The 144,179-nt window shown below is 39.2% G+C and overlaps 2 protein-coding genes across 3 annotated transcripts; one reads left to right on the top strand and one right to left on the bottom strand.

Moving 5' to 3' along the window:
- The first annotated feature begins 40,368 nt into the window (after positions 1 to 40,368).
- Positions 40,369 to 43,129, top strand: LOC122106615 (PRAME family member 20-like). Its single transcript, XM_042678011.1, has 2 exons — positions 40,369 to 41,231; positions 42,589 to 43,129. Exons 1-2 carry the CDS (start codon positions 40,369 to 40,371, stop codon positions 43,127 to 43,129), a joined length of 1,404 nt encoding a protein of 467 aa, XP_042533945.1.
- Positions 43,130 to 49,708: 6,579 nt separating this feature from the next.
- On the bottom strand, positions 49,709 to 86,527 carry Rasgef1b (RasGEF domain family member 1B). 2 transcript variants are annotated; one of them, XM_042678269.1, is made up of 14 exons: positions 86,403 to 86,527; positions 74,275 to 74,457; positions 72,542 to 72,664; positions 72,019 to 72,156; positions 64,474 to 64,686; positions 63,657 to 63,731; positions 61,856 to 61,951; positions 61,651 to 61,753; positions 59,987 to 60,066; positions 59,007 to 59,102; positions 53,708 to 53,803; positions 53,220 to 53,343; positions 52,038 to 52,110; positions 49,709 to 51,102 (listed from the first exon to the last, which is right to left on the bottom strand). In XM_042678269.1, exons 2-14 carry the CDS (start codon positions 74,449 to 74,451, stop codon positions 51,078 to 51,080), a joined length of 1,419 nt encoding a protein of 472 aa, XP_042534203.1. In that variant the 5' UTR covers positions 74,452 to 74,457; positions 86,403 to 86,527; the 3' UTR covers positions 49,709 to 51,077. The 2 variants fall into 2 exon arrangements, with proteins under 2 accessions (XP_042534203.1, XP_042534202.1); XM_042678268.1 differs by having other exon boundaries at positions 64,474 to 64,689.
- Between the last annotated feature and the right edge of the window lie 57,652 nt (positions 86,528 to 144,179).

Consider the following 144,179-nt stretch of genomic DNA (forward strand, 5'->3'; position numbering starts at 1 on the left):
GGGATTATAATTCCTGGATAATTAGAGGCATTTTAATGTTAATTTTATCTGGAGAATTTGAGGAAGATAAACAAAAAAGAGGATGTGTTTCTTTTAGTCTAATCCTTGAGAAATTTTTTCTTCCCAGCTGTAATATATATATATTCTGCAGATCAGACAATTCTGGCTGTCAAGGCAAACAAGAATTAAAACACTAACCAGATAAGTATTTAAAAGTCAGAGCAGAGGAGTTTTTTGGTATTAGGATTTCAGTGAGGAAGCAGTGTCCTGTGAGGTTTATGTCCTGCTTTCACTCACTCAACATTCTCGATATTGAGCCACTGGGAATTGAATTTTACAATCATGTGTGTGTTCCCTAAGTACTTCAGGCTGCCTGCTCCCCCTCCCACCATTTGCCCAGTCTTAAAATCACATCAGAGTTGTTTTATGAATTTGAACTGAAATATTACAGAAAGTGGAATGAAATTCACCAGCTAACATTTAGACAGCACTGGTATTGGGGTGCAGGACCAAAACAGTGACACCTACATAGTCTTTCTCTTCTAATGCCCTCTATGATGACCTGCTTGGGTGAGCAGTTTCAGTGGCATCCCAACTGAATCTACAATACTGGAATTGTCTAGAACTTGGATATTTGCGGATATAATCCTTTGGACCTGAAACATTCAGAGCACAGTTATAATGTCTTCCATTGAAAATAGTCTGTTTTTGGTCTAAATGATCTGATGGACATCTCCTGCCATAAGTTCAGGCTTGATCTAAACTTTGCTTAATCTAAACTTTGACCACACTCCCTTGCAGTACATTTGCAAAATAGATGAAGGTGTCACAAGGAATGTGGAGTTTAAATTGTTTCAGATTTGCATGTCATCTCATGTTTGGCTCTTCATGGTTTTTATTCTATTTTTTTTCTGTTCTTGGAGACTTTTTATTGTTAAGGTGTTGTACAGCGGCGATACAGTTACATAAGTAAGGTACTAAGTATATTTCTTGTCAAACTTGTTAGCCCTTCCCCCATTTTTCTCCACTTTCCCTCCCTCCCACCCCCCCCCAAGTTGTACAGATCATTTCCAACATATTGTCTTGTGTATATCACTGTTGCATTGGTTCTCCCTTGTCCTTTGTCTCACCATTCTGTTGTTCCCCTTCCCTTCCCTAATTCAGATAAAGGCATATACAATACCAGGGTACCAAAATCAAATATCAAATACACTGACAACAGGGCATAGACCATAGGGGGAGGAAATAAGAAATCGAATAGTACATTAAAAACAACAACAAAGTTAATCCTCTTGTGTCTATATCTTGGAGTTCATTTTGCTTAGCATCATCTTACATGGTCATATGTACATAGCTATTGTGCTATCAAAAAATAAAACATCTAGGAATTAACCGAAAAAGTGAAGGACCTCTATGATGAAAACTTTAAAAACCTGAAAAAGGAAATTAAACAGAACTAAGGTGTGGAAAATCTGGACTGGGAGGATTAACATCGTAAAAATATTGCCAAAGGCTATCTACAAATTCAATGCAATATCCCAACCTCATTCTTCAAATTGAAGAAGCAATCCAAAAATTCATATGGAACAATAGAAGACCCTGGATAGCAAAAACAATCCTCAGCAGAAAGAACAATGCTAGAGGAATATCAATGTGAAACTTCAAGCTCTATTACAAAGCCATAGTAATCAAAACAGCTTGGTACTGGCATAAAAACAGACCTGAGGACCAATGGAATAGAACTGAAGACCCAGAAATGAACCCACAGACCTATAGCCACCTAATCTTCAATAAAGGAGCCAAAAAATAGGATGGAAGAAAGACAGCCTCTTCAGTAAATGGTGCTGGCAAAATTGGTTAAGCCTGTAGAAATCTGATTTTTGGCCTAAAAAGGTTACATGAAATTTGTTGGATGTGTGAGCCCAACACCTGTCTAAAGTTGAATGATTGGAGAAACAACTGCCATCCGCTTGACGTGATGTTAGAGAATGAGATTTGTTTTCTCTCTTCAGCCAGGTCACTTATTTGACTTGGCTGTTCAAGATGAAAATGTTTTTTTTTTTAAAAAAACACTCTTACAAAGAATTCAACCTAAGACATTTCCCACTCACACCAGAGTCACTGTGGCCAGAAAGACTGCTTGTTGTGTGGCACAAGTGACAGAAATGCCATTTTATAAGTTTCTACCAAGACACTACATTTATTATTGATTGGTATGTGTGTGTGTATGTGTGTGTGTGTGTGTATTTATGCATATACACATATGCTGGTATTGGGGCTTGAATTCAAGGTGTAGGTGGTGTCTCTGGGCTCTTTTGCTCAATGCTAGCTTTCTACCTCTTGAGCCACAGCTCCACTTCCAGTTTTTCAGAAGTTAATTGGAGATAAGCATTTCACAGACTTTCCTGCCTTGGCTGGCTTCAACCCACTATCCTTACATCTCAGCCTCCTGAGTAGCTATAATTATAGATGTGACACTCAGCCATTTATGACTTTTAAAGTAATCATTTTAAAGGAATTTTTGTTATTCTTATCCAAAGGATACCTATTTAAAATAAGACAATTAAGCAATAAAATGTATAAGCGCATGGCACAGATGGTCCCAGACTTTGCTGCCTAAAAACCTAAAACAATTTAATATCTGATTAATAATTTTCAAGATTTCTTCTCAAATAAATATAACATCTATGGAATCTGTCTTAGTCTCTCCATTTTAGACAAAGGACTTAGCATATTCTTCTGAAAAAAAAAAAAGGTCTACATTTCCATCTTCTCAGCTAGAATTCTGCTGACCTCTGCCCCGGCTCACTGCCCAGCCCAGCCCACCCTAAGCAGGAATGCATTCCTGCCAATGTGCTCTAAAAATGCCCTGTGCTCCACTTTTAACTTTAGCATTTGATGTCTCCTGCCTTTTTCCAGCTGACTGTCTTTTTGTGTCAAGTTCAAGTGTTCCTATTAGCTTGTAATATTCCACAGAACAAGAACAGTGTTTCATTTTGTGTGTATGTGTGTGTGCATGCACGTGGAGGGGGGGTATGTGTATGACTTGAAGTCCTCCAGGCTGTGCTGAAGCCACTGTAAATAAGTGCACACCCAATAGCTGTTGACTGATCATCTCCAGACCACACAGGCAATCTGCGTTCTGCGACAGTTGGCGGGCTTGGCTATGCTGCCCATCTGCTCTGAGATATCCCGGAAATGGATTCACCAGTGTGAACTTTGAGACACCTCAGGAAGGGTCTGGGAGACTAGTAGGCCTACAGAAATGTACTGGCAAGAGCCAAGCCAGTGCATACCCCTGAGTTCTTTCCTATACTCTTCAAATGAATGAGGAAAGATGACTAAGTGTCACAATGATAGGGAAGCTAATGTAATTGTTTCTTTGGATCCAAAAAGGATGTCGAACAAACACTATAGAAACAGGAAGCAGACAGAGGATAATTTGGCTGTTGGGAGGAAGGAGGGAAACCACGGTCAAAGAGAGGCAACAGACCAGAATGAAGGCAGGGGAGGCAGTGAAGCTCTTTGTCTAACAGAGTATCCTAAACCTGCTGAAAAATCCCCTTTTCATGAAATGGAGCACAACCTTGGAGGGAGTGAGATCTCTAATTGAGACCATGTGTGTTTGTTACTTCAGGCTTTTGTGGGATTGAAGGCCGCATGTGCAGTTGAAACTATCCTAAGAGCTTGTTTGCATTGTTAAGTAATATGTGCGGTCCTGCTTTCTCTGTGTACGAAGTTCTATTTTTCTAAAAGTGCACCAGGAAAAATATCAGATTAATTTTTGAACTTCCAGATAGTGTGGTTTTCATTTCTTATGTGCACACACATATATACATACACATACACAAACACAAACATACTCACTCAGGGTACAGCCAGTGTCTCACAAAGTGCAATAAACACTACTGAAGCATTAATTACCCAGTTCCATGAAACAAGAATGCTACTACCTCCATGGGAGACAAATGCCCAGAAAGCCTTCTTGGGTTTTGTCTTAGTCTACTTTAGATAGAAAATGGAAATCCTATCATCACAAGTCCTGGGCTGTCATACAAGTATTGATCTATTCTGAATGTCATATGAAATGGCACAAATACAGAGGTTTAGTTTTGTATGTTTTACGATCAGGCCTCTTTGCCCACTCCAGTTGAAGCTCTGCTTCTCCCCATCACAGATCCTCTTACAATAGTTATTTCTTCATAAATCCCTATTGGGACAACACTCTTTTGTTTTCAATACTGGCATTTGAAGGCCAGGCTTTAAACTTGAGGAGCAAATGCTCACCAGCTTGAAACACACCTCCCATCCCAGACCCACAATTCTTAGATATTAACCTAAAACCATTATTCCACAGATGCATCACAAACTTGTTACTTATGATCCTTAAAATACCAAACTTGGTTTCTTTTTATTGTATTGACTTTTAAAACATTTTTTAATAATTTCTACAATATAGCCACTCATCACTTACATTAAGCTGTCATTACTCAGCTGGGAGAGAAAAGATGCTTGTGTGAAAAGTTAAGGTACTGCTCAAGTTCCAGTTCCCCATGTATACAGTAGCTCTGCACTGCATAACTTTCTGTGTCACCATGAAGAGTCTGCTTCAGCCATCCTAGGAACTGGGCATCATCATTGTAGTGAGGCTATTTCTTAGATGGCTAGAAGATAGATGTGCTTATGCTGGGGTATGGAGAGTGTTTGTTAAGATATTTAAAAAACCCATGGAGCTGGGACAATGGCCAGTCAGAACACACTTTTAAAGTGCTAGAGAGCCCATTCCTTCTCCCACTCCACCTCCTGTCAAGGGAGAACCTTTATGTGCTAGGATGAGGAGAAGTCTGAAAGGTATCATCAGCTACAGGTCATATTTGAGGACTCGGAGAAGTTACTATTTGCCAAGCGATATGGAAATGTTTCAAAAACATTTAATAGCTGGACAAGTTGTACTGTTGTGTACCCAGCAAATAGCAATGCTGCCATCTGCCAAAGATACTTGGAGCAATAAATATTGCAAAAAGGAAACACTCAAATTTCGTATGTGCTGAGACCCTAGAGAGAATTGTGAGACTGAATTCTATAACAAGATGTAGCCCACAAGATATGTCTAGTTGTTCCAAGAAAAGAAAGAGTTTCTATCATCAATTAAGACTGAAGCTGAGCACTGGTGGCTCACACCTGTAATCCTAGCTATTCAGGAGGCAAAGATCTGAGGAGTGAGATTCAAAGCAAGTCTGGGAAGCACATTGTGAAACTCTTAACTCAAATTGACCACTAGAAAACCAGAAGTGGAGCTGTGGCTCCAAGTGGTAGAATACAAACCTTTAGCAAAAGAACTCAGGGGCAGTGCCCAGGCCCTGAATTCAAACCCTATGAAAAAAATAATTGAAAATGACCATTACACACAATATTCATTGTATTCCTTAGGACATCAGTAGATTATAAAATACAGAAGAGGGAAAACTTGAAATTTACTTCCACATGGAATCTCTTTGCTGTAAATGGTTTAGCTTCCATACCAAAGCTAGACACAACGCATGTTTTTTGCAATGATGTTTAAGAAATGCCCCCTGAAATTGTCTTCTCCATATTTAGGAAAAACAGGTTTGTGAGTTCTGAAAGATAGCTCATAGTCAACAGATGTAAAGACTAGATTTTTCCTGATGCTATCATTTCCAGAGGTTTATCTCACCCTGTGTTCTACAGGCTTGATTCACCTCATTTCAAAACCAAGAAATCCATCAAACACCCCTACAGGTCAGGGGTAGGGCAAACATGCATGTAGAGTTCCAGAAAGTAGGAAACTATATGTATGGATATACATATACACAGACAGAAAAACAGAGAGAGGTGTGTGTGTGTGTATGTGTGTGTGTGTGTGTTCCTAAGGACCAAACCCAGGTTTTATGCATTCCAGGCTGAGCTCGACCACTAAGGTATAGTATTAGCCCCTAGAAAATAAATAGCTTTGTGACACTGTGTTTGTTACAACTTACTCTTCTAATATACTGTGAAAGGGGCTGTAGGCACCATATACATGATTGAGTATGACGGTGTCTCAATAAAACTTTATTTACAAAAGTAGGCAAAGGACTAGATTTTTCCTATAGGCTGCAGTTTGGTTGAGCTAAACTATAGCAGTCGCTTTTGTAGACTCTCTTCTTTGGGCCTTGGAACAGCCTTTGCTCTCCCTATTTGTGCCCCAGGAAAAACAAGAAGACCTCAGAGATAAAACAGCTGCAATTAATATACTAATAGAGAGAATTAAACAAATAAGACACATCACTATTTGAATCTATAAGAAAAAAAATGGGAGTGGGGCACAGAGGACAAAGAAATTCCAAATGATGATATAAAAGATGTGTCTGGGACTGGAAGAAGGAAATACTTCACTGAGCTCCCTGAAATATTTCAAATCAACCTCACTCTAGCTACTTACTTTCAGGGACGAAAAGCCTAATGACAAGTGTTTGGCCTAGACTCAAGTTGCTGTCATGTCAATGATCCCACCGCTTGCTACTATTTTTACTTGATAAGCAGAACCCTATTTTGGGGCCTAGATTTGAGGCAAGATCATCAATGATTCATGGTCTGAGGACGAGAGGCCCCCACCTTCAGGTTGGCCTGTGTTCAAGATTCTTTGGCAGGAGTATTGTAGATGTTTTCAATTAGGTGAAAAGTAAAACCTCAAGAGACTATGGCTTTAACCCAAATAAAACCTCCCCTTGAATATAGCTTCACATTCTCTCCAAGTATGTGTATGAGTGTGCATGTGTGTGTAAATGGTTGTGACAGCTGTGTTACACAGGTGGTGTCCTAAGCAGTAAATAATATGGTTTTTATGGATGGCTTGAGACACACAGTCTCCAAACAATTAATTTTACCACTGCACTTTTGACCTAAGAGCACTTTTTATCACAGTAGGAATTCCTTATCAAATTCTCAGGTGCAGGTGCTCCATAAACACTTAAGAGGCAAATGGACCTTGTGGCTGAGATGGTTAGTAACTCAAGAAACGAGTAAGAGGTGGCCTGGGAAGAATGAGAAATATAAGACACTGATACCAGCACTGAAAGGTAAAGCCAAGTGCTCAACCTTGTCCTTTCTCTGACACTTGTATATTTCTCACTCAGCCATAGTGCCGAAGACCTAAGGAATTCAGAAGTCAGCCAGGTTGAGCAAGGTTTTGCTTTACTGTCATGAAGCATATACGCTTATAGATTTACACACATCATGTTTATCTTGAGAAAAACATTGACAAAAATGATCAAGTAGAGGACAAGAAATCAATGTGCTTATCAATCAGGACTATGGCATGTACTGTGGAAACAACTAGCCAGCAAGAATATTTCATAGGAAAAATTTATGTGAGTGAAAAATATGTGTTTAGATGTACCTGTAAATATATATGTATAAATACATAAAAGTAAAGACATCCATCTCTTGGTGATTCTAGAGACAATCAGTTTTCTTTATTTATAAATTGTCTGTTGAGAGATCCTAGCCCAATTTTCTCTCCTTGATTATTTAAACAAAGATTTGATTCAAACCAGACACATCACCTGTAAATTATGGTTCTAACAGAACTTCTATTTCAAGTTCAAATTCTGGCTTTTATTTATTTGCTTCATTGGTTTGGTCTCTTTTCCCATTAAACAACTGCTAGACCATCACATTGAAAATAAGGGTTCACTAAATTCCTGTGACTTCTATGTGGAACACCAGTTAATCAGGGGGCTGAGATCAGGAGTCTCATAGTTCCAGGCCAGCCCCAACAAAATAGTCCATGAAACTCCTTCTCAACACTAAAATTTACATGTGTTGTTGTGTAATTGTCATCCCAGTAATTTGGGAAGTGTAAACATGAGGATAGCAGTTCAGACCAATCGTAGAAGGGGGACAGGGAAATCTATCTACAAAATAGTTGGAGCAGAAAGAGCTAATGGTATGGTTCAAGGGCAAGAACTCCTGTCTTGAAAGAGCGGAATCTTGGATTCAAAAATAAATGCCTAAAAAAAATAAATAAATGCCTCCCCCAAAATATAATAAGAAGTAAAAAGAGGAAGGGGAAATTATTACAAATATTTTTGAGAGCTGTAAAAATTTTGATACAGTTCCAAGTTCAACAAATACCTTTATGGGCTAATAGCCTTGTGTGACAGTTGAATAAACAAATCATTAAGGTTATAGCGTTCATTTGCTGCCCATCCATGAGTCTCTCCTGAGGTGCAGAGAGAAGTCCTTATGTCCTGGGAGAAGAGAGATGGAAGGGTAGGGGGCAAGGGAGAGCATTAATTGAGAAAATCTTGATAAAGTTTTACTCTATATGTCAATTTCAGGTAGAATCATAAAACTATAGACTCACAAGTTCCTTTTCTGACTAAAAGTGGTAAAGAGAGTATCTTATGCTTCTCTACATCTCTTACTTAAAATGCAATTTTATTACATCTCTCTATCCACTACATTGTTATAAACATTTCTTCCTGAGCAAAGGTTTTTGGTGTTTGCTTAGGTTCTTGTTTTTTTAAGAAAGAAAGAAGTAGTGGATACACACACACACACACACACACAGTCACACACACACACTCACACACACACACACACACACTCACACACACACACACACACACACACACACACACACACACACACACAAAATCCCAACATACAATTAATCAGAAGGCAAACAAAATCCCAGACAGACTTCAATCCAGGTCACTTTCTAGGGAAAATGTATTGGGTTCCTTAAAGTCTATAATGTCTGTTTCAAATATTGTTTCACTGTTTTTCTCAAAGGTCTAAAATGTTTATCACTTCATATGTCTTGAATGATTCCAACTCTTTCAAAGTGCATAAGATAAAAAATGACAATCATTTTTATTTCAATATAGTTACAATTGGGCATCTGCCTTTTCTCCACAAATTGTGTACACGGATCTTCTAATTTATTTGATCAAAATACAGAAATATTTGCATGTCTTCCATGTGGGGAGATGTAAGTGAACACCCAGATTACACAGATTTATAGCTCAACTCTACAGATGTTCATTGGAGAAATAAACAACTCTCCATTGAACTATGAAGTCACCAGAACAGCTCATAAATCTCTTTAATTAAAAGTTAGGAAGAAAGACTAGAAATCTGTGCCCATGCACTTGGAAACAGGAAAACTAAAATACATTGAGGATTCATCTTGAGGCAAAACAAATATCCATTAACCATGTCTCCTTCCACAGATCTGAGGAAGCCCCAAAACCTTTTCTCCTCCTATCTACCTTCTCTTATGTTCCTTTGCTTAATTTTTCCCCAGATTTCCTTGTGTTTCTAATCTCTTCTGAATATTCAGGGAAAAAAATTCGCACAAATGTTTTGATAGTATGCTGAAAACAGCTTTCACCTGCTCATGTAAACTTTTTCATGTAAACTTACTCTCTGATTCTCTTCTCAAAGTCTTGTGAGTAGCTTGAAATGGATCATGGTAGAAGCACTTACATCATGGAAATTGGAAAGTGCTATAGATCAAGGGTTTTTTTTTCTCCTGAAGAGCTGGCTAGTTATCCATCATTTGCATACCACGACTTTCAGCATATATCTATGCCCTTTTCTCCCGCCCATCGTCCTGTATCAAATCTTCTCATCAGATATTCCAATAACTAACAGTAAATCATTCAAAAGGGGGAAAAAAGATGTTTAATGTACTTGTTCTGTCAAGAACATATTGACAGCAATATGACTGATGATTCTTAGCAATTAAAGTCTGAATGTTGCTGAGTTTGTCTAGGGCAAACTTTTCAGCATCTTTAAAATTATACATCATAGCAGCTAGTGATTCTACCTAATACCAGTTGATAGAGGATGTTGGAAACACTCAGACAGAATATATTTTATCTTCCTAATATTCATTTTTGTTAAAACATACATGTTAATTACTCATGAGTTTTCATACATTTCAGATAGATAGATAGATAGACAGACAGACAGATAGATGATTTAGATAGATAAATGGATAAATAGTATAGATATTCAGATCAACCCCCTTCAATCCCCCTCCTTACTCTTACTCTACCCTGACTAACCTATTATTCAACAGCTATCAGTGAGCTTATCTTTACTATCTTCATTCACAGATCCAATCTGTCTTGGTATGCTTCAGACTCTGATAGCTCTAATCTAATCCCTTCAAACAGTCCCACAGCTATAAACATTATGTGTATGTATATCCCCATGTCAATGATTAAAAAGATAGTATATATGAATGGTAAGGTTTATGAGCACAGAAATCAAAAGGCAGTGCCCTTTTTACTGGCACTTTGTCTTGAACCAGCAAATTTGTCATTAGATGAGCCCTACCCCAGATTTTAAGGCACCCAAAGTTCTCAGCTGTGCCAGGCAGCTTCTACACATTCTATCTGCTGAACTCCAGGCATAGTTCCCCCCATCCCCTGCCCCACCTCCTTTATCCCCTGGTTGAATAGGGTCCAGCCTGGATTGTGTTTGAAATTACCTGGTTCACACAGTTGCTCTGACTCTGCTTATGAGTCTTTTTGTCTCAGTCCTCTCATTTGCCTGAAGCCAAGTGTCTTTAGTACTTTGTTGTACTGTCTAGGGACACTCAGATTCTTCATCTGTTCTAAGTGAGTCCATACTTCCAATCTAAGATTTATGAGGGGTTCAAGATGCATCAAATACAGTAAAGGCTGCAAGACTAGTCAGATGGTACCATAGCACTCCAGTAGAGAAATAGCAAGGCCTGGACATGTGGAGGAGTAGTTGGGAGGGCAGATAGTGAGCAGGGGACTAATAGGGGACTAATCAACCTAGACCACTCAGAAGATCAAATGGTGCTTTATATAGTGCTGTAATCCACTTACAGTAGTGAAGTAGATGTCAAGTGTTAGCTAGTACTTCTTTAATTATATGTACAAGAGCTTTACTTTGTGGCTAAATAATGTTCTGTTATTGACTGGCATTCATTATTTTTTCAGGGAATTATGTCTTAATCTCCAGAAGGAGCATTAAGTTGGACTGAGGATTTAGCTCAATGGAAGAGCACTTGTCTGGCAAGTGCAAGGCCCTAAGTTTGGTCCTCAGCTCTGAAAAGAAGAAGAAGGAAGGAAGAAGGAAAAAGGAAGAAGAGAAAGGAGGAAGAGGAAGAGGAGGAGGAGGAGGAGAAGGAAGTAATTAAACTGTCACTATCCTAATTATTACCTTTATTTCATATTATACATACCATAGAAAACAAGATTAATTCATATCCAGGGGCAATCTGAGAGACAGTTTGATATATTGAAATAAAATTTGTAAAACTAAATTTGTTTTGACTAAGAAGCAGATGGCTCCTTTTGGAGCTACCTTCCTTCATGCTTGGCTTAAAGTTCCAACTTAGCCCTTATCACTCCAGTGATTCAATTCCAATTCCTTGCATTTGACTGACCAATATACCACACTTCCCAATTTTGTCTTCTCTCCTGATTTTTATGAGTTACTGTCTTTTTTTTTTAAATTGTGAAAATACCGTACAGAGGGGTTACAATTACATGGGCAAAGTAATGAGTACATTTCTCATCAAGCATTGTTGCCTCCTCCTTTGTTTCCCCTTCCCATCCCTTCGCATTTCTCCCCCTCCTTAACCCCCCTCCCACCTCGCCAAAGTTGTAAAGCTCATTTTCGACATAACATCTTGTACATCTCTTTGTTGCAATGGGTCTTTATCTCAGGCAGGAGATAGGATTATCTACATTCCCTGAGATGGAATCATGGCTATGCCCTGGGCTGATTGACTTCCAATGACATCTAGTTATTATTAAAACAAGTGGCAACTGGGATTTTTGTCCAGGAAGAGAGTAAGAAGTGAAGGGGTGGCTAATGTCTGACTTTTCAAATCCCTCTGGTCTGTTCTAGTCAGTATTTACCTGTCATCAAAAAACTGTGGTGTTGAGCTCAAAGAAATTAAATTGATGTTTCCCCTCTATATCGTTAGACTTTTTGTTAGCTCCAGGTTTTGTGTGAGTTAAATTATTTTAACAGACAGACATCAGAAATCCTTCATCCCATAAGATAAAAGGACCGAATCCTTACCTAACATAGAACCTTGACAGATGTGACCCACTAGCCCATTATAAGCTGCATGGCAACAATTCCAGAGACATCACTAGACCTATAAATAGATCCTCCCATACCTGAGAAAATAATACTTAAAAACACATTCATACAACCAGACAACCAGACAGTTCTTACTGCTTTTCATTGCTTGTGGAATTTCCTCTCCATTTCAATTGGAGTGTCGTATGTTTAACTGTAATACATTCCCTCAGGAATGTATTATATCATATAGGCTAGACTATAACTCAATGTATATCCTACAAAATTAAGAAAAGTGAGGGAGTCAAGCAGAAAAGGTCAGATAATGTGATATCAGGAAAATGAACCCTTAGATATGTATTTTAATGTTTTTTCTTTCATGCATGTGTTTCTAACGCATTTATAAGATTACCTCTTTGTTGCTTTGTATGTCCCTCCCCCACAGTATAACCCCTGCTTTCACTATATTTGATGTCAGTATAACTTGTGGAGGAGATGGGGAAAAACCAGTTGTTTAAGGATACAGGTGGACCTGTTGCAACAATGAGAAGTACAAGTTGTCATGTCCAAAATGAGCTTTACAACGTTGGGGGGAGGGAAGGAGAAGGATTGGGATTGGGGGGGAGGGGGGAAGCTGGGAAGGGATGTGAAGGGTAAACAAAGGAGGAGGCTGCAATGCTTGGTAAGAAATGTACGCATTATCCTGCCCATGTAATTGTAACCCCTCTGTACAGTATGTTCACAAATAAAATTAAATTAAATTAAAAAAAAAAAAGAAAAGTGAGGGAAGGATGTGTTGGAAAGGATGGGTGAGAATGTTCAAAGGGTAACATTGCTCAACGTGCATTGAATTTATAAACTGCTTGGTTAAATGACAACTTCTTTGTACAACTAGTTAAAGACAACAATTTTTTAAGTGAATAGGACTCTTTAGAACTTTATGTATATAGTAACTTCAGGTATGTTGGAGGTTTATCTTTATTCATTCTCTCTTCCCTAATGGTTTTGCATAATTTTTCCACCTTATACTTGTTTTCTGTCCACTTGCCCTATTCATCTGACTCCACCCATATAGTACCTACTTGGAGAAGTAAACAAACCCCACTTTCAGTCTTCTTTCCAAATAGCCCAGCTCTGATGGCTCACTCCTGTAATCCCAGCTACTCAGAAGGCCGAGATCTGATGATCAGGGTTCAATGCCAGCCTGGAAAGAAAGTCTATTATACTCTTATCTCCAATTAACCACTAAAACTCTGGAAGTAAAGTAATACCTAGAGTGCCAGCCTTGAGCACAAAAAGCTAAGGGACAGTTCCTGTGCCCTGGGTTTAAGTCCTAGGACCCGCACAGGTGCACGCCCACGCACGCATGCACGTGCACACGTGTACGCATGCACGTGCACATGTGTACGCACGTGCACATGCACACACACACACACAAACTATATACTCTATTAGCCAGATTCAACTTTCCTATATAAATCACAGTAAGGAAATCAGTATATTGATGTAAAATTATTCCTGATAGGTAAGAAATAAAAACTATGTACACCTTTTGGGGATAAAAGGAGACTTCCAAGTAAATTAGTTGTAGTACCTCTGCTTAATTGGTCTTAATTTTAGAGAAACAAAAGCAAACAAATGAAACACATTCCATTTTCCTCTTTCTAAGATAAAACATGTTTCAGAGTGTGCTCCTCTAACTGATTTTTCCCTAGTTCATTTTATCTTATCGTTTTACTTTATTTCTTTGGTACTGCTGAGTATTGAACCCAGAGCCTTGCACAGGCTAAGCAAGCAACCTGTCACTGAGGTACACCCTCCAGGATCCTGGTTTATTTTATATGATTAGGTTATAGGAATCTAAGTTGTACATTTCTTGAGAAACACATATCATTTGCTAAGTGAAGGTCAAACCTACTGTAGTACAAGTTCAGAGACCAACCCTATCTGAGCAAAGGAAATCAGGAGAGTGGTAGCAACAAGTCAGTCGGCAGGTCTGCGCTAAGCACCTGCTGTAAAGGTCATCATGACAGGGATTGTGAACTGCGAGTCATCTTAAGCTCAGTGGCTCTATCACCAGCAAAATAGTTTCTCAGTTTTCATTGCTATACTGCATTTAGGGTTTATTTTTTCCAAGACTGATATTAAATACTTTCACTCTATTCTAACACGAAAGTATTTCTTTTGTATTTCAGTTTTGAGTAGAGATAAAGATATGTCTCTCCCCGAGATACCCTATTATATGATCTCTGAAGAAAGAAGACACCAGATTCAGAAATTGGAAGTTAAGACATAGTTAGGTGACACAGAGTACTATGTTAGAAATAATTTTTGAAATGACCTCTTTGGTGTCATAAAACTACTAAAGGAACCTTAGAGGACACTGGATCATTGGAAAACAGTAAAGAAAGTGTGAGGAGGGCAAACCAAGATGGCGGCTGAGTCACATCCTCCAATGATGCCTTCCCACAAAACTCCCCACAGACTCACAATATGAACAGTTATTCAGGCACTAAAGTACCTTTCCAAGAGCCAAGGAAGCCAGATGAAGACTACATATTGTCTGTTTGTGGTATAATAAGGAAAGACACCACACAGAATGAAAGAAAGAGTTGCCTCAATTCCAAGCAGCTCAGTGTGGAGGGAGATACGTCAGGAAAAGAGAAAACACAGAATCTAAACCTGAGACTGGAAAGCTAGTACTTGAAGTCACAAATGAAAACCAGTACTAGATAGAGCCCCCCCCCATCACCTCTGCTCTCAGGCTGGTACTTATGAACTAAGCTACTAGAACTTCAATAGCCAGGTGGCCAGGGAACTCATCCTACAACCTCTTCTACTGATCCTACAACCTCAGCTAGAAGATGATAAATCAAGACTTCAGCTGAGGAGCAAGGCATGAAAGCTAACCAAGTGCCAGGCCCACAACAATGATGTCCTTCACTATGCAGAAGAAAAAGCCATCCACACAGGTAAGACCCTTCTAGACCTGCTCTGGTATGAGGAATAGCATTATAACTGTAACACAAATGCAAGTTTGGCATGCATCATTCCCAGCCTAGAAGTGGACCTGGTCTGCCCAAGTTTATGTGGCAATTGGACTCAGGTGAAATCCATTTTAGCAGCAGCTTTGATGGCCAAGGGATTGTCTCCCAATCTCATGTAGCTAATCTCTCCTTTGGCTGGTATTCACGGATGGAGCCTCTGCATCCACTCTAGTGGGATGGCTCATCTTCTGGCCTGCATCGCTATGAGCTGTGGTGTGGGCCTACCTAGATATTTCCCTGCAGAAAACTATCCAGCAATTCCTGATATCTGTGATTCAGCATAGTGGTAGGATTGGTAGCAGAGCATGCAGCAAGACCCCATGCACTGGGAATAGTCCAAGGTACTAAGCACAGAACTGTGCTTGGAACTCAAAGCTGAGCAGTAAAACTTAATACTGAACAAGTCCTAGCCACCTCCATTCTTAGGCTAATGACCATGGAAGAAGCCTCTAGAATTGCCCTAATTTTGTATGGAGATTCATGGCTTCCACCTGTTGGACTTCTGTTGGTTTCACCTGTGGCTGATTGTAACAGACTTAAACTATAAGCCACCACAATAGCAAACATAGCATAGCAGTGTGGGTCTGCACGAATGCCTATAGGCTATGAGCTTAAGGCATGGTAGTGGTGAAGCATTGGTAAACACAGGTATTACTACATAGCCTGGGCCTGGCCCCTCCACTGTAATTCTTCCCAGAGCTAGGAGAGTTCTACAATGCAGAACATCTGGTGATTGTGGATAAGGCATGTAGTCCTACCCTAGCTCCAGAGAGAGGCTGGTGGAGATGGACTAACCTCTTTTTTTTTAATATTTGTGCTGCTCCTGGGACTTGAAACTCAGGGCCTGAGCACTTGAACAGTGTCCCTGAGCTTCTTTGGTTCAAGACTAGCACTCTACCACTTAAGCCACAGATCCACTTCCTTATTTTTGGTAGTTTATTAGAGGTAAGAGTCTCCCTGGGCTGTCTCTGAATGGTGATCCTCAAAACTCAGCCTCCTGAGTAGCTAGGATTACAGGCATAAACCACTGGCACCCAGCTTGAATTAACCTTTTTAAACAATCCCTCAGTTATTATGAATAACACACCAACTGTAGAACTCTAACATGCCTGATATTTGACAAGCTTCTAGTCCTGAACCAGTGACAGCACATCACAACATATGCATGGACAAAGGGTTCAAGTACTACAGTAGCTCAGATGACTACTGGCTCAAAAATAGTGAGCAGTCTGTTTAGCATTTCTGGAAAGATAGGCACAAAGAAAGCCGGGCTGATAGTAATCAAAACAGCTTGGTATTGGCATAAGAACAGACCTCAGGACCAATGGAATAGAATTGAAAACCCAGAAATGAACCTACAGACCTATAGCCATCTAATCTTCGATAAGGGAGCTAAAACAATAGAATGGAAGACAGACAGCCTCTTCAGTAAATGGTGCTGGCAAAACTGGTTAACTACATGTAGAAAACTAAAGCTAGATCCTTATATATCACCCTGCACCAGAATCAACTCCAAATGGATCAAAGACCTTGAACTCAAAGCAGACACTCTGAAAACATTACAGGATGGAATAGGAGAAACCCTGGGTCTCCTCGGCTCAGGCCGAAATTTTCTGAATAGAGACCCAGAAACACAACAAATCAAAGAAAGGTTGGACAAATGGGATTGTATAAGGTTGCAGAGCTTCTGCAGGGCAAATGACATAGCTAGCAAGATCAATAGAAAGCCCACGGATTGGGAGAAGATCTTTACTAGCCATACAACGGACAAGGGTCTCCTATCTAAAATATACTTGGAACTCAAAAAATTAAACCACCCAACAACAAATCCTCAAAGAAACAACTGCCCAATAAGTAAGTGGGCGAAAGACTTAAAGAGAAGCTTCTCTGAAGAAGAAAGAAGGATGGCCAATAGACACATGAAGAAATGTTCAACATCCCTAGCCATAAAAGAAATGCAAATCAAAACAACATTGAGATATCACCTCACTCCAGTTAGAACAGCAAAAATCAAGAACTCTAACAACAACAGATGCTGGAGGGGATGTGGACAGAAAGGAACCTTACTTCATTGTTGGTGGGAATGTAAACTTGTTCAACCACTTTGGAAAGCAGTATGGAGGTTCCTCAAAAGACTCCATATAGAGCTCCCCAATGACCCAGCAATCCCACTTTTGGGCATTTACCCAAATGACCACAAACAAGGCCACACTAAAGCTACCAGCACAACTATGTTTATTGCAGCATTATTTACCATAGCTAAGATATGGAACCAACCCAGATGCCCCTCAGTAGATGAATGGATCAAGAAGATGTGGTATATATACACAATGGAATTCTATGCCTCCATCAGAAAGAATGACATTGCCCCATTTGTTAGGAAATGGAAAGGCTTGGAAAAAATTATATTAAGTGAAGTAAGCCAGGCCCAAAGAAACATAGGTCCCATGGTTTCCCTTATTTGCAATATCTAGTATAGGTATGAGTCAAGCGGAAAAAGTCAGAGAATGTGATGTTAGGAAAACGAACCCTCAAATATGTATTTTAATGTTTTTGTGTCTTTCATGCATGTGTTTCTAACGCATTTATAATATTATTTCTTTGTTGCTTTGTATGTCCCTCCCCCACAGTGTAACCCCCGCTTTCACTATATTTGATGTCAGTATAACTTGTGGAGGAGACGGGGACAAACAAGTCGTTTAAGGATTCAGGTGGACCTGTTGCAACAATGAGAAGTACAAAATGTCATGTCAAAACCAGCTTTACAATGTCGGTGGGGGGGGGGGGGGTATGATTGGTTGGGGGGGAGGGGGGAGGCTGGGAAGGGAGGTGAAGGGTAAACAAAGGAGGAGGCTGCAATGCTTGGTAAGAAATGTATGCATTTTCCTGCCCATGTAATTGTAACCCCTCTGTACAGTATGTTCTCAAATAAAATAAAATAAAATTTAAAAAAAAAAAAAAAAAAGAAAGCCGGGCTGCATGGGAAGGGATAGGAAGGGAAACAAAGGAGGAGGCAACAATGCTTGATAAGAAATGTACTCATTATCTTGTCCATGTAATTGTAACCCCTCTGTACGGTATTTTCACAATTAAAAAAAAAAAAGAAAAGAAAACCAGACTGCAAAGACAGGAGTAAATTTTTAATCCTCTAATGCATAGACATCATGCACCAGTAAGTTTCAATAACTTTTAGGGATCCATGACTTTACTTCGTGATCAAGGTGAAGCATCAGAAACTGACCAGATAGTAACCAGTATAGGCAAACTCCCAGACAAAAACTTTAAAACAGCTTTAAGCAAACTTAATGAGCTTTGAGAGAACACAGAGATCAGTACCATAGCAGAGAAACATGAGAGCTGGAAGCGCCTTTTATAAGCCAACAGAAATCCCAGAGCTGAAAATTAAAATGTGACAGAATTATCAATAGCAGAATAGATCAAACTGAAGAATCAATGATCTCAAAGATAGGTTATTTGAAAATATATTGTCAAGGAAACAAACAAAAGTGACAAAGACCTTGCCTCCAAAACAAGAGACAGAAAAGAGAGGAAGGAGAGTAATTGAGAGAATGAATCTGATCAAGCTACATTATATGCATACGTGGATATGGAAAACAAAATCCCCTTGCACAACTAATTGATCCTAATAAATAAGTCAGAATAATGAAAAGTAAATATTCAGTTAATTGAGGTCCAGTTTGGGAATGTCAAAAAGATGTAAAGCTTACTCAGAGATAATAACAGAAATCCAAGCGCAGGAAGATTGAAGATCTCTATTAAATTTCACTAAGTCTACAAGACATTTGTCTGTTCAGGTTTTCTATGGCTTCAAGATTCTGTTTTGGTATGGTGCATATATTCAGGAATTGTCTATTTCCTCTAAGGTATAAAATTTGTTGATATAAAGTCAATCTCTAATGATCCCTTATGTTTCCTTGGTGCATTTGTAATGTCTCCTCTTTCATCTCTTATTTTATTTCTCTTTTTCTTAGTCAAGCTAAGAGCTTGGCAGTTTGGTTGGAAAAACCAGACCTTTTTTTCACTGGCCTTTTGTATTGAGCACTATCTGATTAAACAAAGGGATGAAACCCTGCCATTTGTAGTACCATCGCTGGAAATGGGGATTATTTTGTTCAGTAAAATAAGCCAAGTAGAGAAAAGACAGGCACTGTATGACGTCACTCACATGTGCTGTCTAAGAAGGCTCATATTATACAAATTGTGAGTAGAATGGTAGTTACCAGGTCTGGGGAGACTAGAGGGGGAAGCATGGGAAAAGGTTCACCAATGGGTACTGAGTCGCAGCCAGAAAGGAACAAGAAATTCCTACAGTACAGTCACTTATAGGTACAACAGTGTAACATGTATTTTAAAAATCTAAAAGAAATGAGAAATATTTGAGGAGACCAGGTTTAATCTGCCTTAAACATTAAACAATATATGCACGCATGTACAGAAACATCACATGGCACCTCATAAATATGTAGAAATGCTGGACACTGGTGGCTCACACCTATAATCCTAAGTAGACTGAGATCTGAGGATCACGGTTCAAAGCCCACCTGGGCAGGAGAGTCTCTGTGCAACGCTTATTTCCAATAAGACACCAGAAAACCAGAAGTGGTGCTATGGCTGAAGTGATAGAGAACTAGCCTTGAGCTGAAGAGCTCAGGGTCAGTGCCCAGGCCCAGAATTCAAGCCCTATGACCAAGAGAAATAAAAATAAATAACTATGTAGAACTTTTGCATTTTTATGCAGGAGTGTTAGAAATAAATTTAGTATGAATGTAAAAACAAAACATGAGCATCACAGATGACAGTCAGGACTCTAAGTTTTCTACAACTAATTTGGCATGCTCAATTTACCATCCCTTTGAAAGGCAGTTCTAAGTGGCCTTTCCCAGATCCTGCTCCCAAGAGGAAAATCAGGGAGAGTTGTCCTAAAAGGGCCATGGAGCTACCTATCCAACTGGGCTACACCAAGTCTTAAAATGGACATTTCAGCCACATGTTGGGTATTATAGGCTACATCCCTAACTTCTTATCTACAGAAAATGAATATTAATGAAACTGTCATTGCCATTTATGATTCACTTTTACCTAGATGTATATTAGATTATTCTCCTTTCTGATTTTGAAACGCTCTTTAAAAAAAAAAAGAGTATGCTTTCAGAGAAATCCTACATCACTCTCTGGGGACACGTGGCGTAGAGTTAGTTAAAGCTGTTGGACAGCACAGACAGTTGGCCCTGAGTGGTAGGAAAGCTGTTTCTACTTTGCTGGTTGAACAGATTAAGTCTGGAAGAACATGATGCATGCCGAGGCCCCTGCCCTCCACACAGGCCAGATCCCATTTCTGTGATGGACAGACATTGGGCCAAGTCTTACAGCTGGAACAAATGCTTCTTAATCCTCAACATAGTGACTACAGGTGTCTGCATCTTAGCAGGCTTCTGGGCACCAGAACTTTTTGGTCTGATCCTAAGAAGGGCACATCTAAAGGTCAAATCAATCTTTGCTTTAAATCTGGCAACAACAATGGCCACGGGGCTGCACAGCAAGTGTGTAATGCCTCTTAGTCAAGAGTTACAAGGGGAATGTGTCTGTGACACGGTTATAAATTGCTTTGTTTTTATTGGGCCAGATCCTTATGCTCTGAATGAAGTAATGATTCTATTATAGAGCTTCAGAGGATAAGAATCTGGCATCTGGCCTGGGGTTTAACATTTTTGTTCCTTTTAGCAGTGGGACTTCTGAAATCCCTCATTTCCATACTTGAGGAATCATATGAGCTTGCTCTTTGGTAGGAGCAGCAGACAAACATTCAGCCCTTCACTCATTTCTAGAGGAGTCAATGATGTTACTGAACAATGGAGAAGGCTAAATGGTAACCCAGAGATAAAGATGAGGTTACAGAGGTGTCTGTGTGTGTGTGTGTGTGTGTGTGTGTGTGTGTGTGTGTGTGTGTGGAGGGGTGTGTGTTACACCAATTACCTGCTCCTCACAGATGTTGTAAAGATTTGAGTTTCCTGAATATATATATATGTATATATATATATATATATATATATATATATAAATTTTAGTATCTTTAAGAAGGTATACAAAGGAGTTTCAATCCCACATGTCAGTTTGTGAATGCAAGGTCACCTGTCTGACTATATTTGAGTATAATGATCAATGCCACCCCTGCCTGAATGTATTTGACTCTAGCATGCACTGTCATCATCTAGTTCAGAAATGTAGGTGAGCTTCAAGTTGCAACTGTAGTAACATCACCCATAATCCAAATGCAACCAATCCAAAGATCCAAATGTAACCCTAAATGATGTTCTCTTTAAACATTCTTTCATAGCCTTGTACTTTGGTTAACGACATAGAATTTGCCAACTATTTCTTCAATTGCAGTTATTTCCTATATACCATCACCTGGCCTACATTGAAATTTCCCTGGGGACAGAAGCCATATTGCAAACATCTTTGCAGAAAACATGAGGGAATGAGGAAGATATACTCTTTGAAGTCATATTGGCTTATTTTGAATTCCAGATCTTCATAGGTTGTTGCCCTAGTGAGATTAATGAGATTCTCCAACTCCCAGTTTACTTCTTTTTTTGGGGGGGGGTCCAGTCGTGGGGCCTGAACTCTGGGCCTGGGCGCTGTCCCTCAGCTCTTCAGCTCAAGGCTAGCGCTCTACCATGTGAGCCACAGCACCACTTCTGGCTTTTTTTCTTTTTGCTTATGTGGTGCTGAGGAAGCGAACCCAGGGCCTCATGCATGCAAGGCAAGCGCTCTACCACTGAGCCACCTTCCCAGCCCATCCCAGTTTACTTCTGTGTAAAATGAGAGTAACACCCCCACCATTCTGTTCTTAGTCTCTTTACTTGGCATCCTCTCTCTCTCCCCTCTGCCCAGTGTCTGCTAGTGCTTCACATGCATGCAGGAGACAGTTGAAATATTTACACTCAGTTCCTGAAAAATGAACAGCTAATGGGATCAAAGAGGAGGTGAGTGTCTTATGCCACATTCCTATATATGAATAAGGGAAAGAACTAAAGAAAACCAATTAGCTGTCCACTGCCCAGAGCTACAGAACCTATTGGCAGTAGAACCCCAGATAAAAATCAAAGTTTGTGAAGTTTAGATAAGGTCTTCAAGGTCCCCTAAAGCCTTCTGCAAATGTATGATGTTCCCACAGGAAATACAACAGAGCAAGCAGACAGCAGATCTTAAAATCGTAACAGAGCGAATGCAATTACTGGATGTACCACAAACCAGCTTTATGGCCTTGATCTAAAGTATTAGAAAGACAATCTGGCTCAAGAAGACCTGACATGTAAATTTCATTAGCTAGGAAGATAACATCATGTTGTGGCCTCAAGTAAGAAGAAGGTTATGATGAATGCAAAGGAACCACACAGTAAGTACAATTCTCCTCCCTGTTTATACTTCCGTTTTCAGGCTTTCTCCATCACTATAACAAAATACTTAAGACTGAGATGTTAAGACGTAAGAGGGAATGTTTACTTAGCTCATTGTCTGGGGGTCAGGAAATCCAGGATTGGTGGCTCAGGTAAGAAGGGTCCCGCCTCCACCTGCATCATCACGTCATGGCGGGAGGACAGGTGAGGGAAGAGATCACATGACCAGGCAGGACCCTAGTGACTGGGGAGAACTCTCTTGTAATAACCCTCACAGGAGAACTAATCCAGATCCCATGAAAACAGCATCTATTTCTTCTGAGGACAGCACTCTCAATGACCTAAATTGCTTGCTAGACTCCACCTGTTAAAGCTGTTACTACTTTTCAAGCTTCTAACGCCATGAACTGTTGGAAGACAACCCATATGCAAAGCAGAGCACCTCTATACATTGGGGTCCTACATTCAAATCCCCCTGGGAAATCAGAAGGTACTCTAGAGTGATCCAGGCTCACACTACACTGCAGACAAACCACAAAAGAGAGCCAGGATGGTGACCACTAGGAACCTCTGGGTTTCTTTTCATATGTATGCTATCTTTTCCTTCTGGACTTGGCTTTCTTCTTGTAACAGCAATGAATGCTGGGAATGTTGACTCCTGACACCCGATGACGCCAGTTGTAGTATAAAAGACAGGAGCTCTTCATACCTCTGCATCTATCTCTCCCGGGCCAGCTTTTCCTGTCCTGGCCCGTGTCTGCAGATTGGTGAGAGAGGAAAGGTGACATGTTAGTTTACACTATTATAAATTACAAAATGTCCATGAAATAAATGGAACATCCAAATCATGCGAGGCTTGAAAAGCTTAATTGGGAGAACAGAATGTTGAAAATCGAACAATTCATACATTTCGTGTCACAGAAAAACCTGTACAAAGAGACATGATACCTATATATCTGAGTGTCAGAAAGATGACAGGGGAATCAGTGGAAAACTGGTTGTTTTTTCAGTACATCCATTTTTCCATTTTGCCCTCCTCCTTCTCCTCCTTCTCCTCCTCCTCCTCCTCTTCCTCCTTCTTCATCTCCTTGCTTCCTCTTCTTCCTCCTCCTCCCCCCTCCTTCTTCTTCAAGGCAGTACATGTGGAATAAAACTGGTACCTACCACTCTCATATATGTTATGCTGTCCCTTCTCTTTTTAGGGAAATTGCTAGGAAAGAAGCATGAACTGACTGGGAGAAGGCCTGGAACAGGTTTGTCAGGGTTAGCACCTTAGCTCCACAGTCCTCTGTTAAGAAAGAGACAGAAAGCTGGGTGCCAGTAGTACACATTTGTAATTCTAGCTACACAGGAGACGGAAATCTGAGAGTCATGGTTCAAAGCCAGCCTAGGCAGGAAAGTCCATGAGACTTATAACTCCAATTAACCAGCAAAACATCCAGAAGTGGAGTTGTGGCTCAAGTGGTAGAGCATTAAAAAAAAAAAAAAGCAAAAAAACTCAGCGACAGCACTTGGGCCCTGAGTTCAAGCCCCAGGACCAGTAAAAGACAAAAAAAAAAAAAGGAAGAAAAAGAAGAATCCACTTCTGGGTGTATCTTTGGTTCTAAATGAGGGTGGGGGGAGAAAGGCAAACATGAGCATCGAGAGAAGGGAAAGAAACTATGGAGAAATAGAGGCTGAAGGTTGAGTACATAGTTGAATGAACACGGAAGGCAGAGTGAAGAGAGATGAAAGAAGCAGCCATTAGCTGGAAATTGGGAAGGGGTGAGGGAAGCGATCCCACGAACTGGAGAACTCCACCTGCTGTCTGTTCAGCCCAGCTCCACTTATTAACAGAGAATATAGAAGATCGTTATTCCGCATTATTAACAGAGAATATAGAAGATCGTTATTCCGCCATCCTCACACATCCTCTCAATTTACCTAAATCCATTTCCACATATGTACACTGAATGCTGTGATTGCATTGGCCCTCCCTTCCTCTCTCCATGTTTCTTGACCTTTGCCCCCTAACAACTCATTCTTCAGCTTCCTGGTACTCATTTTGTTAAGCTGTAACTTAGTGGCGCAACGGGGTTACAACATTGGTATACTTCCCAGCATATACCATAATTTAGTTTATAGGTTTGTGTGTATATGCATATGACTCATATATGTTACATATATAAGTTAAGTTAGATCTAATTTCCCCATATGACAAAAAATGTCATTTGTCTCTCTGAGCCTGGCTTCACATAATTCTTACCAGGTTCATCCATTTCCCTGCAAATGACATAATATCGTTCTTCCTGATGGATGAGTAAAATTCCATGGTATATATTTCACATTGTCTTTGTCCACTCATCCACTAAGGGCATCGGGGTTGCCTCCTTAACTTGTCATTGGTGAATAGTGCAGCTTCTTAAAAATAGAAACTATGTCTAAAAGTATACAAGCTTTGGCCGGGCTCTGGTGGCTCATGCCTGTAATCCTAGCTACTGAGGAGGCTGAGATCTGAGGATCATGGTTCAAAGCCAGCCGAGGCAGGAAAGTCCGTGAGACTCTTATCTCCAATAAACCACTAGAAAACCAGAAGTGGTGCAATGGCTCAAGCGGTAGAGCACTTGCCTTGAGCTGAAGAATGCAGGGACAGCGCCCAAGCCCAGAGTTCAAGCCCCATGACTGACAAAAACAAAAAACAAAAACAAGCTTTATGGTAGTACTAACATCAACATGTTGGGTCAGAATCTTCTCTATTTTAAGTTTTGTGCTGAAGTTTGGGGTTTTATTGAACAAGACTGTCTATTGATTTCAGTGGCTATCTGATGATGATAAATACTATCACTTTGTTATGTAACTTCAGAATGATATTATACCATGTTCCCTTATATAAAAGAACCTTTATGACCTCTGACCTGAATCCCTTCAATAGATGACTGAGACATCTGGGTTTTGAAAGGTTCACTCATTAGTCTGGAGAATCAAATTGTTACACTCTGGAAACATTTAGTTATGCCTCCTGAGTAGCTAGGATTAAAGGCGTGTGCTACCAGGGCCCAGCTAAGAACTTATTTTCAAAATTCCACACATCTGCATTCCTTACCTAGCAGTACTTGGTATTTTAAGTTGTTAAGGTTTGGACCACATTCTTGGGCTCATTCAGGAAATCCTGTCTTTGGTGTGTCCTATGGGGTCACCTGCACTCAGGACCTACCTGGGCACAGGACCAGCAGCAGAGGAAGTGATGATCTGTGCCAAGAGTTCTAGGGGAGGGATGTGGGTGGTGGGCAGTGGGGACTTCGAACAAAACTGAGTGAAATGAATCTAAAATTTGGCTTAACTTCTGAGTTGAAAGAAAGGAAGAAGGAAGGAAAGAAGGAAGGAAGGAAGGAGGGAAGGAAGGAAGGAAGGAAGGAAGGAAGGAAGGAAGGAAGGAAGGAAGGAAGGAAGGAAGGAGGGAGGGAGGGAAGGAAGGAAGGAAGGAAGGGAGGGAGGGAGGGAGGGAGGGAGGGAGGGAGGGAGGGAGGGAGGGAGGGAGGGAAGGAGGGAGGAAAAAAGAGAAAGAAAAAGAGAGAGACTAGACATAAAAGAAATGCAAATCAAAACAATATTGAGATTCCACCTCACCCCAGTTAGAATGGCTATAATCAAGAATTTTTTTTGGAGGGGATGTGGACAGAAGGGAACCCTACTGCATTGTTGGTGGGAATGTAAACTTGAACATCACTTTGGAAAGCAGTATGGAGGTTCCCCAAAAGACTCTACATAGAGCTCCCCTATGACCCAGCAATCCCACTTTTGGGCATTCACCCAAACAATCACAAACAAAGCCATACTAAAGCTACCAGCACAACCATAGCTAAGATATGGAACCAACCCAGATGCCCCTTGGTAGATGAATGGATCAAGAAAATGTTATATATATATATATATATATATATATATATATATATATATATATATATATATATATATATATATATATATACATATGATGGAATTCTATGCCTCCATCAGAAAGAATAACATAGCCCCATTTGTTAAGAAATGGAAGGACTTGGAAAAAATTATATTAAGTCAAGTAAGCCAGACTCGAAGTAACATGGGTCCCATGGTTTCCCTTATCTGCAATAACTAGTATATGTCTAGGAGAAACAGAAAAGGTAAAAAGCTATGTACATATGATCATAAAACCCAATGCTAAGTGAAATGAACCCCAAGAGAGGTACACAAGAGTTATTATCTTTCTTGTTGTTCTTTTTAATGTACTTATAATGTACTATGTGATTTTTTTTGTTTCTTTGTATGTTCTTCCCCCATGGTACAACCCCTGTTGTCACTGTATTTGGTTCCAGTGTCCTACATCTTGTATATATATTTTTTCTAATTTGGGAAGGGGAAGGGAAATAACAAAATCCTGAAATAAGGATACAGGATGACCCATTGCAACAATGAGATGTACAAGACACTATGTTGAAAATGAACTTTACAACTTTTCAGGGCCGTGGAAGGGAATGGAAGAGTTGGGGAGGTGAGGAGGAAAGGGAGATGATAGGGGAAAAATAGAGGAGGGGCTACCAATGCTTGATAGGAAATGGACTCATTACTTTGCTCATATAACTGTAACTCCTCTGTACAGCATCTTTACTATATATATATATATACATATATACATATATAAAGTAGAAAAATAGAGGAGGAGAGAAAGAAAGAGAAAGAGAGAGAGAGAAAGAAAAAAGAAAGAGAGGAAGGAAGGAAGGAAAGAAGAAAGATATTACCAAAGGACAGATGGGATGATTTAAGGTCAGGAAATCATGTGCTGTTATAAAAATGTATTTATGTCCCCCTGCACTCATGAACTACTATCTATAATTAATAAGGCAGACCAGCACATATAAAGTGAATTCAGGAAAGCAAGACACCTTTTCTTTCTCCATGGAGATAGGAAATTACAAGCTGTTGTGGGAAAGGAGACAAAAAACAATGGGAAATAATGTTTTCTGTGTTCTAGTTATGCTTTTTCTGTCTATTTGGTATGTGTGGAAACAGGCTACTTTGTCAAAGCCACACAGAAAGTGGTCAAAGTGCCAGTGGCTCATGCCTGTAATCCTAGCTACTCAGGAGGCTAAGATATGAGGATCGCGGTTCAAAGCCAACCTGGGCAGGAAAGTCCGTGAAACTCTTATCTCCAATAAACCACCAGAAAACTGGAAGTGGTGCTGTAGCTCAAGTGTTAGAGTGGTAGCCTAGAGCTGAAGAGCTGAGGGACAGAGCTCAGCTCAGGCCCAGAGTTCAAGCCCCACAACCAACCAAAAAAGAAAAAAGAAAGAAAAGAAAGTGGTCAAAATGCAATTAAAATATAATATATGCATTCCTTTTCCCCCAAAATGCATAAATATATAATATTACTTCAGCTGGCTTCAGAATTTTGTTTAAGGATGAATTGCTACTTGCAAGTGAACAAGTTTCTCTTCAAGTAATCAATGAAGTATCCTTGACCCGTGATGCTTCTTTTCGCAATGCCCACGAGGTGGCAGCATTTTCCCAGTGATATAGTTATCTTCAACTACAGGAATTGAACCACAGAGCTACATGTGGAAATCAAAAGAACTACGGTAAAGATCGTATTTTTTAAAAGATCGTATTTTTAAAAAGAAAGAAAGAAATATTCCAAAATTAGGATCCTATAGTGACAGAATTAAAGCCTTCAAACCCAATGATTCCTTTCAAATGTAATAGCTGCCATTCTCCCTCCAGCTTGTTACTTTTGGAGCTATTCTTGCTTCTGCCACTTGATGGCAACAAAGTGTCCTCCGATGGCTAATGAACTTTTTCTGCACGTTACTCTCAATTAGTGCATTTATGTACACAGTGAATCTTTATCAGAGTCACTGAATAGTTCTCCTCCCCTCCTCTGCCCAGGCCAGTCTTACCCAGTTTCCTTGTTCCATCTTCACCATGTACAAAGATTATTGTGACTATGTTAGCCATCCTTCCCCTTCTCCGTTCATCCTACACTGCTGTTGAAAGGTAATGTGGAACAGTAACATGTCTGTCCGAGAGTCCCTCAGTTTACCTCTTATCCATAGGTCCAAGTTGTATTCTGCTCAGGCATTGTGGGTTCTTCAGTGTAGTGGTCTGCTCCCTTTGTGAAAAAGATATAACCAATTAGATCTAGGAGTTTCAGCAGCCCTCAGACAGTAAGCCAAGATTCTGTGTTGGCATTGTTGGCTTGTTTTTTCTTTGTCAGTCATGGGGCTTGAATTCTGGGCCTGGGCACTGTCCCTCAGCTCTTCGGGTCAAGGCTAGTGCTCTACCACTTGAGCCACAGCAACACTTTCCGTTTTCTGGTGGCTTATTGGAGATAAGTTTCAGACTCTCCTGCCCGGGCTGGCTTTAAATATAATCCTCAGATCTCAGCCTCCTGAGTAGTGAGGACTACAAGCATGAGCCACCAGTGCCTAGCTTGCAATGTTGGGTTTTTTAAAAAAAGTATTTTTAATTATCTTTAAGTAGTTGTACAAAGGAGTTGTCAAATACAATGCATCTTGTTCAATATCACCCTTTTCAACATTCTCACCCATCCCTCCCCCTATCTATCTCTTTCATCGTTCTTCTTAATTTTGTAGGATATACATTGAATTCTTAATGCCATTCCCTCTCTCTCTTCTCCTCTTTGTTTGCCTACCCCTTTCCTCTTGGCCCCATTCTACTTCTTTCAAGTACCAACTTCCTAGTGTTTATTTTGTGAACCTTTGCTTTAGCCTTTCTTGGGAATTACACTATCCACTATATTTCAGTGAATACACTTATATACAATTGCATACCATGTGAAGCATTCTTGGTGAAGTTAACTTTTAAAGGTTTTAGAGCCGTTGTACTCAGTATGACTTTTTGTAACACATGGGCTTTCTTTCACTTAATTGATGTTAATGATGAATTTCCTGAGAAGAGAGTCATGTTCAGTACCTCTGCATAAAAGTTGTGCACAACTGCCCTTTGACAATCTATGAGAATAATGTGCTAGCAGTCTGTGTCCAGCAGGGCTCAGGGAAAGTTGATGAATATGGAAATTACCAACAATTCTTGGTGTGTGTTTGCTGTGTGGAGAAGGGACCACACTGGGCCAGTCCCTCTCTCATGCTCAAATAATACCCTTGAATGCAGTGTCAAGACTATTGGGATTTTTGTTCTTCCTGAAATGAGTTAACTTATATACCAAGATGCCATTGTCTGGGGATTTTTAGCAATTATTTCCGGGTTGAACATTGCAAGAAAGAAATGATGGGAAAGAGTTGGGAAGGCCATTCTGGAATTTTTTTTTTTAAGGGACAAGGTAGAAACTAGGGCTTCAAAAGGATACATGAAGAAAGTTAAAGGGGTGGTTGGTTGCTTTAATGCCTAAGTACTTCAAGTTTATTGAAGAAAGGAATGAATGGTGGGTGGAAGGATTGATGGGTGAATGGTAGTTGTCCTCAGGAAGGAAATAGTCTTGGTCAAGTCATTTCCATTTCTTCTCTTTGTTGTTTTGTTTTTTCCTGAGAGTCTAACTCAGGATGCTCCCCTTCTCATGCCTATTGTGTTATTTACTGCTAAGATCGTATCATGGTGCTGAGGCAATGACTTCTTGGCGCTCTGACCTTACACATTGGGTGTTTGTAGACGGTTATCATATCATTAGTCATTGCTAGTTACTTCTGCTTTCATGTTTCCACACAAGCCAATCCCTCCCACTCCCTCAGTCATGTCTGTCTTAACTCTCTGATCTCCTTCCAATATTTTTCTTCTCCTTCAAGCCCTGGAGTCCTCACTAACAATGTGTTGTCTCACATAAAATACTAGGTTTGCCGGTGGTGGGGGAGGGGACGTAGTATGGAGATTTGTAGGGGAGATTTAATACTGCTTAGATAGATAGTTCCAAAGTCAGGACCCAGAGCAAAGAAACTTCCCTACTGGTCATCGCCTTGGCACAAAGAATCCAAAGTATCTTTGAAGTTATTTGACTATTTCCTAGCTGTACCCATCACAGGAATTTTGAAAGAATGCATGTGGAATCTATGATAATACATTTAATGGTTCTCTCCTCATGATAGTGAAAGTTTCTACTAGGAGCCCTAGTAGAAGGAAGATGTCTCCTAGGAGGAGAATCAAAACCTGAGAGGATCAAGGGGGTCTGGAATGGAGCTCACAGGAAGATGTCTGTGGAACAGGAGAGTCTGTCCTGGAAGAGATCTGGATACAGATTCAAGATACAAGTCGGATCCAAGAGGGTGAAGAGAGATACAGGAAGGCGGAAGTTGATTCATGCCTCTTGCTCTCGATTGTCTGGAAAGGTCAAGAGAAGAGAGTGAGTAGTGATGCAGGTAGAAAGAGTTTTGAAGAAAATGAAGACTGGCTCCTTCTTGACAAGTAGGAAGAATTTAGGGCTCAACAGAAACTGGAAACTCTCACCTTGATGTGGCTTTCTAATCTGTAATTCCAGTGTTTTCCCCGGCATGCCAATCACCTCAGCCCTTGTTTACTCTAACTTGTTGCTCCTACCCTCTCTTCATTCTAAATGTTGACTGACTACCTCATATATCTCATCATCTCTAATCTAACTCTGTCAAGCCCCCTGCTTTCCTTCCAGAGTGACCATTCTGGCTGCCAATTATTGTCAGATGCTTCATGGCTAGAAATTATTCAGCAGTGATTCCCTTGATTCTTGACTGGAAAGCTAATCTTCTCTTTGGTACATGAAGGGTGTGTGTGTGTGTGTGTGTGTGTGTGTGTGTGTGTGTGTGTGTGTGTTGAACTGAGGATCTTGTGCTTTGTTAGGCAAGCACTTTACCACTTGAATCACATATCTTGCTGTCTTTGCTTTAGTTATTATTCAGACAGAGTCTCACATTTTTGCCCATTGCTAACCTGAACCCAGTCCTTCTATTTACACCTCCTGTAGAGCTCAGATGACAGGCCTGGACCACTACACCTACTTTATTGATTAGATGGAGGTCCCAGTAACTTTTTGCTTGGGCTAGTCTGAAGTCACAGTCTTCTTAATCTCTGTCTCCCATGTAGTTGTATAACAGATGTGATCCACTGTGTTCAACCTAGGATAATGAAAAATGGCAACAAAATTTTCCTAGAAGTATGCTTTTATCTGATAGTTTACTTATTTTTAATGTACTGCTGATTGAACTCATGGCCTTGTACTTGCTTGACTGGCTTACTCAGCTGGTACTCTATTATTACAGCCAAGCTTCCAGCTCTGCATTTTCCTGGCTATTTTGCAGATAAAGTTTAGTGGGCTTTCCTACCTGGGCTGGCTTTGAACTGTGATCTTCCACATCTTAGTCCCCTGACTTGCTAGGATTACAGGCTTAGCCACTGGCACCCAGATATAACTGTGCACCTTTTGGAGTATGGTATTGCAGCCTTTCTTACCCAGAGATGAAGCCCATCTCCACCCCTTGACAGGGCTAGAACACGTGACTTGCTTCACCCAAGAGGACAACAGCAAACCTGACACACAGGGAGGCTTACCAGGCATTTGGGACCTTGGGCTCTTCTTTGGAACCTTGAGCAGTTCCTGTGAGCAAGATAAGGCCAGTGGGTTTGGGGAAAGAGAGCATATACAAAGAGGACCTGGTCACCACCCATGCTGCAGCCAAAGCCAACATCAACCAGTCAAACCTGGCTTGCCACAGGCACAGGACCAAGCCTCCTCTAGACCAACAGAGGAAGAGTCCAGTGGCTCTCAGCCTAAGGCCCCAGTCCAGAGGTTAATGAACTAAGTTTTGACGTGACTGAAGGTTAGGACCAAGTTGAGGTCAGTGACATACCTGGAGTGCAAAGTTTAAGGAGCACCTGATGAGCAATGATGTCTCATGTCTGTAATCCTACTTAGGAGGCTGAGATCTGAAGATCGTGGTTCAAAGCCATCCCGAGGAAGGAAAGTTCATGAGACTCTTCTCTCCAAGCAACCATCAAAAAGCTGGAAGTGGAGCCGTGGCTCAAGTGGTAGAGTGTTAGCCTTGAGCACAAAAGCTAAGGGACAGAGCCTTAGAGCTCAAGCCTCAGTCATGATACATGCATACCTGAGGAGCACTTCCAGCACTGCTGCAAGTCACAGTCGGGACTGTGAGTGCTCCTGGCATCTTGTTCTCCTTTTATCTTGGCTACCTCCCTCTTCTCACCTTATTCACTGCCCCTTCCAGAGCTATGGAAATGTGATGTAATGACCATCTTAACCGGGCTCCCGAAATGTTGATGCTGATCAATCATGGCACCCAGAGCGTGACTATTATTCCTTTGGCTCTCTATCAAGTCCTGGAACATATTACCTTGTGTTCCACATGAAAACCCGTAAACAAGATGGCCAGGTACCTTCCCCAGACTTTCTAGCAAATTAAGAAACATGCTGATACAAAAAATGTTCTCAGACACACCCATGGATGTTCATCTAGGTCCACCAGAATCTAGACCCTGGAACCAAGAAAAAAATGAAGAAAATCTACCAGAGAAATAAGGTCACAATTCATTCATTTCTACTGGATGCTAAACTGCTTGTCAGTGCCAGCCTCTTAAGAAGCAACATGGCTTGGTCCCCCATTGCAAGATTTCCATGAGACACCTGACGTTCGTGATCTGGCCTGGTAGAGGATTTTTATGTAGTACTAAATTCTACCGCCTCCACTCTTGATCTCTTTGTCCTCCTATTGCTCTATTTGCTCTATGTGAAACTACAACTATCCCTTCAAGTACGTATCCTATCTACATATCTTTGCTAAGTTAGTTCTCTTATTAGAAGATTCCCTCATTGTCCCTAACCGACACTATTCCCACCAGACTCCCATGGCCATGATGATCATTTGTATCACATATCCATCCTCTTGGCTCTGCATGCCATGCTGTGAATCCTCACACCCACAGGGATGGCCTTCAGCTTATTGCTCTGGGTAATGCTCTGCTTGGCCCTGACCTGCCTAGGTGTTTTGCATCCCAGACTCCCTCCATGAGGGTAGCCTGAGAGGAGAGTGCAAGTACAAAAGCCCAGCTCCCCTGCTGCAAGGATAACACACACTGAGGTGTCCTTTCTACTCCAGAGTTCCCTGTGGAATCAGGCTGAGTCTGGGACTTAAAATTGCACCTTTGCTTGGCTTCTTTCCAGCCTTAGATGATATCCCTAAATCCTGTCCTGGATTCTTCTAGGGCAATTTCCTAGCACTTATCCCTCTGAAAAATTCTTGCCTGTGATTTTTAAACCCCCTGACCACCTACGGAGAGAATTAATCACCTCTTCCTCTGCACCACCTCTGACTCACTGCAACTTCAATGACTGCATTTTAACAGGTCAATCTGTATCATTGAGCAGGCTCTTCTCCCATTGTTCAGCAAGCATTAGCAGGTTGGAGCATGGTTGTGTGACCACCCACGGCAGTGGCCATTAGGAGTATGAAATACATTTGTTGAATAGAAATGATTTATTTGTTGACTTGAGATCTGTTCCTCCTCACTCTAATTCTTAGCTTTTCCACAGTAGATTTAGCTTAGTGGACAGTGGTTAGTTTGCCACAATGGCTAGCCTTCAAGTTTAACAACTGTGAACCCAGGCCAAGTCATTCCTATGCCTTTAACTCTTTTTTTTTTTGCCAGTCATGGTGCCTGAACTCTGGGCCTGGGAGCTGTCCCTCAGCTCTTCAGCTCAAGACTAGCGCTCTACCACTTGAGCCACAGCACCACTTCCAGCTTTTTCTGCTTATGTGGTGCTGAGGAATCGAACCCAGGGCCTCATGCATGCAAGGCAAGCACTCTACCACTGAGCCACCTTCCCAGCCCCGCCTTTAACTCTTAAGGTCTGTCAATTTTGTCAATGGGCCCCAAACACCTGAGAACAATAGATAATGCAAAAGAGATATGGCTCAGTAACCCAGGTGACCTCACCCTCCCTGTAGATAAAGGGTTTTTTCTTAGGGAGACTAGTAAGTCCCTGCATGGCACAGTATAGGTGCATACCATGACAGAGATGGCTACAGTCGCTAGGATCTTTCATATTGACTTTTGAAGGCTTGTTCTCCCCCCAACTGAATTTACAAGATTGGGCTTGAACCTAAATGCAAGATAGTTTCACTTCAACTATATCTAGTTTGATTTTCTTCATGACTGTAACAACATAAACTTATATATATACATATACACATATATATGTATATATATATGAGATGTCATATCTGATTGGTGAGCCAATATTTATCCTGGTTAATGACAAAAACAAAAATGAGAACAAGCCTCAGACAGAACCAGAACACTGCCACACTGCCACACAAACCAGGACCCAGGTCTGTACTCATCCATACACACCATGAGAGCCATCACCCAGCAAGTTCTGAGCTCACCTTTCTGTGCTACAATTCCATTGGAGTTTGTCAATGGGGTAACATAAGTGTTTTAATTGCAAAAATCAACTTTTAATACACCTTTGGAATCTTCAATGTAGCAAATTTGCATCACAGCCAAGAACATGATTTTGCTAAGTGCAGTGGCTCTGGGATCTACTCCCAGCTACCTGGAAAGCAAAAATCAAGAGGATCATAGTCCATGACTGACAGGGACAAAAGTGTGAGACCCTATCTAAAAAATAACCTAAAGAAAAAAGGGCTGGAGGCCTAATTCCATGGTAGAGCACTTACTTAAAAGCCCAAGAGAAGACCCTGAGTTCAAAATCTAATATTACCAAAAAGACTTTAAGAGTTGGACAGATATAAATAAATTTCAGTTTTGCTACCTACCAGTTTGGGAACCTTCAGCAAATATTAATACTTCTAAGTCACAATTTTGGCACCTTGTAAGAATAAGTTCAATTTCATGGCACTGCAAATAAATGAGCTCCTATCACAAGTTTGTTTGTTTTTTTAATTTTTTTTGGGTCCGGTTGTGGGGCCTGAACTCTGGGCCTGGGCACTGTCCCTCAGCTCTTCAGCTCAAGGCTAGCACTCTACCACTTGAGCCACAGCACCACTTCTGGCTTTTTTCTTTTTGCTTATGTGGTGCTGAGGAATCGAACCCAGGGCCTCATGCATGCAAGGCAAGCTCTCTACCACTGAGCCACCTTCCCAGCCCCATCCTATCACAAGTTTAACAGAGCTCTAACCCAGTGTATGATGCTAATGTTTTCCCTAATAACTCCAAACGAATGGGCTTGCCAGAGGAAGTAGTGTGGAAACCAAGAAGGAGACATTTCAGCAGTGACCTGAAGGTGACAAGGGAATAAGACATGGTGGTGTCTTGAGAAGAATTTCCAGGCCAAGGGAATAGAAGGCCATGGGTTAGCAGTGCCCAGGAGAGCAGGCATGAGTGGATCTGAGTGACTAGGAAGGTGGCCGCAAGGGAGGAGATGATGCTGGAGAGACAACAAAAGTAACTGGACCTTGGATTTTACATTGAGCAATTTAAGGAACCCTTGCTTGAGCAATGGTATGAGTAACACAAGTGAACGTGGGTTCTGAATGATCACCCTCGCTGACCCCCAGCTAGTAGGCCATAGGAAGGCAATGTCTGGGAGACCAGTGCAGGAATCCAGCCAGGAGCAAAGGTGTCTTGCCCTCCAGAAGTAGTGGAGGTGGTGAGAAGTGATCAGATTCTTCATGTTCTTCAAATTCGGCCTCCAGGACTGTCGATACACAGTGGGGGAAAAAAAAGAAATCAACCGGACCTTATGATTTGGTAAAGCAATCCATAGAACTAAATGGATGTTTGTCGAGCTGGAAAGCTGGGAGAGCTAGGAAAGCTGGGAAGAACCACAGATCTGGGAGGTATGTCCATCAGCTAGGTCAACTGTGGAGATAACCCCCAAATATCAAAAAAAAATCTCTTCATTACTCACAGCACATGTCCACTGCCAAGCTAGCAAGTGGCTATGTTAAGAGCCTCCACTCAGGAGTGGAGCTAGGAACATGAAAGTTCAAGGTCAGCCAGAGAAAATTAATGAGAGAGCCTCTCAAACAAGATGCTAGGTGTGGTGGTACCTGTGGTGGTACCTGTGCTCCCAGCTCTGCAGGAGGCATAGGCAGGAGGATCAAATTGACATCATTCTGAGGCTAGCCTGAGCAAAGGTGCAAAACTCTATCTGAAAAATAACTAAAGCAAAGAAGAGCTGAGGATGTGATTCAGGAAGTAGAGTCCCTGACAAGCAAGTGTTAGGTCCACATTTCAAACCTAGTACTATCAAAAGGAAAAGGAAGGAAGGAAGGAAGGAAGGAAGGAAGGAAGGAAGGAAGGAAGGAAGGAAGGAAGGAAGGGAGGAAGGAAGGGAGGAAGGGAGGGAGGGAGGGAGGGAAGAAAAAAAGAATGGAAAGGAAGGAAGGAAGAAAGGAAAGAAGGAAGGAAGGAAGGAAGAAAGAAAGAAGATAAATTAGTTATGTCTTTACATTTACTTTGTGCCTGCACTGATTTATTATTATTATTATTACTGCAACATATCCTTTTTAAAACTACTATAGGATTGAAACTCTCATCATACATGACTTTTTTTTTTTCAGTCATGGGGCCTGAATTCTGGGCCTGGGCGCTGTCCCTCAGCTCTTCAGCTCAAGACTACCTCTTGAGCCACAGAACCACTTCCAGCTTTTTCTGCTTATGTGGTGCTGAGGAATAGAACCCAGGGCCTCATGTGTGCAAAGTAAGCACTTCACCACTGAGCCACCTACCCAGCCCCATATATGGCTTTTGATGCTGGGAATGAAACCCAAGAGCCTCAAGTATACTGGATAAGCTCTTTACCACTGAACCTTACCCTCAGCCCTACCCTCGGGACACTTGACTTTTTGGTCGGTGTGTATGCTAGTCTTAGGGCTGGAACTTAGGGTCTGGGCACTGTCCCTGATATTCTTTTTCTCAAGGCTAGAGCTCTACCACTTGAGTCACAGCACCACTGTTGGCTTTTTTTCTGAGTAGTTTATTGGTGACAAGAGTCTCATGGTCTTCCATGCCCAAGCTGGCTTCAAACTGCAATCCTTAGATCTCAGCCTCCTGAGTATCTAGGATTACAGGCATGAGCCACCAACACAGGGCTCTGAAGGTTTGACTTTTAACACTTGTATTCAAACCTTAGCAAAAACCTCAGACTGGCTCAGTTCTAAGAGAAAATAAGCACTTAAGCATCAAAATAAGAAAAAGAACTAACTAAGAGAGATTAAATCTGACCAAGAGATTAAATAATAAGCAAGTAAGCATCAGAATAAGAAAAAGAACTGACTAAGAGAGATTAAATCTGACCAAGAGATTAAATCTGAGCCCAGTGTAATGGCAATTTAGGAAACTGAGATTAGAAAGATCACAGTTCAAGGTTATCCTGCATAAAAAGCTGGGCCTGGCAGTAGAAGATTGTCACCAAGCTATGTTGGAAGTATAAATAGGATGCAAGTCTCTATTAGAGAAATAAACAACTAAAGCACAATGAGCTGAAGGCATAGCTCAAGTTGTAAAGCATGTGTCTAATAAGCATGAGGCCCTGAGTTCAAACCCCAGTACTGAACAGAAAGAGAAGGGAGAGAGAGAAAGAGAGAGAGGGAGAGAGAGAAAGAGCCAAAGAGAGAGAGAGAGAAGATACAGAGGAGAGAGATTAGAAAAAGGAAGAAGGGAGGACAGATAAAAGAGAGAGCAGAGAGAGAGCCAGGAAAGAGATGAGAAAGAGAAAAGTGACATGAATTTGCTAGATTTCAATATGGACATGTAGAATTCATGACTATACTACTTCTCCCCATGATCCTCTCTGTGACCACCATGTGGCCATGTAGTCCACCCTGAGTTTGATCTGGAACCTCAGGACTGAATCCTATCAATTCCTGTAAGTGTTTAATTGCATTCATTGATTTGGGAATATACTTTGAATTTTCTACCCAGTCTGCATTGTATTAGCTTCAATGCAAACCTCGAAAGGCTGTTCTGCAGTGAAATGAAATGATTTTAAAGGTGGAATTGAACGTGTAGAAGTATTCCTTAACTCTTTCATAAACCTCCTCATTCTCAAAGGGATTTCATTAATGGGTCGACTTCAGCTAATGAAGAACTCTACCATAAAAGAGACAGGATGTAAGTTTTCTGGGACTGCTATAAAAATGTAAAACCAACACAGTGTCTTAAACATCTAAACATTATTCTCTTATGGTTCTGGAAGCTGAAAGACCAAGATCCAGGCATGGGTAGCATCCTTTCCCTCTTAAAGCACTAGGGAAAGATCCCTCCCATTTTCTCCCTGTGGTAGCTGTCGGCTTGTATTAACTATCCTAATGTTCACATTGGCACTCCCTGTCTTTATGTGTTCCAATTCCTCTTCATATAAACACATCTCTAGGTATTCAATTCATGCCCATCGCCTCACTTTATATGAACACCTCTCTAAAGACCTTAATCTCCAATTAAAGTCACATTCTGGAGTTTGTGGTTAGTACTGCAAAATAGTGTTTGGGGGGAGAACATAGTTCAACCCATAGATCCACATAGTTCTAACCAACTTACAACTAATCTCCTCAACATCTTCAAGCTCATAAATACACTATTTTACCATCTTCTTTGCTCTGGCTCAGACTTTTCTCATGTATTTCCTGGTGTAAGGCAAGAATCTTTTTCCAATTTCTCTATTTTCATGAGCTCTATTTCCAACCCTTCATTGTCTACTGAGCAGCCAGTGTTACCTTGTAAAATGTACCTCTGACTTTGGCATCTCACTGATGAAGATTGCACACTAGTTCCACATAAACCCTTAGTATTAAATGCAATTCCTCAGAATGACTGCAACATCTTTTCTCCATCTGCATTCTGGTTACCTCTTAAGCCTCAACTTTAAGTCTATTCCTGCTTTCACAAACAGAAAGCAGGTCTTTGAATAGAAGATTTCATTTGTGTCCTTTTGCAAGGCTGTGGTTAGCAAGTAAAAAAGAAGCCTTTGTACCAATTAGGAAAAGGTGCCTAGTAAAGGGAGGTAAATTACCACAAGGAAGCATTCTTTCCTCCAGGTAGAGGCGCCCTGGTGTAGGCTCAATAGGCAGCATAGTAACTAGGGAACTGGTTATATCTGCCCCAGTTCATTCTCCTCCACCTGGTATAGGATAAAATATTCCCATCATGGCTGCTTTGTCCTGTATCCATGTGCAGCAGTTGTCCCCCAAACATACATTAATCTTTAAAAAAAAAAAATCTCAGGTTTGTTTCCATCACAAAAGAGTTCTGACCTCCCAAGCTGCAGAAAATCTTAGACTAGGGGATTCAGTGGCAGCACCAGAGAGCCTGCATCCAAGAGGAAATGCGCTCCTGCTGGTTCTCATCCCCCTTCGGTATTTCTGGCACCATCACATGGATTTCCTTTATTCTTTACAATTAGACAGTCTATGGAGTCACCAGTGTTGGAATAGGTGTTGGCTGTTAGCAGGGCTGAGAGTCCTCTCTTTGTTCCTGTATCCTCTGCAGAAATGAATAGAGAGAGCATGTGACCATTGATCTTCTTGATCCTAGGCCCATTCCAAGGAAAAGTTATTGATAATACAACGAATTGTCTTTTAAAAATTATTTTCACGAGCTACTAAAACAAAGGAAAAAAAAGCTTCTCAGATCTAACATCATGTGGTTACAATTGTGCTATCAAAAGAAGCCAATTGTGGCAACAGAAATCCTCCTCCCTTCTTCCCTCCCTTCCAATAGAGCCTGGAAATTAAGGGTCCAAAATTTTACACCTGGGCCAGTAGGTGGGGCAAGTAAGAATCTCCTTTAGATTCAGATAAAAGTGAGAGATAAAAGTGGTTTGGCGTTGATGGCGTTCTCTGTGTCTGTATCTCACTTGGCATTTGTCCAGATTCATCAGAATGAACACCAGGGAAGTACCAACACTCACTCGACTAGCAGCACGAAGTCTAGTGAAACATGAGGCTTTGGACACCCATGTCCTACAGGAGCTGCCTGTGGAGTTGTTCCCACCACTATTCATGGAGGCCTATGAAAACAAGCACTCTAGGAGCCTGAAGATTTTGGTGCAGAACTGGCCCTTCAGCCGCCTCCCTCTCGGGGCTCTGATGAAGACAGTACAAATGAAACCCATCCTTGATTCACTGCTTGGGCTGGATGAACTAAGTTTAGACAATAATTACCCCAAGAGATTGAAACTTCGAGTGCTCGATTTGGGAACGCGGCCTCAGAACTTCTGGGATGTATGGTCTGGACACACAGATGATGCCTACTTACCAGAAGCCAGGGATGTCAGGGCGATCATAGCACACGATCAAAAGAGCGGTGCAAAACCCCCCTTCCAGGTGTGGGATGACGTATGCCTTCAGGACGAAAAGGATTTCTCAGAGAATGCCTCCGTCTTTCGGTGGGTCAGACGGAAAGTGTATTTGGGAAAGGTGGGTTGTCCAAGACTGCATGTGACAACTTTTCCTGTGTTCCTGTTGAAGCAAATATTGAACGACTTGGACCTGAATACAGTACTGGAACTGAAAGTGCACTGTACTGAAAATGAGCCCACCGTAGATACTATTTTTGCTGCTGTGGGCCAGATGAGAAACCTTCAGGAACTGCTGTTCTACAGAATCAGTGATCCTGGCGTCCTGCTGGGTAGAGAAAATGTTGCTTTAGAATTGTGCAAAAAAATGAAGAAGCTGACCTTCCTCCGGAAGATCTATCTAAGCAATGTCTTCTTCCTGAAAGACAACCTTGGCAAAATCTGCAGGTGAGAGGATGTCTTTCTGTAATGTCAAGCATTAGTGGGTATCTGCTGTTTGCAAAACGCTGTTTTGTTTGTGGGGTTTTTGTTGTTGTTGTTGTTTATTCTCCAAGAGGAGGATTTGAATTCAGGGCCTGGGCAGTGTTCGTGGCTTTTCTGCTCAAAACTTGTGCTCTACTACTTGAGCCACAACTCCACTTCTGGCTTTTTGGTGCTTGATTAGAGATGAGAGTCTCATGATCTTTCCTGTCTGAGATGACTTCAAACTTTGATCTGCCTCCTGAGTTGCTAGGATTACAGGCATGAGCCACAGGCACCAGGCACCCGGTGCCAATGATAATCAACCATGATGGAGCCAGTTGAATGTCAATGAAATGCTTTGTTTCTACTCTATCCTGAAGCAAATTCTCAGATAAACACCTACAAAGAGCGGATTAAATTGGGATGGATGGTCTAGAAAGGGCTACCATGTCAGGAAGCTAGCTGTTTAGGGTTCAGCTTTAGTGGGAGTGGATTCATAATTTCCTTAGGAAGCATATGCAAGTTTAGGTAATGAGAAATAGGAAAGAAAAGAGGGTATTGAAGGGAAAGTACCTACATCTGCACATTATAAATATAAGCTCTGTGGAAAGAAGACAAGCCTTCTCTAATTTGCCATCTGTGATAAATTGTGTTGAGGTCCAGTAAGGGTGATAAAAGTGGGAAATGCACGGTTCTTGAGTCAAAGGTGATGAACAGAAACTATTATAAACTGGGATAGATGCTTTATAGAGAATACAGGTGTGTGAGTCCAGGTGATATCGTTAGATCTTGTCTGACTTTTGTCTTCGTACCTTCTTCCACTGGTTTTATCTTGTCAGAACTATAAAACAGTTCGGGGCGTTTGTTTTGTTTTTTGTGCCAGTACTGGGGCTTGAACTCAGGCCTTGGGCATTTGTCCTTTAGTTTTTTCACTCAAGGCTGGCTTGCTATCATTTGAGTCACAGCTCCAATTCCAGCTTTTTGGAGATAAGAGTCTCATGACTGGGCTAGTTTTAAAACGTATCCTCAGATCTCACCCTCCTGAGTAGTAAAGATTATAGGCATGAGCCACTGACACCCAGCAGAGTTGTAAGATTCTGATAGTGATGGAAAAGAGCTATAGAGATTGTAGGTCCCCATGGTCCCACAGTAATATGAAAGGTCTCAGCTTAAAAGGGGGAGACTTGAACAACCAGTCCCTTCTATACAAAGCATTCTTGGTGCTGACCATCTGATGGTCAGAATGACCTTGGTTCAAATGTTTGTCTCCCACCTTGGGATCATTCCTGACCATCCTCTAATCTCTGCCATAATTGGACAGAACTGTTTTGTTTCTTTTTAGGTCCCTAAATGCCTCTTTGGAGACGCTGTCAATATCCGAGTGTGAGCTTACAGAATCAGATTGGAAAGACTTGGATTTGCACTTAAAAACCAGTAAGCTAAAGACCCTGTGCCTGTGTTCTGTCAATCTGTCCAGTTTTAGTTTTATTACCTTACAAGCTCTGCTAAAACGAGTTTCGGGCACTCTTACAACCTTCAAGTTGGAGGAGTGTAAGATTACAGATTCCCACATCAATGATCTTCTGCCTACCCTGAGCCACTGCCAGCAGCTCACCACCATCAGCTTCTACGGCAACACCTTCTCCACAACCATCCTGAAGGACATACTTTTGAAAACCGCTAGTATGAGACAATTAAACCTGGAGCTGTACCCTGCCCCACAGGAGAGCTATTACACAGGTGGTGCTTTCAACATGAACACCATTGCCCAACTTTTTCCTCGGCTCAGGCAGCATTTAAGAGCTATAAGGCAGCCGAAGGAAGCCTTACTGTATACTAACCAATGCATACACTGTGGGAAAGAATTAATCTATCATCTGTAGGCCTGCCTATGTCAATGCCAGACATCTACCTAGTTGGATAGAACTATGAAAAAGTTTTTTTCGGGGAACCTGGAAATGAAAGCAAAGACTATTCAAGAGAATAGAGAATAAATAACATTTCAGTGCAGTGATATTTGTGGGTGGGAGGGATTTCCACCTTTTGGGTGGCTACCTGTTCACCTCGGGCTTCAATAAATAGGCAGATGTTTCTCTTTGGGGTTAAAGGAATTTAGTCAAAAGAACTGGTAGTGAGAGTGTAGAATTTTTTACTATTCTGATCTTTTAGTCTTGCTATAGGAATCCCTACAGCTAGTTGTAACACTGTAATGTGTCTTTTATAATCTACTTTTCTTATAGGTAGCAATAACATAGTTTTGGAAAATTGAAAAGAGTAGGGTCTGAAATGATAACTTGAGGAGAAAACACAAATATCCTTGAACACTAAATTCTGAGCATAGGCAATTCTATAAGTAAGAATATTTTGGAAATAGATCTGCATCCTCACTTCTATACCTGGCCAACACAAGAATCTATGTGACTAATTATGTAGAAATTCCCTGAGGGGAAAATAGCATTTTATAATTATGGAGGTTTTGTGTGTTTTTCCTTTTGAGGAGGCCAAGTGAATCTAAGAATCTCTTGGTTTATTCTAAGACTGAACTTACTGAGAGAGCAAGCAGTCCAGCTAATTCTGTTTTGTCCTTCACAAAGGCCTACATTTTAAATAGGTGGACAGGGGTTGTTGGAAGTATTTCCCAGCATTTTAGAAAAGATATTTTATGGAGACAGTTCAAGTTAACTATAATTGAAAATAACCCTCTAGTTATCAGTTCTATTCATTTACCTAATACCTATTTTAATAGCAAATAGTTGGTGATTTTGCCAGAGAACCTATTTCCTGGCTTCCTTGAGTTTTGGAGTTTTTGGGTTTTTTTTCTTTTACTAGATTTTAAATGAGTTTGAGTATTTCAGATGCTTGAATATTACTAATGTCACTTCTTAAACTGCTGTACTTGCTAAAAGCTATTTACATTCTTATTAATATATCTTTCTACCTTTGGGTTTTTGTCTTTTCTCTTTTGCAAAGTCCTTCCAGATTTACAATTCATAGAGCCCTGATAGAATAAGGGAAGTTCTACATCCTCAAGAGAACTGAGGTTTTCCTTTCTGATTTTCTTCCAGAAAGGAATTTTCCTAACACATATGTCAAACAAACAGCCCATCTCTGTCTGTCTGAGGGCCTTCAAGTATCCTTCTTTTGTTCCCAGGAAGGAAAGTTGACAAAATGCAGAACTGGATCATTTAAGTCTTGGGTCAAATTGTGACTCATTTTGTAAACAACTAGGTGTGAGTCGGGAATCCATACATGATTTTTCTATATATCTGTCTCAACAAGCTCAATTACAGCAACTCTGACAAAGATGTAGTCTCTGTAACAATGCTGCTTTTGTAGTCCATATGCTTTATCTAGCAGCTTTGAAATCTAACCACTGATCTTACACAAGGGTATTTTTCAGTTTGGGGGCTGGGTAAACAATCCTTTCACTATGTACTATGGGGAACCCTATCCTGTCTTGTGACTTGCAACTGGAGGGGTAGATTGAGCCTTTTATCAAGCCTTTGTTTTCTACCAAGTAGGAATTAGCCTCTCATCTTTCCTTTTTCAAACACAACAAACAAAACACAAAAGAGTCAGGCTGGAGGCTCAGAAGCAGGACACTGAATTTACTTGCTAATTTAAATTTGAATCTAGCAAGCTGATGAAACCCTTTCTAAAATACGGACCATAGGCGATAGACCATCAACAGCCCATTCACACCAATTAGTCCAGACCTGCAGTTCAGAAAGTGAGGAAGATTTTCCCCAAATCCTGGAAACCTAGGGACAGAGTTAGCAGTTACTCACGTTCCTAGACAGTTCTCACATTGTTAATCTGATGATTACTCAAATATACCTTAGGTGCTTAAACTCTGTTGACTATTTTTAAGGATAGATTTTAAATTAGTTTTAAAGGGAAACTTTTTCTCATGAGTATTTGCATTGACTAATAAAGAGTAATTGTTAATCTCATCATATATATGAATAGTAAAATGATTGTTCCTTTTAAAAATTCACTGGCTTGGGTTTTCTTTGCTGCTTTGAGGCGTTGTTGTCATCTGTGATAATACCTTGGGAATTTCAATTTATACTCATTTCCAAAATCCAGGTGGGGTTTTTTTTGGAGCAGGGGGAGGGATGTATTGGTGACTTATTCAACTAATGAGAATGAAATACGTCACTCCTGAATTATAACCAAACTAACATGGCTTATTCATTTCATCAGTATTGACTGAAAGCACATCAATTCTCTCACTCAGCTCCCTTTCACTTTGAAGATTCATCATCACATTGAACACTACTTAACAATGTTCTGGTCCTCCAACCAACAGGGCTCAACCAAATTGAAAAGACATTGTCATACTTTCCCATAGATTCATTCAAAGAATGGTGATTCACCCTAACTTTCATTTTCCCCATATGGTATAGGTGGAAGGGGAAAGCTAACTGTTTCCTGGTAGAAAGTCTCCTGAGTTACCACCCATCAAGGAGTTTTATCATGTTTCTTTCATTCTAAGAAGTGTCAATGTCCTTCAGTTCCCTAAAATACATAATTTACAAATTAATTTTTACCCATAAATCTAAATTGTCAAGATGCTAACAGTTGATATTATGCCAACATAGTTCTAAGAATCTGATGGAACTAATGACTTTGGGTGTTTCATCTCATTAGGTATGATTAAATTATAGTAGAATTCAAGCCTGCTGAAGGCTACTAGCACTAAAAAATATAAGGCAACTCACTGCCTGAGAATTCTCATTCCAGCAAGCTGTTTTCTTTTTTTAATTAAGCTTTAAAAAGTTTCTTAGCAATGTCAGGTGTAGATGCTTACTCCTATAATCTTATCTATTCAGGAGGCTGGTTTAAAGCCAGCTCAGATAGAAAAGTCTGACAGTTTTATCTCTAATTTACCAGCAAAAAGCCAAAAGTTTGTAGCAGAGCGAAAATGCTATGAGTAGAAGGTCTTGAGTTCAAGCCCCACCATACACATATACACATTCACATACATGTGTGAGTATATGCATACACATGCACACATGAAATCCTTTAAGAAAGTTGATTCATAAGAACAAAATTATGACACAGTTCTATTTTGCCTAGAATCAGACTTATTTGCAGTTTTGGATGATGGGCCTCGCAATTATAAGCTTTGGACACATAAACCTCCAACCCTAACATCTTTGTTAGCATTAAGGAGGGAGCCAAGTGATTTCAACACATGAAACAAAAAAATTGAAGCAATTATGCAGTCATTCAAGCCCAGAGAAGTGGGGTGGGGGAAGAAGAGAGGGAACTGGTTTGAATTACCTAGGAAGTGCCTCCATTTTCAATCAAAAACTCTTGAAGCCAAAGTTTGACCACAGCCTTTTCTTCAGGGTAAAGCTAATGGAGTCACCATCTGAATATCTTTTGAGTTTTATATGTTTAGCTAGTAATTTCCAGGTCACTAACCACATTTTCTTACCAGGAAACACATCCAGGAATTCTTTTGAACCCTCAGCTCCCACAGAACATTGGCCAAAGCCTCTAGTTTTATTCCCAGTCTTGCATATTGCATGGGAATACTAAAACAGATTTGGAGTAGAGGTAGACATTGTCTTGGGTTGAGAGAGACCACAAGGTAAACAAAGCACCTTGGAAAGTAGAGGCTGTTCCCACTTAGCAGCCCAAAATTCTTCTATAGTTCAGGAACTCAACTTCCAGGGGTGGGCTACATTTTCTTAAGAATAAGATGTCTATACACAGAAGGGATGTGCACAGTAGTTAGAAAAGTACAGAAAGAAATACAAATATGTTAGAGGAAAAGTATAACAGGTAACAACTGAAGTGCCAGGGTCAAGTGAAGGGGTAAAACTAAAATCCCTCAAAGGCAACACAACTGGTTTTCAATTGAGAAGACAGGTGGCCCCCTAGAGAATGGGGCTGTGTTCTCAAAAACAAGTACTTCACATAGTATAAGGTATACTCTCCTTTGATCCACCTACACCCAGCTTGGGGGGAGGCTCCTTCCTGGTATCCGCCAAACATGCTGTTCACAGCTTAGAGCTTTTTTTCCTGGCGTGCTTGAACAGATCACCTCCTCAATTAGTCCACTCACTAACAATTCCTGGTGTTGTTGATGCTTGTCTCTACCAGGGCTTCTACCCAGCACAAACACATATATTACAACTGCATTTACTAGACTGTTGTGGAGTCCAAATATATGGTACAAGCAGGAGTAGTGACTTCCACAGGTAAGTTACAATTTTTTAAACCAGGCTTACTTGGACATTAAAACAAGAGGCTAATAATAAGGATGGCAAACTCCATGTAAACTTAAACAGGCTTAAATCATTTAGGTATGGGATGCTGTATTTTTTTTAGAATATTTTTTGTAAATTTTCTAACTTTTAAAGGAAAAAACACAACTTAAGCATAAATAAGCTTTCTATAAAGGGCCAGTAAGTAACTGTGACTTTGGGAGACAAATCAAGTCTAGTTTACAACTATCACACTGTGGTTGTAACAGAAAACAGTTACAAGAAAAATATCTAATGAATTTTGAGTACAGTCATGTTCTAATAATGCGTTATGGATATTGAGATTTGAACTTTATATAATTTTCACCTGTCATGAAATATAATTATTTCAAGTTTCTCAACCAACCATTACCTTGCAGGGAATGCCATACAGGCAGCTAGCTAGCCCTGACATCAACTGAAATGGTAAATTCCAAGGAAAGGCAGTACAAGGAGAAAAGAGGCAGAGTTAAGGAGTTGTACTAAGCACATTTTTGAATTTTCTGTAAGATGTTTTGCCAGCTTAATTTTTTTTTTCCTGGCTAGGGAGCAATAGATCCTCCCAGGGCTCATCAAGACTACTTAAGGGCTCAACTTTGCAGCAGACCTATCATATAGCTCATCCCTAGCCCATACTAATCTCTACTTTAACCTCTTGTATACTGAGCTAATTTTCCTCTGCACAGATACCAGCCACCCAGACCACCCTAATTGTCCCCAGCCCCCTGGAATTATTCACACTTGTCAATCCTGAATTTTTTATTCTATTTTATTTTTTACCTAGTTCAATCTTTCCTTTCCTTTGAAGCATTCCCCCTCACCGCCCCCCCCCCCCCCCACAGACCAGCTTTTCTTCTACTTTCTGCTTCCTCCCCACCCTTACTAGTCTCTCCTGAGGCCCTGCCTAATCTGCGGTTCTTCCTTCTCTTGAGAACTGCTAAGTAATATAGATTGAGGGAAAGAAAGGGAAACTGCTAGGTAGATAAGAACTAAAAAGTGGAAGATGTAGCATGTGGTCCATCCTAAGGCTTCTTGTTCCTATAAGTGCCTCTGACATCTGCTTAAATGTTTCTTCTTGTAATACTGTGAGGCCTGCTTAAACACTTCTTCCCATAATTCTCTACGTGCAGAACACTCTCAACCAATGAAAAGAGTCAGGGCAGCACAAGCACAAGCCATCAAGCAATCAGTGCAAAGCCTAGAAGAGGAGATATGGGAGGAGCCCCTAAAACAGTAACTGTCCTCTGAGAGAGTTCTTCGCTAGGGTCCCTCTCCCAATTCAGGCTTTTGCTATTTTATTCTCTCAGATTTTTAACATTCAAATAAACTTAATCTGTTTAACTTAAACATTTTACTGACTTGTAAAGAAATCTATCCCCCTAAATGACATCAAAACCTTTCAATGGTCATAGCTTTCTTGTAGAATTGATTCCATTACCTCATCAATTAAAATCTCTGGTGGGCGCCGGTAGCTCACGCCTGTAATCCTAGCTACTTAGGAGGCTGAGATTTGAAGATCGTGGTTCAAAGCCAGCTGGGGCAGGAAAGTCCGTGAAACTCTTATCTCCAATAAACCACTCAGAAAATCGGAAGTGGCACTGTGGCTCAAGCAGTAGAGCACTCGCCTTGAGCTGAAGAGCTGAGGGACAGCGCCCAGGCCCAGAGTTCAAGCCCCATGATCGACCAAAAAAAAAAACCCCAAAATCTCTGGGAACAAAAGAGACAGGAGTGTCTATACTCTAAGTAGAATCCAGGTCCAAAAGTTTCAGTATCTTCTGGGGCCTCACTGCAGATCTACAGTTCTAAACTCTAAATAAAATCCCCAGGCAATGTACAAGGATACTGAAGTTTGAGATGCACTGGTGGTTTGAAGTCTGAACTCTGGGAGTAGAAGGTTCAAACCCTTGTGCTTCTTATTAGTCATGTGGCCATGAACAACTTACCATATATACAGTTATCAAAAAAAAACTATGGTGATGATGACATTATCTGTGATTAAATATTTAGAAAGTACCTGGCACTTGCTATTCATTAAATGTTTAATATGATTCGGTTTTAGAAAATAAGTATCCCTGCACATACTCCTAAAGTTACTTTCTTACAGCTGACATTCTGAGCTGGTCACAAGAAATGGAACTCCTGTGATTCCATGCCCACCCACCCCACATTCCCATCCGTAAACACAAAGAAGGACACCACAGCTCCTGGCAGCAGAGTGGGAATTATATTGATGGTTGTAAAAGGACAAGTTGGAGACACTTTAGACCCATTGCGGTGAAGCAGAGCACACACACATGCTTGGTTCTGGCAACCACAGAAGGAGGTTTCCAGATACAGCTCTGGTTTGAACATGGTGTTTTGCTTTTCATTAGCACATATTACTACTCTACAGTTTCTCCTAGAGTAAAGATACATAATAGCTGTTTGCAGAGCAACTATAGATCGATTTAGATGTTTAACAAGCTGAACTATTTCACAAGCAGATCCATCATTGTCTCCACATCAACATATTTGTCAGCTGTTTTGATTCACTTGCTAAGGGTGAGGAGGTCACTTTTCCAATTTACTCTTTGTTTATAGGTTTAGTCACCAACAGACTCCAAGAAGTAACCATAAAAATTAGTCTGTTAAAGAAAATAAACCTGTAATTATGACAGGGTTTTGTTTTGTCGTTAAACCTTCAAAGTCAGATAACTTAAATTTACAAGGAAAAAAAATAGGCATCATGGAAAACTAAGTAACAAAAAAACTACAAAACAACAATACATCTGTAGAACACAGTGGTCAGTTAGTTGTAAACAGTTCCAGAAGGGCAAAGAGGGCCAAAGGTCCCTCTAGCTTGGTTAGCAGTCCAATGACAAACTCTGCTTTTTTTTTTCTTCCTAGTGGCTATTTTCCTACCACAGTGTTAAGCTTCATTCTTATATTAAATAACTTATATGGGTAAAAAGGAGTTTGCTAACCAGCAGCCAACTCAAAACTTCATAGGAAGAAGGAGGAGAGGAATTTACAACACAACACATACTAAAGGAAGTAAAGTCCATGGTTGGCATCAAACCAGTCTTCCCTTGCCTGGCTGAGGTCTGAGATCTAAACTGAGGGGGATTTCCCCTCCCTCCTCTCCTTTTTTCATTTAAATTAACAAAGAAACATGGGCTTCCTAAGAGCCGGTGCTCAGCCGAGTAAGTCCCATTAGCAGCAAATGTTCAACCAAATAAGCAAAGCACACACACGCACAAAAGAAAACTCCATCCAGGTGCAGAGCTGTGATTCACATGGAAATTCCAAAAGATGAATCATGTCAGAGCCAGGATCTTTAGAGGATTCTTTCTCAAGTGTCTTCAGTGAACATTTCAGTCCCACAAAACCTTGAGTCAATCTGTCAGCTGTGGGAAATGACTTTCCCATCTGCTCTGCAGTGGGCTTTCTTGCTTTGTTGATCTGAGATCTCCCAGGGCTGAGGGGTCTTCATGATCTGTCCTAGGAGGAGATGTCAGAAAACAAAGGCCAGCCTTTCTGTGGTCTGCACCATGCAGCAGCAACAGCAACAGCAACAGGCAGCTTCTATATGTTAAACTCTGCCTAACAGGCTGGACCTATAAAATGAAGAAGACCGTGTAAGATTGATGGCAGCTTTTAGGTCCAGGATCCATACATTTTGTTTAGTATACATGTTCTCTTTTCCAAGTTTTAAATTTCATTTTACATAGGTAAAACCAAAAAGAGTAGTAATTGCATGTTGGAGGACTGTGGTACTGTTCAGCCAGGACAAAAGCGTTAGGTCCTTCCTATGCAAAATATAACTAAAGCAAAAAGAGATAGGTAGAGGCATGGCTCAAGGGGTAGAAGACCCAACTAATAGCTCAAATAGCAGCAGAGGGGGAAGAAAAGTGTGTATTGTAAAGCAATTTTGATCGTACTACATTACATCTTGACCTGGGGCTGCTTTTACCTATTAGAGTATTTTAAATGCCTAAAGTACAAATACCAGTTTTGTTTGAAAAATGCTAATAAAATGGCAACATATTAAAAAATTTGAGTAAAAAACTCCTGATTGTTCTTAAAGTCCCAATTCTCTTTATCAAACTAAAGAAGGGAGTTCATTGCCATAACACCCCAAACTTACCAACTTTAACCTGAATTTAGTCTCACATTTCCCACTCCCCTTTCTTAATCTCAAGTCAGAAGGATTCAGAAATAAGAACTGATCTTTTAATCTTTTAGGCAAGGGAAAACAGTTTGTTTTTTCAATATTTACATTTTTAGCACATGTTTAGCCCTACTGCACAGTAATTTCAACTCCAATATAATACTATAATAACATGAAAAGCAATAAAACTAAAAAGCAGTACATTGAATGATGGCAGTGAGAATTCCAAGCCACGAAGATTCAGTTACCAGAATGTTAAGATTCCAAAAAGTGAGAAAGGTAGCCTGGGTTTCCCATGGAATGCGTGTTGGCTTTTTTTTTTTCAGGTAAAACCATTATTTCCTGTAGATTTGCACAACCATGAGAAGAAATGAAACCTACCTTAAAGACTTCCATCTGTCTTTCTCTGTGTGGTTTTCAGGTCCTTCACTCTCGTAAGAAGCCAAGTAGAGAGCTACAATTAACCAAGGAAAAGACTGCTTCAGTACTGAGGCCTCGTCACTGTTAGCCATCCCCTGCACTCTGGGTTTTTTTGGTTGTTGTTTGAATCCTTACATTTTTAGGCCAATTTTTTCATCTTTCTAATATTTTTTTCTTTTTCTTTTTTGTCAGTTGTGGGCTTGAACTCAGGGCCAGGGCGCTGTCCCTGTGCTCTTTTGTTCAAAGTGAACACTCTACCACTTTGCACCATAGCTCCATTTTCAGGCTGGGATTAATTGCAGATAAGTCTCAGGGGGACTTTTCTGCTCGAATGGCTTCAAACCATGATCCTCAGATCTCAGCCCCCTGAGAAGCTAGGATTACAGTTATGAGCTACCAGTGCCCAGCCTTTTCTTACTTTTTAAAATCAAGGAATAGTAATAGTAATACTAGTAATAGTAATGCTAACTTAAAATTTTGTTCACTCATTACTGTAGATGCTATCAATGTACTATAAGGTATTATTAACCAATAGATATACTGATTGTTAGAATTTTAGGATAATTACAAAATAAATAGGAAAAAAACAAGTTTTTTTTAATAATTCTAATCTTTTCCGGTGAATTGTTTCTATATATATCCAATCATGTTTTTCTGTTTCCATTTCCCTAATTTTTAACAGATCAAGATTTTCCATTATTTTCAGGGAGCAAAGGATAGCAAGTCAGTGTTTTGGTTCCTAACTCTCATTATTTAGACTATCAATAGACCACAAAACACCTTTCCCTCATTGAAGCAAATTGAAATAAGAAAAATCACTTTCAAATGTCTTTTTCCCAAAGCAGATCAGGTATTAAAAATATAGACAGATAAGATAGATAGATAGACAGACAGACAGATAGACAGAAAGACAGAAAGACAGAGAGACAGACAGACCTGGAAGTACACTGCATAGGAGTAAATACTAAATGAAAATCTTTTGGGGACAAATCCCAAGGCTATCTGTGCAACCAAACACCCTAAGATGGAATAGAACAGAGGAATGATCTCATACATGAGGAGTAATCAAGCGTCAAGCAGCTGTGTTCTAGTTTTCTAAATGCAGATCTGGGTATGCTCAATAATCCAACAGAATGGCCTTACCATCTTCACTGAAGACAGGAACTGTGAGGAGATACTGCAAGATCTTCCGGTCCCTCTCAAATGGACACTCCACTTGTTTCCATGTCATAAATTCACTTACTTGTTTGGCTAGTTCCCAAAATTTCTAGGAGAGAATATAAAAATTTTAAAGGGAGTCATCAAAAATTGTGTGTGTTGTTTTTAAACTGCTTAATTACAATTTTTTTTTAAATTTAACAAAAACTCTATCTGCTGGCTAGGTGCAGGTAAAACTTACTAATGCTCTCTCCCATCGTCCTCTTCCTCATCATGTAGTATTAGTAACACTGTGGCTACTCTATGTGGTTTGGTATTGTTAAGTTTTTACAAAAGAACAAGGAAAGAGAAAGTTGTTTTTTTTTTTTGTTTTCCTGGAACTAAAGAGCTATCTTTAGCTGCCTGGCCTGGCATGCAATACTGAGAAACTGTCTGTGCTCTAACTGACAAACATTTTACTTGATCACACTCACCTCAAAATTGACATGGCCATTTGGAAGGCGGTTGGCACAGCCCTCATTAAGGAAATAAATATCTTTGATTAGGAGACTGAAGAATGGTATCACAATCTAGAAGAAAAACAAAAGATTCAAGTTTGTCTGGGTAAACAAAACATTTAAACTTCTCATCAAATAGTACAAGGGATTAATGAACAACATTAAATGAATTGCACAAAAGACCTGAGAAAATTAAGGTACTTTGATTTGCATACAGCAGTTTCTTCCTTTTTAACACTTTGTGAATGGCATTAATAACCAAACAAAGCAAGAAAAAGTAGTGTTGGGAAATAGATAGATCCTTTTCCTATGGATTCTCCTATTCTCCCAATGCCAAAACTGATAATAAAATCTGAACATTCTAGCTACTATTAAAGAAAAAATACCTAAAAGAATTTTTTTATTTTTATTTAGCAACTTCTTAAACACAGCACAACCTTAAATACATGATCCACCTTCATATCAGACTCTATAGCTACATCATTTAGACATCTCCATTTTAGTTGGGGTTATTTTTGCTTCAGATGGTTTTATTTTGACCCTTAAAGACATTGCTCAATATAATGAGAGAGCTTGGAGCTTCAGGCAATAGTTGTTATAAACTTCCCATTAAGTAAACCTGGCCTGTGTATTAGAGAACAAGTCAGCACCTGCTGCTGTGGAAAAATCACCTAAGAAAAGTACCTGGCACAATTTGCTTTGAGATAGATGTGCTGAAGTGAAGGAAGAATGTAAATATGTACGTTTAAATGAAAGCTTTCAAAAACAATGAACTTCAGTAATACTTTCCTCCCTTGATTCTTTAGTTCAATAAGGTAGTATTTAAGTAATAAACCTAAAGTAGTAAACTTCAAGAAAATACCCTAAATCTCATTGAAGCCATAAAAAGCAGAGAAAAAGCCTTAGTATGGTCATTTCTCCTTCCTCTCAAATGCTAAAATATTTTTAAAGATTGTAAAAATTGTACCATATAAGTAATACACTAAACACAGATTATTTCTGAAGTTTTATAACTTAGTGTGGTATGTCTACACCAAATGAATGGAAGAAAAGCATACTGCTAGCTTGTGAACAAAAATATTAAAAAAACAATTCACTTATAGAAAGAAATTCAAACATTAAATAACAATTCATTTGTAAAGAGAAACGCAGATATTCCCTTAAAAAATTAAAAAAAATAACACCAGGACATGGTTAAGTTATACAGGACTCTAAGTTATACATAACAAGACCAAAAGAGGATATTCTTAGGGGAGGAACACAAAGGCACAATACCTATGTGTATCTGATCATACAAAATGATATTTATCAAAATGAAGAACTCCAGGAAATAAAAACAAGATGTTTTTTCTTTGTTATTATTTTTGTTTTCTTTTCTTTTTGTCTTGTTTGTTCATTTATCTGTCTTTGGGAGAGTAAGGGTTGGGACAGAGATGGAGGGACAAAGGGTGAACAAATGCAGCAGTGGTACTCACTAAACACTATGATGAAAATGAACCATACAACTTGTGAGTGGGGACAAGAGAGAAAAACTGGGAGAGAGCGAGGAAAGGGGTGACACTGTCCAAAAAGAAATGTCCTCTTTACCTAACTTACATAATGGTAGCCCCTCTCTACATTACCTTTATAGTAACAACTTTTTAAAAATAAAATAGAAAAGATACTTAAGAATAAAGCTTTGATTAGTTTTGTTTCATTGATCTCTGAAAATAACCAAAATTGAAATTCACTAGCTCTCTTGAATATACTTTTTATATTATCTTTCATTATCTTTAGTACAATGGAGTGACCACTCAATAAATCAGTTTATCAGTTTATAAGTACAATGCATTAATCATTTGTTCTTCTCTGTAAAGTCTCCACAGGTAAATCAGTAAGATCTGGCTAGCTTCTCCTAATTTTTCTGCCTATTGCTCTACTGTGTTAGCACTAAAAGTATACCTGAACCTTGTTGCCTCGTTGAAAGAATACTTATGGCTGTGAAGCAACAGGATTTGGACTCAGACATGATTTTAAAATCTGGCTTCAACATATTTTATCTTATATGTAAAACTTCGATCTAATTTATAAATATACATATATGTAAGCATATATGGGGTCATATGCATATATACACAAGTGTATTAACTAAAGAATGGTGTGTGCAGGGGAGAATTCCAATGATGTAATTCTTTTGAACAACTGTTACAGTCTAACATAATGAATTTGAGGTATCAGGATAGACAATGGTAAGGTCAAGGACGGGGGTTAGACAAAGAAAAGAGGAAGGATGAGAGAAAGCAGTCATAATATTCAATACATACATATATGTGCATGTACATACATGTTGCACTAGGAGAATTAAGGGATGGGTGGAGTTGGAAGAAATGGGGAGAATGATAAAAGGAATGCCAATGATCAAGATGTATTGTACTCATAAACTGACATGTAGAATTTGAGAAGTTAATAAGAAAAAAATCTGACTTCACTATTTGCTGCTGGTAAAAGTTAGAAGTTAGCAGACCGTAGCCTTTTTATATGGCCTATGAGCCACAATTCTTATATTTTTAAGTAGCTGGAGGTTTGGGGGGATTCAAAAGCATAATATCTGGGAATACATGAAAAATATTACAAGAAATTCAAATTATAGTGACAAGAGAACTTTGCCAGAACACAGGCAATATCATTTGTCTATTTTTTAGCTATGTCTGCTTTCATGCTGTTATCCAAATTGAGTATGTACTTAGACAAAAATAAAGACACATCATCTTGGACAACCCCAGGAAAATGAGAACCAAATTATCATCAAGATGTAATATTTGTATCCTGGAACAGCTTTTAAGCAATGACTTTTATTATTTGGTGCTGGGATATGAGATTCATGGAGTGTTATTCATTCACTGACTCATATAGGTATATTTAAACTTTTTCAAAGTTCATGCCATATGCATCTATCTAGGTGAATTATTAGTGTTGGGTGGAAGAATTGTTCTTTCTATGACTTTTGCTTTCAAGGGTGCTCACAAGACTTTCTTTTGAATATCTGAATTACTCTTTTATGGAAAGGAAAACATAACTCATCTTAGTTAGAAAATGCCTACAGACATCAAGAAGGTAATCTTACAGGTTTCTTCAGCTTCTCATTTACTCATGGAAAATTCTCATTAGATCTGAATATCCCTCTAAAAGATCCCTATGCAATCTAACATAGCAAGAATCAGCAGAATACACAGACGTCAGATTTCCATGCATACTAAATGAACATAGGAGTAGGAGAGAGTAAATATTTTGTTTCTACAAGGTCTTAATGATGATGATGATGATGTTATGAGTGGGAGAACTCCTCAAGTGATGATGTTTTCCATTTCTCTTTTAAAATATTCTTAGACAGTCAGCAATTGTACTTTATAGATATAATCAGTTCCACACCTAGCAGGGAATACTAATGAGCAGGAGTAAGTTGACAGGAACACAAACAGAATAGCAAAAGAATGAACATCATGAAATCGTATGAGGAATGATTAAAAGCCTGGAGACACAAGTATTCACAGATGAAAAGGAGTTAGTCAGAAAGAACTTCAGGGCTCATATGTGGAAGAAATATTTGCTTTTCCCTCTAATAGGGACTAGGAAATAGGCCACTTTGACCACATAAATTTGAGATTTGAAAGATCAGAGATGCTATTTTTTAGTTATGCTTCCAGGAAAATTATAAAATAAGGACTTTCTTTATTCCAAAGAAAGTCTTCCCTCACCTCAAAAAAAAAAAAGTAGAGGAATCCCAGTTTTCTTGAGTAAAAGATGCATTTGACTAGAAATGTTTTCATTCTTATTGTCTTGGGAGCAATTGTGAAAAAGAAACGGCACATTTCTTTGAATAGCTGTGGTTTCACTTGTTTCATTGAACTACAGGGTACAATTCATAAACTGGCACGAGATTGGTTTAAAGAAGTAAATGAAAGCAGAAAGAATTTATTATATTCTATAAAGAATAAATATTTCGGCCTTTTTTTCCCCTGAAAAAAGCTATTGGAGTCCCACAAGTGAGATTTCTCGGAGAGGCTAGACAGCAGAATTACTGTAGCCCATGAAGCAGCATCTGAAATGGGAGCCCACGGCATTTATGCGGAGGCAGAACCACAATTAATCACTGGGGTCCATGCAAAAAGACAAAGTGCCTTGCATGTAACACTGGGAAAGGGGATGTGGTCCTGTATCCCTTCACTTCAGTGGGAAGGGCTCCTCCCATATACGAGATGATTCTCCGAAGCAAAAAAGAAATGCCTCAGATTAGGTCTTTTCTCCATGGAATCATAGCAATACTGGGATTTTTGCAAGCACAATTTACAACCTGAGAAACTTTCCAGTGAGTGTTAAGTTTTCTTCATTTAAAAACAAAAGCTCATGTGTATATAATACATCAGATGTGGTTGAGATCCAATTTAGCATCTTCAGAAGATAAGGTTTGTGTTTGTTTTCATTTTCAATCATTAAGATGGAAGCTGTTAGGGGGAAGTGACTTAGATACCATGAAATATTTTGTCCCCTTGTTTTTTTTTTAATTTGCTGAAAATACATGTTAAAAGATAGAAAGCAGAGGACAACCTCGGTTAACCATTTATCATAATAGGTATAAACATCCCAAGTAACATGAGAGTCAAATGTCAAGATAATTTATCCTTCCTCTAGAAGGAAATATAAAGGAGAAATGCAACAAGAAAGGACTCTAAGATTCAAGCATAGGGTGGAAACAGGAGAGTACTAACTTGTTTAAAAAGTAGGGTAGAAAGGGAGAAGATCTTTAATTTCTCAGATACAACCCCTCTAATTTTTTTGCCACCCACATATCTAATTAGTAACACCAGGCCTAATGCTATAGCAACCAACTTACTTTCTGAAAATAAATGACTTAATAGTGAGAGGCAAGCTAATTCTTTAAAGAGAAAAGGTTACATTAAGTCAGCGACCTGGTGCAGTGTTTAAGTGTCTTTTTTTCTATTAAACCAAATTGCTCCCTAACGCTATTAGTCATCTCAGCATATGATTTAATTTATTTCTAGGTACACAACTCAGAGGCACTGCAGAGTAAGTATTTCAGTAATGTAACAATAACACAGTTATCTATATTTGCCAAGTTCTTTACCAAGTCACCTTTACGTTCCCCATAATTCAATTTTCCTTTAAGATTTCCCTTCCTGTGTGGCTGGTGATGAGATTTCTATAGTATGCATCTCTCTTAGATCTACACAGGTAACAGCAACGCTTCCATGAATAGCATACTATTGTAAGTACATACCTTCTCTCTGCTGCTATGAGCAGTTAAAGACCTTTGTGCTGCCCCACGAAGAGCTGTTCGATAATTATAGAAATTGCTGGAAGGGTCCATCTGATGCTGTAAAGAGAAAATAGCATTAACCGTATACTTCTTAGCTGTAGAAGTTCACAAGATCACATTTACCTAGACAATAAAAACTCAAAATAAATTAGAGAGCTCATTAGGATATAATTTGTCTCTCATAAACAAATGTGCAATTGCAACTCACTACAACTCAAATGTTTTCTTTGTGTTACAACACAAATCTGACATCAGCTTTGGTAATATTATACCTAAACCATATCTATTTACAGTAATTATTAAGAGCAGAGCTAACACTAGTAAGATAGAGTCAAATGCTAGCATTAGGAAAACATCCCTCATGTGAAGGCCAATGAGCCAGGTGATGGTTAGCCAGTAAACTTGATCTCTACACTTGACCACAAATCATTCACAAATAATTAAAGCATATCGTTTTGCAAGAAGGAAAATAAATGTATTGGATAATACAAATAAAGCAGCATAGATCTAATGGTAAGTCTCAGTTTCAGGGAAAACTCAGGAAAGAATAATTACTATTTCCATGGTCACAGGGAGGTGAACAGGATTAAACACACATGCTCTTGTGCACAATTCTACCTATCATCAGAATTGTATATTCTCATGGCTTTTCATAGATCAGCTAAATTTGCTGAAAGAATGGGTAATGCATACTCCTTGGGGATAAGGAATGCAACCTACCATGGGCCACTAAAAAGCAGTAGGTCAAGTAGGGAGCAACACTCTTCACTATTCAGGGCCCTGATTCTTCTCCAGATTACATGATGCAACTGAAATGTCTGCACTTGCCCATTACCCCAAAATGTACATCTCTGCTTTTAAAAGGGCTAGTCTAAAGCCTTCTTCCTCAATTCAAATTCCTTTCCCTTTCCTTCTTCTAGGTCTGTAAGACTCTTTCTTACCTCAAGAACATCAAACTTTGCAGTCTTCACTTTGGCCCAGGTTTTTTTTAGTCGAGAGACTGGGCTCATATTCATGCCAGCTTCTCATTTTAAATGCATAGAGGGAGAAGAAAATTGACACAGAGATTAAGAAAAGTAATTCTAACATACTCCTGAGAAGCATATTCTTAAGTTACGAAGACCCACATCTTACTCATAAGTAACAAACTCCAATTTTACAAATTTTTCCTGTACATTCATCCTCAACCAAAAAACTTTATCTCAACTATCAGTTACCCTGAGCAGTGGTGAGTACATTTTCTTGATACAGGGAAAAGGAGTAAACATTTTAGACTGTTCAAGCCATATGGTTTACGTTGCCACTATAAACAGTCATGTTATCATGTTTCAGTGCAGGAGCTGCTACGGACAGCCAAGTAAACAAGTAACAAGGCTATGTCCAACAAAACTTTACTTAGGCACACTGTAATCTGAATTTATAATATGTTCACATTTTAGAAACATTATTAGAAACATTATTCATTTTTAAATCATCTAAAAAATGTGAGAACTCAAAGCAGACCAGGAGTGGGCCAGACTAGGTCACAAGTCACAGGTCGTAGTTTTCTAACTCTTGACCTGGATCTCCATAGTTACCCATGCTTTGTATCTAGCATCTCACATATCCATTGGACCAACCCAGGAGAATAAGCTGATTCCGGGGCTAAGGAATTTCCCTCAGCCTCATCCAGCTAACCAGGTACAGAGACGGGAAGCTAACACTGGTCTGACTCCATAATCCACACTCTTCCTAGCATGCTGTGCTACCTCCTCTAAATGATGACTGCATACTTCAGTGACTTGCAGTGGGAAAGGAACCCACACAAGCCTAAATAAATCCAGGTATGTAATCCATGCCACCACTCCCCATAATTTAAGATCAAGAAGAGGGAGCTTGCCAATTGAGGTAAAATTTACACATAGAAAAATACACTGATCCTAAATATACCATAGAATTAATTTGGAAAACATAGATGTCTATGTATCTTCACAGTAATCAAAATACAGTAGCAATATACTATCATCCCAGAAAGCACCCATGGACTGACTTCCTGTCAGTCTCCTCCCCTCACTAACTCCAGAAATCAGGGCAGTGGTTGCCTATCACCACTATTAGCTTTTTCCATATGATTTAGTCTCAGGTCATATATTTCTAAAAGGCTTGACGTACAAGCTACCAATGTCTGTTAAAAATTCTTTATTTAGACAAATTCCTCCCTTATAATTGTGTGTATACACATGTGTGTATTCTGTGTATAGTCTGTGTGTGTGTGTGTGTGTGTGTGTGTGTATGTATAGTCTAGGCAAGTGACTATCTCTGAGCTACATTGCCAGCCTCTACTTAGAAGCTTTCAGAGATAAATTTAAAATATTACATAAATTATGCAAATTTATGAAGTATACGTGCACCAATCTGACTATTCTGAACATTATGAAATAATTCAGTTCAGTTCTTCAACCATCTAAAAACATAAGAATTACTCTTAAGGCTGGTGCCCTAAAAGAAACCAGTAAAATAGAACACGGTTCATTAGTAAAATTGCACTATTCACATACTTTTGGTGGCTACATTTCATAGGCCCCATAAAAATAAAGGACATATTTCACTTTGAGAAAATACTCACAGATTATTGCCATCAAGGAATTAAAGTTGCCAATATTGAAACATTCTCGAGCTACATCAATGAAATACTCTATCATTCTTGCTCGGTGTTTCTTCTTCACAGGCTGCGTGAAAAGACAGTGAAAGGCAGTTGTGAACACCCAACAGACATAAAGTAAGCATGAAGAATATAACAGGGAAGAGGCAGACAAAACTGATTTCCTCACCATGCAGATTTCTGTTGCAACCAAGTAGCTTAGTCGATTGAACCATTCCACATAAGCTTCTAAATTTCGTGTTTTCTTCCGCTCAGTATAGCAACTCTATAGAGAAGCAGTGAACAAGTGTTAGAGAGAGAGAGGAAAAAATGAATGTATTAGGGTCTCATTGTACAAAATATAGAATCTTCATTCCCAGTTTATGGGTGATAAAGTGTGTGTGCATGTGTGTGTGTGTGTGTGTGTGTGTGTGAGAGAGAGAGAGAGAGAGAGAGAGAGAGAGAGAGAAACAGAGACAGGGACAGAGGGATAGAGAGAGAGAAAGAAAAGAAACAGAGAGACAGAGACAGAGAAAGAGACAGAGTCAGAGTCAGAGAGACAGAGAGAAAGGAACACCAACCTAACAGTCTTTATTATCCTTATAGAATAGCAAAATCTCTTAGAGTGATCCAGTGAATATAGACTTCGATGCATTTTTTTTTTTTCTGTTGGTCATGGGGCTTGAACTCTGGGCCTGGACACTATCCCTCAGCTCTTCAGCTAAAGGCAAGCACTGTACCGCTTGAGCCACAGTGCCACTTCCGGTTTTCTGAGTGATTTATTGGAGATAAGAATCTCACGGAGTTTCCTGCCAGGGCTGGCTTTGAACTGTGATCCTCAGATCTCAGCCTCCTGAGTAGCTAGGATTACAGGTGTTAGCCACCGATGCCTAGTTTACTTTGATGCATTTTTATAACATACCTTGCCCAAGAAACAAAGTTACTCTGGCTAGGATCCATCCTCAGAAACACAATTCATAGGAAGGATTATGGCTGCCCTATAATCTTGATCTCACTAATAGGTTACAAGTCCTGACTGCTATCCACACATCTCAAATTAAGTTGTAGGACAAAATTTTGAAGCATCATGCACCAAGAAACAAAATACCTTCCAACGAAAATAAATGGTAGTCTACCCTATCTTGGTTATTATTAGTGTGGTGAGTGATATCTCATTCAAAAGCAAAAGAAGTTAATCTCATCTTGAAGTTCAAGGTCAAGCTTGAAGAGGTTCACTATCACCTCTTTCCTTCCTTCTAAAAGACACACACAAAAGTGCCCACTAGCTTTCTATCACAAAACACCTTCTTCATTTCCTGTACTAACAGAAACTATTCTAAGGCCGGAAAACAGCTGTGGCCTCAGCTCCTGAAGGGGACTTTCATCAGTGGGTGACAAAGCCTTTCCATAACAATTCGAGACACTTCTGGAGGTAACTGTGGAAACAATTCTTATATATGTAGACTGATTTTCTATGCCTTTCCAGTATTATTTTCCTTACATGTGGGTTTGACATCATGAGGGTTTGCCTTAAACGAGAGGCAAAGCAGTGAAGAACCTTGCTTGGTGAACTGAATGTACTTCCTGTCTTTCCTGCCCCTGCTGCTGTTGAATCATAAGCTGAGCATTCCTTTCTATTTTCTTTCTGGCTTAATCTGCTAAAACAATTATGCTTTTATCTTCCACCCTCATCACCACAGATGCAAGCATCTACTTGCTGTAAGAGCTTATTAAGTTTCCCCATAAGGAGGAAGAGGCAGCTAAAAGTAAAAGATAGGTTAGCAAAAAGTTAGTGATATTATAAAAACACTCAGAGACCAAAGCTCAAGAAATGTCATGACTCACACACAGCTAATGGAAAAAAAAAGAAGCAAGTTCTCATTTTCAAATGTACAACAAAATAGTTTCAATTCTTATGTCTTATATCCATTATTAAAGCTAAAGGCATTGCATTTCTAGTTGCAGGGCTGACCTCTGGATAGAAAGATTACCTTGTCATTGTCTAAGGGATCCTTCTGTACAAACGCCTGAACAAATTCTTCTGGCCCGATATAGTTGAGTCTTTCCTAAGGAGGAAAAAAAAAATCCAAGCCATCAACAATATTCAAGAAATGAAAAGGGATGGATGGTTAACAACCTCAATTAACCTTTGGTAGCACCCCTAATTCCAATGCAAATTATAAAATAAGATCTTAGGATATTTTTCAGGGTGGGGGGTAACGCTGGGGCTTGGACTCAGATCCTGGGTGCTGTCCCTTAGCTTTTTCACTCAAGGCTGGCACTCTACCACTTGATCCACAGCTCTACTTCCTGTTTTTGCCAGTTAATTGAAGGTAAGAGTCTCTCAGACTTCTGTTCATACTGACTTCAAATCATAATACTTCGATCTCAGCCTCCTGGATTACAGGTATGAGTCACTGCACCCAGCTTAAAATAAACTTTAACCTCTAAACATTTTCATCACTCTAAGGGTCTGAACAGAGGCAATTTTCTGCTAAGGGCAACATTCCAAAAGATAGAAGACTGAGTGAAGTATGGGGACATTAATTAGAGGCGCAAGTTGTACAAGCTTAGTAAGCTCCGCTTTTCAATCTTGTTTATTCATATTTATTACAAGTTAAATTCCCAAATTATCAGAAGCATTCAGAGTCAAATGCCTAAACAAACTCTGGTTTGGCTATTTTGTAGATTATCTCCCCCTTGGATTATTAACAACTCTCTGCTGACATTACTGCTGGCAAGTACATTGTCTGGTTGCCAAAGCAAACCAAATGTGATTCTAAAGGGCAGTGCTGACAACAGTCTTACCAGCTCTATGTGAGTCAGCTGCTGGGCCAACGTGTAAGGGTCGCTGCAGACGGTAATGATATCCCTCTGGATGGACTGTGGCTTGGTTTTCAGAACTGTGAGTCTATCTGTGGAGGTGGAGCTGATTTTTGCCAAAACTTCCTCATACTGGCTGAGCGTGGTGAGCTTTCGGATCAGACACTGTATCATCTGCTGGACATTCTTCCGGTATGTCTGCTAGGGAATAAAGTGAAGGGTGACATTCTTGCTCTGCATGTCCCTTTTCAGCTCTATATATCCTGAGTGACCATGCCATTACATGTTTTCATCTTGATCTTGGACAATCAACTTGGTCCAGGAAACCTACATGGGCTGAATCATCTTAAAAGAGACTCATATATACCTGGAGTGTCTCAAACCTAGAAGATGTAGTATTTTTCCTCAGGTGGATTTGAAAGTGGAATTCTAGTTGGCCTTTGAAAACACTACAGTCATTGCCAATTAGTTATTGAGGTAATGTAGAGTCATAAGTGCTACATATAACTAATCCCCTGTTGTCTGGTAGGAATGTGCCTCTGACTTGTGCTAAGCTGAACTACCTCAATCTCAAATCACAGTACCTTCCCCTAACTTCTCTTGAGGTGCACCCTCTTGTTACCACCATTCCTGTCATTCCTGATTTGACTGGTCTCAGCACATGAGAACTATTTAACAGGGACATACATTTCCTTTACACTCCCTGCCATCACCACCTTTCTGACTTCCACAGGCAAGAAGGAAGTAGATATCCCGTCTCAGCTTGTCTCTTTTCTCTTTCATTCCCATTCCTAAGCCAGTATTAGTGTTCACCAAACTCTTCTATGTCTCAGTTTTCTCTTTAATGTTATTAGATGCCAATTTGCTCACTACTTCGCTGTTATAGACACAACACACAACATTTGGTTTAAAAAGCATTGCATATATTTATGAAGGTGTCCACATCTTGATTTTGTATGTGTGTGCCAGTCCTGGGGTCTTGAATTCAGGGTCTGGGCGTGGTTCCTGAGCAGCTTTGGCTCAAGGCTAGCACTCTACTACTTGAGCCACAGCACTACTTCTGGCTTTTTCTGAGTAGTTTATTAGAGATAAGAGTTTCACAGACTTTTCTACCCTGCCTGGCTATGAACCGCAAACCTCAGATCAGATCTCAGTCTCCTGACTAGTTAGGATTATAGGTATGAGCCACCAACATCGGACAACATCTAGACTGGTTTTTTTTTCCTTTGGTCGGTCATAGGGCTTGATGTCAGGGCCTGGGCACTGTCCCTGAGCGTTTTCACTCAAGGCTAGTGTTCTACCACTTTGAGCCACAGTTCTACTTTTGGTTTTCTGGTGGTTAATTGGAGATAAGAGCTTCACAAACTTTCCTGCCTGGGCTGGCTTCAAACCATGATCTTCTGATCTCAGCCTCCTGAGTAGCTAGGATTATAGGCATGAGACACTGGCACCCAGCCATTTTGACTTTTAAGACACCTTTTAAATCAAAGAAATCACTTCCTAAAATAAGTAATGCCTTATGTATACTCAAGTATGCCTTTGGGTATGCTTATCATAAGTTAAGGGATTATTTTCCCTTTTTGATCCAAAATTGCCAACAATCATCTTTCTTGGTAAATTAAGATGTCCATATTAGAAAAAAAGGCACATAAGCAGATTTAAGGCAAACTGAGTCCTAACAGCTCCAAGGGAGAATGCTCCCAGTGCAGATGCAGAAAGGCCCATATTTATAATTCACTGCCTTTAAAGAGGTACCACAATTACCATCTGCTGGGATTGGCTAGCAATATCATATGGTGTCTACCTACAAGCCTACAAGAACCATTATTTCCACCCCATCCCCAGAGAAGCCCTTTTAGCAGACTACATAGCAAAAATCCTGAGAGAGGCAAAATTACAACACACATGGAAATGGTTAATTCTCATGTATGCAAGGATTTAAAGCATACACAGGTACTTTTCCTCTTATTCTCTCTTGGTTGATGTATACTCCAGTGCTCTAACTGGCCCATTAGATGACCTTCATTTTTTTTCTATACAGATCACCTTTTTTTTTTTTTTCCAGTCAGTCATAGGGCCTGGACTCTGGGCCTGGGCGCTATCCCTCAGCTCTTCAGCTCAAGGCTAGGGCTCACTTGAGCCACAGAGCCACTTCTGGCTTTTTCTTCTTATGTGGTGCTGAGAAATCAAACGCAGGGCCTCATTTATGCAAGGCAAGCGCTCTATTACTGAGCCACCTTCCCAGCCCATCTAAGTGTTTTAAAACAACTGGAACATTCAAGAAAATCTACCTTCCATTCAGCATGAATGTTACCCATTTAGAAGGTGCTGTTTGGCAATGCGTTTACCACTCAAGGAAAGTGCCTCAATTTTTGTTTCTATTTTAACATTCCAAGTCCTTGAAAGCCAAGTGAAGGTTTATTTTAAATCCCTCATCTCTGTTGTGTCCAGCCTTTCTACTTTGGTAACAGTGAGCTACCTTAAGACCATAAGTATGTAAGATGTTTTCTAAAGTAGTCTTCTATCCAAATGTCATAATAAATGCCTGTGAGAGTTAACACTACTTAAAATTATGCTAGTTCCCAGTGTATTACTCATGATAGATGATAAACATCTTTCTGAGGTACCTCAGTTACAGCACGTACCATCCACCAGGAGTAGAAAACACATCTTTTCTGCAAGAAGGTTGCAGTTTCCCAATCATTACAGTCTGTTTACAAGAGTAACCTATGACTGTCATTACACTACCATGATGCTAAACAGAATCTGGTATGGATAAGGTATATATATCCTTGTCCAGTATCAGAACATTTCTAAATTTCCTCTATATCAAAAAAGAAAAAAACACAAAACAATCTGCTTGTTTCTCACAGAATAATTTTTAACAAGAAAAACCCAGGTCCATCCACATATCAGAGTCCTGGGTAGCATGCCAAAAAAGATAAAGCTGTCTACATTGACATGGAAAGGTCTCATCATTGTGTGGAACACACTAACACATATACACACTCTCACACACACATACACACACACACTATACATACTACTTGTGCAACTGTCTGTATCTGTGCATGATTACATATACAGAGAGGGAGCTCTTGAAGGATATATTCCAAATTGGCAATCCTTGTTACTTTTAAGAGAAATATAAGATGGGTAGAATTTAGAGTACTTTTGCATCTTGTAAGTTTACTTTTTAACAATTGGAATATTTTCCTCTACTATTTGATTTATTATACACAAAAAATTGAAAACCCACACGCAATTTGATTTTTTGTTTTTGCGGGAATAAGTAGAGAAATTGTATGGGCAGGTTACTAGTGAGCAAAAATTGCACTAGAGTATAGGGGGAAACCTATTATAATAGCCATGTGTGCATATGCACACACAGGACACAATAGAAGGAGAGAGAATGTATATGGGCTCTTTTTAAAAAGTTTCCTACTTAGGGTTTGGGGAAATGGTGGAGAATGATAGAAGGAGTGGCACTGATCAAGATGCAGCGTATTCTTAAAATAATATGTGGAATTGAAACCCATTTGTACAACTGCTTATAGTTAATTTTTTAAAAATGAAGTTTCTGGGGCTGGGAAGGTGGCTCAGTGGTAGAGCGCTTGCCTTGCATGCATGAGGCCCTGGGTTCGATTCCTCAGCACCATATAAGCAAAAAAAAAAAAAAGCCGGAAGTGACACTGTGGCTAGAGAGCTAGCCTTGAGCTGAAGAGCTGAGGGACAGCACCCAAGCCCAGAATTCAAGCCCCACGACCGGAACTCCCCCCCACCTCCCCCCGCAAAAAAAAAAATGAAGTTTCTTTCTTATACTTGATTCCATTTGTGAAGTCAAGCCTTATGCTGCTAATAAGCACGCTTCCTCACTGACTCATGAACTGTTAAATACATACTTATTCTTTTTTATAACTTCAAATGCCAGGGATGGTAATTACCTAGCAAATAATGATAGAAGTTCTTATTATGAAGTCCAGCCCCTTAAGGAAGAGAAAATTGCACTTTACTAACTAGAGTCATTTGTCATGTAACTCAATCATTTGTTTCATTTCAGGCTTCTTGCAGGCAGGTCCTAATAAACCACTTCATTTTGGGCAAATCCCCAGGGGAGAAACATATTAAAGCAAAGTATATAGACCTAACTGTCCTAGTAGATTCAAAAGAACTTGAGTAAATCATATGCAGAATACACCTGCATCCACCGACTACTAAAAATAAAAATCCTTGAAGTCACAGGCAAGAAGCAACAAGTCACAACTCCATCTCATGCTCCTTTTGGGGAAGGAAAGAATGTTTTCTCATTCATTTATTCATCCACCTATCCACTCATTCATTCACTCACTCACTTATTCAAATTATTACGCAGAGGCAGATAGGAATTAAGGATGCCATTTTAGGGAAATAAGGCATAGCATGAGTCCCAGTGAGAACAACTGAAAACTAAATAATTGGAAATCACAGACAGCTATGAAGAGAGGGTAGTGACAGGCAAGCTGGGGAGGGGTATGATGGTAGTTGGGATGTTGGGTAGAGTTGGGAATTCCCTCTGAGGAAAGTCACTTAAAAATATGACAGCAGAGGATCCTGTCAAACAAAAAAAGTAAGGAAAGAACATCCATCACAGAAATGTAGAGCTGAAAGGGACAGCAACACAGGACTGTTTACACCATTTATAGGGATGAGAAAGGAGGAAGGCATTTGGGAGCCTGCCAAAGCACAGTCAGACGAAGCAACTGCTAAGTGTGGGCCTGATTTCTGAATTGTGGATAAAACCAGGCATTTCTCAGGAAACCCAGCCAGATCAAGGCAGGTGCATCTCTCCACACATACCCTCATTCAGTCTATTCCTCAGTTAGACTTGGCTTACCTCCCCCCCCCCACCTCCTCTTTCCATGCTCAAAGCCAGCTATAAACTTCCCAAGGTTTATGAAGAATGTGTTATTAACATAGGAGTACTGACAAGAAGACAGAGTTGTATGACTGTTGTGCCCTCTTTCTCAGTTCAAACTCAACTTTTAAACAGCTTGATTTTGTATTTGTGCTTTGTTCTTGTTGGTTTAGCTTAAAAGGAAAAAAAAAAAAAAAAGACCACATCTTACTCTTTGACTTGTATGACACAAGGCCATCCATTTCACATTTTCCACTGTATCTTATAAAGAAAATGATTTTTCAAGTGTTCCTTTTGGGAAGAATCAAATCATAAATTTCTATGGGTGTGTGTGTGTGTGTGTGTGTGTGTGTGTGTGTGTGTATGTGTGTGTGTGTGTGTGTGTGTGTGTGCTGGTACTGGGTCTTGAATTCAGGGCCTGGGTACTATCCCGTAGCTTTTTACACTCACAGCCCTTAGCTTTTTTTCACTCACAGATGGTGCTTTAGCATTAGTTTTTTGGTGGTTAATTGATAGGAATCTCACATACTTCCCTACTAAGCTGTCTTCAAACCACAATGCTCAGATCTTAGCCTCTTGACTAGCTAGGATTACAGGTGTGAACTACTGGTACCCAGTTATTATTTCTATTCTTCAAAAAGGCAATAGGAGGAAGATAGCTGACTTATAAAGTTGAGTAGTTACATACAACTGAACTAAGACAAAGAACTGACTATACCCCAAGTTTCAGCATTTGTATAAGGAAAAGCACCATGAAGTCACTAATCTTTTGAACAGTTTGTCATAAGCCAAGGTCACTAAGCCAGGACTGACCTTGCTAAGTAAACTAACAGTTAATACCACTAGCTTAAGATTTTTTTTTTTGGTCGGTCGTGGGGCTTGAACTCTGGGCCTGAGCACTGTCCCTCAACTCTTCAGCTCAAGGTTAGCGCTCTACCACTTGAGCTACAGCGCCACTTCCTAGCTTTAAGATTTATTGAATGGTGATACATCACTTTGGCCTTTGTGAGCATGGATATACCTGAAGAGGATTATAACAGTCAGAATTTGCAAAAGGACTCACTCAGCCTGACCAAAAAAAAAAAAAAATGGCTGTCTTGAGCTGTAATCACAGTAATCACAAAAGAATTCTCCTTTTATGAACAGAATATCATAAAGGAAAGCCAGGTACATGTTTTCTAGGTGCTAATATTATATCATTTTAGTCTGATTGCTTTTTTAAGTTGGAGAAAGGGCACTACAGTGTATTCACCAGTATCAGAATAGATCAGTGTGCTTTGCAGCATACTTCTGAAAGAATGAGTTCTATTGAAAAGTTATACATGATGGCAAAATGTATTTTCAGATAAAACAAGACCTCACTACAGTTGGCAAATGTTTTGTCTACCTTCTGTCCTATGTGAAAATGTACCTATAATCCCCCAAACTATGTTTTGCCCAAAGGCAAAACAGAAAGTTATTGAGGTTCTGGAAAAATAATTCAACTTTTCCTATCCAAGCTATATTAAAATTCAAGTTACTAACTTCCTCATTTTGCCTACTCTCCTTTCTTCTTCCCAGCAACTTAGCAGCAACACAGAAACAACAAAGACATCTTTTCCAAACAAGCCTCAACATAGAAAATTAGCCCTTCAGGCCTGCTTCACAACTAGTTCAAATTTATCAATGGTTCAATTGAGGGAAGTGATATTCATGGACATCTAAGACTTACTTTTAATCTACATCTATTCTAGCTTGAAACAAACTATCTTTAAATAACTTCCAGCACTAGAGAACCTTGACTATCTTCTCTTTTTCCAGCTTTGTGAATATACATTCTGATCAATGGTTTCTGTTTTATCAAGGAGTATTTGTGGTCAATGCTACCAAGAGTATTATAAAACAAGCCAACAAACATGGCATTATTTCCTTGTATATGAGAGCCTTTACAAGTGTTTTTATTTTAGATTGGTGTTGCTTCTGTTGTAGTAGGATTGAAACCGTGCCCTCTACATGCAAGCAAGTAATCAACATTGAGCTCCATCTCCACCCTCAAGTTTAAATTAGTGCTCTGAAGAATTAGTATGCTTTTCTTTCCTCTCACAATAAAAAATAAGTAAATAATTGTACTTTCCTTTTATCTGGAAATTAAACTTAAGCCACAACACTCCTTTCCTGTCCTACTGGCTCTCAACACTGACATATTTGTTTTCTCCTTTCCTGATCTAGATCATATACTTAAATTTATGATTTATTAATAGGCTACTTGCTAATCAACTGTTATATTAATATTCTATTGACTCTGTGCATCTTAATGCTTCTTAATATGTTATTTTTTAAAGGTGCCAAACCTTTTAGGAAGCACTTAATATATAAGTAAAATAAAACCAAAACATAGTTGTAACTTGAATCCTGTGCATGAATTGACATGAACAAATCCCTCAACTTATCAGATAAAACTTCAGGTCATATTTCTTTGAAGTGAGATGGAATAATCATTTGTTGGCTATATCACAACAACCAACATGCCATAGCAGAAGGCTTTTCCAAAGGCAAAGCAGAAGGAAGTGCTGAGGTATTCAGATATAATACATTACCATTTCCCACCCAGGCTATTCTGAAAGTTTTGATGGCTATGCAAAATTCAAGTTACCAACCTCCTCGCCACTGGCTATTCTGTGAGCCAGATCTTTTAAGTTTCTCATCATTCTTTCATCCCGAAAATCATAAGGAAATGTTTCAGTCCATTCTGTCAAGAGCTGAAGAATTTTGGGTGCAATTTTTCTCATCTGGCTCTAAGAAGAAAAAGCACATGAAATTCAATGATATTTGTCAACATGCACTACGCCAAATAAATAAGCCTCTTGAGGTCGAAGAAGCAGCACTAGTGTTTCCCTATATCAACATCAAGTGTAATTAGTTTCAGAGAGATCTATAACATTAAATTTGTATGATGTAGTTTATTAACTTTTGCAGCGCAAACCCAGGGCCTTGTGCATGCCATAGAAATGTAGTACCACCCATACTATGTTCTTTCAATAATTCCCAGTTTCCTATGTATAGTCATGATGCCACTTACACACTTGAATGAGGAGGTAAGCTAGGATCCCTTAGGAAACTAACTTCACAATCCAAGCCATGGAGTTAGCACATATAATAAAGTTCAAAATGTTTCCTTACCTTATCACTATCAGGATCACTTAGTCTCTGGTGCTCAACACATAATTGGCAAACTTTGGCCATGAGCTCATACGGATGCATAAACAACCGAGAACTGAGGAGGAAGGTGAATATATATGTCCTCTGTGACAAGAGAAAAAAGACATTGTTGATGGTGCATCTGATTTCATTAACTTCTCTTGATCAAAGTTCATATACTACAATTTCAAAAGTAGTACCTGCACATATAACAATACAATATGAATTTTTCCTTTACCTTTGTCTCTATCTTTTTCCTTTAAACCATAATAAAATATTAACAGAATTCCAGCACAAATTTAGTTCCTGAAATTATTCAGAGAACATTTTCACATCTATCTGCAGAAAGCCAGACTACCAGGACACCTTACTTATTGTAGGAGAGAATAATGAAATTCAGCCCAGAAAGAGAAATCCCACTTAGATATACCACCCAGAGAGGATCTGATTATATGATCAAATATTATAGTACCTGGATGGAAACAAAAAACAAAATGAAACAACAAAAAAGAAAGAAGACCCCACTTATCCCATCTATGTTCAATCAAGAATCCTCCTGTGTGTTCATATAGCACACTGAAGTGTTTGTGGCAGAGCAGTTGGAAGATGATCTTGTGAGTAACCTATTTACTTGCATGAGGGCCAAGCAATTTGATCAAGCACAATAAAACACTATATACTTTTCTTTCACCACATTGTCTCCCAAGAAGCCAGTAATGAAGTAGTGCTTTATTTGTTATAGTAATTTCAGACTCCCAATGAAAAGAGAAATTCCATGGATTGTTCCCTCACTCCATCCCCCAGGCGCCTTTAGTAGCTCATAAACATTTACAGGGCTGAACAAGGAGCTCCGTTTACTTTTGATTACTCGTTTTCCCTGTGTGGCAACATATCTGAAAATACCATGTACAAATCACACAGAGAGAGATAACTTAGTAAGAAGCATTATGCTGAATTACCATGGTAAGCACAAACTAACCTTTGCATGCCAAAGTTATTATTATATTTATAAAAACGAATGAAGGTGGTCTCTAGATACTTTCATGAAATGGCCATCAATAACCAGCTATTTAATAAATCTTGTTATCCTACTAAACTGAATTCCACCAAAGTTATTACTGTGGCACACAAGAAAAACCAGGTGTTACAGAAAGAAAAAAAAACCTGTGTTTAATTCCAGATGCTGGAGGTGAAACTGAGTAAATACTCAACTGTGAAATTTCAGTCTCCTCCCCTGTCCTGTTTTAGAATTATTGGGATAATATGTAACAAATTTGCTAGATTACACAGTGCTAATTTACAAACTGTAAGTTATCAAAGCAAACCAGAAGCAAATCTCATCTGAATTCTCCACATGAGTGATAGGATTGGAAATAAACATACTCTAAGGGGATTGAATGTTCTCTAGCATTTTTATTTTAAAACCAAAGAGTAGACACAGATCAACCCTTCATATACTTTATTCCAATGGTACCAGACTACCTATACTGTGGCATCTCACCTGAAAAAATTAAAACCTTTAGCGGAGACTATCAAAATGTGACACATACCCATACTTGATTTGAATTCAAAGCATTCAACAATCATTATGTAGTTTCTTACTAAGAAAATTCTTAGCAACCTGAGTATAATTCCACAGTGCACATGGTTCCTGTATACTATATTATACTTTGTTCTATAATAAAGGTGGCCTTCAGAGGATAAGGAATACTTACATCTGGATAGTAATCCACATTAGGTACTAAGTGCTGGATAAGAGCTTCCAGAGACCCAGAAAGGAGATTGTTGTCATGGTAATACAGCCCTCCACAGCTGTCCTCTGAAGACTGATAGAGGTTTCGGTTGTAACCACTGCTATCAAACATTGCTGAAAAAGGAGGAGTCTGAGGCATACTTTCCTAAAAAAATAAATAAGTAAAAGAAGAGAACATGGTGTCAGCATACACAATATAAAAAAGAGAAATCATCCTTAACAGGATAAGCTTTAATAGTAATGAAGAGATCATTACAAAATATCAGAACCCACCCAAAGCCAAATTGTTCTTCGAATATTACATGTATACAGACTGTTAAGTACAGAAAGATGGATTCTGGATCTCACTGGTGCCATCCTGGAAACATGTGGATGATAGGGAATTGGGTTAACTGGTACCATCTTGGCTTCCTGGTGAATTAAGGTAAAGTCCCACTGCCAGGTAATTGGTGTGCTTGAATTCCTAGAGGCAGGGGCAGTGATTTGGACAACAGGTCACTGGACCTGCCAGTTTTATACCATGAACCTCAAGGAGCAAGCTCCCTGTGACCCTGACCCTTCACCACAACAATATTTAGAGGTCCTGACCAGCTCAGTTGCTATTTTACACCATACCTTGTATATCCTAATTCCTCAGGTCACCATGGTGTCCCTCTTCAACTCTTCATTAGAGTTGATCTGCTCTTTCTTTGCTCTCTTACCCTTGTGGCTCAGTTTTCTAACGGTATTAAGTGTATCTGAGGCTGCAAGTTTTTGGGGGACATGTGTCTGCTTGCAGTTGCTGGCTATCTAATAAGGACTCCTGATTCGACCTTTCAAAATATGGCTTCTCGGGAGCTCACAAATTCCCATATAACAGTATCAATCTCATTCAATCAAATACAAAATGCATAGGTAAGTCAGGTCTCTGGCTGTCGTGGTTGTACATAATTTCTTCACATTTGAGGAAGGGGCTGAGGAACTGAGTTTGCATTGCTTGATCCCATGAAGTCAAGTATTCCTTCAGATTTTGCTGTGAAGAACTAAACGGAAGAGATAACTGACTAGCCCTGGACATATGGGGAAAACTAACTTACAAAAGCCTAGAATTAACACATGATGTGTGTGTGTGTGTGTGTGTGTGTGTGTGTGTGTGTGTGTGTGTGTGTGTGCTTGCGTGCACACGCATGCACATGCTTCTTGCAGATATCAAGACATGTAGTGCTGTCTCCACAGCTTTTTAGAAGCTCAGATACTGTTGATGTTCTCCCCTTAGTGTCCACTTCTTGGAAAGGGAAAAAGAGGAATATACAGTTCCCAGTAAACATGCTGGCTGAGAAGGCACCTGGCTGGGAAACAAGGAGTGCTGTGACAGTCCTGAGATAAGTTGCTCCTCCCCCTCTGTGTGCCTTGCAGCTCACAAAGCCCTTGTCAGAGAGTGTTCATGGGAGGCCAGAAGCTAGTAAGTTATTACTTGGATTCCTGGGGGACGTAGAGCTGGTTCTGAGAACAGACTTGGGTTTCTGGCAGCATGTCTGGACAATAGAGGCATTCAACAGTTGTGCAGGCTGGGGGTTTCAGAAAGCAAACAATGAAGGGAAGCCAAACTTCAGGATTGACAGGGACACAACCAGGGCTAATCCTTCTTTTCAAGAGGCCGAAAGATATTTGCATCCAAATGGAAGAAGGGGGAGAGAGCCCTGTGTTAGAAGTCACATTCCTTAGTCTACTCACATCAGTTCCAGCTACCACTAATGGGGGCACACACAGCTCACAACATGCACACGTGCCTCCAGAAGAGGAAGGCCAGGGTGCAGTGTTAAGAAAACACACCCGCCTAGAGAGCCAAACTAGCCAGTGAAAACAGCACCTAAAAAAGTCAACAGAAGGGTTGGAGGCATGGCTCAGTTGGTAAAATGCTTACCAATGGCAAAAGCAGCCAGAGGTACCAAGTTCAAGTCCTGGCCTTAGAACAAGAAAAAAAGAGAAAAGGAAAAAAAGTAAATAGAAAATAAAGAGCTTCAACTTTGTGTTTTCCATCCAAAAGAAAAATAAATAAACCACCAAAACACAGCTGAATGCCAGTTTAAAGAAATCTATGAAAAATTTGCCACTACTGGGAACAAAGTGATTGCTGAGAATCACTATAGGGGAATTTGTCACTCGGTTCATTGTTATCTACCTCTAACTTAGGGTCAGGAACTGTGGGTTGTAATGTTAATACACACTCAGCACAATTCCTTAGGTGGTAAGCTCTCACATGTAGTGACCATATTAAACAAATAACTCAATATTATGTTGTATAAAGCCATGGACAAAGGAAATTTCTGTCCCCTTCACACTGAACGTATTTTATGAGTACAATTCATGTGTAATGTAATTGTTATACATGAGTTGTCCTTGCTAGGAAGTAAAAGAGCCAATCAACTATTGACATGAGAAATCTAGAGTGTCCTCAAACTTGGAGACCAGGACCTAAGAAGAAAGGCATACCTACAACTTCCTTCTGATGATATCTGGACGTGGTTGCCTGTGGCTTAAGTTTTCCATGGTTACAACCACTGGCACACAGGATTTGGAGAATTCCTTTAATTCATGTTGGATTTTTTTTTCTGTTAGAAAACACTATATTATTTCCTGTTATTGATACCAATCTAACAAAATACTTTTGGGAGATGGTTAGTCCAGATACAACAACTTCTGAAAATCAGAAAATAATATTCAACGGGACTATAGGAAAAGCACTGGTTCAGAATACAAACAATAGATTGCATTTCACTATGAGCAATTTCATTTCAATATAAGTAATTAGAAGTGATGGCGTAGGGACCTCAGGATGAGCAGACCAAGGATTTGAAAGCAATACACTAGCCAAATGTGTAACTTAAATGATTAGAAATGACTGCAAGACAGACAGTTATGGAGGAAGCCAATGTGCCCGAGGCATCACAGTCAGGTCCAAACTCCTCTTTCTATAAACATGCAACTTGAGACCAGAAGGTGGGAGGAGGTGAATTGCAGTGACCAGGCTGTCATGTGACTCTAGCACAAAATGAGCCAGATGGAACTTTCCCAATCGTGCATTCCTGCTGCCCTGGGCTTATTAGCAGTACATGCTAGCCCACAAGACAGTCATGGGTCATTCAGTTTCCTTTCAAGTAATCAGAACCAAGTATTTGCATTTCTTAATTATACACTCCTGTATAGTAAACAAGGACTCAGATCTGGATTAAGATTCAGATTTAATGAAGTCCTAATTTGGGTACTTAATCCCTGTGAAATCTTCAGAAAGTGCCTTAATTCATCCCTCCCCCCCCCATCCCTGTTATATTCTCCATCTGTTACTTTCAGTTCTGTTCACCCCTTCCAACATCCTACATTGTTTATATGCAACTACTCATCTTCTTCCTAGGAAAGCTCCTCTTACAACATTCTTTGGAGAATTTTGCCAAAGATTCTTATGTATTATTCTTTGGACATGTACCACAAGATTTCTTGGGAAAGTATAAAATACAAACACTTCAAAAACTTCCTCCCCCAAAGACACCAAAAGAAAATGTTACTTACAGCGATGAAAGCCAAACTGAGAAAAATTAATTGGTGTTATAGATTACGCTTTACTTAAAAACCAATTGTAACAAGAGACTACGTCACAGGCAGTTTTCTACCTTCAAATTAGTCCAAAGATATGTTGCTCATCAGTTGATTTTCCCATGAGTATTTTTGTTTTCCCAACTTGAGTACTGAACTTATACAGAGCAATAATGAATTGCTGAACTCCAAGTCACTCCAAGAGACCCTGGCCCCTTATTTATTCATAATGGGTAAATTTTCAACCTTGCCATTTAGAACAGTATCTTTCCATTTCCTTACATCTTTCTCCCTTCATTGGTAGAACATTCCCCTCACTCTGAAATCTCATGTATACTAAAAAAATTGTCCACATTCCCAAACTCTTATTTTTCTGAATTCCCTTTAAGATGTCTCTCTGGAAATCCAGGTGAGTCAGCTCCAACAATTTCATTGGCTTCTGTTTGTGTAATCGTTTACTGACGCCTTTGTGGATTCTGCAACCACTCCATCTGTCAGTAATCCTCATTCTTTTTTACTTCAGAAGCAGCTTAGACTTAGAAACACTCTAATAATTCTCTGAGCATTACACATTCCGGGGACAAATCAGGTAGGGTTTCAAACCTAGGTCTTTAGATTCCAGGCACAAACTTTTATTACAGTTCTCCGTGCTATCCTGAGAATGGTGTTCTTCCCTTTGAACTTCTAGTATGTAACCATAAAACAAAAAGCCTGTCCGTCTGTCCCAAATTATAAGCTGTTAGAATAATTTATGGTTTACATGTTCTACATAAATCTTTGCTCCAAAGATATATTCATACCACTCATTACTCTTATTAAAAAGTCACACTGTCAACAGCACTACATAAGTTACTGACCTTGGCAATCAAAGTACAGTGTCAGCTCCGCAAAGATTACCAAGATTTTGATATATATGTTTGACTTTTTAAAAAACAGTTTAGTATTTTTAAAACAGGGAGCAGGTGAACAGTCACAGAGCATCTTACAGTGGGTAGCACATTGGATTTGATGAAATTCAATGATACATGCTTATACTTTATAGATTTCCAGAAAAAAAATTAGTAAGACAAATGTCAAAAGAAAGATCACAGTTCATGGTATTCATCACTAATCTCTGAATAATCTTTAACAAGTGACTAGTCTAGTCAGATTCTGAAAGATTAACTGCCTGTGTAATAAAGAAAAGTCAGCAGAATGGTACTGAAAGTACTGTCTGTACCAGATCATTTTAAATACTCAAGAAGATAAAGTTTGTTTTCTCTCTGTCCTCTCCCTCCTTATTACCCTTGAGAGAGCTACTGTTCATTCAGAACAACTCAGAGTCTGTGTCCAGGATTTTAGTTCTACCTGCTTCAACTCTGGAATTAAAGAAGTGAGGCTCAAAAGATTAAGCATGGGCTTAGTTCTTATGAAAATAAATTCAATAATCACAGTACTAGACCTAAGAATCCAGAAAAGTATTTATCCTTGGGCACCTCTAACTCTAGAAATCACTTGCTAATGACCCCTCTAGGGAACAGAAGCTAGTGTGAAGTGATGTGAGGTGGTTTTCAGACTATAGCTCTCACTCATTATTTCATGGCCATGTAGCTCTAATGCTTTTAACTGTGGTGACCCTTCCCCTTTTAGTTTTGACAACTACTATTCTCTGTCTCTAGGGTTCATAAAGTCTCAGTTTCCACAATCTCTGACTCTCCATTCTTCCTTAGCACTAATTTGCTAACCATATACCTTGTATAGAAAACAGTGCCTACTTCTCAAAATTAGAAGGTGTTCACATAGCTTAGTTAACTGTTAAATAAAACTTTTCAAGACCAAAAATTCCATCATAGGGTTGGGGGGGGGCAGGAAGGAAGAGAGCTGGATGAGACCCATGTAAAACTTGTTGACTTGATTCAAATCACTACCACTGAAACAGACTACAGATTTAAAAGGTAATTATCAACAATCAGTTTAATTTGGGAGCCAGTTCCTTTATCCAAAACACATTTCTTTTCAGCCAGTATTCCTTAACATTTGTGTTACACATGTGTGTGTATGTGTGTCAGTTCTGGGGCTTGAACTCAGAACCTGGAAGGTGCCCCTGAACTTTTTGCTCAAGGCTAGCATGCTACTCCTTAGCTACTTAGCTCTACTTCCAGCTTTTTGATGGTAACTAGAGACAAGAGTCTCATGGACTTTTCCTGCCCAGGCTGGCTTTGAACTGTGATCTTCAGATCTCAGTTACCTGAGTAGTTAGGATTATAAATGTAAGCCATCAGCACCCTTGTGGTCCTTAACCTTTTAAGATGACAAACATTTCTCCCACAGCCCCTGAAGAAACATACCAACAAGTTAGCATATACTTAAAAATGGATTAAGAAGCCAAAGTACTGGTGTATACAGAATTCAGATGTCATGTCTATATCCCAAAGTAAAACAAGGGACATCTGAATAGAACATTGGCCCAACACACTCAAGACTTGTTCCTTAGAAATCAAGAGATACGTTTTTTTTTCAGGTAGTACCATTCCAATTGAGTTAAAAAAATAAAAGAATGATACATCTTTTGGTTTGGGTAGAACAATTAAAATAGCCTGTTTTCCCCACTACACTCAGGCAGCATAATAAGTTGGAAGGAGAGGCAGTAAGTCAATGGGAAAACAATTTTGATTTTTGAAATAATAAACCAAACTTAAAAAAAAACTTATGGCCACCAAAATTATTGTCATAGATTGCTGACTATGCTGAAAAAATTTCCAGTTAATAAAAGATATACCGAACCAAGGCAGAGGATATGAATATTCCTTCTTAGAATTAATTTGGTAGGTTGAAAAAGTCAGTTGACAGACAAGAAAACTTACAGGGCTGCTAATTTGGTCACAAAGATAGATCATGTTCTTCTAAGGGCCCTGGAAAAGTTCAGCCTGACATTGATCCAGCAGCAAGGAAGCAGTCACTGGGTGATTTACGGGATGAATGAATTTGAAAGGCATGTCTAATGGTTTTAAACCCACTAAAGCACCAGATGAAAAGCTGCCTTTTTCTAAACAGCAGACTGCGTTTGAATTAGTGACTGCTTTTGCACAATGTTATTTATGATGAAGCAGGTGCACAGGGATAGGTGGTTTCAGGTGGCAATCTGAATTGGGAGAGAGGTTGAGGAACACACTGGCATGGAGACTAAGTCAAAAGCTATCCCTCAATGCCTGTTAAAGATACTTTCATAAATCTCCACCTGAATGTCTTGTCAGCATTTCCTCTAAACTGAAGTTAGAAAATACAGGAGTCAAAAAAAATTCAATACTATTTCATCATGTAGTGCAATATTTATGCCTTTATGTTGCTACAATATTTTAGCATTCACTGAAATGCTGCACAGACCCCTTCCACCCCCCCCCCCCCCCCCCCCCCCGCCACACACAAAGACTTCCTTACCAGAGATGAACTTTGAAAGCATATTTGCTTAATGGGAAGAGATTTAATTTAATATCCTGGAATTACAGATTTCCCAATTCCCATTTTGATTCTAAAGGAACTTTGTACCTTGGTGAGATGCAACTTTAACAACTCAACTCTTTTTTTCCCTTTACTCATTTGAAATTGCAGTGATCTGAACTGGAACGCGTTCACATACTTCTCTACCTAGTCCCCTGTAGCCTCCTTTTAGCCACACTAGAGCTGAGACTACAAAGAATGACTAAATGTTCATACAAGGTCTCTGACTGTAGATCTGCACATGGGTCAAAAGTAAAAGGCAAGCCCTTGATGCTATCTGAAATAGCTTGTTTTGAGATGAGTGAAATGTTGAGAAGATTATCTTCTCATTTCTTTCCCTAATCAGAAGAAGCCATACAGAAGAGATTTCTAACAACATCTGTGGAAATTGTTGGGATGCTATACTTATGCCAATCTCTGTAAGAAAGAAGAGGCAAATAACTTGGAGTAGACAGCTCAGAATCAACCCACTTCTTTTGGCATGTTAACAGACAGTAATTCCAAGATAAATACATTCCTTGGAACTGAGTCCCAATTGCTTCATAGATTCCTCAGTTATGGGAGAAAAGATAATTACTATGTTTGAGAAAGATCCTTTCTTTCTCCAAAATAAAGAAGTGATATTTCCTGATTTGAGTTATAGGCATCCATATAAAAAATAAATTCACATTTTACTTTATCTTTAAAAAAATTCTTCAGTAATTCCTCATTGAAGAAAGCAGGGAATTGTGACTCAAATCGAATCTCTGGTTTCTTTGGAAGAAAAACAAAGATAAGATTTGTGATTTTTTTTTTGTCTTGGGGATGTTGTTAGCAAATTATTAAAGTATAAAATTGCATCTCAGTTCATAGCAACCCGAAGTAAACTTGCAGAGTCATTAAATAATCTTCCTAAGAGATAAAGCAGTATGGTGTGGGGAGGAAAGCCAGGACAAGTGGTTATTCTTTTTATGTGTTCACTAATCTACAATGCTATCTCTCATGTAGTTCTTGAGTTTAACAGTAGATGGCTCCTCTTTCCTTGTCTTGAAAGGCTGGTGCTTTCCTGCAGTAACAGCTGGTGTTAGTTTTAAAAAGGGCAACTCAGTTCTAAAGAAAAGATATTGAGAAATTAGTGTAGTGATTCTGGCACATCACTGAGTTGAAGAAAGTGGCAATACTCATGCCATATAAGTGAAGACCTAGTTTTGCTGATCAAGACAGTTGGTCCTATTCCCTGTTGTCTCAGACGCCCATCTGCGACAGAATAAATTATTTCATTTCCCGAAAATAATTTTTAAAAAATGACCTTCTGGGTAATCAAAATCAGTATTATCTAATCAAATACTATCACAAGAACTAGAATCCTGGCAGGGCCCCTCTTCTTGACAATTCAATACAATCACTACTAGCCATAATGACTACTAAGCACTTAGTGGTCAGTGCACCCTAAAAGCTATATTTTTAATTCTGTTCAACTCATACTAAATGTGCTCATATGGCTAAAGGGCATCATAAAGGACAGCACAAATATGACAAGGTGAATCATCATGCATCTACGATAGATTTTATGCTATATCACAGAATATCATATGTTGAACATTTTTATTAAAAGATTTCTCTTTTCTTTGTTTTTTTAAGATTTTGCTTTTCTATACCCAATTCATCTTGGCATAAAAATGAGCTGACAGTGAGGACATTTGTAAAATTCAGATTTTTTTCTCCATGTTTTATTACATAACATAGTTACTGTGATAATTTTATATATATTTTTTTGGCCACAAGTTCTTGAAAAACTATGTTTATCCCTCCCATTCTATTCTTCTGTTTTAGATATAGGTAGGTATTTGTGGTCTACAAGATGTTTTCCTTTCTAAAAGGCTAATGTTTTATTTTCCATATCAAAGTACTTTTCCATCATGGTTTCCTAATAAAATTTGAACTGAATAACCTGAACATATATACATACTTTCTGAGGAAATAATAACCAAATAAACTGAGGAAAAAAATGATTGGCTAAAAGAAATTAAAATTTTAGTAGAAACTGTCACATAATAGGCCAAGAAACTATGAAAAATTTGAAAACAGAATTGTTAATGTTTTTCTGACGCTTATTGAAATTGGTCGCAAGAGGAAAACAAAGTCAAAAGGCAGTTTAAGAAGTATTCAATTCTTACATAAATTAATCAACAGAAAGAATTTCACTGTCCTCTCTTCATTTCTTTCTTCTCATTTCTTGAGAAGATTGCAACATCTTTGTGTGCATCGCCTCACCCGTAGTTGGTCCAACCTAATACAAGGTGCAGATGTGAAGTGACAGCACAAGTAAAGCAGTTATCACTGAGATAAAAGAGACCATAAACCATCCAGCTCAACTCCCCATGTCTAGTCTAGAGTGGCAGGTACAAGGAGAGGCCATGTGACTTGTCAGGCCTCCAAATTAGCATGAACCCAAGTTTCCTTCTTCCCTACAACTGCCATTTTATCAATAGTCCATATGTATGTGTGTATATATACAAATTTAACTGGAGAACCAAAAACAAAATATGTAGAAAAAGGGACTATAGTTCTGGAAAAGTGAAAAGAATGGATAAGGGATACCCGAGTTCAACCACTAATAAAAATAAATCCATAAATATTAAGCATCATTTCCCACAGGACAATTTGTTTCTTTAAGAGTTCAGACAATGCTATAAGACAATTCCATTTATTATCTTTGGCATCAGAATGGAGCTTCTCAGTTCTTGCTCAGAATTCTTGATTGTTTTCACAAGCAAGGCAGAATACCCTGCATTCCCATCTCCTTTCCAAGGCAGTGTTCTCTAAGAGGCTCTGACAAATACCCATGTTCCTCCCAAGTCCAGTTCTTCCAGGGAGCCTTTGGAAGCTGATAAAGCTGGTCCCAGGGCTTCCAGTGTCAAATTATCCCCCCAGACTTCCTCCTCTATTTTCTTACCATGCCTTTCCCCTAAATGCATGGTAGGCAATTGGTTTTATTTGATCTATTGTACTTGATTACCTAGTAGTTAATTTCAGATCATATGAACAAAAATGTTAGCAATGATGTACATATTCTTATGACAAATAACAAATACTTTACAAATATGTAGTTATATATATATGTATACTTAATGTATTGGATTAGATGTTAAGGGGGGGTGGAGAACGACAATAAATGCAAATATTTTCTGATGATTCTCTTCCTCCAAAGATAAGACAATAACACCTTCAGGCATATGCCAAAACCTGAAAATATGGCACAGGAGAAATAAATTCTAGAGTGAACGCTGCATTAGACAAATGGAAAGTACAGGCCAGTATGTTCAGTAGCTGGAAAGATTACCACGTTTAGGAAAACAAAAGATGGGCCAACAAGCAGAAGAAACTTGCTCACTGGTGGCTTATATTCTCAGCCCTACAGATCGACTTGAAATGAAATACATGAGGGACAGAAGCCTGACTTCAGGCAAGTGTCCTGTAGCTTCAGTGGCTCAAACACTAACCCCCTTCCCATGTTACATTGCTATTCATGATGGGGTTTAATTAGCTACCATTACTATTATTCTGCTATGAAAACCTCAACAGCTAAAAAAAAAAAAAAAAATCCTTTTCTTTAAAGAAATCAACTCTACATTCGCTCTGAACACCATTTGACCAGTCATTCCCTCACTAATCTCCAAACAAGTACATGTATTTTAAGCCTCCTTGCTTAACATAGATTGACCCACCAGAGCCTTAACTATGTTTAAATTAAGGCACAGTCATCACATGCCAAGATCCAGCCACTGTTCTCAGGAGGAAAAAAAAAAATTATTCACCCCATCTGAGTCTGACTGTGTCAGACAGCATTCACGAGTGTGACACCCGGGTCCCTGGACTCTTCCCCTTTATTCACCAATGAGACCCTCCCTGTAAGAGGTCATCTGCTAAATATAGATCCACGCGCACTAGCAGTTCCTGACCATTGTCACATGGCGCTGCTGACGAAAGGACTCCTAGGAGACGCGTTCTCCCAAACACACATACACAAGTCACCTGTACACACCGTGGTCACCGAAGTCATCTGCAAAGGCGACACATCCACACGGGGAAGAGAACAACGCTGCCGAGACCGAGACCTTCTCCTCCTGCTGGTTGGCACGCTGGTGCCCTCCTGTCAGAGGACTGAGCTACGTGGCCTGGCCTGACCTGTGCCAATGTGGATGGGGTCAGGTGGGAGGGAGGCTCCAGTGAACACACACACACACACACACACACACACACACACACACACACGGAGGCGCGTCACGCCCCATCCCCCCCACCCCCCGTTTTGCCGCCTTCTCCCCTACAGCACGGAGACCTTCCCACGTTCTCTCCTAGAAAGAGGGGTCTCCCTCACGCCTTCTGCCCACTGGGCTACCAGTCATCATCCCCAGCAGATGACAACTATCTTCAGGACACCTGTCCCCGGGTAAACTCACCCGAGCTCGGGGGAAAAAAAATAACAAGTCGACAAGGTGTCTCCCAAGTTTGCCAGCCGGGCCCAGGTAGGAAAGAGCCCAGAACGAGAGCCCGCGGGGGTAAGCCCAGGACCTCTGATGGCCCTCCCTTCAGCATCAGACCTCGATCGTACGGAGCCGGCACCCCGTGCACACACAAACCCAGAAAGAGAGGGAGGCAAGCGCAGCCCGAGATGGAACACAGACCCGGACGCGACTGGAGCTCCGTCACCGTTCCCAAACTACCGAGATCGCAGAGAGACCCCGGGGGGATCGGGGGAGCAGGCCGGGCACAGCCCAGCCTGTCCCGGCGCAGGTTCCCGAGCTCGGGCCGCCCCCCCCCTCCCTGCCCTGCCCCGCACCTGTCGTGACCCGGCGGGGCCCAGGGCACCGCGGCGGCCGGGCAAGGGGACTGCCCACTCCTGGGAGCGCACCCCGCAGCCGAAGCGCCCGGCTCAGGTCTCGGGGAGGGGCGGCGAGGGGGGAAATCTCTGGGGTCTCCCGGGAGCACGCAGCCCCGTTCCCGCTGCGGAGCTCCGGGACCCTCCAGGAGAAAGAAAAGCCCAGCCAGCCAACAACCTACCCGCAGATGGACTCCGGGTCCCCCGCCACCTGGCTGTGCGCCACGCGCCCACCGATGAGTCCGAAGCGCCGAGCAGAGAAGCGCGCGGGAAAGTGGGGGGGGGGGGCAGTAGAATCCGCCGAACCAGTCCGGTCCCTTGTTTATACTGAAACTACCGCACCGCCGAGGCGCACACCCCCTTCCCCCGCCGGCCCCGCCCCATCGACAAGCCACGCCCCCTCCGCGGGCTCCGGCCAATCACGGCGCAGCTCGGCGCCCACGCCGCCGCCTCCGCCCCCGGACCTTTCGGCGGGGCTGGATGGGCAGCCGGACTCCCGCGCGCGCGGCCGCCCGAGTGCTTACCTGCCCGCGTGGAGGAAGCTGGTGCGGTGAGCTTTATTTAGCTGTGCTGCTTGGGTGGGCTCAACTCTGTGTCAACGCCCCCGCTCCGGGCGGACCTTCGGTGCAGTGTCCTGCGCACGCGCGCGCGGGTGCTCATTTACCTGCGTACTACCTGTAAATACCGGCTCGACTCGTTACACAGCATCTAGGAACACAATTAAGAGCCGGAGGTGGCTGCTGCCCGTGGAACGCTCAGAAGGGAGCAAGCCACAGAACCCTGGCTCAGCCAGCGTGCACCGAGAGAGCCCGAGCGCGGGGTACCGTGCAAAACGCTGGGGGGCGCCTTGATGGCCAAAGCAGGCCTGTCCCTGCCGCGGGGAAGCACCCCGCCAGAGGAGCATACACCAGCAGCCGATAACCACCCAATCCAGAGGGAAAACTACACCGCTGGGAAGTTCCACCGAAGGCCGGAGCCCGCTCTGAAACAGGACACCTGACTGGGAGGCGAGGCGAGCAGGCTGGTCCAGGGTGAAGGTTGTGTTGTCATGGTAACCACATACTTACCTCCACCATCGGATACTTGATAGCCATTTTAGGGAATGGTGGTCAAAGAGGTAAAAAAAAATCTTCATATTTCACTTTGTACACATGAAACAACTGAAGGGGAAATGATGGCTGCAAGAAAGGAGATCTATAAACACACACACACACACACACACACACAATTAACAGGGTCTGGAGACTTCTCTTGACAGTCTTGTGACCTTGAGTAAGTATAGTTTTTCGTTTTTGTTGTTTTTTTCCTGAGCTTCACCTTTTTAAAATACATAAAGCAGCACGATTCGTGCCTATCCTACATGGTGGTGTGTAAGATTATTGAGGTAGAAGAGCTCTGCTCCTATTACATGCTCAGGTTTTCCATCCTGGGTCTGTAACACACAAGCAGGCCATGTGACCTCAGGCAAATCGCTTATACACTTGAGGTGTCTGGTCTTGTAACAGAATTAAAAGGACCGGATAGGATCAGGATTTCTTAATGAAAATATCCTCTGTAACTTCTGGGTACACTCTCTATCCTGGAGAAGACGATGACCAATTTTATTGTCTCCCCCCCCACACACACACACAAACAAGAAAAGATATCTATTTTAGATTTTCAAAATGTAAAATCGATACCAAGGTAATACTGAGGTTAATTTTGTGTTCCCATACCACATTCTTGTTCCCCATCCTGGCAGCTCCCACAGGAGCCCTTTAGAGACACTAACGTAGACAAGCCATCTTGAGCCCTAATCCTCTCTGTCACACACATTCTTCAAGACCCTAAAGACTTTCAAAAACAGCATCATGTCCATCAAAGTGATTTCTTCATGGGGTGGTAAGATACATGAGTTAGGTTTGAAATAACATCCCTTGAGAAGCCTTCCTAGACCTCCCCATTTAAAACTGTAACCACCTCCATTCCGGATAGCCTTTCTTTGCTTTTTGTTGTAGTTATTTTTTCCCTAAATCTCCTAGCCATTTGCACACTGAATATTTCACTTACTGTTTCTCCCCTCTCTCTAGAATATAACCTTCATATGACCAGGGCTTGCTGTGGTTTTCCTGCTGTTTTTCCAATGTCTAGAACAATGACAACACATAAGCCCTCAATAAATACGTTAGTTGCATAAATGAATTAATTAATGAATGTATGTCTAGCACATGCTGAGCGCTCAAGAAGTAATTGATGCTCCTATTCATGTCTTAATTATTCTCTACCATGAAGAAAGATTATTTCCATTTTGTACACTTCATAGTTTCTTGTCTTTTGACTCCCTAGGCTCAACTCCTTATAAATGTTGATAAGCTTAACAGAACCAGTCAAATTTATGCAAGTAAACCCCACGGAGTCATACCTCACTCCACTACTGAAAAATAGCCTGCTGCTATTGAATTTCTACTATATGGAATCCTCTTTTATCAATAATTTTTCTCTTCTAGTCCTCTTATACCTCAAGTACACAAAATTAGAGCAAGTATTATGAGTGATCAAAGTCCAAGCTCTTTCCTTTGTTTCAATCCCTTTCATTCCCCATCTAAAATCCCAGTTTACATCATACCGTATTTAGGGTGCTTTTCAATCCACCTTAAATGAACAATGCTAGTATTGTTTTACAAGCGTACCACATGAGTGTATTTACCTAGTTATTGTGTAATCTGTCTCATTCTATTTCTCCTTGTTTTTGACTTAGGCTTTTGATCATCTATCCATAGTAATACATGTGGGTGGCATTCACTCCTTTCATCCACTGTTGAACATTTCACCATATTTGTGTTACATTGTTTTTACTTACATTATCTGCAATCCTTACTCAATCTCTGAGACATGGGTACTGTTATTTGTATTTGTGGCATGAAAGAATGAGTCTCAGGAAGGTAAATAACTCGCCAAGGCCACTTAGCTGGAGAAGCCATAAATTAAACCCATATACTCCTGCTTCAATTGCTCCTGCCTTCCAACTCCATAAAATTGATTACTTCCTGTAAGAGTTATAAAATAATGTATACAACTAGAGGGCATGTGTATTTAAATTAAACTAGGAGCCAGTTGTTTTCTTGCAAAGTGAGTTTATTATTTGTCTCAAAGACTGTCTTTCATAGACATGGGTTAGTATCATTATTTGTGATTTAAGATTTCCTTAAGACCTTAAATGAAACTGTCCCAAAATATAGCTGTCTTCAAATGTCTGAAATTCTTAATGTGAAAGAGGAATGAGGCACCAGAACTCCAGTAAAACTAACGAAGAAAAGGTATTAGGGAAGACCACAGCTTCACTGTAAGAAAAACGTTAATTATGTATGCCTTCTCAGCATTGCCCTCTAGTATATGTGTGTGTCGCTGTCTCTCTGTCTTTCTGTCTCTCTGTCTCTATCTGTCTTCTTTCTTTCTCTCTCCCCTTTCCCCTCCCCGCTGCCTCTGCCTTTTAAAATGGCCAAGTAACTCTCCAACACTTGCACTTTCTCTGTCATTTATTCTCTCAGGATTATTCTGGAATATGGAAATGAACAACCGAAGAGTATATAATCTTAGCCCCAGTTTGTGAATGCAAGAAAACAAAGGCACAGGTCACATTGCCTAGCAACAGTCAATGTGGACCACAACCTAGTTATTCTTCTTCTCACAGACAAGGAGGGCAAAACCATTTTTAACAATCGTGATATGCACTGTCTGTCTCATATGTTGACAAAAGATGATGAGTGTTTTATAAATTGCAAGCATAAAGGCTGAGGAGATATAACTTTAGAAACATTGGGCCTAAGCAAGCGATGTTAATACAAATTTTTATTGTCTTCTAGATCTTAAAAATAGTTCCAACTTCCCTGGAACATACAAACCCAATGATTCTTTTTTTTAACAACTAAGTGATTAAAAAGAAACAACTTTGAGACCTGGAGAACTAAACATAAATTATTTCATGTTAAATTAAGAAAAGCAATTGCTGTTTCATAGCAAATAAACAAAGAGGAAGAAACGTTTTCCATCTCTCGCTTCCCCCTTCACAGAAGAGAAGGAAACACTGCAGTGGTATAGTTAAGCCAAAACCAAGATAATGGAAAACAACGTCTCCTGTCTTGGCATCCTATATTTTTGGATTCTCTTTTTCATGTAGCTATAACGGAATGATGAGTTACTGACTTAGACGAGTTAGAACCATTCAACATCATTTTCATTTCATTCAACATCTTTTCATTTCCCTTTGCACTTTAGTGTGATTTTCCATGACTTCTCTTTCCTTATCACCTGAGGAACGACCACATAAGGGGTAAGAGGCTGCTTAGCATGCTTTGGTTTCATGCTCCTTTTTTATTTCTGGCCTGGGTAGTCTTTCTGTGGCCAGCCTAGTTTTAAAAGATGCTGCACTGGAATTTCATAGCAATGAGATGAAGAACAACAAAGCGTGACCTCAGGATTTTGATATTTAAGATTCCAAATGCATTCTCAATGCACTCAATCCCTTACTGACTATCCAAAGAACCTCACCACTAAAGAGGAATCCCTGTTGCAAGACAAATGACCATATCAGCTTTGAAATGATCATTTTTTTGTTTTCAATGTCCTTTCCATTAAAGTCAAATAATGGTCACTAAATTATGAAAAGAGTAAAAAAATTCAGGAAGTTTTCTTTTACATACCCATGTTGATACTTTATCACTTGCACTTTTTTTTTTGGTGCCAGTCTTAGGACTTGAACTCAGGGCCAGGGCACAATCCTGAGCTTGTGCACTCAAGGCTAATGCTCTACAACTTGAGCCACAGATCCACTTCCAGCTTTTTGGTGTTTAATTGGAGATGAGTCTCACAGATGTTTTTTGCCAAGGCTGGATTTGAGCCATAATCCAAAGATTTTATTCTCCGAAGTAGGTAGATTACAGGCATGAGCCATAGCACCCAGCATCACTGTCACTGTTACTTTTTATCTCCCAGATTCTAAAGTTGCACAAAAACATGCAACAACTGCATGGGAAATTACATCACAGATCTCCTCAAATCCCCCTAACTTTATTTTGACAAGAACCTTGAAAGGCAACTTAATATTTTTCTTTAATAATAAGAACTAGTATTTTACTCATTTGCCACTTCATATTTCCTCTTACAAAGTAAGTATTTGCATCATGAGATGGGGTCTTTCCTTGAGGGAAAAACTTATAATTGATAACTAATATAACTTGATCTTCCCATAAAGTCCAAAGGGGATGCTTATCCTCTTCACAGACCATATAATACTGTTACCTTCTACAGTCATCTTTCTTATTATTACTTATTATTATTTTATTATTACTTTCTTATTATGTAAGTAGTTATACAAAAGGGTTTCAATTCAACAAATCAGTTTGAACTTACAGTGCATCTTGATCAATGTCATCGCTGTTATTTCAACATTCTGTAATCTCAAACATACCTTATTTTGGGGGGTAACAATGCTTGATAGGAAATGTACTTATTACCTTATTAATGTAACTGTAACCACTCTATACAATGTCTTTACAGTAAAAAAAAAAAAAAAAAGAAATAAGGCACCATAAGCAAACCTCATTTTTATTAGCTAATTACTGAATGTTTAGCATTCAGTATTTTTAAAAAGTTCCATTTTTATTAAATAATTTTTGTTTTAAGTAGAAATTCACCTTTTAGGGGAGGCAGTACAAGGCTTGAACTCAGGGCCTCATTTTCTTGCTTAGCTTTTATCTCTCAAGGCTATCACTCTACCACTTGAGCCACAGCTCCACTTCCAGCATTTGGATAGTTAATTGGAAATAAGAGATTCTTCGTGTTGTCTGCCTTGGTTGGCTTTGAATCTTGATCCTCATATCTCAGCCTTCTAAGTAGCTAGGATTACACATGTGAGCCATGAGCACCCAGAGAATTTAACTATCTTTAACATGAGTTTATTTAGGTAAATATTCTATAAAGTCCAGTGAAGAGTAAATATAAATATATTTTTCTGTGCATATCTTTTCTCTTCAGCAGTTAGTCTTTTTGAATGATTTCATTTTAGAGTGAATTAAGAAATAGTTTTATTTGAAATTCGTATAGCTTTTACTGTTAAGCTGGGTTCTTTTTCTAGAAGATCCCCTCAGTTTTGGCTGAATGTCACTTCAGTGTCCTAGGCATTGAATGAAAAGGGAGACAGAAGAATAATAGGATATTAAAATCATAGAGAAATATTAATGGCCATCTTTTTATTGTTCCCCATTCTTTTGCCACCAACCAATGCAATTTTTTAATGAAGAAACTCAGTATGAGAAGGAACAAATAATCTATTCAAGGCTAACAAGATAATAGCAAAGTTATACTTGTCAAAGAGCCCTGAAACAATCCAGGACTCAAATATTACATGTTATTACTGCTTAATTATTCCTGCAGGGGTGATCTTTGACATTATAGAAGCATGATTTGTTTTCAAATACCAAGAGCAAATATTTTCAAACACTTCTTGATAAGATGAAAAGGAGAATTCCCTAGCTATCTCTAATGGCTTTTATTAAACTATTTGAAATGCCACTAGTAATATTTATTATTTCATTTAATGCTTAAAGTAGTAAATGGCAAACTCTTATGACAAAAGTAATCACAGTCTGGTTAATCTATTAACTGGACTTCATAAAGTACATTTTAAAAAATTCTGTTAGTCAAACAGTTTCTATAATTAGGATTTACTGTTATCACAAGCATACCTAAGGAATTTTCTCTTTGATATAGTAAAGTAACTGCCCTTATAACACTATATTATTATTATTATTATATCAAAATATTAGACAATTAAAGATCAGAAATTAAAATATTAAATAAAAATATTAAATAATTCTCATAAGATATTGTGGTTTCTGGATGATTCTGTGAAGTTTAAACTTCACAATCAACCAAATATTCATTTTGATACATGAACATTAATTATTTAAATAATAAATCCATCATTTCCATACAATGTATTTAAAAGTCTTAAGGAAAAACATAGTAGTCAATTTTCTGCACAGGAAAAATAGAACTGTAGTTTATATCATTAGAGAATTGATACAATGGCTATCTGGAAAGGCAGCACTAAGATTGAATTGGAGTCAAAGGGGAATTCAATTTTATCTGCAAGATTTGATTCAAAAGGAAAGGCATAAAACAGATTTGACAAAACGTTCATGATTATCATTGGAGAAGGTTACAAGGATGTTATATATATATGTGTATATATATAGATGTATCTCTCTATCTATATCTATATATATACATCTATATATATGTCTATGTATACATCTATATAGAGAGATGCTATATATATATTTATATATTTATTTTGTAAAGTTCTCAAGAAAGTGAAACCAGTTTGTGAGCAAAATTGGATTTTTTTCATATGGCTTTACCATATAGCCTTAAACTTCTATATTTAAGACTTATGAAAACAACATGTCAGATAAAGTTATTGTTTTCCCTTTTTGTGCTTACTGGTTGATTGCATTTATAAAGCATAAGAACTATAGGCAGTTCCGATAATTATATTGGGTCTCCCTGTTATGTTTCTCAGATTGGTGTTTATCAGATTATCTTGCCTTTTGATTTGCTTGTGTGGACCCCTTCTCAGACAGTGACACATAGTTAACACATAAATGAGCGTTGATTCTTGACTGAAACCTGCTTTAAAGTCAAGTCTCTTACACTAACACAATTAGCATGTGATTAATGTTTCTAGGACCTGGAATTAACCAGTGATAATTTTAGAATCTACAATTACCCACATAATTGTCCCCAATTAGCTGTCTCTGTAGAGTGGTCAAGAATAGGAATAAGATGGAGGTTGATGGGTATGGCTCCCTATGACTGAAAAGGTCCATTTACTTCAGATCAGTTGAGATTGGAAGAAGCATATTTGGATTATGCTGAAGTTAGGAAATGCATGTGGAAAAACATGGTTGAATAGAGGTAACTTTAAAGGTAGAGTTTGGAATTTCCTTTTCTTCCAATGAAGAAAAGAGAAGACAAATTTTCTGGCCCAGGTTATTATTCAACAGTTGAAGAGATTATCTCTAAAACACCTAAGAAAATATATCTAAGGTCTCTATAGACAGAGGTACAAATTTAACACTTCCTAGGGGCAAGAAATTCATATCCATGGGCAAGATAAAATAAGCTGGTCAATGCTCCACAAATAAAACATGTGACTTAAGTTTGTGGTTTGTTAGGAGTTCACAACAAATTCTGTTGTTGGTTATTAGGAGTTCACAACAAATTTTTCCATGTCGCATTTTCCTAAATTACCAGCAGTTACAAAAGACAGTCATAAATCCAAATTTCCTAACTTCCTAAATACTAATAAGCTGCATTTTCTGCCAAAATAGTTGAACTAGAACATACTGTTTTGAAAACATCTCCCAAGTTTTGGGAGTCCTGTCAATGGCCTTACATTAAAATTAATTATAGACACACTGTCGTCTTTGGAATTCAGAAAACACAACAAAGTAAACGTGAACATTAGTTTTGTTGTTTCTATTGGTAAGACAAAAACGTATATACTGCCAAAACAAACCCTTTTAAGCATATCACAATAGCATAAACTTGAACATCTTGCTCAGTGCACAAGGGGACAAGTAGACTTCATAAACTTCTTTTCTCTTTTTTAAAAAAATAAACTTCTACAGGAATATTTTGTTTGTCCCCTCTTTCTCCTTTTCTTCCATCTCTCTTTCTCTCTCATCATTTTTCCCTTACACTGAGGCCTACACTACAAGTAAATGAACCATAGCAAACACAGAGTAGAAAAAGAAAAACCGATCTTTGTAACTGGCTTGGCTAATAAACTATCTTAATTCCTAGCATCTTCATAATAAAATGAAGGGATGGGATTACACGATGTTAAAGGTATTTTTAGGTGCCAAATTCTACTTCATATTGATTGTTTTTAAGTGTTAGATTTGGACTGGGTCCATCTGAAAAGCTTAGCGGCCAAGAGGCCTATCCAGCCCTAGAAGTGAGAGACTTCCCCTCTTCTCATTGATAGTAGAGAATATAGACAAATATTTTACCTGGAGCTCAGTGTCTGTGTTTCCATACTGATTCTCCAGAGATCTGTGTTCACTTTTCCCCAAGGTTCAGACCTTCAAGGAAGGCCAGTATAACTAAATGTACCATGGCATAGTAATACCTTAGATTGGGTATGATTTAAACACACTTGAGATTCAGCTTCAATGATAGATGGTCTATTTCTGGAGTTAATCTCTTATCCAGTGTTGCCATGTAAGGGAAACTGTCTCACTATACTGAGGACTGGCCTGGCTTCCATGCTGAATAATAGCCTGTGTCTTGAGGAAAGTCTCAGGTACAAGTGAATGGGATGACGGATTGACTGAATTCCAAGTATTTTCTAAGAAATTTGCTGGGCCAGAACCTGGAAAAGTTCCTGAGGATCCAGTGATAACAAGGCACACAAGATTCCTACCATCATGAGTCTTCCAGCCAGAAGGGCAAGAGAGACATTATGCACAGAAATAGGTACACAAGCAGTCAGTCATTACAGGTGATAGAAATCCACTGCAGGGACCTGCTTTGGGAATGTCTGGGAAGGTTTCTGTTAAAGACCTGAAGCATGAGGAGGAATTAGCAATGAAGCTTTCCAGGACAGCTTCAATCTAGTTTATTTTTAAGAAATGAAAAGGCACTCTCTTCAAATATCTACTTGGTTACTACTAGAATTAGACTTGGAAAAGGAAAACTTTCTAAAAGCAGAATGTAAAGCACATGAAAGCAAAGACCTTGTCTTAAAACCCTAATATAATACGGATATTTGGTATATAATATATTTTCAATTTCTAGTCAATAAAGAAGAACAACCATCTAATAAGTAACGGAGCCAAAGTATAGCTACAGCTAGGCCTGAAGCCAAGCATCTGTTTTGTATCACAAGCACACAACATATAGAAACAATACATAAACACTCAGATTGGACTTGCACTGTGGTAAGTGTGGTAACTGAAGGAAACCAGTGCGTGCATGTGCTTTCCCTATTTCATAAGTGGTTATGCTGCAGTTTGGAGTGAGCAATGTTGCATAATGACAAAATGGGAAGAATTTGGTTCAAATCCTTCCATAGTGTGAGCTCCAATAAATTGCTTAATCACGCCAAACTTCAGTTTGCTCATTTATAAAAATGAAGTAATACTTTCAAAAATGGACCCATTTTGTGTACATAAATGTTATCAACAAAATATCTAGAAAAAATACAGATAAAAACTAAATAATTAAATATAATTATCTTATTACTCAGCTAACTAGTTCATTCTTAATATCATAGCCCCCACCTAATTCCATTAAAAAAGTGTGCCTGTATTTGCTTCTCTATATGTGGATTACATTTTGTATTGCTGAATAACTTGAAATTCGTAAGCATCCTTAAAAATCGTTTACTACACATCTTCTGAAAATAAAAAGGAATATTGAATGTTTTTCTCATGTTTGTAAATAATATCATCACTGAAAAAAAGTCAACATTCCTCATGTCATCTAATTTCTATTACATATTTAAATTTTCAAAATGTCCCCCCACAATTGTTCCTAAGGATATTTTGAGCCAGAATGCAATCAAAATTTATATTACACTTGGTTGGTATTTCCTCATTCTCTTTTAATTCATATCAGCCTTCACCACACCACACTTCTGATTCTTATCTGCTTTTCTTGACATTTCTGTTTTAGAGGAAACCACACTGTACACTATCAGTTATTTTTTCCTTCAATGCTATTTTACTTGTCCTTCTATCCTCTATATTACCTATATATTGGGATATGGATCTTAAGATTCTCTATCTTGTCTGAGTTATACATCATAATAAGAATGCTTCATGGTAAATATTACGTGTTCATATTAGATCAAAATGCCCACGACTACTTCCTCTTCAAATGTTCTGTGGTTTCCTTAGCTATCTCCAGACCAGTAATTTTCATCTCTATCTTCACGTAGAATAATCTAGGGAGTTTTTGTTCGAAAGTGTGCATTCCTGACTCACATCCCTAAAGATTCTTCCCATGAACAAAGGCATTGCTATTTTTGTAATACTTCCCTAAGAAGTGAGTGTATCCTTTTCATACCTATTACTATATATAGCCATTGTTATGTAGAATACTTGGCTCATAATTACTGTCCAAGAATATATATATATAAAATTCATCAGCTAGATAACCTCATTTACCTATCATATTCTGATTTTTCCTTTTCTATTAAATGATGTGCTTTGAGGCTAGCTGGTTAATTATACAGCACATTTAGAAAAATCAGAACAAGAAAAACAATTTTCAAATCTTCTGAAAACTACATATCAATTGGGAGAGAATTATTTTGAGACTTCTAAAAAAGAGAAAAGAGCAATCATTTAGTTATAGTGTTAGATTATTTCATTTGCAGACAATATTTTTCTTTTCAAACTACCGACTCTGCTAGTTCTTATTATAAGAACTGGTGAAATAGCTCCAAAATTATTTAAGGGGGAAGAAAAACTAAGAGTTTGTTTCAGTTGTAATTGATTCTTTCAAACATGGAGGAATGCTGTAGAGAAAGGATGTTGGCAATTCTATTTGCTTAAACTTAAATTCAACAAAGTCTTAAAAACAGAAAAGAGGTATATGACTCATTAGTGCTTGCCACAACTTGTCGCCAACAGCTTCAAATAAAGCAGAGATAAAAGTGGTCACCTGCCCTTCTTTAGAAGACATTTATACCATAATAAACTTAGGAAGTGGTGAATGCAGACTTGCTTACTGCATAGCAACAAACCAACAGGAAATCACTTATGAAAATGAACACACAGCTTGTATCTGAAATGGCTTCTCTATACATTAAAAAAATGTGCACCTGCTCAGTCATAATAACAACATTGTCAATAAAAACTATGCTGTGGTATCTTTTTCTTTGATTCTTAAAATGGGGAAAAATCTACTTTCTTGTAAAAGACTACAAAGACACATACCTTTTGATCAAGCAATACAAGCTTAGGAAAATTATCCCAGAGATTCATTTCAGCCATTATGTGAAATAACACATGAACTAAATTACTCATTTCCTCCTGGCAAAAGATTAGAAGCAACGAAATAATCCATTATCAGAGAACTGGCTATACTTTTAACATGCTTATAAAAGGCAAACTCTTCTCAAGCATAATAGAAAATAATAAAATTATATACAGAATATTACAGTAGAATTCTACTATGTATAGTAAAATATGCTGCATATATATATCTATGTATGCACATATGTGTGTACAAGAAAAAAAGAAGCAACATCTATTTGTCCTGTACTATTTTACACATTATAAGAACTTGGGCAGATAAACAAGGAACTGGTAAGTGGTTAATTATTTGGAGGAGAAAGTCAATAGGAGGAAGAGACAAGAGGGGAATTTTTCACAATACCTTTTCATACTTTATCATGTTTGAACTGTATAACTATATCACAGATTCAGCATTTTAAAAACTTCCTAGAAGTCTTATCAAATGTTCTGCAAAATGTATTATTTAATAAAATATATTCTTATAGCCCTTCTTCTTGTAGAGTTTCAGAATCCATTCTATTATTTTCCAGTAGGTCTAAAAATGAAACAAACTCTTCATACTTCTCACATATCCAGTCCTAAGATAGGGCCTCAGGTGAAAACAAATACTGGGAGGAAAATCTCTCATGATAATGCCCAGTCTTCATATTATTGTCCTATCTAAATTTTAAATCCATGTGTGACTTCTATGCAGACCACCAATGAAAGATACTCCAAGGCTGATGCTGATAAAACACCAACATAATAGTGCCAAGAAAGACTAGTTTCTCTTCTCTGAAGAGAAAATAAGAATGGCCAATAGACATATGAAGAAATGTTCAACCTCTCTAGCCATATAAGAAATGCAAATCAAAACAACATTAAGATTCCACCTTACCCCAGTTAGAATGGCTATAATCAATAACTCTAATAACAACAGATGCTGGAGGGGATGTGGACAAAAGGGAACCATACTGCATTGTTGGTGGGAGTGTAAACGTGTTTAACCACTTTGGAAAGCATATGAAGGTTCCTCAAAAGACTCCACGTAGAACTCCCCTATGATCCAGCAATCCCACTTTTGGGCATTTACCCAAATGATAACAAACAAGACCATACTAAAGCTACCAGCACAACTATGTTTATTGCAGCATTATTTACTATAGCTAAGATATGGAACCAACCCAGATGCCCCTCAGTAGATGAATGGATCAAGAAAATGTGATACACACACACACACACACACACACACAATGGAATTCTATCAGAAAGAATGACATTTGTTAGGAAATGGAAAGACTTGGGAAAAATTATATTAAGTAAGCCAGGCCCAAAGAAACATAGGTCCTATGGTTTCCCTTATTTGCAATAACTAGTATAAGGCTGGGACAAGCAGAAAAGGTCAAAAGCTATGTACATATGACCAGATAAGATGATGTTAAACGAAATGAATCTCAAAATAGGGATACATGTTTTTTTTTCTTTCTTGCTATTGTTTCTATAGTATTTATAATGTACCATGTGATTTTTTTTTGTTTCTTTGTATGTTCCTCCTCCACGCTATAACCCCTGTTTTCACTATATTTGATGTCGGTGCCCTGTATCTTGTATATACACTTTTCTAATTTGGGGAGGGGAAGGGAAAAAATAAAATGCTTAAATAGGGATACAGGTTGACCCATTGTAACAATGAGATGGACAAGAAACTATGTTGAAAAATGAACTTTACAATTTAGGTGGGGGTGGGGGAAGGAAGGGAGAGTGTAGTTGTAGAGTTGGGAAGGAAGGGATGGTAGGGGAAAAACAAAGGAGGAGGTAACAATGCTTGATAGGAAATGTACTCATTACCTTGCTCATGTAACTGTAACCCCTAGTACAATATTTTTACAATAAAAATGTATAAAAAAGAAAAAAAACTAGTTTCTTTCTCTCATGGAACTCTCGGTGGAACCCATAATAGATGGTGTGTTTGTGTGTGTGTGTGTGTGTGTGTGTGTGTGTGTGTGTGTGTAGAGGGAGTGGGTATCTCACACAATGTTGGAGAAATACCAACTAAGATAAAGAAGGGATTCTTTCTTCACAGACAAGTCAATAAGATGAAAAGACCTTGTGGTTTACTCATTTAATGGTGAAGCATGTAGTGTTTCATTTCTCTTTGTGCACATGTTCTATGACAAAAAAGAATGAGACTGTTGCTATATTCCTTGTGCTATGTCCAGTTGTGTATTTCAATACATACAACCAATGCATCATAAGTCTTAATAAACCATAGTAAAATATATTTTTATTTTAGTGTCACTGATATCTTGCCAAGTCTTCACTCAATTTCCCTATCTAGACATGGAGCAGTCGAACTTACCTCAAATACCCCAAATAATACTGAAAATAAATATGAAAGATATTTCAAAGTGTACACTCAAAACAGTACTAGTGTTATTGTTATTATGACCCAAGGATAAGCAGATAGAGAAGAGGAAAGAAAACATGGAATTCCAGAATATGCTTCATGGAGAAGGAGTCTTATTTTTGCATGAGCAAAAAGAAACCTAGATAGGTTAAATAACTTGCTGGAAATAAAATAGCCCATCAAAGCAGAAATGAAGACAAATTACTATCCAGATTTTTCTACTACTTTATTTGTAATCCATTAGCTTTGTGCATTCATGAAAAATAAGAAAGAGTTGGGCATCAAAAGACCCTGGTCACAGGAAAGCCAAAGAAACCCTGAAGAAGTGATCACTAGACAAGCACTGAAAAAAGAGGCAGAAAGGGTGAGCAAGTATTGGTCAGTACAGGCTGGAATGTTAGAGAATGGAACATGGGAATGGCTGTTATTGGAATCTCTTAGTATTTCTGATCATTAGAAAAAGTCCATTAGAGCTTCATCTCATTTAGCCCTCACGGGAGTCCAGTTAATGTCACCTCTTTATTCAAGCTGAGTAAACAAGACAAAGGCAAATAATAAGCTGCTTTGGGACTGTGTGACTGAGCCCCTGACACTCTGCCTCATTTTATGAGTACTATAAAGATGGCAGAGGAGGTGGCCTCCTAGGGGAGTAGAGGGAGTTTTTAGGGAATATATACAATCCATTGTTTAAACTTTTTATTTATTTATTTATTTTTTTGGGTCTGGTCGTGGGGCCTGAACTCTGGGCCTGGGCGCTGTCCCTCAGCTCTTCAGCTCAAGGCTAGTGCTCTACCACTTGAGCCACAGCACCACTTCTGGCTTTTTTCTTTTTGCTTATGTGGTGCTGAGGAATCGAACCCAGGGCCTCAGGCATGCAAGGCAAGCACTCTACCACTGACCCACCTTCCCAGCCCTCCACTGTTTAAACTTTTTAAAAACATCTTTGCTAAGTATTTCCTTTCTAATTTCATAAAGTAAAAAGATCAGTACAAATTCCAAGCTAAGCTGATTTGGGGTGTTTTCTGTTTGAGAGGAAGAAGACCTAAAGGTGCCTCTTTAAAATGAGCTCCTTCACAATGATCCCAGCAGGACTAAAACAAGAGCTTTGAATCACTGAATAAACATGATCATACGTAACAGTCTATGAATAAAATAACCTAGGATACTTATTTCTCTATATTAAGAAAGATTCCCTTACATACTGTTAATCATGAGAGATTATCTTAAGTTTATATATACATATGTCTATATCAATGAATTATTAATCATTAGAGATTAAACTGAGTATGTTTATGTATATCTGTATAATATATATATATGTAGCTATCTGTTATGTGTATGTATCTATCTGTTTATCAGGTGTTACATGATGAATGTATGATTTTATATTTGTTGTACAATAACTTTGGGATATCATCACCAAAAGTCTCTCTTTATCACCTGGTAAACTATTCATCTATCAAGATGAATAAAAAAATATATAACACTTTTTCTATCAAAAGCATTCATGTACATTCCTTTCTGGTCCTTTCCACATGTAATATTTTTTGCCTTTCATTAAAAAATAAGCTATAATATACAAAAAAAGAAAGATTCCTTAGTAATGATAATATCTACAACACAGGATTTTTTTTTTAGTCATGATGCTTGAACTCAGAGCCTAGGTATTATCCTTAAACTTTTGTGCTCAAGGCTCGTACTCTACTACTGTGTACCACAGCTCTATTTTCAGATGGAGCAGAGAAGAGCCCCATGAACTTTCCTGCCTGGGGTTGGCTCCAAACTGCGATCCTCTAATCTCAGCCTCCTGAATAGCTAAGATTAAGGACATGAGCCACCAGTGCTTGGCTCAGTACACAGGATATTCTAAGTGCCATGTATGATTCTGAGACATTGTGAATTCATTTAATCTTCCTGTTTGAGGTGAACTCTGCTATTAAGTGTTAGGTTTTTAAAAAGAGGTGGCCGAGTAAGAATAGCACCACGCACTTGGTATTCAGGTAAGGGGTAGGTTTATTCAGTAGACCTGCTGGGACCAGGCCAGGTTGGCACTCCACGCAGCTGGCAAAAGACCTGGGAAAGACCTGGGAAAGAGAGTTGGGAAAGAGAGCTGGGTAAGAGAGAGAGCTAAGAGAGCTGGGAAAGAGCTGAGAAGGAAAGAGCTAAGAAAGAGTGTCTGGGAGAGAGAAGAGAGAGCTGGGAAAGAGAGAGAGCTGGGAAAGAGAGAGAAAAGAGCTAGAAATGAGAGAAAAGAGCTAGAAAAGAGAGAAAAGAGCTAGAAAAGAGAGCATCTGGGCCTGGGCTAGGCCTTATCTAGGATATGGGCGGAGAAAGGTGTGGCCACATCAAATTCAGATGTGACCTCAGTGGATGCAGATGTGACCTCTTCCAGGTGTGCCAGTTGCCTAGGTAATGCAGATGCTGGGTGGAGACTTTGCTGTGAGGAGGGTGGAGTCTGCTCGCCATCCAGGAGCGGACCTTACATTAACTCTATTTTGTGACTGAAGAAGCTGAGACAGAGAGTTTTCTAACTCATCCAAGAATTAAAAAGTGGTGGGGCTGTTGTTATTAGAGGTTTTGATTATAGCCATTGCTGGAGGGGATGTGGACAGAAGGGAATCTTACTGCATTGTTGGTGGGATGTAAACTTGTCCAACCACTTTGGAAAGTAGTATGGATCCATAGGTTCCTCAAAAGACTCCACTTAGAGCTCCCCTATGACCTAGCAATCCCACTTTTGGGCATTTACCCAAATGATCACAAACAAGACCATACTAAAGCTACCAGCACAACTATGTTTATTGCAGCATTATTTACCATAGCTAAGATATGGAACCAACCCAGATGCCCCTCAGTAGATAAATGGATCAAGAAAATGTGGTATATATACACAATGGAATTCTATGCTTCCATCAGAAAGAATGTCATTGCCCCATTTGTTAGGAAATGGAAAGACTTGGAAAAAATTACATTAAGTTAAATAAGCCATGCCCAAAGAAACATAGGTTCCATGGTTTCCCTTATTTTCAATAACTAGTATATGTCTGAGACAAGCAGAAAAGGCCAGATAAGTTGATGTTAGGTGAAATGAACCCCAAGATAAGTAGTTAAATGTTTTTTTCTTTCATGCGATTGTTTCTAACATATTTATAAGATGATTTCTTTGTTGCTTTGTATGTCCTTCCCCCATGGTATAACCTCTGCTTTCATTGTATTTGATATTGGTATAATTTGTGGATGGGAAACAAATTGTTTAAATAGGGATACAGGTGGACCCATTGCAACAATGAGATGTACAAGTCGTTATGTCAAAAAATGAACTTTACAACTTTGGAGGGGCAGGGGGAGATAGGAAGGGATGGGAAGGGGAAACACAGGAGGAGGAAACAATGCTTGATAAGAAATGTACTCATTATCTTGCCCATGTAATTGTAACCCCTCTGTACGGTATTTTCACAATTAAAAAAAAAAAGTGGTGGGGCTGGAATTCAAACTTAGGCGGCTTGACTAGCACTACCCTGGGTCACATATTATATAGCACTTACTTTAAAAATTGGTTTTGCTATTTAAACTAAAACTCTCAAATTCTAGACAGACAGGTGTTTATTTATTCAATAAGACATTCCATTATTCACTCATCCATTATGTATTACAATCCTTAATAATAGCAAAAGTAGATGCTCTATGTTACCCTGGTACTTAAAAGTTCTAGGGAAACAGCTTTATTTATTTATTTATTTATTTTTTAATTTAATTTTATTTTATTTGAGAACATACTGTACAGAGGGGTTACAATTACATGGGCAGGATAATGCATACATTTCTTACCAAGCATTGCAGCCTCCTCCTTTGTTTACCCTTCACCTCCCTTCCCAGCCTCCCCCCTCCCCCCCCCAATCATACCCCACCCCCACACCGACATTGTAAAGCTCATTTTTGACATGACATTTTGTACTTCTCATTGTTGCAACAGGTCCACCTGAATCCTTAAACGACTTGTTTGTCCCTATCTCCTCCACAAGTTATACTGACATCAAATATAGTGAAAGCGGGGGTTACACTGTGGGGGAGGGACATACAAAGCAACAAAGAAATAATCTTATAAATGCGTTAGAAACACATGCATGAAAGAAAAAAAAACATTAAAATACATATTTAAGGGATCGTTTTCCTAACATCACATTATCTGACCTTTTCCGCTTGACTCATACATATACTAGATATTGCAAATAAGGGAAACCATGGGACCTATGTTTCTTTGGGCCTGGCTTACTTCACTTAATATAATTTTTTCCAAGCCTTTCCATTTCCTAACAAATGGGGAAATGTCATTCTTTCCGATGGAGGCATAGAATTCCATTGTGTATATATACCACATTTTCTTGATCCATTCATCTACTGAGGGGCATCTGGGTTGGTTCCATATCTTAGCTATGGTAAATAATGCTGCAATAAGCATAGTTGTGCTGGTAGCTTTAGTGTGGTCTTGTTTGTAAACATTTGGGTAAATGCCCAAAAATGGGATTGCTGGGTCATAGGGGAGTTCTATGTGAAGTCTTTTGAGGAACCTCCATACTGCTTTCCAAAGTGGTTGAACAAGTTTACATTCCCACCAACAATGAAGTAAGGTTCCTTTCTGTCCACATCCCCTCCAGCATCTGTTGTTGTTAGAGTTCTTGATTTTTGCCGCTCTAACTGGAGTGAGGTGATATTTCAATGTTGTTTTGATTTGCATTTCTTTTATGGCTAGGGATGTTGAACATTTCTTCATGTGTCTATTGGCCATTCTTCTTTCTTCTTCAAAGAAGTTTCTCTTTAAGTCTTTCGCCCACTTATTTATTGGGCAGTTGGGGAAACAGCTCTATTTAAATCCTTACGCAAGTAAACATAATTTCAAGCTTTCACAAAAATCTATGAAGAAAAATGTATGTGGGAACATAAGAATATAAGAGCATTTAAAGAACTATGTCTTAGTTGAGAATGATGATTTCTGAAGGAATAAACTTGGAACTGGGCTCACTAATTCAGGGTACTTAAATTGTTTAACATTCCTAATATTAAGCCTCACCTACAAAATACAAGTATTGAATTGTTCGAAAGTTATCCCAGCACCCAATAAACTCTTAATAAATGATAGTTACTGGCTTTGTTTCTGTTTTCTGCATTATCTCTGACCAGTATCCAGTTGCAGAATAGAATAAGAGAAAACAGAATAATATAAAATAATACCAACCATAGCATAAAAGATAGAGAGGAAAAAACAGAACATTTTGGAAAATACTGTGACTCTAATTTTTTTACTTCTTTTTTTTTTTTTTTCCGGTCATGGGGCCTGAACTCTGGGCCTGGGCACTGTCCCTCAGCTCTTCAGCTCAAGGCTAGTGCTCTACCACTTGAGCCACAGCACCACTTCCGGCTTTTTTTTTCTTTTTGCTTATGTGGTGCTGAGGAATTGAACCCAGGGCCTCGGGCATGCAAGGCAAGCGCTCTACCACTGAGCCACCTTCCCAGCCCTCTAATTTTTTTTAACTGTACCATTTTCAATGGATTTTTAAAAATTGGAGTTATTAAACAAAATGAGCAGTGTATTATAAATAAATAAGTTGGAAATAAAATGCATCAAGGAAAAAGTAATGCTTTGATAACATTTCTCAGATACTCCCAATACTTTGAGGCAATATTGATTGGTATTGGTAAGATGTTTCTTTGTTTTTACATATTTTAGTATAAATCCTAGATTGGTTGATTTATCTGGTCTGTTTTTTATAAAGATTATTATTGTAGCATTCTGGAGAAAGGGTTAGATTCACTGTGTTTAGGTGCTTAAGGGCAGTAGAGGTGGAGGAGAAAAAAGACATTTCAAAGCTAATGTGAGGATCACAGAATTTCAACCTCAAAGTTCTCTGCTTCAGCTTAGGAATAAAAAGTAGGAAAACCTGGTGAGTTAAGTCTTCACAGAAATTTACTTTTTCCTGACATGTGAGGTGTCTCAGGAAGAATCTCTAGGATGGGTTAAATCCTGCTGCATTTTTCTGGCAGAAATGTGCTTATGCCCCCTTGGGGAGAGCACATCAAAGGCTCAGAGGCTACTTCAAAAGCCCTGGTGCCTCATCCATGACTGGTGTTAGAGTCCTGGAATCCTAAGCACATATCCAGGCCAGCAGGTGTGTGTGTGTGTGTGTGTGTGTGTGTGTGTGATGTATTTATCCAATACCCAAACTTCACATCCCTGTATGAGGGAAAGGGCATTGAGAGCAGGAAGGGTCCCAGAGAATGGGTGCCCTAAGGAATTTATCTTCATCTAAACTTAAGTCTGGACTTCAGCTTCAACCGCAGTATTACCCAGCCCATTTTGTCTCCACAGTAACAGGTCCTTCCAGCAACATTGTTGGGGAGTTTAGTTGACTCATGAATTCTGTGAGAAACGGCCCCTTCTCTCATTGTTGCCCTCTTGGGTGCCTTTAGTCCTTAGTTCCCGTCAGTAAGGCATTTGCTTTTCCTTGGCTAGGCTAAAACGAACGAACAAATGTGCCCAACTTCCTCTCTTTTATTCCTTCTGGGAGAAATTCTAAAATATGAAAGCGAGCTATTTTACAATAAGAGATGAGGGACATTAAGTGTAGACAGGTCTAAGAATTGCCCCTAATCACACAGGGGATTGCCATGTTCCCTCTAAATGTAATGTTTTTCTCATCACCAGAGATAAACATGGGAGGCGCCTCAGGCTTCCTGGCTGGTACTGAAGGGTGCATCTAGAAGGCAAGTTTTGTTAATATTGAGTGCATTTTTTTCTTGGAAACTGGACACTGCAACTGGCTTTTGATTAATGACAAAGTGAGGAAGGTGAAGGAAGGAAGGAAGGAAGGAAGGAAGGAAGGAAGGAAGGAAGGAAGGAAGGAAGGAAGGAAGGAAGGAAGGAAGGAAGGAAGGAAGGAAGGAAGGAAGGAAGGAAGGAAGGAAGGACCAGAATAAAGCCTTCCAGGAATAAGGAAGCAAAATACAATACCATCAGAACAAATCCAAAAGTAAGGTAAGCTAAATGCAAAGCTGTTTTGCAGTCCCTTTCTCAAGTGCTCATTTTCCAAGTGTTCTCATTAAGCAAACCAAGAAAGCAGGCAGCAGCCAGTACTGTATCATGGTGACATTCTCCTTCTTTCAAACTCTTAGTCCCAAAATTGTACAGTAAAAGAAGATCGCTGTTCTTCCATAGAATTTTTTCAAATGTATTTCAAAATGTGTTTCCTGTATGCATTCAGTTACAGTCAATCGCTGGGCCTAATTCATAGTATGTATCAAGTAACTGTTTAATAAAAAAAATAACAAACAGAAATTATGTGTCTAAAGAACTAGAGAACTGACTTCTACTGCCTGCTCAGGAAAGAACTGGAATGATTTGCCCAGTGCCAAAACAACATCAACAACAACAACAACAAAAAAAAACAGACTCCCTGCCACCCTGATTTTAGTGTAAGGTCAACAGAAACTGGAAACACCTTCTTGTTTATTTCTTGACCTGAGACGGACTGCTATATCTGGAGTTTGGCTCTAGAAATTAAAAGAAAAAAGAAAATATCTCTAAACAATTTTTTTCAACAAGGCCCCTCCCCCAGTGCTGTTTGCTGTCACCCTCTTTTCTTCTCTGCTCCTTCTTTTCAGCTTGACGTCTCTCAAATGCTACCTGACAGGCTGCTGCAGTCACCCGGTGAATGTAAGTAATTTCCTTATTGACAGCCTCTCATTCTCTCTGACATCTGCCAGCACTCACTGACACTTGAATAAGCATTAAGACATTAACAGTCTGGTGCTGGTTTAGGAGCTGGAAGAGTAATGCCTGGCAGACCTGCTGTACAAAGCCACATGCAAAGAGACCCCCACCCATTCAACTTCTCTATCCTTCTGCCTGGAAAATGGAGTACAGCCCATAGTAAATGCTGATTATTCGCTCCACTGCTCTGGCATTTTGGTGTCTTCTTGGACAGGCCAGATTGTACATTAAATAGGAAAGAAAAGAAAAACAAGAAAAATGGCTGCTTGGGAGGCAAGGGGATTAAGAAGTGAGTGTTAATCAAAAGGTCCTGTCTCAGTGAGTAGAGTTAATATTTTAAGCGATTGACTTTGGATAAGAAGCCAAGTCTGATTTCACCAAATTCACACATAGAACAATTTGCACCATGACTTTCTTCTGATACTATCAGATTCTTCCCATATACCTGGGAAGTGCCATCTTTGTGCCATAGATTTTTTTTTTTGAAATTCAGTTTCTCAGATCCATGGTTGGCAGTCTTTGTTGCTAGAATCTATTCACTGACAAATGGCATGATATTAAATCTTTGAGGCCGGGACTGACTGTGTTTTCCTCTAAGAAGGGCTTGTTTACCAAGCGCCGGTGGCTTATGCCTGCAATCCTAGCTACTCAGGAGCCTGAGATCTGAGGATCCTGGTTCCAAGCCAGCCTGGGCAGGAAAGTCTGTGAAACTCTTATCTCCAATTAACCACCAGAAAACCAGAAGTGGCACTGTAGCTCAAGTGGTAGAGCGCTAGCCTTGAGCTGAAGAGCTGAGGGACAGTGCTCAGGCTCAGAGTTCAAGCCCCACGACCAACAAAAAACAAAAACGAAAAAAAAAAAAAAGGCTTGTTTGGGATCAGAAACCTTGGGACCACACAGGTGATGTTAACATTAACATCAAATGGTCAGGGCGGAGCTGAAATCTAAGGATCACACTTCAAAGGAAAATCTGTGAAACTCTTATCTCCAACTAACTGCCAAAAAGCCAGAAGTGAAGCTGTGGCTCGAGTGGTAGAACACCAGCCTTGAGTGAAAAAGCTAAGATACAGTGGCTCAGGCCTTAATGTCAAGCCCTAGACCAGCACAATAAATAATAAATAGAGAATAAACAAATAAATAGAGGGACAGAGCTCTGGCTCCTGACTTCCTATGCATCTGAGGGTTAAGAGTCAAGATTCTTCTCCTTCCTCCATCAACACAGTGATTCCACAGTGTTACAGAGAACAGTAATCTCCCACCCCCACCCAGCCCACACACACTCTCTTTGCAAAGGGATTCCTTCATTTCTTGCTGTTTGGTCTGAACCAGGAATCCTTTGTGTCCCATTGGCTCATGAGGAACAGAAAGTAGCTCAAAAATAACGTGGGGCTTTCCCCAAATCACAAGATAGTAAGTGCAAACTGAACCAAGGTCTTGATCCCTGCCTCATTCCTGTTAAGTCCCAGCACCAAGGAGGTTGGCCTAAATTATCAGTGATAGGACATAGGAAAGCTGGAAGACAGAGTGACTTGCCCTTCCAAGAGTCAAAAAAGCTGACTGTGACTATGGTTAACTAGATCTGCTTCTAAAGTAAACAGCAAACTGTGCTCTCACTCACACAAAGAGACTGTTCATAGGGGCATGATGGTCCCTTCAGATGAATTTTATCCCATGGTACACCCAGAAGCCAGGTAGATTTGGGAGGTGTCTGAAGGTGGTGGCAAAGGGTGTTAGAGTTACCCATATTAAGTGCCATTTTTGCATTTGTCATTCCAGCATGGACTGATTAGGGTCGAGTATACTTGAATACAAGTGCTACCTAATTAGGCTGGGCTGTTTAGTTAACTAAGTCTCATTGCCTTCTGTTATAAAATAGTATCTAGTCATATCATAGGCTTGTTGTGAAGACTAGCAAAGGTCTATGGTGAACATGGTAAATGTTCAAAAAATAAATGTTACTATCAACCCATATCAAGGTTCACATAAGGCTTCTATCTTTCCAATTGTTCCTCAACATCTGTGTTTGGATATTCTGCAATAAGGTACCCTTGTTATTACTTGCTAGAGGAGATCATCTTCGATGTACGTTTGTGTGACTGAACACCACTGCTTGGATGTCCTGCATTATTTATGACCCAAGTCAGTTTATCTGCAATGGCACCTTAATAATCACCGAGCCTGCCCATCTTCTGTGTGTTATACACATCTCTCATCCATCCTGTACTAAGGGGTTGTTTTTCACTTTTGAAGATGTGGGTCGTTGAAGCTCAGAGAGGTTTAGTCCCACAACTGTTTGATGGCAGGGTCACCCAGTTCCAAAGCTTGTTCTGGACTGACCTTCTGAGCCACTGCCCTGTCCTTACCTGTCAAGGGGCTGCATAACTTTGGTTTTCTCTTCTTGCTTTATCTTCCATTTATACAATCAAGAATTCCTCTCTTTTTGGCCCATGCCATGTCCCCTCTCACTCTTTTCTTTTTTTTTTTTTTGAAGAGGGAGTATGTTTATTTGTGGAGACTAGGGTTTGAATTCAAGGCCTCACATTTGCTAAGCTGTGACTCTACCACTTGAATCAGACCTCAAGCCCTGCTTTTTGTTGGTTATTTTGGAGATGGAGTCTAGTGGACTTTCTGCCCAAACTGGCGTTGAACTGCAGTGATTTAGATCTCAGCTTCTGCTAGGATTACAGGAGTGAGCTACCAGCCCCTGGCTACTTGTTTTGCTTGTTTGTTTGTTTTGAGACATGTTTGGCTATGAGTCCAACTGGTGTTGAATCACAAAAGTCTTGGGACTTGCCATCCTTCTTCTCCTTTACTGGATTACAGGCATGTACCACAAGGACTGGCTTACAAGTCCCTTTCTAATCACTTTTAATCCACAGTGCTACCTGATTAGTAACTCCCAAGGCTCATCTCTCATCAAGACCCAGAATAAAACCTTCAGTGAATCCCCTATTGTCTGCTTGAAAGAAATGACACTGGCTAGTCTGAAAAACCAGCTCTATTTCCTCCATAAATACTCAGTGTAGCGTTCCAGTTCTCCCACCACTGCTAGAAAATGTTTTCTCCTTGGTTTGCACGGATGTGTCTTTAGAGACACTGCTGCATCCACAAAACCTAGAATAATGCCTTGTGTATAGTAAGTGCTCATTAGATATTTGTTGAATGAATGGAGTAACCTTCTCAGCTAAAATTATTATACTGTTTCCACTGTAATCCTCTGAGGAAAAGTTCAAAGAGATGAAGTCTGTTTATATATACATATGTGTGTGTCTGTGTGTGCTATAGAAAGTCAAAACAAAGTTCTCAAAATTTGTTGTATTTCCTTTTATATTTTTGTATTTACTCATTTATTTTTGCTATTCTAGCAATTGAATCCAGGGCCTCAAGAACATTGGCCAAGCACTGGACCACTAAGCTACATTCCCCAGATCTGAAATGTGTGATATTTTAGAAGATGCTTATTAAGTTAGTGCCTTGAATGGTTTTGAAGAACACAATGTACTTTAATTGTCTCATTCAAAGATAATTAAAAGATTTCTAAAAGTATTCGTTCCCAGGCATGATGGGCAGTATGACCCAGTATGAGAACCCAACTTAAAACAGAATGATAAAGGACTTCTTTATCTTGTCTATGTATTCATCACTGAGACAAATGTCAATTCTTCCTAGGTCCTTCCTTCCTGAGTCTTGGGACTAAAAGTGCACCAAGTCTGCCCTCAGGGCCTATTTTCAGGTAGTCCTAGTTTTCCTCTTTGTTGGTTGATCTTCATGTCCAACCTATCCTTCAAAAACCAAACTAAATCCCCTTCTCCATACTTTCCTTGAGCTCCTTCATCAGAAAAAAAATCTTCTCTTACTACAGGGGACTTTCCATAATGGCTAAAGTGTAGGCTCACATGTGTGTGTGATTCACCATTTTGCTTGCATATTTGGGGTGTTTTATGCATGTCTTTGCTTGACGTTTGAGAGAGAACATTGCCATCACGTATTTCTGATGTCTTTGTACCGTCTCTCTGCCTGCTGCTTGGTATCATGTTATGCCCACAGATGCTCAAGATATATTTTTGAATAAATAAATGCTCTGTCAATACAGGTAAAAAATAACAGATGGCTGAAATCTTGGCATTAGGCATAAGGCTGTGTGTCCCAGGTGGTAGAGGGAGTGGGGAGATGGAACTGTGATTGTGGGAGGGTTGGCAGATGCAGGCATCTAATCCTAAGACAGGAAGAGCCCGAGGGTTAAAATGGGTCCGTGGCACACTGCTTGGTTCAGATGCCTTCCCTAACTCATATTTGTTTCACAAACTTTAGATATCTGTTGACATTGTTACTTATTTCATAGAATTTATGTTCAAGATCAAATGGGCTAATAAAAGGAAATGGTGATTCTCACTGCAGTAAATGGCTATCAACAGCCTCTCCCTGGCTGTTGACCTATGACTTGCTATACTCTTCTCATTGGCATTGGACTTGCCCATGTGGCTTACTCCAAGCCAATGGCTATTGAGGGCAAGTGATACGGCATAATGGAGCAGGGCTATAGTGACCTATCCTCTTAGTCACAAAACTGACATATCTGAAATAGTATCTTTCCTTTGTGCCAGACCTGGGGCTTGACCTCAGGGCCTGGGCACCATCCTTGAACTTTATCATTCAAGGCTAGCACTCTACTACTTGAGCCACAGCTCTAAGTCTAGCTTTTTTGGTAGTTAACTAGAGATAAGAATCTCATGGACTTTCCTCTTGGTATGGCTTTGAACCATGATCCCTGAGATTAGAGGGATGTTACTGTGACACATACTACTGAAAGCTGATTAATAGCCCAGCAAGAAGTACATAATCCATCCATGTTAAAGCCCTAATATCTAAACAGGATAATGGCTCAGTGGTGACTTTGGACATGTCTGCTTCATTTGCACTCACTTGTCTTCGATGAAAAGCCTCATCCTTGCCCTCTTTGAAACATTCTCTGTCATGAGATCATCCGACCAAGAGTGGGAAGTGTGGTTTCTAGCTGTCACTCTGTCCTGTGACTATGGTCACAGGCCTCATTCTTTCTGGGGTCTGTTTCCTCATAGATAATTATGAAGGTTCCTCCCAGCTCAAAGAAATTTCTAAGTCTACAGAGAAGTAGCTGCAGGCATCTTCCATGTCAGCGAGAGAATATCAGCTCTTCCAGTTGTGAGATTTGGGAAGTTCCAGTTTCTCTCCTTTCCTCCCTGTGAAAGGTTCCTGTTAGCTGTTAGCTATTAGCTATTGTCAGTTGCTTGAGGTAATGGCATTTTTATAGACTCGTACAGCCCAGCACAGAATTTTTAACTTTTTTCTCCTAATATTAAGGATGCAAAAGTCTAGGCTGAAGAAAAAAGTAGTTTCCTAGAAAAGAGAAAGTAATGCTTTACAAGGGGTATGAAAGATCTTTGGCTAGCAAGTAGGTCTTTAACTAAGAGGACTTAAAATTTAAAAAAATGGAGTGCTCTCTGAGAAGAAAGATAAAAAGTTGAATGCTGTCTGAGAAGAAAGCAAAGCCACAGAACTGGGCAGAGCTCAAGCCTGAGAACCAAAGGCCTGGTTGGGTTCCAGTAGTGTCTGTTAGCCAGCCAGGTGACCTGGGGCAATAACTCCTCTCCATTTCAATTCTCTCTATATAACAATAAAGAACCTCCAAATTCCTGACTAGCACTCACTAATGTTTCATCGCTATGATTCCATCAAAGTAAATTGACAGTTATTTTTTTACAGGCATTAAGTGGCAATTCTCTTTATTTGTAAAATAGGGGAAATACATTAGAAGAGGGAAATGTTTACGGAGGAAGCTAGGCCTACACAAATCTTCTGAACTGCTAATAAATTCTGATTCCAAAGGAGAAGTAAAAGAAGGAACTTGATGTATAATCATTTAATAAAACTAGCCCTTTTTGATTTGCTGGTCAAGTATCTTTTCCTGCCCACTCATGGAGACTGTTCTCTCCAAGGAAGGAGACTCTTCCTCCCAGCTCTATTGAAATATGTACATGTTGTTGATGCTATCTTTGAAGTCTTAACAAGGGTCTGTCAAGTCAGAGTACTAAGTATGGCCCATGGATTGATGTATTAACGGGTTTAGAATCAGCCTTCCTGCTAGACATGGACTGGCAGGTAGCTACAGTCATGTTCCTGGTCTTGACAGAGGTGATAGATCTTCTGTGTCATCTTTCTCTAAGTTCCTGCTGCCATTTTCCCTCAGCTTGGCCACCCTTACTTATGAGTAGTGACGACTCCGAGATTAGTATTGATAAATATATAAAGTGCTCTAAGACAAGTCCCCAGGGATCCTTCCTCCCCCAACATCTTTAAAAATATATTGTGCATGATTATCAAAACTTATAAGAGCCTTCTCCAGACCTCAAGGGTACTCCAGAAGCATAGACCACCCCTGCCTCCATCTCAGCTCAGGGGAGTCTTTATGAGGGACACTCTGCCTATCAATGGGGTCCAGATCCTATGCTTGGATCTCTGACTCTGTTCATTCTGACACACTTGTCCAGGATATCACAAGCTAGTGGCTGAGGCCAATCCTTTCTAATGGGGACTACTCAAATGGGTGTCTTGCAGGGATTCTCCACCAGGCTGGCCAAAATTCTGTCAGTACAATACTTTTGTCTGAAGTCCCTTCTACCTCACTCTTTCCTGGCTTCTTTCACAGATCTGAGTACAATGATTAGCCAGGGTTCAAGGGTTCAAGAAATAGAACCAATGGAGTATATACATACATACACATATACGTACCTACCTACCTACCTACATATGTATGTATATATACACACGTGTGTTACATACATAGACACATACATGTATACACATGTGTGTGTGTGTATGTGTGTGTAAGAAGTGGAATTGGTTCATACAACCATGATCTGCAGCACACATGCCTGAGACCCAGGAGAGCCAAGGTGTAGTTTTCAAGATCTAAAAAGAGTTAATGTTTCAGACAAAAGTGAAATTTCAAAAAAAATAGCTGATATTTTAGCACAAGGTGGTCATGCAGATGATGTTTCTCATTCCTGGGAGGGCCAAGCTTTTAGTTCTACTCAGACCTTCAACTGATTATATGAGACCCACATTCATTAGGAAGAACAATTTGCTTCACTTGGTCTGCTGACTCAGACATTAATCTCCTTATAAAAACACTGTTACAGATACACCCAAAATAATGTTTGACCAAATACCTGGGCACTCCCGGACCCAGTCAAGGAGCCGTATAAAATTGGATATACATCAAGCCATTCTGTCCAATAGTTAATCAGTTACACTTTCATTAACATCATGAATCCAAGGTGTTTTTCCCCCCTACTGTGAGTTGCACTAATCTATTGCTCTAAAACCTCTATGAATGACCTGAAAGTAAGAATGATGTCTTATTCATTTCCAGGACCTAGGTACTTAATGTGATTTAATAACGTAAATGTTAATAAATAGGAGTGCAAAGGGTATAATCGTGAATGAAACAGGCCAACTTCTTGTCCTCAAAGAATTCACATGAAGACAAGCAAATAAGGGAAAAAAAAACCCATAGAATAAAAATAGAACTATAGAATATGTGATAGTCTGTACAGGGATAATTATGAAAGGGCAAGAATAAAGCAGGCAGGGGGAGATGGGGTGAACTGGAGAAGTATCACTTTATGTAGGTACTGGGAATACTTGAATGATTAACGGAACGGATGAAGGCATAGAGAAGATTGTGTAAGGCTCTGGGACAAGCAGGAACCTGGAGCACATGGAGTGGACGGAAGGCCTCCTTCCCACCCAGGGAATCATTCAATTAATTGACATTTCCTTTAGTTCTGGCCTGTACACTGTTCTTTTTAGCTCCCTAACTTTTGTTTTTGCAATGGTTTTTACAGACTAGGTACAGACTGCCTTTTTTTTCCTTAAGGGACTGCCTCAATGGGGTAAATTTTAAGTCAACTTTATTACCACATTGACCTTCTTCAACATGAGAACTTGGAGCCAGTTCCCACTTCTGAAGAAATTCCTCTAAAAGTGGTACTCTGGAGACTTTTCAGTAAATGAAGATAGACTTGGCAAAGAAATTCCAACTCTACAAGCAGATAATTAAGAGAGATTTTCAAAGCCTAGGGGGAAATCAAAGACTATTATGTATGTGTGGTTTGCACTAAACCACTTTTATTACAAATTGAGCTCCATACAGCTGTGCAGCAGTTGGGGTGGGGGTAGGGGAGGAGAAAACACATCCAAAGAAAGAATAAAAGCCCTGTGGATGCCAACCAGCCAGTAGGCCTACAGGAGTCACACATTCATTAGGCTTTATAGCTTGTCATGAGTAATTCCAAAACCTCCAGTAGGTAGTTTTATTGCAGTTCTAAGAAGGAAAGGATGAAGCAGTAGTTGAAGAAAATAATTCCAACTTTGTGTCTCTCTCATTTCTCTACTTGTTTCTTCACTCTTGGAAGGGATGGGATACGAGGAATAGGATTTGAGAGATTCTCAGTCTCTCAGACCCCTTTTCTTCGTTGGTAAAATACATACCTGAAGGAGTTGTCATGATAAGCATAGAGATAAGGTTAGGGAAGGAACTGGAGCATGCTAAGTGCTTAGTACTTAGTGAATGAAGGCTATATCCCTGGGACCTTGGGAAGCAACTTAATGAGAAACTCAAAAGACCATTATTCATGGGTTCTGTCTTGCTATCACTAATAGAGATTCTGGTATCAAAAAGTTTTTTGTCAAGGATAGGGATCAGACAATCGCTTGTCTTTGGTAAGCCTACAGTAGGATTTGTTTTTGTGAAGGAGGCAGGAAGGAAAAGAGCTACAACAAATTGGAGTTGGCATGTCTCCTTTAAAGGGGGCAAAGAAAGAATTTATACCTGATAGGAGGATCATCTTCCCATATAAAGGTAGCAAACAAAGGTGACAGATGCTATAACCATCTGGGGATGGGGACTATTACTGGTCAAAATTTTTCTTTTGAAGAATGCTTAAGTCTTTATTACTAGCTAAAAATTTCAGTTCATATAAATGGCCCCTAATGTGATTAATAAAGCACACATACACACACACACACACACACACACACACACACACATGCACGCAAAGCACATCTGTTGTCTGGATAATGGCCTATAGACTGTAGGTTTGTAACTTCTGTAACATGAGCATTCCACAATTACATTCTTGTTCCTTGTATAGTAAAATACTTTAGCTTGAAAATAATTCTTCAAGTAATTCCAAGCAGAGCAAAGAAGCCAACATATAAATAAATCTCTTCCTGCATATCTCTATTTCCAGGATATGATGGGGCCCTAACTAACCTTTGAAATATATGATGGAGTTTGTTGTTATTTATTCCTTGTGGGCCAGCTAATCAGGTCCTGAGGGTATGGAGAAGTTAACCTCTGCAGATAAAGCTACTTTCAGAGTATGTACCTACAAAATATGCTGTACTCACACTTTTGGAAGAGTTAAAGCACTAATGAATAGTCCACAAAAATTGTCATCTTCAGATCTTAAAGGAGAGGACAGAAAGCCCTTGTAAGAAATTACTTGAGGTTTTTTTTTTGAAGAATCTTTTTATAGACTCCAGACAAGCTTCACAGTGACAAAGAATGCTCCAGAGAAGCACTGATTAGAAACTATCAGTGGCTGAGAAGTATTAAGAAGTCTGTCTTTTAATTAACTTGTTCCACTCCATTTCGGAGTTTACCTCAAAGGAAGAAAAGGAATCTTATTTCATTATCAAAAGTCGCAGTAAATGTTAATTTCCTTTGTTGATTGACAAGCTTTCACATTCACACCACCCTAAAACTAGCAACTGTGTATGTGGACCTTTGTAAGGCCTAAAGGATTTTTAGTGCATATGATAATCTAGACATTATCTATATACATATATATGCCTTATATAGTATATATTGTATATGCCTCCTTCATCCATAGAAAACATAGAAATGTACTGTGTCATCAATTTGATAGTTAGTAGGCACATTGGTATGATGTTTCCTCAGTAGAAATATGACTATGGTAACAGGCACCTTGAACCAGAACTACAGAGTACTGTTAAAGGGCATGTTCAGTTCCCCTAACAGTACAAAAAGGTTTATTCTGTATTTACACAGGGAGCTGAATCATCAATACCTCTTCTCAAAGTGTTTGTGTATTCTGCAAAAATATCTCCCCCAAATAAATGTTCGATATATAACTGTCCAAACAGCACTGGGCAAGTACTAGATCCAAGGTATGACCCACTTTATAATTTGGCAACCTTAGAAACATACATCAATTCAGTATTCTTTTGCTAATTGTCCTATACCTTTCACTATCAATTGCATGACTAGATGAATCCACAATTTTTATAGCTCTCTTCCTTCACTGTCAAGACTATTATAGCTCTGCCATGTGCTTATGGCACCTAGCTACTTGGTAAGCTGAGCTGAGGGTCACAGTGCAAAGCAGCCCAAACAGAAAAGTCTTTGAGACTCTTACCTACAATTAACCATTGAAGTCCAGAAGTGAAGTTGTGGCTCCACTGGTAGACCACCAGCCTTGAGGGAAAAAGCTAAGGGACAATAACCAGGCCCTGAGTTCAAGCCCCAGTACTAGCATTTTTAAAAAGTAGGCAAAAATATAAGTGTATACTGAGCATTTTTGTAACCATGTCCTCTGGGATTATCATGTTCCCGAGGTATTTTGTAATCTTGACTGGGTCAATACTGGAATTGATTTGAATGGCGGAACTCTATGGTAAATTGCTATGCTGGTGTTGGTACTCAATGATTCTTGAGCTGTGCTTCCTCTGAAAGAGGATCCCATGGTGGAAATGGGATCTCCAATGGGATTTATTTATCTATTTATTAATTTTCAGCATGGGACTCACAGGGTGATTAAAACACTACTTTCAAAGGTCAGAAAGATTTACTTGGTCATCTCTGTCAAAGACAATAAAACACAAATTCCAAGTGGGATAGTTGGTAATATTTCAGTGCATATTATTGCATTCTGGTTCAATTCCTGCCATTTCAATTAGAATCAATGGTGTTCTTTCTTACCAATTCTCTCAAATGTGTAGGTTGCTGTGACCTGCCAGGAATGCATTAGATTTTCTTAATAAAGATAGATACATCACAGCAGTGGGTTAAGTGATACAGCTAACAGTTAGTTCTTGCTTCATTAAGCCAAACCAAATAATTCTCTTTAAATGAAAAAAACCCATCCTGCTTCCCAGTAAATATTTGGTATCGAAGCAGCAATGAGAGCTCAATCTATGTAAACCTTCCTTCTCTTCAGGGCATCCTTGGGCATTCCACTAGTACCCCATGGAGAGCAATAAACATTCACAATGAAATACTGGTACAAATAAGTGGGTAAAATAAGCTTTGTGGCATTGCTTCTGTGTGTGTGTGTGTGTGTGTGTGTGTGTGTGTGTGTGTGTGTTTGCTCTCTAGTTCAATTGTGGAAATGCTGTAATCCTCTCTAGGCCTTCCAGTCATTAGTGTGAATTAGAAAGTTCTACTGAATAATCTCCACAGATGATCCTAGAGGAAGGAGCTGGGCTTTCCAGAATAAGTGCATATTATCCATGTAAATTATTATCACTTTGGGGTTGATTAGAAAAGAACATGTATTTTGAAATCCTGGAAGCGTGTGTATGCCTGTGGCAACTGATTGGCTATTTCAAATTAGTAGCTTAAAATTAAAACAAGCCTGGGGTTAGAATAAAGGGAAATGGTTTTCTATGTAAGAAACACATTTATGTCCTCAGAAAGTCCCTATCCTCCCCCCTAGCCCTTCCCTTCCCCTTACTACCTAGCTTCAGAATAATAACTGTCAGCTAGAGGACTTCGACAAATACGACTTATCACCTGCTTTCCAGATACTGCATTTAAGAGAAATGGGAGTAAATGTTTATAAAGATGTCAAAATATATTTCTCAGGGGACATCTTCCTCTTGGGGACAGGCCCATGTCTGCCTTTTGTCAGACATACTTTTCAAGATGCGATCTGCCTTCCACTCAGAACACTTGCTATACAATACTATTGTCTCCCACTCAGTGAAGTCCAAGGTGAAGGAAAACCATCAGCAGACAGAGAGAGAGGAAAAAAAGATGAAACAAATATTCTGTATCTAGAGTAAGGTGGGACAACAGAGACAGAAAGAGGAGGTGAAGTGTTTGGGGATTACAGGTGGGGAAACAAAGCTGATCTTAACAACAAGGGATTTAAATGTATTTGATTTACTTAAGAATTTAAGAAATCTGGCTATGATCTGAGCATATTTTGTCCACAGGGAAAATTCAGGTTGAAATCGGATTACCACTGTGGTAGCACTGGAGGAGGCCTTTAAGGTGGCTTTAAGAAGCAGGTAAATCTGTAAGGATTAGAACTCTTGTTTAGTAGGAGTAGATTCATTCTTGTGAAGGGTTGTTACAAAGTAAGGCCACTCGCTCCTTTCATTTGGTCTCCTTCACCTGTAAAAGCTTGCCCTTCTGCTTTCCTCCATGAGGTGAGGCCCTCACCAGAAACCCAGCAGATGTTTGCTCACCATGTTAATGGTACTTAGAGGTAAAACTTGCCAGTGATAATTAGTATTGGATGAGGCTTAGGGGGAGGGAAATCAAATGATAGCACTGGTGGCTTTGTGAGAAGCTTAGAAAGAGCTAGTACACTTGATAGTCTCACCATATAATGCTCTTCACCTGATAAATGACCTTGATAGTCTCACCATACAATGCTCTTCACCTGATGAATGACCTCACCAGAAGCCAGACTCTGCCTTAGTATTCGCTAGACTCCAGAACTATCTGTTCAATACACTTTTTTTCCCTATATAAATTATTCAGTTTTGGGTATTTTGTTTTAATAATAGCAAACAGATTAAGGCATTACTCATTTACCATTTGCCTTTTGGGCATACTGAGCCTAGATTTTTATTTTGGAAAGTATGAGAAATTAAACTTGCACTATTCTCTTAGTTTACCTTTTAAAGCTAAACAAGGAAGACAATTTTGGATCTTTGAACAACTTTGGTTTACAGAAAGTAGAATATATAACCTTAGTATTCTTGCTGCTCCTATAAGAAGTCTGGGAATCTAAAGTTTGTCTAGCCCTGGACTTTCTATGAACATTCTGTGCTTTTCAATCTTTTTTTTTTCTGGTCCTAGGGTTTCAACTATGGGCCTGAGCACTTTACAAGAGCTTTTTTTGCTCAAGGCTAGTGTTCTACCAAGTTGAGCCACAACTTCACATACAGCTTTTTGCACCTGATTGGAGAGAAAAGTCCCACAGATGTCTTGTCTGGGCTGATTTTGAACTGTGATCTTAAACCTCAGCCTCCTGAGTAACTAGGATTCAGGTGTGAGCTGCCATCTATGTTCTTCAGTCTTAATGATGGTTAGTAGTGTAAAAAAAATGTCCAGCTCTACCATATACTGCTAAAGTGATTTGGGGAAAATCACTAAATTTTTATAATTATCTACTCATGTCCCAGTAATAAATAGACAGCAGCAACTTGTGTGTATTAGTTTAGATAAAAAGAGCACATGCCTATCAAAGAGAATGCTGTGTATTCATCATCTTCCTTTCAACTCCAAGTACTTCCTAGAGGTTCGGTTTGGAATTTGCCATGGTTTGAATATGGCCTTTGCAAAATTCAGGCATGGGCAATGTGATGCACTTAAAAGGGTGATTAGGCCATCATGGCTCCTTCTTCATAGATGGGATTAGTTACTCTAGTACATAGGCTCCACGGAGGATGCTCATCCCTTTTTTGCCTTCTGCCTTGTGAAGACTCAGGATTCTTAGGAGCAGAGAGCAACCTTCACTAAAGACCAAGCCACCAGTGCCTTGATCTTGGACTTCTCTGCTTCCAGAACTTTAATAAATTCCTGTTCTATATAACTTACTTAGACTATGGTATTTTATCTTGGTAGCACAAATGGACTACTACTAACACCTACTCAATCCAGTCAGTTCTGAGACAGGCATTCTAAGAAAGGACAAAGAACTGGGAAACTGAATGGATGTCTCAGAAGAACATTCCTTGTTTTTGAGGAGACAAAAGGTATGAATAAATTCCAACCTGGAAGCAATTAAAGCATATAGACAAATTATTGGATGTTTTTATATAAATAGCAGGTGCTAAGAAAAATTATGAGAAAATGATGATCTTTATTTAGTTTTTTATGATAATGTAGAATTCTAACTAGCATAAGCAAAACAAACCACTGTAGAAGCCAACAAATACAGGGGACTTGTTTAATGGGGCTTGTTAATGATTTCATATCTAAAGTAGAAATGAACAGTCTATGTCTTCAAGAAAGTTAATAATAGTGTCCTGGGACCAACTGACAAAGTGTCTTGAATATTGTCCTAATGGAATCTGGTCTATGACATCTTCAGAGAGATAGAGAGAGAAAACAGGATTCTGGAGAGATTATTATTTTCTGTAATGCATCAGGGACAAAGAAACTTTTCTGATTCACATAATATAGGTAAGTTAAAGTTTGTGCTGAGTGCTTCTAACATGTACATCCTAAACCAGAGGCACAATTATCTATAGATAGATCAACTTATATGAAATAAACTCAGAAAAACCTGGTTCATAAAGATGAATTAATTTAGTAATTAATGAAGTTATGTTATGAAAGGGGATGAAGTGTATGCATAATAAGCACTTTAACCTGCCTAGTGGCTCTCTAAGAGGAAGACCATTCTGGAAAGTTTTAATCAATATCAGAAAGCTTACTAGTCAGTCAAGCTTACTGGATTTCCATCAATTTATGAAGTATTTACTAAGCATATGCTAAGTGAGAGGCACTAAGGCCAGAATAGCATGGCAATGCTGAGACCCATTAATGAGTTAGTGATAGTGGAGGTAGAAGTGGTAGGAATCAGGATATAGGCTAAGAGGAGCACAAGCTTCAGGACACAGAAGTGTATCTTGTTTCCTAAAAGAGCTTGGAATTGTTTCTTGTTATATTCAGAAGCCACTGAAATGATGGTAAATTTTGAAAAAAAATAGTTTCTGCTTTATTATTTAATTCACTACAGCCTTGATTGATATTCAGTAGTTTATTAAGTAAAAGAATGTGTTTTATTTTTTACCAATAATACTGCTGGATGCCATCTTTCAAATATAGAAATACTCTGAAGGCTCATTGTTATTTATAGGAGTTGTCTATAGCAACACAGTAGGGATTATTGTATTTCCAAATCAAAGAATAGATTAAACCTAAACTAGAGAGGAAAAAATAGAATGAAATAAAATCAGTATCAGGAAGAGTAATACCATAAAAGTGTGTAGATGTGTCTATCAGGAAGTACCAAATTCAGACACATTACAGATATTTCATGTAATTTTGTTTGTTTTGTTTTGAAGATATTCTTGACACCAGGGTAGCCTCAAACTTGTGATCCTCCTGTCTTAGCCTCCCAACTGCTGGATTACAAGTATGATCCACCAAGTCCAGCTTTGTTTCATTTTTTTCTAGCTAACCCATCTATATGATTCAAAACCAAAACAAGTACAAAGTGGATCTGGTTGCTTATGTCTATGATCCCAGAACTTGGGAGGTAGAGGAAGAAAGATTATAAATTAGAGGTCATCCTGTGGTATATAGTGATAGTTACATTTTAAAAGGACAAAAACCAAGCAAATAGCAAACAAAAAAAATCAAGATGTCAAATATATGAGGGGAAGCCAAACTCCCACCTCTAATCTTATCTTCTCTATATCTACTCCTGAGCCCTTGCAATAGCCATGTTATTATTTACTGATGTCTTTTCTCTGCCAACCCTAAGTATATTTTTGTAAATATAAAATTGAATTCAGAAAAAAAAGGAGAAAGGAAGCAAAGTTACTTTTACTGGCCAACCACTACTTAGAGACATAGTTCGATGTCTTCCCTTAAGTCAATTGACTGGTTCCTGAATAGCTCTGTGAGGTCAGTCCTTCTAAACCCAGTGTTTTGGAAGTGGATTTGTGGCCCAAAGTGGTAGAGCACTGGCTTTGAGCAAAAGAGCTCAGAGACATCACCCAGGCCCTGAGTTCAAGCTCCATGACTGACAAAACCAAAAAACAGAGAACTAAACTCAGTGCTTCGTCTTGTACTTTGGAAGCACTCACCTGCATTTATGTTTCTGGAGTTGTATTGATCACACCTTCTCATTTATATATAGCAAGTAACTGCCTCATTTTCATAGCATCTTTAAAACAGCCACTTTGTTGGGTTATTTGCAGTGCTGAGATGCCAGGAAAGTATGAGACAACTTATTGGAAGATAATAGTGCTATAATACTTCTGAGAACTTCCTGGATGAGCTAAGCACATTCCATGTGTACTGCTGTCCATTTAATTCATGGAGATGTTCCCCTTTTATATTTAGTCTATTCTGATGTCAACCTCACTCCCAATTGACCAAAGGCATAGTATGTTCTTTGAGAAAAACAAAACAAAACAGAAATAAACCTAGGATTTGATAACCAAGCCATCTGTTTAGTCAAGTTTCAGCCTTGGGACAAAAAAAAATCATCATATCCATCCTACATCAAGGATCTGTAACCGTCTAGAAAGAGCCTAAGAGAATATTTTAGGCTCTATGGGTTTTGTTAGACATTAGTCTCTCTGTCTCTCTACCTCTCTGTCTCTCTGCCAGGGCTGGGGCTTGAACTCTCACTTGGCTTTTTTGTTTAAGCTGACACTACCATTTGAGTCACATCTCCAGTTTGGACTTTGTGCTGGTTATTTGGTGATAGGATTGTTACGGGCTTTTCTGTCTGTGATGACTTCAAACCTTGATCCTCCGATCTCAGCCTCCCGAGTAGCTAGGATTACAGGCATGAGTCAGCCTGATGTTAGTCTCTCCCACTGCCATGAACAAGCAGAGAAAACAAAAGGCCCTTTCAGAAAGAATATTCCTACTTACCCAGGGAGCTGGAATTTTACTTATCACCAAACAGCTTAGAGTTATGTCAATATAAGTTAATAATTTATAGTCACATTTAGGTTCAGGATTGAGTTTAGCTGACATCAACTAAATGACCTCGATGCTGGGGGGAAAAAAAGTAACTAGAAAGTTTGTCCAGATGCTTGGAAATCAAGTAATGTTGGAATCTGAACTCCTTGGAAAATGAAACTTCAGAAGTTAGGTGTTTTTATAGTGTTGCGTGCCTGTCCCTGTGCCTGAGCACAGTTTCTGCAGGACGATCCTTGCTGACACCCAGAAGCCAGGAATCCAGGAACCCAGCTTCTCTTCAGTCTGCGTGGGTTGAGAGCCTACAGCAGGACTTAGGGACTCATCCAGCTGCTGCCATGTTCTGAATAATATGCAGAAGCCTCAGTCTCCTCCTGACTCTTCATCAATGTCATCTCCGTGACTTGCTTCCAGCTACCTTCATCTCTCCCTTCCCATCATCATGCTTTGCCTATAAGCATGAAATAAAAGTCAGGAAGCGAGTTTTCTTTGGAGTCTGATTCCTTCCTCAACACAATTCTCCCTTAAGCAGAGGAGCCGAAATATCTTGACATTGTCTGGAAATGGCTAGAGAAAAAGACTTTAATATTTCATTAATTGCCCCTATCACACAGTATTACTTCATTATTTGTAAGTCAGCCAATCTAAAGGAGCAAATAGTCTGGTCTGATCTACCTCAGAAACTCTATATCTGCTCATGTGCATTTTCTAGAGGGAGAGAGTCTTGGAAATAAGATTTGAAATGCTTGGGTAAGTGGAGAACACTTTCAGAGTTCATTTTAGAATCTTCATTGTTAGTAACACATGAACCCTTTGCTGTGCTTGAAAAAGTATAAATGTTGGAACTTGGAAGAAGAAATATCTTAACTGAGCTAAAAGAATTCCATCTGGCAAGAACTGTGTGGAGAGAGGGGATAAACATGGGGATACGGAAGTGGAGGCATAAAATAGTTTAGACTTTGGAAAGCAAACACTTTGAGTATGTTAACACTACCAGAAGAATGCCTGGATTGGTGAATATCTGCTCAATGAAATAAATGAATGGGTGGAGTTAAGGAGAGAGGAATAAGATTAGAAACGGGAAGTGTCTATTAGTCAGCAGAAAACAGAATTGCCCCTAGATAATGCAAGAGGTAAGATTTTAATGGAAGCATGACTTAAAGAGACGGGATTGAGTTCAGGAGAGAATCCTGGAGTACCTAGACACTGTCCATAGGAGGATGATAGCAGTTCTAAGGCTGAAGGGGTAGGAGCAGAAGATGCAATTACTGCTGGGTAAGTGCTGAAGTAGGAAGAGGATGAAGAAATGTGCCATTCTCCATATTCCTCCTCTGCCTTTTCCTCTTCCGGCCTTTCTAGCCAGTGCCTCACATTGACCAAACTCAACTAGAAGCCAGAAAGCATGTGAACAGGGCAGAGAAATTTAGAGGTGGGATGTGGAAAAGGGCACAGACAAAATCACCAGTGAGCTGAAATATAAAGCAAGTTTTAAAAGAAATCTTATTTTAATTTCTCTATGCCTTCCTTCCTGCCTTACTCCCTGAAGATGCCTTCAAACAACTTACATCTTGTCTATGAGCCATTGAAACTTGGACAAGAGGAAGTAGCCCAAAACACAGGCAAGTGCTGCTTGTGTTGTCAGTCCAGGGTGGACGACCCCTGAACAGTAAATTGTAGATTTATTATCTCATATTTCTGTGCCCCAGTGTTCTAACCTGTAAAATAAATTATAATTACTACCACATAGCATTGCTATAAGAATCAAATGAGATCATCTAAGTCCTTAGATCAGATGCCATTTTTAAGCCTATCTTGAATATAGTTTTTCTTTTGAAGCAAACTTGTCTTTATTGAAGAATTTGCTGCCAAATCAGTGTCAGAGCAAGGCCTTACTGAATTTGATAATCATAAAAGAGTACAGAAGTCTTCTTTTATGACTCTACGGCCATGTGATTTTAGTTCTTGCTTCTCGGGGCACTGGATTTTTCCTGCTGTAAATATTAGGATGTTATTGAGGTTTAGGTAATGCCAGTGAAATCCACCTACAGGCGGTCTCCACATACAACTGTGATTTAGCCACCAGTGCGTTTCTGAAAATTGCTTCCTTGGCAGTTCAGCATTTTCTTTCAAAGAACAACTGAAGCAGAAAGGAAATCACGCAACAACAGGAGGGCTTCATTTATAAACTCATTATCTGGAAAGCTGAAAAATTTGCTTAGATCAGTTGAGGTTTCAAATGTGAGAATTAGCTTCTGATAGAAAGTCAGTAGCTACGGTCTAACAGCCTGAAGCTCATTTTCCCCACTCACTTCTTTACTTTCCTCACTATTTTCACGTGTATCATTAGTAAGTGAAATATATGTTAGCTAGGGAGGGCAGCGTGCTCCTGGTTATACCACCATGCAAGTTGAAACAGATGTACACTGTAGACAGTGTATGTACTGCATGCAGATCCTACTTCTAATGATCCTCTCCTTCCTCAACTTCCCATGTTTTATAGTGCTGTAATTAAAAAAAAAAACTCTGCTCTGGTTCTTTAATATTTTTGGAAATTTCTAAAATTAGAAATGTGTTTACAGTTGAGACACATCAGTTTAACTAATGTGGTATAGGTAACATGATGCAGAATTTTAAATATCATTTTGATCACCTAGACACATGATTATTTCAATATGTAGGTCATGCTTCATGAAGATTCTTTAAGATGCTTATTATTGTAATATATACTTCATGCATACAAATGACTTCTCTAATTGGATAGTGTGTGTGTGTGTGTGTGTGTGTGTGTGTGTGTGTGTGTGTGTGTGTCCATACTGGGCCTTAAATTCAGGGCCTTTCACTCTACTTCAGCTTTCTTGCTCATGGCTGGTATTGAGCCATGCCTCAAGTCTGGGATTTTTCTGGTAATGGGAGATGGAGTCTCAAAGTTTTCCTACCTGGATTGATCTTTCGGGTTATAACCTCCTGATTAGGTGGGACTATAGGCATGAGTCACTAGTGCCAGGGCAAGGCAATTTTTTAAAGATACCTAAAAAACCCATATCTCTTATGCTAGGAAAGCCCTTTTATTAAGCAATGACGGAGAGACTTTTGAATTTTCTCTCTGTCATTGTTTAGCATCCAAGGCCCACAAACTCTCTAGAATTACACATTGAAAATAGTATCTGAAATCTCATTATTGCTACATTCAAAACCCATTGTATAGGAAGATGAATGGAAATATGGGAATATGGAAAAAACAAATGCTTAAAACAATTCTAACTATGGTAACTCCCCCTAAAAGATTCTTAATTTCTTGAGTTTTCCTCTTTTTTAGTGTAAAGAGTCAGGGTCTTAGTCAATGAGCACAAGGTTTGAATTCAAATTCTGGCCCCTCACATACTCCTGCTTTTGTGTTAGTGTAAAAATGTTCTGGGCCTTGCTTCAGTAACCTGTAAAAAGAGATGACAGCAAAACTTCTCTCACACTGTTTTTGTGAAACTAAATGAGCTAATGCATGCAAATCCTCTAGAATGGAGTAGGAGAGAAGAAGTCATGTGGAATAAATGCACAAAACCATTATTTTGTTGTTCATGACTACTCTGCTTGTAAGTTTATCTCCTCCACTGGAATGTGAGCTCATGGGGATAGTGGTCACCTTGTTTTATTAATCTGCTGTGTTTCTGGATCCTAATATCATTCAAGAATAATAAATAAGCAATGCACAAAAAAGATTTGTGAGGGTTGGGAACATGGCTTAAATGAGAGATTATCTAGCAAGTGCAAAGTCCTGATTCAAATGCTAGAAATAAAAAAAAAAAAATCAAAGATCTTGCCAGGTTTGATGGCTCATGCCTTTCATCCCAGCAGGAGGCTAAGATTGGGAGGATCACTGTTCTAGGACAGCCTGGGCAAAAATTTAGCAACAGTAAAAAGTTGGATGTGGTGACATGCACCTATCATCCCAGCCACACTCGGGAACATCAATAGAAGAATCCCTGTCTAATATTGGCCCTAACAAGAAGGAAGACCTGACCTCAGAAATAAGCAGAGCCCCAAAGGCTGGAGGTGTGGCTTGAGCAATAGAGAACCTTTCTAGCAAGTGCAAAGCCAAGTTCAAACCCAGTACCACTCCCCTCCCCCAAAAAGATAACGAATCCATGAATGGATGAGCCAGAATGTCATAATCTAAATTGCAATTGTCCAATTCCTATACTGTGATCCTTTCTTATGTTAGCCTATGTGATTTGTTGTGATTGAAAGCATTCTATGCCTTTCTGCTGTAATCCAACCACCAACAAATGGATCTATTCATGATGACAAACAGACCAACTAAGAGCCCTTGAAAAGAGGAGTTTTACTGTAAACATCAACCTTGCTTGTATTAGAAAACTCATTCATCTTCCAGATCTTTGCCTGGGTGACAAAGATGAGGTTGCATCTGATAAGCCATATATTTGATAGACTATCTTTGTGCACAAAGTCAAGGGTTATAAACCAGTCAGCACCTTTCTTTGGCCTCACTGTCTTTAGCTGTTCTATTGGGCTGAGCTGTATTGACCTCTAAGACTTTCTGAGAAGATCATGAATCTCTACACAAATGGCTGGATCACCAGAGACAAATTTTATCTCATGAAGTTTCTCTCAACTTCAAATTTGTTTGATTAAAAAAATTAATACTTTCAAAAAGGAGAAACATGCATAAGACCTACTGACAATCTCTCAGGATTAAACAATGATGTTCATGCTGATATTCAATGAATATGTAGTGATTGCTAAGGGTCTTCTCTCCTCATAAAGCTCTTTATCAATAGAAAACCAGACCCTTGACTTCCTTCTGTCTAAGTCTCAACTCTGAGTCTTGTCTTCATAAGCAGAAGCCATGCTTTAAAATGCTATACATCCCAGCCACGTATGTACAACTATGATGTCACTTACTTGAGTAAAGAAAATAGGTGTTATCAAACCTCTGTTCTTCTTCCTCACTTAGGAAGTACTAGGGTTTGGACTCTGGATCTGGTGATTGCAAGGCAGACACTCTACCATTAGGCTACATCCCCAACCCTGTTGCTTTAGTTGTTTTAAATGGGGTCTGCTGGGATTATAGGCATGAAGTACTTTGCCAAGATCCCTGGGCTCTTTCTTTTCATGGCAGGGCACCCAGAAGAAGTGAGTGCTGAGAGTATAGCTCAGTGGTGATCTGATGCTTGCTTAGCATGTGTGAGGCCCTGACTGAAGCCCCCAGCAAAGCCAAACAAAACAACAAGACCAGGAATGCAAACATCATCTTGAAGAAGAAGAGCCTTCAAAGGGCTGTGCCCTCATATCATTAACTACCCTTTATTAACTCATTATATGTTATTACTTTATTAAAGGAGCTATTAAAATACCCTGGGGATGAAGTGGGAGAAATGGATTGGTGGGGACTAGTATCAAGTAAATAGGGTACAATGGAAGAATTCAGCACTGGTGAGAGGAGTGAGTAATAGCTCATAGTGACTGGTACTTTTATAATGTCTAATAATTTACAGAGTGACTTTACATATAGGAGTAAAATAAACAGAAGAGGAGGAGAAGGGGGTAGGGAATTAGATCACACAAGGAGGTTTCACTAACATGCATGGCTAGTGTATGTTAAAATTGCTTTCTCTTAACTCTGTTTTTCCAAGATGATAAACAACATGAGGACTATATACATAGATAACTCCTTAATTATTTTTCACGTAAAATAAATGGGTCAAAATCTGCCTGGGTATCTGTGGCTGGCACCTGTAGTCCTAGTTAGTAAACTCTGCAGGATTATTACTTCAGGCCAGCCCGGTCAAAAAGTTCAATCAATCACTGGGCACAATAGAGCACACCTCTCATCCCAGCTATACAGAAGAGTGTAAATTAGAAGATTATAGCCCAGGATAAAATGTGAGACCCTATCAAAAACAACTTAAAATTTTTAAAAAGAGAAAAAAAAGAGCATAAAGAGCTAGAAACATGACTAAAGTACTGGAATATCTGCCTAGCAAGCATAAAGCCATGAGTTTAAACTGAGATGTTTAAAAAGAGTTACCTTACACTTCGGTGATCTTTGACACTATCACTTCTCTTGTTATCATGAAATAACACACACACACACACACACACACACACACACACACACACACACACACACACACACACACACACACACACACCGTAGTTTGCTTTTCCTTAATCTTGAATCCATCAAATGTTGTCAGGACATGGATTTCCAAGAGCTTTCATTCATTTGTTCCCAGGGGTTGCACAGCACCATGAACATGATAGATTCAGATAGCACTGCAGAATTGTAGAACAAGAGTAAGCACGACCAAAGTGTGACCAGGCCGATTTCTGGTGAGCAGGAAGAAATTATATTTCTTAGCACTTACTGTCAGGCAGATTCTTACTACGTAGATAGAGCAACAGAAGGAACAGTATCTGTACTCAGAAGACCCCAGAAGCTCTAAACTCAGTGCCAGACACACCAGAACCTACTCAAACCCCATAGCAGGTAGTTTCTGCTCTGAGGGAAGTATTCTGTATGAGATCTTGAAGGGAAGTGTGAAAATCTGAGAGCCAAGCCCAGCTCACCCCACCCCCCACTGCAGGAGGCCATTCGGTACCATTTTACTGCAATTTCTCTTGGCTTTGTTTTCCCCAATGATGCATTTAGCTACAGCGTGTAGAAAGAAACCCTATTCAAGAGAGTGGGGTCATTATCCACACACAAAAGGCCATTTACAGAGAGAACAGCTCAGTCAATTCAAGCTGTGGCTGCCAGAGTCCAGACCCATTAGAAAAAAAAAAAAGTTAGCTGTTTAAGTGGGAAAGTGAAACAAAATGTAATAATTAGGCCAAACTGGGCACCCTCCTCATTGCTGAGAAACTTGCCTAAGATCATAAATGAATTCCCAGAAAGTTCTAAGCTTTGGGAAAAACAAATCAACAGCTCTAAATGACAATCCACTTGTTAACCTTTACCCTGCAGGCTAGGTTTTCATTATTCCTACCCACCCTCCAACTTTTGGTATTTTTAAAATAGATGTCACTTTTATAGGGCTGGGCTGTTCTTTTTCTATTTCACCACTACTGACATGTTTCAGACCCCAGTTGTGTGTGTAAAAGAGAAGCCATGGCGGTGCGGGGAGGGGGGGGGTGGGGAATGAAATCAATAAATCAATCACTGTTGATTTCAGAACCCCAAATCTCCTAATCACTCTTTAATTAAGATGAGGTGTAAAAGGGAGAAAAAAAAGGACAGGTAAGATGTTTTAGATAAAATTTTCTACCATACCTCAATAAAACAGGAAAAGTAATTGAGTATTTCACCATGAATAGTCATGAGGAGAAAGAAGGGACAAGTCTCACAGAAGTGTCAGAAATGTTACCCAGGCCACCTACTTCAACCTTCCAGCAAAATCTGCAGAAAAGCAGATTCGGACTCCTCAAAATTTCATGGTAGCTAGTTAACCAGTGAATTCTCAGTGGCTAGCAAAGTCATAGCTTCATGTCCTGGTTCATAAACAATACTAGGAGATGATGAATAGATGTCTTCTGTGGCATTGATTGGGATATTTTGGATATCAAAGAGATATCTTGGACATCCAATGGATTAATATACTGGATAGCCAATATTTTATTATAAGTACGACACATCTAAACTGCTATGGAAATTTAATAATTTAGAAGTCATTTGAGGATCTCACATTTGGAAATCAATCTCTTGACAGATCGTTTTGAGTATGAAGAATGACAATAACACAGTAAAGCGGAAGTGTAAATTCATAAGGAGCTACTTCTGTTAGAGTATAGGCAAAATCTGCTGTTATGCAGTGTTCCTGAAGTGACTTGCAGACAGTATGGAGACAGAAATTAATTGCTTGGCAAATAGGAATTAGACATTTCACTTACACCTTCATGGACTTTCATTACCACCTGCCTTCATTTTTTATTACTCTCATAACAAAATATTTATCGAGCGCAGGACATTTAATCCCAAAGCATCATTCCTGGGTACAGAGAGTTTAATTAAAAATTTAAGACATACATATGTAAGGGAATTTCTCTTAAATCACAAGGGATTTTTTTCTTTCAATTTTTTTTTCCTCAGAAGTGTTTTATCTGGGTAGGTGAAGGAGCAAGAGAGAATCTTTAAATCCATTGTCACCTTTTAGCTTGTGAGAAAAGGCTATAAAAGAAGGGTAGAACTCAATCTAGGGTGAAAAAAAGAATTTAATTCAGTCAAAAATGCTATGCTAGGCCTGGGAAAGTGGATCAGTGGGAGAGTACTTTCCTTGCAATGCATGAGACCCTCGGTTCGATTCCTCAGCACCACATACACAGGGGGGCGAAAAAGCCAGAAGTGGCATGTAGCTCAATGGGTAGAGCGCTAGCCTTGAGCTGTAGAGCTGAGGGACAGTGCCCAGGTCCAGAATTCAGGCCCCACGACTGACGAAAAATAAATAAATAAATTAAAATGCTATGCTACTTTGTGTTGAGTACTGTGTGGGCACTTGTGATACCTAGATGTTACTAGGTAAAATAATAAATTCCATAAGCACATATAAATCCAATGAAAATAACAAATATAACATGTTGGAGGATGATAAAGGTTATTGAAAAATAAGACACGCCATGGAAGATTTTGAGGGAGGGATATTTCTGAGATTTAAATAGCATAGTTGATTTGGGCTTCATCAAGGAGATTTTTGTACAAAACCGTGAAGAGGGCATGGACCTAGGAGAGGAGAGATGTTGTAGGTTACAAATAAGGGATAATAGAAGAAGGAAACCTATTTGCTGAGGAAAATACAAAGCAGAGTAAGAATAGAAGAAAGAGGGAAACATTTGAGGCATGGAGGCAGCCAGGAAATTGCTAACATAATGGAACTTGGAAATGTTCGGCTTCAGAAAATGTGTTTAGAAGGAATAATAAAAAGCAATCTCTTTGCCCAAAATGTGATTCACATCCATGATATGACCTACAAAACAAGGAGACTGATGTGATCAACTTGAACATACTTAAAGACTGCCATATTTATAGTAGGGGCTAGCAAATTGAATGCATTCATTCTTTGACCATGAACCACTGCATGGACCAGAAATTATTTTACCGACTGTGGCATGGTAGTAAGCAAAACAGATGTGATTGCTACCTTCATGAAGAGAGGTGTTTTAGACACATAACATACTCATTATCTCATGACAAGAGCTGTGGAAAACGGCATAGCAGTCAGCAAGTTTTGTGTCCCCCTCTGGGAGTCAAGAGAAGCTTCTACTAGGAATAAAGACTTGTGCTGAGATTTGAAGGGTGAGTTAGATTCATGTAGGCAGAAGTGGGGGAAAGCATGTGCTATTTGAAGAACTAAAGAGCCAGTGACTCTAGTAGGAGAGAATGGTTTTATCAGTTAGAAGTATAGCAGAAAACACAGGGTACATTCATATAGGCCAACTGAGGACAGTTTAATTAAGGGGCTCATTATAGTGTCTGAATAGTTAAGGGAAGTCAACAAGGAATCTATAGTACCCTAGGATAGCAACAGTGAAAAGCTGCTCATATCTCTAAAAACCAAAGTGGAAGGCAGGGATGTCTATCATAGAAAATTCTTTCAGGGAAAATCTATTTAATAGTAGCTGGCCTTTTGTAAAGAGATTTTGCTAGTCTGTGGCTATACAACAGAGTGAGAAGGAAAAATCAGTTAACAGACTATATCTTTGAGCCTTTTCAAGGTCCAGAGTAGTAAGAGAAGGATCAATTGAATCTGCAGATGCACTGAGAAAATACCTGAGACAAAATAAAATCGACCCTCACAGATCTTGTTATCTAGATGCAGTATTCAAGTATTAGTTTTTTTTTCTATAAGTTATACTCCATAATGGAATAATGTAAGCAGATTTCCATTCTTTAGGCAATATTGCTCTTGTAATCTAAGCAGATTGGAGCCATTCACATAGGCAGGAAGCTTGCTTAGGTACTGTACTGTATATTAGGAAATTGTAAAAAAACGGTGTAATTTACACCTAACTATCAAACTCACAGATTAACTTTGCTTTCACTATTATGAAGAAGCATCACATATATATTAACATACATGCTAAGATACGGGGTATGTGTCTAGATAGGTGGGTGGATGGATGAATAGGTAGACATGTGACTGAATGGATAGGTTAAGAGCCTGGGATGAAAATACTTTGGGAAAAATTAAATTAAGTGAGAATAAGTATGTGGACAGCTAGGTAGATGCATGTTGGATCCTTGTTTGCTAATACCTAAAGTTGGATGGTTTTCTATATGATGCCAGGATTAGATTCTTAACAGCAGACAAAAATGTTAGTGATATAATAACTAGCAATTATTTCTTAGCAAATTTTATTTTACTTATTGTAGTCAGGTACATTTCTTCACATGATTTTGAAGTAAGCACATTCTTTATTGCACATTATAAGGGGACTCAAAAGAAACTTTTCCCTTAAAAAAAAAAAAACATTTATTACTTTCAGAACTAGAATAGGCTTTGAATTTTTACCAAGCACAACCTGAGTAAAATAAAGCAAAGGAACTGAAAACTAGGAATTCAAAAAGAGACATCTAACTTTTGGTAAACTGAGAGGATTGTTATACAACACCGATGTTTACAATACTGATGTTTACTTTCAAAACAAATACCAATCAATCCACCAGCCAAACAACCAACCCATTAACCAACTAAAATCATCAAAGAACTTTATGTAGGGGGTCACAGTTCTCTGTTAACTAAGGTCTCAAGAAAGATATCCTGCTATTTGAAATGTGGTCCTTTGACCAACAGGAAAAGCATCATCTGGGAGCTTGTTAAAAATACAAAATCTTATGTCCCACCCAGAGCCATTGAAATGTTAGAGAAATATTTCCATATGTTCTTCTTGGAATTGAAAACAGATAGTGTTTTACTTTGTTTAGTCTTGTTTAACCAAATGTTTATCAAGATTATTTAATCCTGGACACATTTTTTTAATCATTCAGTATTTCATGGAAATTGTGGAACACAGTTTATGTGATGAATGAATACTGAGGTTGTCTCCAATAAGAAAAAAGTACTCTCACATCTGTGTTATCAGAGACATGTGTCTGTGTGTACATATTCTCTTGTGTCTGTGTGTACATATTCATGTGTGTCTCTCTATTAGACATTAGGCATATATGTTGAATTCCATAAACATAAAAGGAAGAGAGCTTTATTCAATTTGAAGAAAATGGCTGAATACAATGTTTAGTTCCTGGTGAAATTGTGACAATAGGCCAGAACAATCAACAGGTCAGTACCCTCTGAGGAATTGCTTATGTGAAGCTGAGACTTCCTTTTCTTTTCCAAGATCTTTTCCAAAATATATGTTCTTCATTAATAACACCTAATTTCATATGACTTTCCCACCACATGTTCCTATTCAAATATTTTAGTTTTAGAAAGAGTAGTGTTTGGGGGGCTGTTAAAATTTTATAGGCTTTTAAGAATGTTATTAAAGAACATTCGTTTTTATATGACATTGCCTTGGGTAAGTACAAATTGATAGGAAAGCTTTGGACTTAATTTGGTGTCATTGATAGTAAAGTAAAAATAAATATTATTTCCTAATAGTGGTGATTCAATCTTTTAAGCCAATATTTTGAACAGGAAATTGGACTATATTTGCCTTCATGCTTTCTTAGTATCTATACAGAAGTATGGAGCCCACCTCTTTCTTCCAATATCCCAAAAACGTGGAAAATGACACTTTCTCATTTTTCTCCTTAAAAAAATGCTTGAAAATAGAAAGGGCATTGTATTTGCCCATCTGAACCTCTTTGGGGATGAATAGATAGGAATATATTAAGGGACTGTATGAAGCAATTATTGGTGCTCAATCCAGACATCTTTTTTTTTTTTTTTTCCTGTTGTGGGGCCTGAGCTCAGTGCCTGAGCTCTTGGCCTGGGCACTGCCCCTCAGCTCTTCAGCTCATGCTATGCTCTACCACTTGAGCCACACCACCACTTCCAGCTTTTTTACCTGCTTATGTGGTGCTGAAGAATTGAACTCAGGGCCTCATGCATGCAAGTTGAGCCACTGAGCCACCTTCTCAAGCCCAGACATCTTTTAACCCACATAGATTTATTTTTCTATGAGAAAAAAATATATAATCAGTACAGCACATGCCACTTCCTAGATATTATCATTTTGGATGTGGTGAAATTTTAAAAGGGAAGCTGTTCTTAGAAAGCAAATACTATTACAGATGTGTGTCATTAAAAAAACTGTGACTGTGGTAATGTGAAAAGATTGCAGTCTGGGAAATAAGTCTTCTAATACAACCTATTCATTTTATAGACAAAAACAAAACCCTCTACATATGGAAGTTCATGGTAATTAAGACTGAGGATATTTTACTTCTCAGAATCAAATTAAAATCATCCTTTATTAATCTCAGATAAAAAATCATCTCACTGTATGAATATCTTTGGGATATTCATTATCAGTCTCCGTGACTATCTAGTTCCCCAGGTAGTAAACACCGGATTATATGATCAATATCCAGCACTGTCCCAAACATTCAAATGCACTAAAATGGAAAAGTGAAGGAATCTCTCCCTTAGTTAGGTATGAGCCAGGATTTGTCTGTGGGATTTGCCTCACACCTTGATTAGTTTTCTGAAGACTCGTCTTAAACTTTTTACATGGAAACTTGAACAAGTCCTGATTCTGCCTCTAACTTTTAAATATGAAACACAGAAGCCAGGTGCTGGTGGCTCATGCCTGTAATCTACCTACTCAGGAGTCTGAGATCTGAGGATCATGGTTCAAAGCCAGCCAAGGCAAGGAAGTCTATGAGACTCTTATCTCCAATTAACCAGCAAAGTGTTGGAAGTGGAACTTAGGATCAAGTGGTAGAGCATTAGCAAAAAAAAAAAAAAAAACCACAGTGATAGCACCTAGGCCCTGAGTTCAAGATCCAGGATTGGTATACATACATACATACATACATACATACATACATACATACATACATACACACACAAAAAAACACAGGAAAAGGTTCTTTAGTCCATTTAACTTTTAATTGCATCAGTATTCCCATCTGTGAAATCCCATTCAACTGACTTCAATGACATATGATTTTATAATGGTTACAAAGATGAACAGTATGGGAAAACCTATAGAGATCATGGATATTACTGAAAGAAGTGAATTATTAGATTTTAAAACTGGCATATATCAGTGTCTATGATGGCACAATTATTCAATACACAAAATATTGTCTCAATTAACCTGCCCTCACATGACCACAATTCCTGTTTCACATGGAAGAAAACATTGAGGTTCATAGAGTTACAGTAACATGTTTATGATTCCAGCACTCAAGAGGCAGATACAAGAGAAGTATGAGCTTAAGGCTAGCTGGAACTGTATAGCAAGACCATGTCTAAAACACCAAACCAAACAAACAGATCAACAGTAAAACTCAAATTTGAGGTCTTTACTCAGTAGTCCACTCATGGCAGGAGATTCTACAGTGTGGATTATTTTCTTTTTACATGAGTTTTGATATAATAACACAGGCTGGCTTGAATTGGCAATTCTCCTTCTGTACATTTCCATTTATTTTTAAATAGGACTAGGCTTTGTATTCTTGCTCAGCATTTTTGTTCATGGCTGATACTCTACCATTTGAGGCAAACTTTCTCTTCTGGCTTTTTGCTGGCTAACTGGGGATAACAGTCTCACGGACTTTCCTGCCCAGGCTGGCTTTGAACCGAGATCTTTAGATCTCAGCTTCGTGAATGGCTAGGATTATAGTCATGAGCCGCTGTGCTCATCAAATCTCCATTTTTTGAATGAAAAGTCACAATTTGTAACCACATGAACACAGTTTTATGTTTCTCTTTATCTGTAACATATAAAGACTATTTCAAAATATTGACATCAATTCTACTCTTATTGGATAAAAGGGTAAGAAATCACACAAAAAAGTTTCTATGGTTTTTAGGGCTATTGTTGATCTCATTTTAGTGAAAATAGGAAACAAATATTGCTACTATATGAAAGAGATTAAGCGATTGTTCTTTATAAAATAATGGAAAAATCATAACATTTGAAAAATATCTAATATTATAACAATATATTCATAAGATGGAGAGCTACATAGCAACATTTCTAGAGTAAAACAAAAAGTTTGTGTAATCTCCACATATACTAGGAGCCAAGTCATAATTCAAGACATGCATTATATATATACTTACATTAAGTAGATTCAAGTAGATACATTATGCATCTACTTGCTATAATAGATTTCAAATATAAACTGCACGTAGATTTTGCATTACCTTTTGAAATGATAGTATAGCCAAAAGAAATTCACCTTGAGACCCAACAATTTTGATCTTTAAAATAGCAAGAAAGAGAATTCCTTTAAGACATAAATAATTGCTTTTGCATGATGACATCAGCTTTGAAAAATAATTCAAAGAGTAAGTTGAAATTGCTAGCTTTCATATCACCAAAATCCAGGACTCTCTGAAATGCACAAAAATAATTTAAAATTCTTGAACTAGCACATTAATATCTTGTCATAATAGTGCCTTTCTTACCTCAAATAATATTCTTTAACCAGCAATATGGGAAATAGTCTTTCAAGCAAATGATTCTGTTCATATTTTTACTACAACCATCCATTTTGGTGAGATGATTGTAAGGTGCTCGTATTGAAGGTAAAATGAGGTACCACCAGCTTTTCTTTTTACTGGCTTTCCCACTGTCAAACATACTGCCAACATCTCTTCCTTACATAGGTCATCACAGGCAGATTCCTGCTGGGCCCTGCAGCTCCGTTAGTGCCTAGGGTAACTCCACAGCCTCTCCTGCTGCTTTGCCAGTCTCAGTCACACCTGGCACTTCACCAATACTTCGTCAGGCCTGGCATGCTGGGCTACTCTAAGGTGCACACCACTTCTCTTGCAGGTACCCTGTTGGCACACTCCAGTGATGCTCTACAGTGTCACAGCAGTGTTTTGATGTATAATAGACAATAATGTCATTTGCTCTGTCTCCCACAGATGAAGTATAGTTTTGGAGAACTCAAAGATACTGGATGAGGGGCTGGGAAGGTGGCTCAGTGGTAGAGCACTTGCTTTGCATGCATGAGGCCCTGGGTTCGATTCCTCAGCACCACATAAGCAAAAAGAAAAAAGCCAGAAGTGGCGCTGTGGCTCAAGTGGTAGAGCGCTAGCCTTGAGCTGAAGAGCTGAGGGACAGCGCCCAGGCCCAGAGTTCAGGCACCACGACCAGACCCCCCCAAAAAAAAAAGATACTGGATGATCATTTGTGAATTTATTAATATACAATTATGTACAGATAAGCCAAGCAAATGTGCACTGAAGACCGCATAAACTGTGTACATTTGGGTTTGAGGACACAGTTTAGTCCTAAATCCAAAATGTGTCACCACCATAGCCATTAATATTCAGGTTATGGAGTCATTTGGACCCTGGAGTGGACAAGAGTAAGAGAGAAAGAGAACTTTCCACAGTATGGAAGATGTACCATTGATTTGGCCTGTCATGCTTGGCTATGTCCTTTTGAGAACGAAGTCTCCAGTGCAATATATCACAGGTCCTTTTCTTCTGGAAAAATATTTGTAGCAGACTCAAGAATTTGCTGATTGGTAACCATATAGATTTAATCCCAACACTAAATAGAGTTCTTTCTTTTTAAAAAATGTTTTAAGCCAGCGCTGATGGCTGATGCCTGTAATCCTAGCTACTCAGGAGGCTGAGATCTGAGGATCACCATTTAAAGCCAGCCCAGGCAGGAAAGTCAGCAAGACTCTTGTCTCCAATTAATTACCAGAAAACCAGAAGTGGAAATGTGGCTCAAGGCAGTAGAGTGCTAGCCTTGAGCAAAAAAAATCTCAGGGACAGCACCTAGCCCGTGAGTTGAAGCCCCACGACCAACTACACACACTCACACACACACACACACACACGTGTGTGTGTGTGTTGTAGTAGTATATGTTAATTGTACAAAATAATGCTATTCATTATGATTTTTTTCATACATGCATATGCCATACATTGCTTTTTGATCTCTTTTCCTATCCCATGGTTCTCCACCACCACATACTGGTCCCCTTCCTCTTCCCTAGCAGCACTACTTCCCTTCTACTTCCAAGTCTATTGTAAATACAGGTTTATTTTTTGCTTGCTTGCTTGTTTTCCCACACAATATAAAAAGACAACTAGTGGGTCTGTCCCATGAGTTCACCAGACATTGCTGCCCATGCCTGAACTCTCTCAGTGAACTTGACTTCCACCCCAAGTTGTCGTGCCCTCCTTCGGTAGAAATTCATAATCAAATTCCATGAGCAGGTATATACTTAGAGTTGGGAACTTATATAACAGAAGACACTAACAAAGAAAACAAACAGGCGTTCAGGAAGGCATTTAAATGGAAAATGGGAAAGTCTATAAACTCCCCTATTCATTATTTTACACAGTATTTATTTAGCCCTTTGGTAGGTGCAAAACACAATGTCTGGGGATAAATAAGGTTTAGTTCTGGTCCTAAAATAGCTCACAGTCTATGTATAAAGGCAGACATGTAAACAGGCTAACACCACTTGCTATAAATCTTTCTCCACAAAAAGGTGGACATTTAAAATTTTATAGAAATGTAATATAATGAATGTTACAACTGATGCATAAAATGTTGTGAAGTACAAGGAGAAACAACTAATTTTTATATAATCATTAGGCAGTCACTAAATTGGAAATATTTGTGAACTCGCAAAAGATGATATGTACTTAGATTTAATCTTTTGATATATGGCTGTTCCAGATATGAACTTCTATGATGGTATTTGTTTACTGTCCCTATTTTGACTTATTTATGGCATATTCATGGTAGTAATAACCATTAATTATCTTTTGCTTATGAAAATAGATATTTAATAAAGTAAACTCATTTACCAAGAAACCACTGGAACATCTCGGTCCTGTGGAAAAACACAGTTATGTGTTTACTGATAATTTATTTCCTGCTTATATAACTGACATGTCATATTAAAACATTATTCAAGAAATGTTTTGGAAATTTTAGCAAATATTTTTCTCAAAAGTAAGAAAGGATTAATTTCAAGTTTTCTGGGGCTTGTTTCTTGCTTCTATTGAACTATTGAGGCAAAAAGTACTGAAAATGATTTCTTTTAGTTTGAAATTTTTAAACACTGTACTTGGAAATCATTGTGACTTATTGAATATGCATTATTTTCCAGGGCTAGTCAATTCTACAGACAATTCTAAGTATGCTGTACTGAGTTCTACATTTTTTTTTTTTTTTTTTTTTTTGCTGGTCATGGGGCCTGAACTCTGGGTCTGGGCGCTGTCCCTCAGCTCTTCAGCTCAAGGCTAGCGCTCTACCACTGGAGCCACAGTGCCACTTCCGGCTTTTTCTGCTTATGTGGTGCTGAGGAATCGAACCTAGGGCCTCATGCATGCAAGGCAAGCGCTCTACCGCTGAGCCACCTTCCCAGCCCCTCTACATTTTTTTTTGTCATTTCTCTCACTTCCTCCTCTTTTTTTCCTCCTCCCTTCCATCCCTGTCTTCACTGCTTTCTTTTTCCTACCTTACATTCTAACATTCTTTGGCCTTAAACCTTTCAATCTGTGTCCTTTCAGCAGTTCATCAGGATACTGCTTAGCTCTTTCATGAACATTATTTTAGTAAGGGATTATGTGTGTTCATCTTAAATAACATATGTGTAGACCTCTCTTTTCTGACTACATTCATTCATAGTATTGACTTAAAGTAGAATTTGACATAGGTTTAAAAAAATAGTTGTGTAATCAAATGTTCGTGGAGCTCATACTATTTAACTCAATGGATGGTCAAGCACTATTGGCATCTTTAGCTTTTCCAGGTGGTACCACTATTGAGTTTTCCCTGGAGATTCACCCATTCCCTAACTCAGCCCACAACACAAGAGAGCCAATAAGAATCGTCCGTCACTGTGACGGCAATAGAGGTGAACATGTGACCCACAAAGGGTTTATCAGAGCCAGACCTACAAGAACTAATGGATTGGGGTTTCTCTTTTGGTGAAAGTAAGGTTGGTGCTGTAGGAACTGATCTGATACCAATTTACCAAGAATAACATCATCATCAAGGAAGCAACGCCAAAGGATAGTTCTGGTGCTTTTTCTTGATCCAAATTCTGGTGGACCCCAAGGCTAGCATAATAATTTCTTTTTTTTTTATTGTGAACATACTGTAAGAGGGGTTACAATTACATGGGCAAGATAATGAGTACATTTCTTATCAAGCATTGTAGCCTCCTCCTTTGTTTACCCTTCACATCCCTTCCCAGCCTCCCCCTGCCCCCCCCCAATCTCCCCCCCCCACCAAAGTTGTAAAGTTCGTTTTCGACATGACAACTTGTACTTCTCATTGCTGCAACGGGTCCATCTGTATCCTTATTTAAACGACTTGTTTTTCCCCATCCCCTCCACAAATTATACCGACATCAAATACAGTGAAAGCAGGGGTTATACTGTGGGGGAGGGACATACAAAGCAACAAAGAAATAATCTTATAAATGAGTTAGAAACAAATGCATGAAAGGAAAAAAAACATTTAAATACATATCTTAGGGTTCATTTTCCTAACATCACCTTATCTACCTTTTCTGCTTGACTCATACATATACTAGATATTTCAAATAAGGGAAACCATGGGACCTATGTTTCTTTGGGCTTGGCTTACTTCACT

The sequence above is a fragment of the Dipodomys spectabilis genome, unplaced genomic scaffold (assembly GCF_019054845.1).
Source record: "Dipodomys spectabilis isolate Male_0828 unplaced genomic scaffold, ASM1905484v1 ptg000043l, whole genome shotgun sequence".
Taxonomy (NCBI): Eukaryota; Metazoa; Chordata; class Mammalia; order Rodentia; family Heteromyidae; genus Dipodomys; species Dipodomys spectabilis.

What these genes read in the sequence shown, in the direction of transcription:
- LOC122106615 (XM_042678011.1), top strand. Translation starts at nt 40,369, where the DNA reads ATGAACACCAGGGAAGTACCAACACTCACTCGACTAGCAGCACGAAGT. An exon ending in AACCTTGGCAAAATCTGCAG is followed by an intron (nt 41,232 to 42,588) that starts GTGAGAGGATGT and finishes GTTTCTTTTTAG; the next exon opens with GTCCCTAAATGCCTCTTTGG.
- Rasgef1b (XM_042678268.1), bottom strand. Translation starts at nt 74,451, where the DNA reads ATGCCTCAGACTCCTCCTTTTTCAGCAATGTTTGATAGCAGTGGTTAC. An exon ending in GTGATCCTGATAGTGATAAG is followed by an intron (nt 72,157 to 72,541) that starts GTAAGGAAACAT and finishes TTTTCTTCTTAG; the next exon opens with AGCCAGATGAGAAAAATTGC. An exon ending in CTCATAGCAGCAGAGAGAAG is followed by an intron (nt 53,804 to 59,006) that starts GTATGTACTTAC and finishes TTTTTCTTCTAG; the next exon opens with ATTGTGATACCATTCTTCAG.